Source organism: Balaenoptera ricei, chromosome 1 (genome assembly GCF_028023285.1).
Source record: "Balaenoptera ricei isolate mBalRic1 chromosome 1, mBalRic1.hap2, whole genome shotgun sequence".
NCBI classification, from domain to species: Eukaryota; Metazoa; Chordata; class Mammalia; order Artiodactyla; family Balaenopteridae; genus Balaenoptera; species Balaenoptera ricei.
The window spans coordinates 117995032-118135751 of record NC_082639.1 but is presented as its reverse complement, the minus strand read 5'-3'; the positions used below and the strand labels follow the sequence as shown (position 1 = coordinate 118135751).

Sequence of the window (140720 nt, the reverse complement as noted above, 5' to 3'; positions counted from 1 at the left end):
CAATGGAGTATTACTCAGCCATAAAGAGGAACGAAATTGGGTCATTTGTAGAGACGTGGATGAATCTAGAGACTGTCATACAGAGTGAAGTAAGTCAGAAAGAGAAAAACAAATATCGTATATTAACGCATATATGTGCAACCTAGAAAAATGGTACACATGAATGGGTTTGCAGGGCAGAAATTGAGACACAGATGTAGAGAACAAACATATGGACGCCAAGGGGGGCAAGCGGCCGGGGGGGAGGTGTTGGTGGAATGAATTGGGAGATTGGGATTGACATGTATACACTAATATGTTTAAAATGGATAACTAATAAGAACTTGCTGTATAAAAAATTAAATTAAAAAAAATTCTTTATCTCTTTTAAACCATTTTAGTCAGAATTCTAATTCTTTGATAATTACAATTGCAACCCCTGCTTTAATTTAAGAAAAACATTCTGGTACTTTTTTAGTCATTTATTTTTAGGCTTCCTGAATCTCTTCAATTTAGATATATTTCTTTTATACAGCATAGTGTTGGAATTTGCTTTTGTAGTCAATGTGAAAATCATTTTAACAGGTGTGGTAAGCCCATTTATATATTTTTTGATGCAATCAATATTTCTGGCCTTAGATCTGCCTTACTGTTTTATGTTACATATTTTTTATATATGTAGGTCTCTCACCATGTGATCTATTTCATATGCTTCCTCCTCTCCCCACCCCCCACTTTTTTTTAACATACCTTCTGGTATTTAAAAGAGTTTGTATTTTTGTTCTAATGGTTAACTTTATCCTAATACTTTTATACAATACATAAGTTCTGTCTCTTTTTTGCTATTGTCTATATGAGCACGTGAGATGATAGAAAATACATATATTGGTCTCTGCCCCTTGTTCCTGGCACAGAGCTCCTGAAACCCTTGTAAATACCTAAGTGATAAAAGCACTAGGAACATCTTTTGTGCTAACATTTGGTCTTTGACCCTGGTTCCTGACACGGTGCTTGGAATTTCCTGGGTAATAGGGGTGGGGGTGTCTTTTGTTCTAATGAGGTGATTATTGGTGGGCTCCTGGATGGAAGCTGGTTACCAGAAAGACCAAGTCATGATTAGAAGCTTAGACTTCAACCCCATCCCCCATTCTCTGGAGAGGGGAGAGGGGCTAGAAATGGAATTAATGATCGATCAGGCCTATGTGATGAAGACTCCAGAAGAATTCCAATAAGATAGGGTTTGGAGAGTGTCCAGGGAGAGTGGCAGACCCAGAGAGGACATGGGAGCTCCACGCCCCTTCCCACATACTTTCCCTAAACATCTCTTCCATCTGGATGTTCATCAGTATTCTTTATCATATCCTCACAGATATCCTCAAGTATTTTGTTGAGTTCTGTGAGCCATTCTAGCAAATTAATTAAACTCAAGGAGGGGGTCATGGGAACCTCTGACTTACAGCTTATTGATCAGAAGCACAAGTAACAACCTGGACATGCAATTGGCATCTGAAGGGTGGGGGGGCAGGCGGTCTTGTGGGACTGAGCCCTTAACCTGTGGGATCTGATGCTATCTCCAGGTAGATAGCGTTAGAATTGAGCTAAATTATAGAACACCCAGCTGGTGTCATGGAATTACTTGATGTGGGGAAAACCCCCTTGTCTGGTGTCAGAAGTGTTGTTAATGAGATAGTAGTGTGAGAGTAAAGGAGAAACACAGGAGGACTGGAGTTTTTCCTAATATAGAGCAACACTGAAACTATCTAGGAATCTCTTAATCAGTCACTCCCCCCACCAGCCCCCATTGCTTTCCCCTAGCACCTAACTTGAGGCAAATCCTTTTATTTCTAGTTAATATCTGTATATGATAATCAGGGCTTATTCTATTGATACTTCTCACATACTACCTAATCTACCTCACATATCTAATCTCTCATTGTTAGCTGTACTATATTTACAGGGTTGCCAAGAAATCTGGAAACATAAATGAATACATATTAATGGTTTGTTGGTATTATATTTCAATACAGAACAAAATAGTATCTTTTCCCAGACTTTATGGCCACTGTGTATATCGTCAAAGCACATAGCTATCACATAACTACACTTTCCATTAGAACCATCATTTATTCTTGGTTATTCAAGTAAACATAAATTTAATTCTCTCCACTAGTGAGAGACACTGATGTCTCTTCAGTCATTGTGATTGTCTACAGCTTGTTCTCTAGATTCCTCAGGAAGTGTTCTTATCAAGAATATTCTTCTTTTATGGGGTATGGGAGGGGAGACGTAATAGCAGTCTCCAATAGAGGGAGCCTTAGGTTCCTCAAAGGAAAGAAAATAGGATAAAAAATTTGTAATCTATAGAGAAATTTTGAAATGGTGTCTATATTTGCAGCCATCCATTTCTTCAGTGCTTACTGTGTACAGAACTGTCTTCAGTTCCTATAAAGGAATATATAGAAAACAGGGAGGTGTAAATAGTTCAAAGTTGGTCCAGGAGCTTGGTTGGATAAGATCCTGTTAGCTCAGTATAACAGGCAAAAGCCAGGTCTCCAATCCAAGACCCACTACCACCTGCCCCAGTGAACTAGCATGCAGGGTACTTTGGAACTATCTGGAAGAAAACTTGGAGAGCTGTTGGTCAAACTATGTAATAGATGAGATGCTCAGGTTTTTACTAATGAGGTTACTAATGATTTTTCTGGTTTTAAAATTGCCATGGGGGGGAATTCCCTGGCGGTCAGGTGGTTAGGACCCTGCGCTTTCACTGCCGAGGGCCTGGGTTCATTCCCTGGTCGGGGAACTAAGATCCTGCAAGCTGCGTGGTGAAAAAGAAAAAAAAATTGCCATGGGAAGAAAAATACATTGAAAGTTCAGGTTGCTAACTTTTGGCTATTATAAATTCGAAATCACTAAATGAGGTAGTTTACCTAACAACGCAAATTTTTGAGGGAGAAGTTGCTGTGAATCTCTTTAATGTCTGGGAAGAGATGTGGGATAAAAGCAAACTTGGAGATCTAATCAATCTATCAAGCCTTCAAGATCTGCCAGAGAACTCTTGATACATGGCTGGAGGGGATATAACCTCTAGAAGGCAATTTGGCAGTATCTATCAAACTGCACATATCCTTTGACTTCACAATTTCATTTCTATAAATTTATCTTACAAATATACTCACACAATGCAAAACAAGACATGTAGAAAGTTATTCATTGCTGCACTATGATAGCAAAAGTTTAAAAACAAACTAAATGTTCAACAATAGGGAACTGATTATAATACATCATTAATGTATACTATGCAGCTATAAAAAAAGCAAGGAAGCTCTTTATGTACTAATATTTAATGATATTCAAAATATATTTTTAAATCTTAAAATGAAAGTAGTATGTTATGCTATAATTTGTGTAAAAGGTAATGGTGATGAATAAAATATATATTTCTATTTTTTATATCTATTCTTGAATATGCACAAAACCTTGGAAAACTACAGAAAAAACTGATAACTGATTGTGGGAAAGTTATTACCTATTTTTTAAAAGAAGATCCACTGGTTCAAAGCAAAAGCTTTACCTTCTATGGTCTCTCTCCACTTAAACTGACCAGCATTCTTTTTGTTCTTCCCATTCCCTCCTGTTGTATTAGTAAGACTCTTACTAGGTTGCAAGAAAGGTACAAGCCCAAGTCATCTCAGGATGGTGGCTGTCAATGAGGAAGCAAATCATATTGGCTGACTTGCAGAGAAATAAGAACAAGGCATTGCAGAGAACAATGAGATGGAGAAAAAAAAAATCCCTCTTCTTGATCATGTTCTATCTTCCAGATTCTAGTACCCTTTAAGGCCCAAACTATACTTCCTACTTTTGGAATCTGTTATAAATATTCCATAACTTTAAATTCCCCCCTTTTCTGTTTCAGGTAACCTGAATAGGTACTTCTTTTTACTGGGCAGTCTTGAGCTAATACTAATGCTAAAATTATTGAACACTCACTATGCATCAGGCACCCTACTAGGCATGTTACATATGTTTAATTCTCAAAACTCAGATTATCCTCATTTCACACCATAAGGGTTCTCAGACCCAGAAAGACCAAGTAACTTGTCCAAGGTCACACATTTAGGCAGAACCAGAATTTAATCCAGGCAATCTGACTCCAGTGCTCAAGTTGGTAGTTGCCCTCAATTAGGTAGTTTATACACTTCCTATAGACACAAAGTAAACTTGTAGCCCAATGGTAGATGATCTCAACCCAAATAAAAGATTTCCTAATGGTCTAATTTCAGGTATCAGAGAACCGAATCAAATGATGAAAATATCGTGAGGCATATTTTTTGAGTGGGGCCTTTATGAGCCCTTCTAACTTTGAAAGAGTTAAATCTGGTTCGATGAAAGAACAACAGCTGTACCTAAAGTCAACCAGTCAATCTGAAGAAAGGCTAAAATTCAATACAATTTTATTAGAAGCTTGAAATTGCCTGTTACTATTTATATTACAATTTCCTAGTGTCTGTGAAATTCTAATTGGAGAATTCACACAGGACCCAGCCAGGATTGAACCATGGATTTGAAAAAGACACAAATAACCTAAAATGGTCACCTCTCCCTGCAGAACAATGGGTTAGAGGATCCAGAAACCGACCCAAATATATTAGGGAATACAATAAAGGTGGCATTTCAAATCAGTAGGGGAAAGATGGCTTATTCAATAAATGATGCCAAGACAACTAGTTAGGTATCTGGAGACTGACCTCAGTTTAGTCACCAAAATAAATTCCAACATAATAAAAATTTAAATATAAAAACTGAAACCAGGGGTGAATTATTTTTTAAATATTGGAATTTACAAAAAGCCTTCAAAGCATAAGATCCAGAAGTACAGAAAGAAAGAGTGATAAGTTTGACTACATAAATTTAAATGACAAACTGGGGGAAAATGTTTGCAACATAACTGACAAAAGGGCTGATTTCCTTAATACATAAAGTTCAAATAGATTAATAAAAGTGATCAACAGCTCAATAACAAATGGCAAAAAACATGAAAGGCTATTTTCAGGGGAAAAAAAAGAAAACATATAAACATAAGGAAAAAACCTTGTAATTAAAGAAATGAAAGTTTAAAACAATGATACACCATGTTTCACCTACAGCTTAAGAAGCAATACAGTGTAATGGTTAAAACTGATCACTTTTGGGGCTTCCCTGATGGCGCAGTGGTTGAGAATCTGCCTGCCAATGCAGAGGACACGGGTTCAAGCCCTGGTCTGGGAGGATCCCACATGCCGCGGAGCAACTAGGCCCGTGAGCCACAACTACTGAGCCTGCGTGTCTGGAGCCTGTGCTCCGCAACAAGAGAGGCCGCGATAGTGAGAGGCCCGCGCACCGCGATGAAGAGTGGCCCCCGCTTGCCGCAACTAGAGAAAGCCCTCGCACAGAAACGAAGACCCAACACAGCCAAAAATAAATAAATAAAAATTTTAAATAATACAGACATACACTTTATAAAAAAACAAAACAAAACAAAACAAAAACTGATCACTCTAGAGACAGAATACTTGGGATTAAATCCTGGTTCTACTCCTTACTGTGCATGCCCCAGTTTCCTAGGCTGGGGTTCTTGTGAGAACCAAATGAGAAAATATAATAAAAAGCAATTAGGACTGTGCCTGGCATATAGTAACTACATTAGTTCTTATTGTTAGATTGACTGACAAAAACAGGAAAAACGTTGGTAAGGGAGTGGAGAACTAAGCACTCTCATACAACCATTGGCAGATGTATAAACTGGTACAATGTCTTTGAGTGGCAATTTGACATTGTCTACTAATGTTCTAAATTCATAAACCCTTTGACTTTACAATTCACTTTTAGAAATTTATCCTACTAATCGCATATGTTCCTAAAGATATATACATATATTTCTCTCTATATATATTTATATTCGTAAAGATATATATGTAGATATAGATTTTCATTGCAGCAATGTATGTAACAGCAAAAGACTGGAAATAACCTAAATGGTCATCCAAATGAGACTAAATAAATACATGATGGTACACCCTAAAATGAAATAATAAACTGTCATGAAAAAAAAAATCCCCAAGATAGTCAAAAAAGCAAATCACAAAACAGCGTGAACGGCTTGCTCCCATTAATCTTAGAATGTATGGAATATTTCTGGAAGGAGACACAAGAAAATAATAACAGTAGTTGCTTCTGAGGAGCAAGACTAGGAGTTGAAGTCAAATGGAGATTTGCTTTTCATTAAATACCTTTCCGTAAAAGTGGAATTTTTTTCCCATGTACACTTTTTTCAATTAAACAAAAACTAGTTAATTTAAAAAAATAAGATTGCAGCCATCATATAACACTGCATCTCTATCAGAAAAGCATACCAGCTAAAGACAGAAGTTCCAAGACAAATGATGCTTGCTTAAATATCATTGTGGCTTTAGGAACCAAAATGTTATCACTCTAGAGAGTAATGAGAACCACAGGGACTAAGCACATGAGTCCCCTTTCCAGACCTCACATAAGCACATCTGTTAACTGCCAGAGTCTGTAAAACAAGAGCTGTTTTTACCTCCATCTCTAGAAGTGTAGGAGTGTTCTTGTACTTGGTGTGTTGGTTGGGATGAGGACTTTGGGAGAAGAAGGAAGGGAGAAGGGATTTACAATCATCCATTAAAATGCTCCCCTGGTTCTCAATGATCTATTTCTTTGGACAACTTACTTCTTAGTTTTTTCCTTTCATTTTAATACCTTATGGATAAACTTTATAATTCAGAAAACACAATTCTACTTTCTCCCTAACAACCCAGTAGATGGTTCTGATAATGCCATTTTAGATTAGTCTCAGACAGGTTTCCTAGTCCAACAAATATTAGGTTTGTGTCATAGCATCACCACTTAATTTTCTAAATCTGATGCTTTCCACACTACAGCTTTCTTTCATCATCCCTGCTCAATCTCCTGGCACCAGCTCCTGATTCCACCTCATCCCAGCCAACATCAAGCACCTTTGTTTTTAGGCTCTGTGATTCTAGAGAGTGATGGAAGAGACAGGAGTCATTTAAGGACTAAGGATATGTTTTTCTTTCTGGGGACAAATCTGAATCAGCTGCTTTTAAAAACATCATTCCTGGAATTCCCTGGTGGCGCAGTGATTAAGAATCCGCCTGCCAATGCAGGGGACACGGGTTCGAGCTCTGGTCTGGGAAGATCCCACATGCCACGGAGCAACTAAGCTCGTGCGGCACAACTACTGAGCCTGTGCTCTAAGAGAGCCCATGAGCCACAACTACTGAATCCCACGCACCTAGAGCCCATGCTCTGCAACAAGAGAAGCCATCACAGTAAGTAGCCCGCACACCACAACGAAGAGTAGCCCCCGCTCGCCGCAACTAGAGAAAGCCTGCGTGCAGCAACGAAGACCCAACACAGCCAAAAATAAGTAAATATATTTAAAATAAATAAATAAATAAATAAATAAATAAATAAATAAATAAAAACATCATTCCTTTGTTATTCTGAGAAAATGAAGTAGTGGACCCTGTAAACAGGGTCTTGGCAGTACTGAGTACCTACCATGGTATGACATTATCTAGATACTTTATTCACCTCACCTCATTTACCCTGTAATTGTTCTATTATCTCCACAATACAAATGACTATAGAAATTCAGCGAAGGGATGTCAGTTGTTTAATGCCATACAGCTCCTATGTTCCTGTGTTGAGTAAGGACTCAAACCCCAGTGTCTGGCTCTAAAGTCTATGGTACATTACACCACACTGCCCAATGAACACAGCTCTTGGGGCTCCATGGTTTGTTGTGGTAGTTAAAGACCCCAGTCAAAGACAACCTGGAAGTTCCTAAGCAGGGGAAGTTATGCTAGAAAAAAGTCAGGGCCACTATTCAACCAATTTTCTCACATTTATTTACTCTGCCCCTCCCATCTCTAAAATGAAAATGAACCTAAGTTTCAGGGGAAAAGACTGGGGGCAGTGTCAGCCAAGAAAGTGATTAACAAGAAGGAAAAGGCAGCCCCTGCTAATTGGGAGGTAGTCGGAGAAGGTCGGCCTTCTTGCGGTTGCCAGGCAACACAGGTAAACAGAGGAAGTGGCAGGATCATGGCCACTAACTACAGTGCCAACCAAGTAAGTACTCTTTCCCATTTCTTTAACGTTTAATTTTGCCTTCCAGATTCCACCTTTGGCCTGACCCCTCCCACAGGATTCTGATGACTGAATATATAGCTAAGAGTCAGGTGAGATAGTATTTTTTTTACCTCCTCAGCTCCTGAGGGGAGGGAGGGCCTAAGGACAAGTAATAGGTATCTCTGGGTTAAGTTTGTAGGCCCTAACCCAGAGGTCAGCAAATTTTTTCTGAAAAGGGCCAGAGAATAAATATTTTAGGCTTTGTGGGTCGAGTGACAAAATCAGAGATATTATATAGGTATGAGAGAAAACACTTTTCCATAAAATTTTGACAAAATTCAAAATACAATAACTGAGTGCAATTTTTTGTAATATTAATGAAAAGCATGAAATTCTTATAGAATGAGAAAATATTTCGCTTAATTGGGGTACAAAGTTAGTGTTCCCCTTTATCAAATCAACTGCAAATGTTCATCTATAAAAACAATTCTTAGCTTTCTCAGGCCATCCGAAAACAGACAGGAGGATGGATTTGGCCCAGGCCAGAGTTTGCTGACCGCTGGTCTAGACCAGCACTGCAATAAAAAGATAATGTGAGTCACAAATGTAACTTTAAATTTTCTAGTAGCTACGTGAAAAAAATTAAAAAGAAATAATTTTAATAATATAACTTAGGGACTTCCCTGGCGGCGCAGTGGTTAAGAATCCACCTGCCAATGCAGGGGACACAGGTTTGATCCCTGGTCCGGGAAGATCCCACATGCCATGGAGCAACTAAGCCCGTGTGCCACAACTACTGAAGCCTACGTGCCTAGAGCCCGTGCTCCAAAACAAGAGAAGCCACCGCAATGAGAAGCCCACGCACTGCAACAAAGAGTGGCCCCGCTCGCCACAACTAGAGAAAGCCTGCGTGCAGCAACGAAGACCCAACGCAGCCAAAATAATAATAATAATAATAACATAATTTAGCCCAGTTAAGTCCAAAATATTATTTCCAACACTTAATATTTTAAGTTATAATCAGATGTTTCACATTCTTTTTTGTACTAAGTCTTCAAAATCCATTGTATTTTATATAGCTGACCCTTGAACAAGGCAGGGATTAAGGTACAGATCCCCACACAGTTGAAAAGCTACATGTAGCTTTACAGTCGGCTCTCCATAACCCGGGTTCCACATCCACAGATTCAACCAACTATTGATCATGTAGGGCTGTAATACATATTTATTGAAAAGTACATATTTATTTATTTATTGTAAGTTAACCTGCACAGTTCAAACCCATGTTGTTCAAGGGTCAACTGTACTTACAAAGCACCTCAATTTGGACTAGTCACATTTCCAATGCTCAATAGCCACATGTGGCTAGTGGCTCCCTGTTGGACAGCACACAGATGAAACAAATCACATTCTCTCTAAAGTGAGTTAAAGCTTACTTAGCATGGTTGTTCATGTCTTCGGTCTTCAAATCTAAAGAACTGTGCCTAGCTATCATTTCCTGGGCTTGGGGCCTTTGAGTCTCATAGGGATTCTCATCTTTTTCTCCACAGTATGAAAAAGCTTTCTCACCCAAGTATCTGCAGAACTGGTCTCTCGCCAAGCCAACAAAAGAGGTATTCCACGTTCAGCACAGCACAATGCCAGTTTCTGGCTCTTTACGTCATACTCTATGTAACTCATTGGTACCTAACTTCTTTCAGCCTTCTTTGAATTCCCATATCCTCCTCTCCCTCAGCCCTTAATTCAAGCCCTTCAGATACTTTCTTCCACTTTTCCACTCCATCTTCACAAGCACTTCTCTCCCCACCTCTACCCCAGAGGATTTCTTCTCATGAAGGCTACACTCAGATTATCGCCAATGATCGTGGTCATCTGTTGCCTTCAGTGCCCCGTTCCAAGGTGAGATACTCACCTCCATTCTCATCTTGAAAGGTATAGAACTGAGGCACAGAACTGTAGTAACAGAGCGGGGAGACTTGCAATCTCCTGCAGCTACTATTTGGGAAATTAAAGTGCAATCTAATTCACACTGTAACACGAGTGCCCCCAAACTTCCAGCCAGCTTATCCAACAGAACAGGGTTGTGTTTAACACCCAGAATTCCTTAAGCTGATGAATGATCTGTATAAAATGAACACCTTCAGGTGATAACATTTATGCAGTGGGTACGCTGCCAAACTTAACCTAAGGATATGGAATTTAAGCCAGCAGAGATAAGGGGATGAAAAAATTAGGGTAGCCTAAATGAGAGAGGGGGAAAAGGAAGAGTGGGGAAATTATGCTTTCATTCTTGTTTCATGACGATGCATTCCCAAAGGTAAAGGATGGAAATAAGACAAACAGAAGGCCCACCAATAGGTCAGTTACTGGGAGTGAGAAGCCCTGTTGAGGAATCCCATTTTTCCTTTTAGGCAAGTCCTTGGGGTTCCTTCATGGGCACCTGGCAAATGCCTCTGAAGGTACCCCCTGCTCGGGTGACCCTGACCTCCCGTACAGCTGCTGGTGCTGCCTCCCTTACCAAATGGATACAGAAAAATCCTGATTTACTCAAGGCCTCCAATGGGCTACATCCTGAAATCTTAGGCAAGGTATCTCTTCCTCCCATCTAACCTCAATCCTGTTGTCTTCACTTCTTTTCAACCTCAAAAATGCCTAATGTTATACTACCACAATCCCAGCAGGGGGAACCTCTAACCAATTCTGTCTTACCCTGTCTAGTCCTTAAACAACCTCTGAGGCCTGAAGGGATAAGCTAAGGGCATCTTATCCACACCCTCCCACTCACACCCCCTCCACACAGTACAAAATGAGCTGATCTCAAGGGGAAGTTAACAGTATCAAATTTAACTCTTATTTGAAACCTGACCTTTTGTTCATGGAATGGGGAGAAAGGGATCTAGAATTCTGAGATGGATTGGGAATGATCTAGGCCTAACCTGAAACATAATTGTCTCTTCTATTCCACCCCTGACAGCCCCGTGATCCAGATAGTCAGAAGAAACTTGAGAAGTCTATCACAAAGACTGTACAGCAAGCACCAAGTCCAACCATAATCCTAAGCTCCCCAGAATCAAATCTCAATTCCCCAGATCAACTCCAAAGCTCACACCCCTCTGAAGGTCACACTCCGGGTCCCCAAAGCCCACCCAACTCTCCAAAGAGTCCACCTGGAAGCCCATGTATGCTAGAACACTGTGCAGGTCCTAATTTAGCCGAGGTCCAGAAATGCAAACCTGGAACTCCATTAGGGACTAAGGGACCACACTAAGAAAACCTGTCTAGAGATTGAGTGATGTAAGCAAGACCCCCCAGTCAGGGAAATTATGGATGGGAATAAAGGCAAATTTGGAAAATAAACATTCTTTGTTGAATCTTCTACTGATTTGGATTTTTCCCTCCTGCTATGTCTGCCTCTTTTAACCCATAACTAGGAGGAGGGTTGGAGGAAATAGAGCAGGGAAAAGAACATGACAGTGGCTTGGGGGTAGAACACATTTTTACCAGGATTGAGTCATTTCCAGAAATGACCAGGAGGAAGCTGGTCTGAATCACAGCAAAAGAAACCTCAAATAACAAGTCTGTCACCCCTACTCGCTCACTTTTCATCCTGAGCATGAACTACAACTTCAAAGTCAGAAGTACAATCATTTAGGGTAGAGTGTGTGTGTGTGCATTTGGAGAAGGTGGGGAAGAAAAGGTACAGAAAGCCAGAGTAGAAGACACAATCCTTGTCTAACACTTCATTATCTGATGACAGAACACACAGGGAAAACAAATTAGAAAGAGTTATAAAAGCAAAACTCAAGCAAAAATACAAATATAATTTGAAAACTGAAGATATAGAAGTGATTAGAAGACAGAGAAGAAAAATAAAGGGAGACAACAAGTAGAAATTTAGGACAGAATAACATACATGATGACCACACTGCCACTCCCCCCACCCCAATCACCTGAATGATAAGAAGCCACCAAAAAAATCCCTTATCTATTTCCCAGCCTCCAATTTGTTTATCATTATCCCCATTCTGCATCTTCCTGGCACTGGCTGTTAAATTTAATGCCCTTGCCAAACCTTTCCCAGTTCCAGTGCCCAATAGTTCCCTGATAAACACATATGCCTAACTCCAAGGACAAGTACAGAGGACATATGTATACGCTGGAGGAAGGCTACAAAGACTTCCCAGGGCCAGTGTAGCAAAAAGGGAGAAGTGATCATCACTTAAAGCCAAAGACTACTTGGGAGCTGGGATGAAGACTGTTGAGGCAACTAAGTAAGGTCTTCCTCTCCAACTGACACCAATTACAGCCACTGTTACTTCTCTCCAACCCACAGCTTTAACTGGTTGGCTAAAAACTCAGAGTGACAGCAAGATAGATCTGTCACCCCAGAGTTTCCAAAGACTATCAAAGCAGCACTCCTGTCAAGGCAGTTAGGGACCCAAAAGCCTGGCCTACATAGATTATAAAAGTAGCAAGTTTTCTCATTAAACTACAAATGTTTGCCAGGTTTCCAACAATCTCTCCTTTCTTACCTCTACTTCCCTTTCTCCCCAAATGGACATACTTAGTTCATATTCATAGTCCCGTGGCTGTCCCCTCCATTGTTCCACTGGATCATAATTTGCTGAACTGTACCTTAAGGCTTATAATAATCAGTTCTCAGTGGGATTTTGGAGCCTGTAAAAACCAAAAATCTCTCCACATGCTTAACTTCCTCTCTCTTGCTCCTTCCTTCCCTGAGGTTTCGGCAAGATGTTAAAACCCTGGCTACTTGCATTTGATTCCCTGAAAATTTTTCCAGTGGTCACTTGTAGGACAAACTGTTTCCCTCCTGAGAAAGGTCGGATTGGGGGATGTAATCGCCTGAGACCAGAGGGAGGGGGAGGAAATTGGCTCCTCCCCAATGACCATTGTCTTGGTTTCTCAAGATATCAAGGAGAGTCAAAGACAAAATAATAATTTTAATTCCATTTCAGAAAAAGCTGTCACATGAATTTGGATTAGAAAACATGACAATAAGAGGCTTGGTTTTTCTGGAAATGCAAGGAAGAGAAATAATCCTTAATAGGTTCAATGATAGTTTTCTGGATCTTCCCCTTGCATCAAAAGCTATATATCTTCTTCTGCCCAAAGCATGTTCTCCAAGAGCCAACTTACTCTCTTCATCTCCCTCTAGCCGGGACAGGCTAATTCCCCTCCACCCCCACCCCTCTTCTTTCAGTCACACTGTGTGGGTGTTAAAGACCCTGGGCTCTGACCAATTAACAGAATTGTCCTTGAAGCCAGCAACCCACAGGCAGTGGCAACCCAAGCCCCACTCCCAGTCCCCAAGGCAGAGGCCACAGAGTGGCATTGTTTCCACTGTCTTAGGAAGAAGGAGCCAAAAGCTGACCCTCAGCACAAATCAAGGCCTAATATGGAGAGAGAATGAGGGCTCCCAGGCCCAGAGTAGGCTGCAAGCTGGGGGCAGGAAAAGGGAGTTTTTACAGTCATTCCATCTTTAGAAATAAGGGGAAAACTGGATCCTTTTCCACTACTCTGGTTCTATAAGGTACTCTTACTGCTGAGCTCCAAGGGGATCTGCAAGCACAAAAGGGTCTAAACAAATCAAGATAACTTTGCCATGGCCTAAGATAAGAGTAACAAACAGGAAGATAGGTCAATGCAATAACTGGTAGGAAGATGATGCTGGAAACGTCGGCTCTTCACATGGCTGCCAGCCCTACAGAGGACAACACGGTAAGAACCAAGACAACCACTCCAGACTGGTATAGCTGGGAAATCGTCAGGCCTTTTCCTAGGTCCCACATCTGTAGAAATAAGAAAAAAAAATTTTTTTTCAGCAATCAGGGTCCTGGTCACTCTCACAGCTCCTTTCTCAGAAAGAAACTCCACCTAGGAACAGGCAATTCCTCTCAGCATGATTCTAGAGAAAAGCTCTTCTCCCCATATTCCTGACCTTCACTTTCCTCAAAACCCACAATACAGTAACGACCACCCACTTATCCCAATGACAGTAAAGGGATCCATCCTCAGCCCGTAAGATCTTCCAGAATGAATAGATAAAAACTTTCCCTCGTGACAAAAAAACTGATCAGTGTTTCCCAAAGTGTGTTTCTCCAAAAACTAGTTCCTCAGAATGTTAAAAGGCATTACATGGGGGAAAAAAGTTCTGTGGTCAAATTAATTTGGTAAAAGTTTAATAACTACAAGACTTCTCAAACAATTTATTAATGCACACTGTTAATCTCCAAAATGGATATAATATACATGATTTCCTAGGTATAGCCAACCACAGAATCCCCTTTGAGAAGGAACATTTGTCCATCAGAGGACTAGTATTTTTTTTTTAATAAATTTATTTATTTATTTTTGGCTGCACTGGGTCTTCATTGCTGCGCACGGGCTTTTCTCTAGTTGCAGCAAGCGGGGGTTTCTCTTGTTGTGGAGCACGGGCTCTAGGCACGCGGACTTCAGTAACTGTGGCACAAGGGCTCAGTAGTTGTGGCTCATGGGCTCTAGAGCGCAGGCTCAGTAGTTGTGGCGCTCAGGCTTAGTTGCTCTGCAGCATGTGGGATCTTCCTGGACCAGGGTTCGAACCTGTGTCTCCTGCATTGGCAGGCGGATTCTTAACCACTGGGCCACCAGGGAAGTCCAGGACCAATATTTTTAAAAAATACTCTTTGGGGTCTAGAACATTATTTCTCAATTTTGTTTTGACTGTCACCCACACCCCCAACTAAGAAATATCTTTTTAATTAGTACCCAGTGTGTGTGTGTGTGTATGTATGTGTGTGTCTGTGTGTGTGTATATATAAAATATATACTATATAAAAGTTCATGAAACAATAAGCAATATTTATCATTACCATGTGTGTTATATTCTATATGTTGTATTCTATTTAAATTTTTTTGTTGTTGTTGGTAGCAATCCACTAAATTGATTTTCTACCCATTGAGTCAAAAAAACACAATTTAAAAAATACTGATCTAGACTCTCTTGTGCCCTAGGGACATTAACATATTGTACTCTAAAAGATCCCCTCAGGCAAAAGTAGAGTCTTCAGGTTTCATACTTTCCACATATGACTGTCTCAACACACACATATACCTATACCCTGAATGTAAAACTGAATAAATTAGGATTGCTTCAGAGAAAAATTAGAGAGCTCCCAAAATAATCAAGATGAGAAGATGCCCCTACCTCAGCTGCCAAAGAGCTTCTACCTAGATAAGATTAGGAGTCAAACAGATTCCACAAAAAGCCGTTTTGCTTATAAAGGCACATTGTTTTACCAAAAAATCGAGACCTACTGGGTGGTGGTGATGGGGGAATATTCTCTAGCATACCAGAGACCTTGTCACTTCCTACTCTCTTAATATCAATTCCACCCTCCACTCCCCCACTAGATCTTCTGGCAAGGCAATTATCAAGCTCAGAGTGCAAGAACTATGGACTGTCACAGAGAACAGATAAAATCCTGTCCCACACTCAGAGCCAGGACTTGCTAAAACAACAAACAAAAGCAGATTTAAGGGATTAAGAAAAGCCTTGACTGAGTTCTGACATTTTATGAAATCTCTTCCCCTTCCCTCCCCCCATACTGAGACAAAAGCAAATATATGGCAAGTCCCTGCCTGAGCCAGGATGCCAACAAAGGAAGCTGATCAGCTGATTCCATTGGAGAGCTTTGTTCTGTGGAATAAGAAGTCATTAATGGAAATTGCCCTCCCTCTCCATCCCCTCCTCCTGAGGGAAGTAAAGTCATTTTGAATCAAACTGAACACTGCCCCAGGGAACAGTTGATAGATACACTTAATTTAGTAGATCATCTAGTCTCTCACTTTTCTGATTCCATTAAACTGTCTATTGGACCAGACTACAATTCAGAAAGTGCTTATCTCTAGGCTCCGATGTGGAAGTTATGAAAGGTCAAATTAAGGCAAGAGCATCCAACTGACAGATGGCTTAGGTTGAGAAATAATGGAAAACCAGAAAGAATGAAGCTGTAATTATCTTCCTGGGAAAGGAAGCAAGACTAGGGGTAGGGAGACCACAAAATATAAATCTTAAAGTGCTGTAGGAGCGATTCATCTCTGACCTGGGGCAGGTTTCATTAAGCTTTAATTCCTTAATAAAGAGAAGGAGACACCAGTTTGAACTGACCCCAAGGTCATGTAGGAAGCAACATGGTCAGATTTCAGGCTATCAAAAGATTCCTAAATTCAGTATTGGGATCCTAGCACCCAGGTGCTTGTTAAAGTTGGCCCCATTCTCTCTAATAGTTCAAAACAAACAAAAAACAAAAGCAGTTAACACAATCCAATATCAAGATAATAAACGTCAGTATATTTGACTCCAGCCAGATTTGTCACTCTGTGTTGATAGGAAGTTTAGACTGAAAGCAGTAACTATTATTTGTCTGATAAATATGCCTTCTATGCCAGATGTATGGCCTGGCTTCATGGGTCTCTTTTAGTAACATCCCTCTCGAAACTAAAAGAGTTCACTGAGACCCTGCAAGTATCTTCCAGGCCTACGTGCAGCCTCAGCTACATCACCAGCTGCGCTACCTGGCAACGCACAGGGCATCTAGTTTAGCTTTCCCCAAGAGGCCCTTGAACAAAGGTCCAGCACAACTAACTTTAAGAACAGCACTAAACCCACACCAGGAAAGAGAAAATCCTTCCAGGCTCTCCATTCCTTTCACCCAGAAAATGCACAAGTCTACAATTAACTTACCAAGTGTCGGATCCCATTCCAGGTGTGATACGTGAGAGGGAAGACGAGTGCAAATTTGGCTGTGTGGATCAGCGCTGGCCCCAAACACAGGGACTTTACAAGTTCCAAATGAGACTCAAAGCTCCCAGGGACCAAGAGGGCTGACAAGCCAAAAAGAGAGACCCCTGAGGAGAAACAAAGTAAGCCCGTCACAGCTACACACCAGCTACAACCAATGTAACACATAAAACTGGGTTCTATGACAGCCCCTAGGACTTCACACAATTCTAAACCATTTTAAAATGGGGACGATTTAAACTAATGTTCACATTTGCAGTGAAAGATTCGCTACTTGGAATCTGACCCTAATCTCTTAAATTTGCCATATATTTTAGCATATTGCTCCTTCTTTCAACATCTCTCTCTATAAAAACTTCACCCACCATTTTAGAAGCCACCTCTGGCTGCATCTATATCATCATCTCGGTAAGAAAAAATAATAACAGTACATTCAGTCCAAGGAAAAGAATGAGAAAAAATTTTAAATCACTCAAATCTCTACCATACAAAAACTTAACTCAAAATGGATCAGAGACCTAAATGTAAGAACTAAAACCATAACACCAAGAAAACAAAGGAGTAAATCTTTATGACCTTGGATTAGCAGTGGTTTCTTAGATATGACACCAAACCAGAAGCAACAAAATAATAAACTGGACTTCATCAAAATTAAAAACTTTTGGGCACTGTCCATTTCTCCATCAGTCTGGAAGAATGCTGGTGCTGAGAATAACTACCATGGCTTCCAGTTCTTTGACGAAACCTCAGATGCGTCAGAATTTTATAGCATTCATAGGAGAAGCAAAGGCTGAAGGAAGACATGCTGTTCACACCCTAGGATGAGGCAGCCACATCAGAGTCTGGTCTCCTAGAGGTAAGTGTGGCTGAGTGGCCATTCCTGGGACTCAGTTATTAGACTGCTGTCACATTTGGTGCACAGATCAGAGCTGAGCCTGGTATCTGAGGCATATGTGTGGCTGTCGAGGTTTCGGAACTTCAGGTTTGCACTGAAATTCAGAGGATAATGGGGAGCTCCTGTGATCGTCTAGCTTCCTATCTATCCAGACTGTCAAAGATCCTTGAATGCTCTTGGGTCATATTTTCCTCCCAAACCTTCTCAAACTATCTCAGTTCCATGGTACCAGTGTTTTCAGGAATTTTTTTCATGATGCCCCTAAGCCAAAAGAAAAACCTAACAGTTCTGTTTATTAAGTAGTTAGATTCAAACAACTTAAATATTTATGTCCTAATAATTTAGCAGCTATTTGAAAAAAATATCCTTGTAAATGGAAAGAAAAAAATTTTATTCTTAAATAACCACGGTTACTTACTAATATGTTGTTGGATATCGTACATCTCAAACCTCAGAAATTAAATTGGACATTACCATCCTCACTTCCTGTTCCACACTGACCTTCACACAAGTCGGATTAGAGGATCAGACCTTCAGTGAGAGACCAGGCAAACCTACTGCTCAGGCTGTCAGCTTCGTTTCTAGAAAAGCCAAAGGACTTACAGATTTACAAAGTAATTAACAGAACTCTGAAATTACTGTTTTATTCTCTTGGGCTTTTTGTGAGATGGGACATGAATTATTGATTCTCAAATGTGATATGTCATATGTTAGGAATCCCAGTCATTCCAGACAGAGGCAGTGTAGAGAGAGTGAAAAGTGCACAAACTTTGGTTAAGACAGATCTGAGTTCAGTTCTGTCACTAACTAGCTACTATATCATCACTCCCTTCTCTGCTTATAATAATGCCTAGTTAGGACTGTGAGAATTAAATTAAATACATATATATAAAGTTCCTAATACAGGCCTGGTAGTGATTATTATTTACATTAATAGTTGCAATATTTAATCTTTTACCTCTCAGAAAATGTCTGATCATTTGTAGCTAAAAATCTCATTCTCAGCCCTTCCTACTCCATGTCTTGGTCCTTGAATTGTCAAGAGGGGATGACCTGGAAAAACTGATTGTCACCAGAAGAGAAAATGCTTCTCAGAAATGCTTTGTTTTCCCTCAAGGCATGACTACTCCTGCCCGCCACGCGCCCCACCCCCCCCCCCACAAGGCTGCAGGGAAGCAGACAGGCAGAATATATGATGAGATTAGTTTGACAACACTTTAGTTAAGACAGCAATCAGGTACTGCCAACCTGAGTTTTAAGCATCATTTGGACAGGTCCACCAAGTCCCTTTTAGATGTTTTCATTCTCTTTGCGGTGACATCTGCAGAGGCTTGCTGGGAAGAAGTGTCTGAAGGAACTTATGATGGCTTCTGGAAGTGGCAATAGGACTTACTGACAATCCGCACAGTTCTGTATGTAGCACTTAACTGCAGAGGAGCAGGCCGAAATTGGTCCTGGCAGCCAAGTGAAAGCACCATTTAATTTTTCTTAGTGATTAGATGGGACAGCTTCAGTGGCTTTGTTTTCATAATTTAAATTGTTTGGCTGTTAGAGGAGTCCCTCCTCAGGCACTCAGGTTCTAGGAGGAGAGGCTATTTCCTGCCTCCCAGTACACTAGACATCAGAGGATGATTTAGGAAATTTCATATTTAATTTCTTCTCATATACTTTTCATTTGTAAAAGGAAAGCTTTGGCCAAAATCGCTTCTGATTAACTTGATATTCCTTGTTTGAAGATGTGATACAATAAGAAATACGTATTTGGTCTTTTTCCCAGTTCCTGGCACACAGCTCCTAAAACCCTTGTAATCTCTGGAGTGAAAGGAAAGTTTTTTTGTATGCTAATGAGATAATTAGTAGCTGGGCGGGACGCCGGGTGCGGGCGGCTAGACAGCTTCAGGATGGGGTCTAGCTGCCAAAAAGACCAAGGCATGATTTGAGGATTGGGACTTTTAGTCCCATACCTCCCCCTCCCGTTCCCTGTCCACCTCCCTCCCCCAACCCCACCACACCTGGAAGTGGCTGATGATTGAGCTAATCACCAATGGCCAATGATTTAATCAACCTTGCCTAGGCAATGAAGCCACCATAAAACCCCCTAAACTACAGGACTCGGACAGCTTCCAGGTCACTGAACACAAAGATGTGCTGGGAGAGTGGTGTGCCCAGAGAGGGCATGGAAGCTCCATACACACTCCCCTCTCTGCTCCCCCATACCTTGCCCTGTGTATCTCCTCTGTTTGGTTTTTTAAATAAAGGAGTTGAGGACTTCCCTGGTGGCGCAGTGGTTAAGAATCCACCTGCAATGCAGGGGACACGGGTTCGAGCCCTGGTCCAGGAAGATCCCACATGCCGCATGTGGGAGCAACTAAGCCTGTGCGCCACAACTACTGAGCTTGTGCTCCTAGAGCCCGAGCTCCGCAACAAGAAAAGCCACCGTAATGAGAAGCACATGCACTGCAACGAAGAGTAGCTCCCACTCACCGCAACTAGAGAAAGCCTGAGCGCAGCAACGAAGACCCAATGCAGCCAAAAAAAAAAAGTTCTGAAGCAAGTTTAAAAAATAAAATAAAATAAAGAAGTTGATCCTTTATTTTAAAAACCAGTATGACTTGGGACTTCCCTGGCGGTCCAGTGGTTAGGACTCCACACTTCCAATGCAGGGGGCACAGGTTCAATCCCTGGTCAGGGAACTAAGGTCCCACAAGCCACATGGCAAAAAAAAAAAAAAAAAAGAAACAAAACAGTATGTCTAAATAAAGTGTCTTCCTGAGTTATGGTGAGCTCTTCTAGCAAATTATCAAACCTGAGGAAGGGGTCATGGGAACCCTGATTTACAGCTCAAATTTTATATATTTAATTTAATTCTCACAGTCCTAACTAGGCATTATTATAACCAGAAAAAGAAGTGATGATACAGTAGCTAGTTAGTGACAGAGTTGGAATTGAACTCAGATCTAACTCCAAAGTTTGTGCTCTTTTCTCTTTCTCTAAACTGCCTCAGTGGGGAATGACCAGGGTATAACACATCACATTTGAGAATCAATAACTCCGGTCCCATCTCATGAAAAACCCAGACGAAAAAAACAGTCATTTCAGAGTTCCATTAGTTACTTTATATATCTATAAGTCCTTTGGCTTTTCTAGAAAAGAAACGATTGCCTGAGCAGTAGGTTTGCCTATACAGTCAAGTGACCTTTCACTGAAGTTCTGATTCTCCAATCTAACCTGTTTTTAAAGACTATCCAAAACATTCAGGACCATTCTTCTACCCATTCAAGTTAATTGTACAATTTATTTATAGTTGTATTCCTCTAAAATATCTGTTGTTTGGTACTCATATTTTCTTTTTTGAATCTCATTCTTTTTATTGTTGTATGTTGCATCTTGATAACCCTTTCCCAGTCTCATTCACATTGCAGCTTCAGCTACCTGCCATTCTCAAGCAATTTACCTAATTTCACCTAGATTTTTATACTGTCTGTCACTATGAAAAATCACGAGTATTTTAATCCCTACAGAATCTAAGCAATGAAAGAGTGTTACTAGCCTTCTCTCTCCACCTTTTAAAGGACTGCTTGTAAAGGTCTTCCTCAATAAATTCTATATAAAGTCAAACTAGTGTCATCATGCTTTTTTAGTTCAACATGCTTTATAGAATTTATATATCGGCCACAAAATCTCTATAGTCTGAATAAATACCTAATCATGGATTTGTCTAGGCCAAACAAGTGAGAACATGAACCTTTTATGACTTCCCATGGTTTACGGGATCAAGTTCCAACTTCTCAGCACAGCAGTCAAAGTCCTTTACTGTCTGGCACACTTTCCAGCCTTATCTTTTGCTGCTTCTCCCATAACACAACTCTTAAACAAGCAGATCTAGTTATCATTATCCAGGACTCTGGATGCTTTCCAAACCCTGTGCCTTTGCATAAGGTAGTCTGTCCATTGGAAAGTCCTCCTCTACCTCCTTTTCATGAATTCTCCTACTCATCCTTCTTTCAAGTTCTCCAATTCCTGCAGAGTTGTTCTCCCCACTGGGATCTCATACCTCTATTAAAAAGTTATCACAGTGCATTCTAAATATTTATTTGTCTTACTCCTTAGACTCTTTCACCTTTGAGGGTAGAGGCTATTATTATCACTATCCAATTTCTAATGCATAACAGGAGATTAATTAGAAGTTAGAAGGAACGAACATATCTGAAATGACCACTATGAGCAAAGTGATTTACATGGTTGTACTCATTTAGTAAATAAAGATTTACTAAGCATCTACTGAGTGCTAGAGGATATGAAAAGTAAATAAGATAGATGCAGTTCCTACTCTATGAAGAATTGACAGCCTAATAAAAGAGACAGATTTATAAAAACTAAGCAAACAAAATAATTACAAGTTATATAATAACCTAAGGAATGGTAACAAAGGAATGATAACATCGGATCTTAGATAGGAGTTCCTATCTTTACTTGCTTACCAACAAAACTAATCTAATTGTTAATAGCAGAGACTTAGTTTTGGGTAATTCCTCCAATGTCTCAGCAGCAGCTCCCTAAATACAGGATCCCTATATTTGAGCCACTAGTCCTGTTGATGACCACTTCAGTGAAAACATACTCTACGGAAGCCTAGGAGGGGGCCCAAAGGATATTATGAAAAACAAAAATACGTCCATGTCTCCAGCACTAGCCAGAGAAAACTTTTAAAATACAGCTGATCCTCTCATAAGGTACTTTCCTACTGTGGAAAGATCCATCAGACTCCAGAAACCTGACTATAATCTGTACATCCTACCTGTAATAAACCTTACTACCTGAAAAGGATGCACTAAGACCAGCATACGACTCACTCTGCAGCTGTATTTCATATTATATAAATAAATAAATAGACATTCTGATTTGTAACCAAGATTTTTTGAGATTGGAGAATGAGTTAATGTTTTTGCATCTGATCAATTCTAGGTGATGAAAACTGGGTGCTAAAACTGAGTTTCTGAAAGAATAAGGTTGATGATTAATCTTGGACTGTGTTTGGTCAGTCAGCCAGTCTATCTCCATTATATTTGTATATCTGTTCTCTGTAATGTCAATAAACATACTATCAGGACATGCTAGGGATGATTTAAAAATTGGCTAAGAAAAAATAAGAAAAAGAATTAAAAAAAGAAAAAAAATTGGCTAAGAAAAGAACCTGAGCACTGTGTGAACTCATAATTAATTGTTAAAGAAATGAACAAACAATAAGTTTAAATGACTTATCATTTTCTCTAAATCAAGTTTCTGAGGAGGCACTGCCAAGGAGGCATTGCCAAGAGCCAAAGAAACAGAAAAGTTTTTCAAAGCAGTATGTGTGTGTGTGTTTGTGTGTTCACGTGCGCATAAAAACACATATACATACCTGCACTCAAGGCAATACCAGTGCCACGGTGGCAAATGGACATCACCATGGGAAGAGACCATCTGAAAAGAAACACAAAAAAGCAATTAAAAAAAGGAATAGATGACACCATAGTAGAGAGTCCGTCTTGGCAAAGAGAATATAAACCACTTCGGAAATAGGCAACCATTTATCACAAAACAAAAACAAACAGCTTTCACATTCCTGTGTTTCCACTCTCTAATTTGAAAATAAGAACAATGATTTACTTAAGGAGAAGCATTACTCCCTTTTCCAGATTGCATCACTAACAGAGCTGAGAGGAGGAATCAATTAAAACTCAAACTCAAAAAAAATAAAAAAAATAAAAAAAAAAAAAAAAAAAAAAAAAAAAAAACTCAAACTCCTCCTTTCATAAGAAGAAGGAACATGGGTCAAAAACATTAATTAAAGTTGCATACAGTTAGAAAATAAACACTAGATTACAACCACCTGGGTCCTTCCATTTCTCCAGTCATAAGACAGAAGTAGAAGAAAACCTGAGTTTTATTTATCCACTGTTTCATATAACATACAGTCATCCATGATCTTTCTTATTATATACCCCAAAATATCCAAATTGAGCATATCAGTCATTCCCTAATAAATTACCTATTCCAAATTTAAAATCTCATTTTGCTGGATTTAGTATATGTTCTTAATCCACAGTAGTTTTAAAATACTTTGTCATCAAACCACTTTTTAAAGCATGTTCTGGGACTTCCCTGGTGGTGCAGTGGTTAAGAATCCGCCTGCCAATGCAGGGGACATGGGTTCAATCCCTGGTCCAGGAAGATCCCACATAACGCAGAGCAACTAAGCTCATGCGCCACAGCTACTGAGCCTGCGCTCTAGAGCCTGCAAGCCACAGCTACTGAAGCCCATGCACCCAGAGCCCGTGCTCCACCACAAGAGAAGCCACCACAATGAGAAACCCGCGCACCACAATGAAGAGTAGTCCCCACTTGCTGCAGCTAGAGAAAGCCCGCACGCAGCAACGAGGACCCAACACAGTCAAAAATTAATTAATTAATTAATTAATTAATTAATTAATATCAATCATGTTCTGATTTGTCTATCTGCCAAAGCATTTCCATGGAAGGACAACCAACACTGCTACATTCTGGACCTAGTGCTCATGCTCAAGAGGGAACTGGTTAGTGAAATGGAAAGAACAGGCATCTTTGGATAAAGTTAACATTCATCCTGGAAAGTCAGCTTAGATAGGGAATGCAGAGCATAATCAGACCACGTACTCCATACTCTAAAGGGAAGCAAGTCAAGTAGGTTGAAAGGACCACAAAAGGAAATTCTATGTATTAAAAATGGTCACTGTAAGAAAGGAGTAATGTCTAAAGAAACCAAAATAACTGGCTAGACACCACTCTGATTAACTCAGACTAACAAGATAAATATAAAAGGCAGAAAAAGAGCCTCATAACAAAGGACAAGCGGAGAACAATGGCATAATTTGATTAGAAGAATCAGGAGACTAAAACCCAGAATGAGCTGAGGCTTGCAAAAATGTCAAGGACAACAACAAGGGGCTTTTAAAATTGTATTCAGGGAAAGACAGCCTCCTAACTGGGGTTGACAATTTTATGTTAATGGATGACAGAGTGCAAAGCAGATTGCTCAACTATTTTATTTGTCAAAGAGAATGATTATCAGACTGAAAAAGACAGAACAAATATTGATTTGAAAGAAAAAAAAAAAGTGGGGAAATTATAAGACATTGCTTAGCATTCCAAGTGCACTTAGGGTTCCTGGCAAGATGAATTAAATCCCAAGAGCTAACACATGGAACATATGCACTGTTCTAGTAATCTTTTAGACATATTGAAATGGAAAATGGGAGTCAAATGTTACCCTAATTTTAAAAAAATGGTTAGGCTCCCCTGGTGGCGCAGTGATTAGGAATCCGCCGGCCAGTGCAGGGGACACGGGTTCGAGCCCTGGTCCGGGAAGATCCCACATGCCGCGGAGCAACTAAGCCCATGTGCTACAACTACTGAAGCCCGTGCGCCTAGAGCCCGTGCTCTGCAACAAGAGAAGCCACCACAATGAGAAGCCCATGCACCGCAACGAAGAGCAGCCCCTGCTTGCCGCAACTAGAGAAAGCCAGCACGCAGCAACGAAGACCCAATGCAGCCAAAAATAAATAAATAAATAAATTAATTAATTAATTTTTTTTAAAAATTTTTAAAAATGGTTAAAACCATAGCCTGGTTAGCCTAGTACTGAGTAGGTAAGGGAGATTTTATTTTCCAAACAACCATGATATTATTTCCAGTCTCACATGATCTTCCAGAATCTTGTCACTCCTCATCAGGCAAGTATTTATATTTAGCCCCTTGACTCTGGGCAGGACTTCATGACTGACTGCCTCAAGATATAGAATGCAGCAGAACTGACACTGCACGAGTTCCAAATCACTTGCCCTCCTTCTATCCCTCCATCCCTTCGTCCATCCCTCTCTTATGCAATATGGAAGCCCAAAATAGCCTCAGCAGAGAGATCATGTAACAAGACCCATACAGAGAGAAAAACAAAGTCCCCTCTAAGAGCCAGAATCAACCCAAGACATGTGAGTAAACGGATCTTCAAATTATTTCAGTCCCAGCCTTGTGTTCTCTAGTTGAGGCTTCAGACATCATGGAGCAGAGACAGATCTTCCCCACTATTTCCTTTCAAACATTAGATAAGAGTCAAGCACAGAAAATCAAGATTGTTTAAATTCACTTACAGAAAAGATGATCACTAGGAGCCAGTATGATTTCCCTTTGGAAAATTTTTTTTCAGGAAATACTGAGATCCTTTTGAACACAGATTATATCTTATTCATCTTTGTATTTCCAACTCCTAAAAAAGTACCAAGCACACTGTGAGCAATTAAGAAATATCTACTGATTTGAAGTGTGTTAAATTTTTTTCCTTTTTTGACTGTTAGTAGAATGTTAGTCAAGGAAAAGCTAGAGACATAAGATATATGATTTTCAGCAAGTGACCTAACATTACGCTGCAAACAATACCACCAAAAAAGTAAAAAGCAAAGAAGATATATAAATGGCCAGTAAGTATATGAAAAGATGCTCAGCATCACTAATCATTAGAGAAATGCAACTCAAAACCGTAATGAAATACCTCTTCACATCCATTAGGATGGCTATTATTAAAACAACAACAACAAAAACAGCAAACCACAAATGTTGGCAAGGATGTGGAGAAATTGGAACCCTTGTGCACTGCTGGTGGAAATGTATACAGTGCAGCCCTTGTGGAAAACAGTATGTTGCTTCCTCAAAAAATTAAATATAGGGACTTCCCTGGTGGCGCAGTGGTTAAGAATCTGCCTGCCAGTGCAGGCAACACAGGTTTGAGCCCTGGTCTGGGAAGATCCCACATGCTGTGGAGCAACTAAGCCTATGCGCCACAACTACTGAGCCTGTGCTCTAGAGCCCGCAAGCCACAACTACTGAAGCCCATGCACCTAGAGTCCATGCTCTGCAACAAGAGAAGCCACCACAATGAGAAACTACGCACCGCAACGAAGAGTAGCCCCCGCTCACCTCAACTAGAGAAAGCCTGCGCACAGCAAAGAAGACCCAACGCAGCCAAAAATAAAGAAAAAAATTAATTTATATTAAAAAAAATTAAATATAGAATTACCATATGATCTGGCAATTCCACTTCGAGGATATACCCAAAAGAATTGAAATCAGAGATTCAAAGGGATATTTGTACACCCATGTTCATAGCAGCATTATTCACAAGAGCCAAAAGATAGAAACAACACAAAAATCCATGGGCGAATTAATGGATAAGCAAAATGTGGTATATACGTAAAATGGGATATTATTCAGCTTTAAAAAGGAATGGAATTTTAACACATTCTTCAACATGGATGAACCCTGAAGACATTATGCCAGATGAAAGAAGCCAGATACAAAAGGACAAACATTATATGATTCTACCTTATGAGGTACCTAGAGTAGTCAAATTTATAGAGACAGAAACTTGAATGGTGGTTGCCAGGGGTTGGGGGCAGAGGGGAATGGAATTATTGTATAGTTTCAGCTTCAGAAGATGAGAGGATTCTGGACATGAATAGTGGTGATGGTTGTACAGCAATGTGAATGTACTTAATGCCACTGAACTATACACTTAAAAATGGCTAAACTGGCAAATTTTATGTTATATACATTTTACCACAATTTAAAAAAAGTAAAAAGACAACCCAACTTAAAAATGAGCATAGGACTTGAAGATACATTTCTCCAAAGAAGATATACAAATGGCCAATAAACACATAAAAAGATACTCAACGTCAATAAAGGTTGTCAGAAAAAAAATGGACTTAGATCTATTTTATATGGTTCAAGGTAGAACTAGAACCACTGTACAGAAGATATAAGTTGTAGTAAGTTCAATAAAATGAGGGTCTTTCTGATAATAAGAGAAATTCCCAAATTGGAAAAGGGTGGTAGTGAGTTCCTTGTCTCTGGAGGTGTGCAAGCATAGGTAGACATCCATTTATGAAAATACTGCAGAGGAAATTCACTCATTAGGTACAATAGTGGCTTTTAAACTTTTTTATTTTAATTTTTTTATTATTATTATTTTTTGAGCAGCACCCTTTCTTCAAATGCAAAATCCTTAAAGTCAAGTTGCTTTGGTTATCCAGAACTAAGGGCCTACAGTGCAATCTGCATGTTGGCCAGCCCCACACAACTATCTGCAGAAGCTTAATGGAATATCCAAAGCCCCAGGTAGCAGTCTTAAAACCAATGAGGTTGAAGATTAAATTAAAATTTAAGAACATTTCTAACTCTTAAGTTTTTAAAACTATTTTTCTAACGTCCTTTAGAATGACTTGTTTTCCTAATAACATAATCCCAATACACACATTTACTTTGATAAACTGACTTAATTTATTAAGAGATAAAGAGGGGGCTTCCGTGGTGGCGCAGTGGTTGAGAATCTGCCTGCTAATGCAGGGGACACGGGTTCGATCCCTGGTCTGGGAAGATCCCACATGCCACAGAGCAACTAGGCCCGTGAGCCACAACTAGTGAGCCTGCGCGTCTGGAGCCTGTGCTCCGCAACAAGAGAGGCCACGATAGTGAGAGGCCCGCGCACCGCGATGAAGAGTGGCCCCCGCTTGCCACAACTAGAGAAAGCCCTCGCACAGAAACAAAGACCCAACACAGCCAAAAATAAATAAATAATAAATAAATAAATTTATTAAAAAAAAAAAAAGAAATGCACAAAAGAATTTAAAAAAGGAAAACAAAAGCTCTGACATCACTAATTTAAAAAAAAAAAAAAAAAAAGAAAAAAAAAGAGATAAAGAATACTTCAGGGACTTCCCTGGTGGCACAGTTGTTAGGAATCCGCCTGCCAATGCAGGGGACACGGGTTCGAGCCCTGGTCCCGGAAGATCCCACATGCTGCAGCATAATTAAGCCCATGCACCACAACTACTGAGCCTGCACTCTAGAGCCCATGAGCCACAACTACTGAAGCCCGCAAGCCTAGAGCCCGTGCTCTGCACGGGCCTTGCTCACCACAACTAGAGAAAGCCTGCGTGCAGCAACAAAGCCCCAACGCAGCCAAAAATAGATAAATAAATTATTTATTTAAAAAAAAATTTTAAAAAAAGAGTACTTCAGAAAGGGCTAATTTGACCATATACTTCCATGCCACCTCCAAAAATCTATAAAAGTTAGCAACAGAAAATATATGATTCCAGATATCTCAGACATCTTTCCCAGACATTTCACCTTGGAAACAGCTCTATGTTTCCTGCTATTTTTTTTTCCCATAAATATGTCTAGAGTTTCATAACCAGAAGAGTAAACAAGGTAGTTTGAGTCTCGTCTCATCAGCTTACTACTGTTTGTTATATGACCTGTGAAAAAAGGCCAGGGCTTTAAATATAGACTCAAAATAATTTGAGAAGTTCTTCATCATTATAATCCTCCCCCACATCTTTCATCTCTTAAAAAAAAGTTTTACCATAAAGTAGCAAGGATTGAGAACACTTATTAATCTTCTGCTTTAGCAGAATGGCCAATTTCTACTGTTCAATCAGAATTATTTCTGGAATCTGGCTTGGAAAAAATCTGAAGGGTTGTGGTATTTGTGGAGGTGGTTAAAAAATGACCAGCCTCCCTGGCAGGAACCCAAGTAAAGATGGTAGCTGAGCTCAAGATGATTTGCTGAGTTAGCTAGAAAGGAGCAGATCTATAGGGGTTTTCTGGGGAGACACCAGCATAACAGCCATCAATGCTACTTCTGAAGACAACAAATTAACAGAAATAGATGTACGTATGCATATGTATATACTCACACATACACATGTACATGTGTGTATTCATACATATATCTCATAGCTCTATCTACTGAAACAGCCTAGAAGCAATGATATCCTGGTAGCAATGAGCACATCTAGCACCCAGACCTTGATTTCACAGGAGCCATCTTGAAAGAACTCCCACTAGCTAAGTCTGGGACAATCTGAACAACAAAATAAATCAGAGTAACAGTGTAACTCTTTGGGCAAAATAGGAATTGTGCAATAATAGGAAAAAATATATATATACATATTTTTTTAATTAATTAATTAATTAATTTTTGGCTGCGTTGGGTCCTTGGTGCTGCTCACGGGCTTTCTCCAGTTGTGGTGAGCGGGGGCTACTCTTCATTGTGGTGCACGGGCTTCTCATTGCGGTGGCTTCTCTTGTTGTAGAGCAAGGACTCTAGGAGCATGGGCTTCAGTAGTTGTGGCTCATGGGCTCTAGAGCGCAGGCTCAGTAGTCGTAGCTAATGGGCTTAGTTGCTCCGCGGCACGTGGGATCTTGCCAGACCAGGGCTCGAACCCATGTCCCCTGCATTGGCAGGCGCCACCAAGGAAGTCTATATATATATGTGTATATATATATCTGTTCCTAGTTTCTGACACAACGCTCCTAAAACCCTTATTAATCTCCTGAGTGATAGGGGTGCTAGGAGTATCTTTTTATTTGGTCTTTGGCTCTGGTTCCTGACACACAGTTCCTAAATCCCTTGGAATTTCCTGGGTGGTAAGAGCCATCTTTGTTCTAATGAGGTGACTCTGGATGGGGGTTGGTCCCCAGAAAGACCAAACCATGACCAGAAGCTTGGAACTTTCAGCCCCACCCCCACCTCCTTCCAGGGAGGGAAGGGCTAGAGATTAAGTTAATAATTGATCATGCCTACGTGTTGAAGCCTCCATAAAAATCCCCAAAGTACAGGGTTTGGGAAGTTTTCAGGCTGGTAAATACATCCACGACAAGAAGGTAGTGTACCGCAACTCCATGGGGACAGAAGCTAGTGTGCTCAGGATCCTTCCAGACACAGAACTACCAAAAAGGGCACCTGGCTATTCATCTGTATCATCTGTAATATCCTTTATAATAAACTAGTAAATTTAAATAAATGTTTCTGAGTTCTTTGGGCCATTCTAACAAATTATTGAATCCACAGAGGGTGTTGTGAAAACTCTTGATTTATAGTTGATTAGTTTTAGAAGTACAGGTGACAACCTGGGACTTGCGATTGGCATCCGAAGTGGCAGGCAGTCTTGTGGGACTGAGCCTCTAACCTGGGGGGTCTGTGCTAACTCCAAGTAGTTAGTGTCATAACTGAATTGTCGGACACCCAGTTGGTTTCTGGAGAGTTGAAAAATTGGTTGATGTGGGAAAACCCGTACACGTTTGGTATCAGAAGTATTGAGAGTAGAGAGGAAACATTAGTGTCTTTCCTTTAGTTGGTGTCATAAGAGTAGAGAAGAGTTTTTCCTGTTAGAAATCCTGGAGAAAGAAAGAGAGAGAGAGAGAGAGAGAAAGCAAGCAAGCAAGCTTTACCCTATAGTAATAAACAAGGTATGATGGAATTAGAAAAATCACAATTTGGCAACCATCACAGTAATAACTGATTCAGGCAACTACCATCGAAAGATGCTAATGGGTAAACATCTGACGAGAAATAGAACATTATAGTCTCAGAGTACCACCCCACAAAATAAGAATTAATAAATACATCTTTATTCATTAACTTTATAGTGGAGAAACCTGGCAGACACACCTTAACCAGTGATAAAAAGTTACATCACCAACCAGGGACTTCCTTGGTGGTCCAGTGGTAAAAAATCCACCTTACAATGCAGGGGATGCAGGTTCGATCCCTGGTCAGGGAACTAAGATCCCACATACCACGGGGCAACTAAGCCCGTGCACCACAACTACTGAGGTCGAGTGCCTCAACTAGAGCCTGTGTGCCACAAACTACAGAGCCCATGTGCTTTGGAACCCATGCATCACAACTACAGAGCCCGTGCACCCTGGAGCCTGTGCGCCACAACTAGAGAAGAGAAAACTCGCACGCCACAGCTAGAGAAGAGAAAACTCGCACGCCACAACTAGAGAGAAGCCCATGCACCACAACGAAGATCCCACATGCTGCAACTAAAACCTGATGCAGCCAAAGATAAAGAAATTAAATAAATAAATAAATAATAAATAAATCTTTAAAAAAAAAGTTACATCACTACCAATGGGATAAATCATCATCATGTGTCACCCTCTGATAGGATGCACTAAGAAGAACATTGCATCACTTCAGAGGTATTCCTGCCAAAAATGCATAAACACAAGAAAACATCAGATAAACCCCAAACTGGGAAACATCCTAAAACTGTCAAGATCATAAAAGATACAGAAAGGCTAAAAATTGTTCCATACTGAAGGAGATTAAAGAGACAACTAAATGTAATACATGATCGTGAGTTGGCTCTTGGACCTGTAAAGGACATTATTGGGACAACTGGCAAAATCTGAATGGGATCTGAGGATTAGATGGTAACACTGGATCAATGTTAATTTTGACTGTGACGGTTGTAGTATGGAGAGTTTCCTTGAATTTAGGAAACATACACTCAAGTATTAAGGGATTGTGGTAGGCAGAAAGATGTCCACATTCTAATCCCTGAAACCTGTTGAGTATTTACCTTAAATGGCAAAGGGGAATTAAGGTTGCAGGTGAAATTAAGGTTGCTATAAGCTCACCTTAAGATAAGGAGACTATCTTGGATTAGCTGGATGGGCCCAATATAATCCTTTTAAAGTCCTTAAAAGTGGAAGGGTCTGGCAGAAGTAGGGAGTTAGAGAAGAAATGTGACAATGAAGCAGGTTCAAAGTGATAGGATGAGAGAACCTGACCCATCACTGCTGGTTTTGAAGATGGAGGAAGACCACAAACCAAAGAATTCAGAAGAGCCTTCAGAAACTGGAAAAGGCAAGGAAACAGATTCTCCCCTAGAGCCTCCAGAAACGAATGCAGCCCTGCTAACACCTTAATTTTAGCCCTGTAAGACATGAGCCAGAGTTTGACCTACAGGACTGTAAGATAGTAAATGTGCTGTTGTAAGCCACCAAGTTTGTAGTAACTTGTAACAGCAGCAATAGAAACCTAATACAGGAATAATGGGGTATCATCAACACTGCACTTGTTCTTAAATCATTCAGACATGTTATAACACATTGGGAATCTGCATAAAGGTATAGAGGAACACAGTGCACTACTTCTGCAACATTTATGTAAATTTGAAATTGTTTCAAAATAAATTTTTTTAATTAATAGGAATTACATTTTGACTTACCAGAATTTTCCAAATAGTAGTTTTGCAGGCTAGATTACCCTTCTAAGGCCAGAAGAGAGAATTTAGTCATCTTGTTATAAAAAAGGCCTAAGGGAAATAATCAGGGAGGCTATGGGGCAACCTCCAGAACTTTTATCCACTACTACTAAATCCCCTGGTTCCAGAGCCCTTACCTGTAGATAGTGACATGGGGAGACAAAGGACGGTTTGAACCAGTGTTCTTAGTCCAGAACCTCTCCATCTCTTCTTTGGCTGTGGTTCCCAAAGGGACAGCACTAAAATAAAACCAAAAGGTTTTAAAATGATTAAAAGTAAACTTGGTTTAAATTTTCACATAACAAAAAGTTAAAATATAAAAAGGTAAGCTGGGCTAGATGAACCTATGTATTAGGAAAACATGGTTTGTCCACTCACCTTATCTTTCTGCCAAGTTTGACTCAGTTATTAATAACCTCAATCACCCAATGAGGTCATATCAGAGGATAACTCTTCTTTCCAATCCCCCAACACACAGGTCCAGTAATGGAGGCTAAACTTCTTTCTTGTTGGGCAGCAGGGCAAATATATTTCAAAACCATTTACATAAATGGATTATCCTTTTCCCAGGCCATGGGTGATATCTCATACATTACCACCTGCTCTCATCTGGCTCTTCAAGACTCCTTTTTAGGTTCTCAAAAATCAAGAAGTGGATTCAGCTCAGTACCTCTGAATAGCTTCTTGGTTTTCCTTGTCACTGGGCTAGGCTGAAGCCAACTGTTTTTTTCTTTTTCTTTTCTTTTTCCTTTTTTTTTGGCTGCACTGTGGGGCATATGGGATCTTAGTTCCCCTACCAGGATTGAACCTGCGCCCCCTGCAGTGCAAGTGCAGAGTCTTAACCACTGGACTGCCAGGGAAGTCCCTGAAGCCAACTGTTAAACAGCTGTGTTCAACACTTTAACCTACTATGTGCCTATATTAAACATGATCTATCCCCCTCAAGAAAATATTTCCCCATAGATTACTTATTAATTGCAAAAGTTAAAAACAGTAACTCCATACTGGGAAAAAATTTAGCAGACATTTCTGTATTCAAATGATCAAAGTTAAAATCACTAATGGGACAAATGACATCATATGCCCCTGATGTGATGTACTGAGAATACAACATCATTTATGTATTACTCTTGCCAAAAATGGATAACCTGAATCTAGTCATTAGAAAACAATCAGACAGGGCTTCCCTGGTGGCGCAGTGGTTGAGAATCTGCCTGCCAATGCAGGAGACACGGGTTCGAGCCCTGGTCTGGGAAGATCCCACATGCCGCGGAGCGGCTGGGCCCGTGAGCCACAATTGCTGAGCCTGCGCGTCTGGAGCCTGTGCTCCGCAACAAGAGAGGCCGCGACAGTGAGAGGCCCGCGCACCGCGATGAGGAGTGGCCCCCGCTTGCCGCAACTAGAGAAAGCCCTCGCACAGAAACGAAGACCCAACACAGCCATGAATAAATAAATTAAAAAAAAAAAAAAAAAAAAAAAAAAAATTTTAAATAAAAAAAAAAAAAAAAAGAAAACAATCAAAAAAAAAAAAAAAAAAAAAAAAAAAAAAAAAAAAAAAAAAAAAGAAAACAATCAGACAAACCTAACTTAAGAGACTACAAAATAACTGACCTGTATTCTTCAAAAATGTCAATGTCATAAAAGACACAGGAAGGCTAAGAAATAGTTCCAGGTTAAAGGATACTACAGAAATATGACAACTAAATATAATATGTGAGCCTAATTAGATCTTGGATGGGGGACAGGTCGACTGTATTTCTATAAAGTACATTATTTGGGACAAATGGAAAATCTGAAAAACAACTGTATATCAGATAAGATTACATCAATGTTAAATTTGCCAAATTTGATAATTGCATTTGTATAATTATACTGTGTTTTATAAGATAATGCTCTTGATCTTAGGAGAAGTTTTTTTTGTTGTTTTTTTTTTTTTGCCGCATCACACAGCATGTGGGATCTTAGTTCCCCGACCAGGAATAGAACTGGTGCCCCCTGCAGTGGAAGCTCGGAGTCCCAACCACTGGACCGCCAGGGAATTCCCTTAGAAGTATTTAGAAGTAAAAGGTCATGATGTCTGCAATTTAATCTCAAAGAATTCAGAGAAAATAATCACAATAATTAAATTGTGCTGAACCACACTAAATTGTCACTACTAGGCCAGTTTTGACCCACAAAAATGGCAATTTCATATAGCACAACCTAAAATATATAGAGTGATAGGTAAACACAGCAAAATGTTAACAACTGATGAATGTAGGTGAAAGGTATACAGAACCTCCTTGTACTATTCTTCCAACTTTTCTGAAAGTACCAATTATCAAAATATTTCTATCTCTCTTTTTTTTTTTTCCGGCAGTACCACACAGCTTGCGGGACCTCAGTTCCCCGACCAGGGATTGAGCCTGGGCCGTGGCAGTGAAAGCACTGAATCCTAACCACTAGACCACTAGGGAACTCCCTGGAAGTACAAAATATTTCTAAAATTAAACGTTAAAAAAGAAAAGAACCACAAAGAGACAATTGTTGAAGTCAATAGACTAGAAATGAATATAGCAGAAAGAAACAGATATAAAGACTAAGGCCTGGGAGCTGCCCAAAATGCAAATCAATAAAGTTAGATATAGCAGAAAAGCTTAAAGTGAGGAAAATTAAGAAAAAAACAAAGATATATTCTTATCCTTCCTTCTTCTACTACCAGATGAGAAAAATAGGTACCACAATCACTAAATTTTCAGCGAACCATCTACAATTACCTGCTTTCGTACATATCCCCAAAATATCAGTCAACAACCTACTGCTTTTCCCCGATGAAAAAAAGGTTAATAATAATCTCCATATTTAGAAACTTACCTTCTGATACAGAGCAGAGGACTAAGGTGGGCACGGAGGCAATGATGGCCAACACGTCTGAAAGATAAGAGAACCAACAGTCAATATACATTTAGAGACCTACTTCAGTAAATCAACTTCTCTATTTTTTACTGTATTAGACTTGGGGTGGAGGGGAAAATTAGGAATAAGATGAAAACAATGACAGTATCAGGATCTTTGAGATTTTTTCTAGTTGGAAAGCTACAACTTTAAATAACTTGAGAATAATCACAAATATTACTCACAAATGCAAAATAAGGTTTTAGCTGAACACAAATAAGACAAGGTAAAAGAATAATCAGAGTTTGTAATGTTCAACAAAGAAATACAGAAAGCAAATTTTTTCAAGCTAGATGTTAAAGAAGGTGATGGTTAAAAGACAGGGGTTTAAAAAAAAGAGGGGGACTTCCCTGGCAGTTCAGTGGTTAGGACTCCTCGCTTGCACTGCAGGGGGCAAGGGTTCGATCCCTGGTCGGGGAACTAAGATCTTGCATGCCACGAGGCATGGCCAAAAATAAAATAAAATAAAAAATAAAATAAAATTTAAAAAGGGGGTTGGGTACAGAATAAGCCAGTGGCAACACCAAGTACTATACAACTTAGCCAAAGCAGACACCTGATGCAAATGGATGAATTTAAAAGGTTTAAAGAACAAGGGGTTTGAGGAGGCAGGGTCCCAAGTATTAAGCTGTCATTTTAGTAACTACCAACAAGTTCCAGACAACCTGGATGAACTTTACATGAAAAAGGCTGTCGGGCTTCCCTGGTGGCGCAGTGGTTGAGAATCTGCCTGCTAATGCAGGCGACACAGGTTCGAGCCCTGGTCTGGGAAGATCCCACATGCCGCGAAGCAACTAGGCCCGTGAGCCACAACTATTGAGCCTGCGTGTCTGGAGCCTGTGCTCCGCAACAAGAGAGGTCGCAATAGTGAGAGGCCCGCGCACTGCGATGAAGAGTGGCCCCCGCTCGCCGCAACTACAGAAAGCCCTCGCACAGAAACGAAGACCCAACACAGCCAAAAATAAATAAATAAATAAATAAATTTTTAAAAAAAAACTTAAAAAAAAAAGGCTGTCACATAACAGTGCAAAAATATGAGAATGTAGATTTCTTTACTATCCACATGAAAAGGTACTTGAAGAAGGTAACACAAGTTTTCTACTAAAATGTTGCTATTTTTGAAATGTATATATCAATACCGGAACTGCTTTTCAAGTCTGAGACTAAAATGTACCCAGGCATTCTATCTAAAGAGAATTTAACTGATCCAGCGTTTACATGGTATTATGAAAAACACATGATCACTACACCCCTTTAACTCACGTTATATCGAATCTTTCCAAAGGTATTTGAGAAAGTTTTCAGAGTGAAGCTCTGGGACCAAATACATTGAGATTCTACAAAAGTTTATTGTATATACACTATGTGCAAGGCACTGTGGGGATACAAGATCACATTAGGAGCCAATGATCTTCTAAAAAAGCTCATGATGTCCCTCATACCATTGATATTAGATGCATAAACATTTCAAGAACATTACACTCTACACTAGAACACTAGAAGGGCCCACTATTTGAAGGAAAAATAATCCAACCAACACTTCCTTCAGCTCTTCCCTCTTTCCAGCTTTGGAGGCAAGAGGTGAATACAGACATTGTGTACCCAAGACTCCCAGAAAGAAAGAAGTGGGAACAAATCTCTTTAAATCAATTGAAGTAATTGTGACTCTGAAGTTGCAGGGCATGCATTCCTCACACCAGGCTACATCCAGTCACTCAGCTACCCAGCAAGAGTTTGCAGATGTGGGTTGGAATCTACAGCACTCTCTGTCTAGTGCCATTGTCTCCCAGACAAATACCAATGTAATCTTTCCACAAGGCCCTAACAGAAACTAGTTGCACAACTGCATAACCTTATTTGAAATATGACAAGAGTAGATATCTAATCTATCCTTGCCTTTCATGTGAAACCAGGAACCCTGAAAAGATTTCTTTTTCCACCCAGGAAGAGTGCTTTATATGTTATAGCTAGAAAGTAATAGTACTTTCTTTGTTTTATTTTTAATTAACAAGCCAGAACTTATTTCTAGTTAGTGCCAGTCCCTTTCTAAATGCATTATACATGTCTCCCCCAAAATGTAATCATGGCTCAAATTGTTTTTGAAACTCTTCTCTGTACTGAGGCAACAACAGTATGTAAAAAGAACACTGGACAAAGTAAAAAAGCCAGACTGGAGGTCTAGATCTGCATAAGTTGTGTAACTTAGTGAGTCACTGAGCTTCAGCTTTTTCATTTATAAAATAGGATTGATAATACCTACATTATTGGTTGTTGGGAGGACTGCATGAGAAAATGTATAGGAAAGCACTCTCTAAACTGCAATATACCACATATATGCAATTTGGTATTATTTCACTGGTCTCCCAAAGGTCTTTAGAATTCACATCACGTTCTTTTTAAAACTCTTCACAGTGTAAAAATATTCATCTGCTGAAAATGGATTTGACTTTTGGAAAAAACCAAAAGTTATTCAAAGCCAAGTCTATGTGATCAAATTGAATAAGATCCATTTTTGGTCCAAAACAAGATGTGACTATAATATAATGAGTTTCTCTTGTATGCCCTCTAAACTTGATCTGATGGCATGTCAAAATTTAGTTTCATAAATGTCTGAGGTAACTGCAACATTGAAATATTTATATAACCTTGAAGGACACAATGAAGAGCAATCACTTATATACAAAATTTCTGATTAATTGTATGAGCACCCAACTAACTCCAAAGATACAATGTAAGTCATTCTTGATTTCTTTTCTCTTACATCCCCCCATATATATGCAAGGCATCACCCAATCCTACCAATACTATCTAGGAAACTTCAGTCCATTGTTTTAGTATGTATTCTCTTCATTTCTCACTAGGAGGACTATAACAGGAGCTCCTGAATTGATCTCCTAGCACCAATCTCTTCCCTATCGTTCAATATTACCAGAGTTAAATTACTGAAAAATAAAGCTGACTTCATCAATCATCTGCCTAAAAGTCTTTAACAGTTCCCCACTACTTATAAGGTTCACACTGCAGTCAAACAAGGCCCTTCTCAACATGACCTAATCCAATTCTCCAGAGCTATTCTCCCACAAGTCCCCTTCAGCCCTCTATACTTCCACCACACTGAATGTTACGTTACCCCCAGACAGAGCATGGTTTCTTTTTACCACATGCCTTTGCTCAGACTATTCTCTGAGTGGACCTCCCTCGCAGCCTGATAAACTCATCCTTCAAGATCCAACAACTCCCAAATGGCAACTTCACCACTCCTTTAGCCTTACCTGCTGCACCTGTCATGCTCCCACATCACTTGTTCATACATCTAAATCAACATTATGTAGCTTATTAATTAATCCAGTTATCTCCTTTCCTAAAATTGAGCTCCTCAAGAATAGAACTGGAATACTTTGCATCTATAGCACCTATAATAATATGACAGAAGAGGCTCAAAAAAATGATTTGTGAATTAGCATGCTTATTTTAAAAAGCAGTCTTAAGAATTTAGACTTTAAATAAATTAAACCTTGTTTTTGGAGGTGCTTCACGTGTAGCATTTAATATAATGAGCAACGTTCGGAGGGTTAATGACTTGGTGGCTTTGTGCTTAAGCTGCGTGAACATTACTAGATAGAAGCCTAGCTGTTCTTAGTTCTCTATCTCGGTCTTGGCTTTGGCAAGTCATTCCCTGACTGACTGCCAATGGAGCTTGTGCTACTTAGCTGGTTATTCCTCCCTAGCTAGTCCATGAACTTTAGGGAGTACACAAAATATAGAGCACTATTCAAAAGCCATGACATACAATACTGTGGTAACTAATAATTTTTAGTTAATCAAGCATTAAAAATGTTTAGCCCATATTTCTCTTAAGTGAGTTCAAGTTATCACTGTTTTCATTCACAAATGAAGAAACCACAATCATGCAATCAATGACCTTGACTTGTCCAAAATAAATGGAATTAGTGACACTACTAGAACTAGAAACTAGCTCCTAGAATTTAAGGTGCCCTTTCCATAAGAGTTTTGTACTACCACTAATGAATCCTAGTGATGACAGCCTTACACAGCTCAAAATGATACAGATTGGACATACTCAACGTGTTCAGTGATCCTGGGTTTCTAAGCGCTAATCATGAAACTCCTAAAATGAACTGTTTAGACCCAATATGATCATTACAAGCTAAACGTTAATTCCACCAAAAAGCCTGTGACATCTTCTAAAATATGATATATCAAAGAATTCAAAAGCATTCAATTATGGTCAAACTACTTGTAATAAAGGAGGCAATCTGGCAAGACTAGCCCTGACACGCTTTAGAAAAAAGACACAATTGGAAATAAGAGTCAGGGAGAAAAACGAAGGATTAAGATAAACCATTCCTGATCTCAGCTCCAAGAGGAATCATTCTGTCACAGAGAAAAACTAAATAAAGTCCGTCTATTTTTATACGGGGTGATTGAAATGGAAAGAGAAATGAGAAGACATTTGGGGAAATCAGGAATTAAATCTCAACTGCATTAAAACTAACTTTCCATAACAAATAGTTTCCAAAAATAGTGCTGGCACGAAACTATGCTGGGATTCGTACCAAGAGCGTCTAAAATCGCTATGGCTAGAAAGGCTCTGAGCAGAGAACGAGGTTTGTAGACAGTGGACAGTTCAAAATGGAAGACAATCTAGGATATTTCTCTGGACAAGGAGTTGACACTACAGAGAAAAACTGGGGCATCTACTCCCCTCACCCACCAAGTAAAAAAATAAACTAAAATTGAAGTTCCTGGCTGCTCTGGGGCAGCAGAGCGACCACTATCGGCGCTATTGCTAATCGTCACCCCGATAGGGGTCTAGGCCTCCTGCACTCTCTGCCAGGGGCCCGTTAGGAACTGGGACAGTGCCCACTCATTGCCAGCGGCTGGTGTTTGCAGGAATAAAACGCAAAGGTAAAGTACACCAAGATCCTTCTCCTCGAGGCCCAAGCCCCAAATAAGAGAAGTTAGACCTAATTTTCTTGGAGTTCGGCTCTCGCTGCAGCCCCGAGAGCAATCTGGGGAAGAACTATTTTAGAAATGGGGAAAAACTATTTTAGAAGTGGGAAAGCAGAAGCGGCGAGAGCCCCGCGACCCATCCGCAACGAGTAAGGAAAAGATACTCGGCCAGGGACCCCGAAGCCCTACAGGGTGCACAGGAGACGCTAGGGGAAGGGAAGGGTCTCTACGTTTCCAAAGCGCGTGGCCTCCACCCACAAGTCCTTTCCCTGCCGAGGCACGGGGTAAATAGCTGTTAGCAAGACGTGAGGGGCCAGTGCAGCTCTCCCGAGAGCCGCCGGCACCGACTCCCACCCCCCACTAAAGTCACCTCAACAAGAGCGCAGCCATCTTGGGTTCCGGCCTGGACGGAAGTGACGCCGACGGCCCCACCACCTCTGGGCGAGGGGAGGGGGCGGGGCCTCTGTCACGTGACGACACCAGCTCTTTCAGAGGATTGGGAGCGTCTCCGGCTCTTCCCTAGTTCCGACTCTTCGCAGATTTTCTGTGCGCAGTTAGTCTCTGACCCCGCCTCTCTCAGCTGACTTCTAGAAAGTGACAAGTTTTCCGCAGGACTGCCGCTGGCTCAAATTCTGCAGTCTGCGTTTTACCTTTTTGTTTTTAGAGGTGCTTCACAGGTAGCACCTCTAAAAACACACTCATTTTGTTTAGCACCACAAAGCAGAGGACTTGCCCAGATTCTTCACTGAGGACTTCTCAGTCTAGTTTCATGCCTTCCCCCTCCCAGGTGGGACTAAAAAGTATTATAGGGTGACTGAGACATGCAGGGAAGAAGATACTTTCGGCTTGCAGCAACATGGATGAACCAAAAGATTATCATACTAAAGTAAGTCAGAAAGAACAAGACAAATAACATGATATCACATATATGTGGACTCTAAAATATGGTACAACTGAATTTATTTACGGAACAGAAACAGACATAGAAAACAAACAAACATAGTTACCAAAGGGGAAAGGAGGAGGGATAAATTAGGAGTTTGGGATTAGCAGATACAAACTACTATGTATAAAATAGGTAACCAACAAGGTCCTACTGTATGGCACGGGGAACTATATTCAATATCCTGTAATAAACCATAATGGAAAAGAATATGAAAAAGAATATATATATGACTGAATCACTTTGCTGTATACCAGAAATTAACACAACTTCGTAAATCAACTATACTTCAATTAAAAAAAATTTTTTTGTAAAGATACTTTGGGCTCCTTCCCATTCTTATGTGAACCGTCTTCACCAATACAGAGATAGTGCACAAGTTGAGACCCATGGGGGAGAGAACCTCTCAGAGCACCATTTCCGAGCATGGGGAGCGTCCTCTAACCACCTCGATTAGCTTTATGTCTCACAATTCCTGGGCTTGAGCTGCTGCATGAGCTAGATGCCCACTAACCAAAGACAACGCTCCCTTGTTCCTTGTTTCAGGGCTATGTGGGTGACACCCACTGCCAGAAGAACCTGGGGTAGGGGTGGGGGAGAACTCGCTTTGATTTATATACATAAAAACAGTTTTGAGGAACCCAAGCACAGCAATCACTTCCAGAGCACTTATAACATAAGGGAGAAAACAAGCAAGTGGAAAGGAACGGAAAAGCGCAAAAGTTCTTGAGCCTCTTTTGAGGAGGAAGGGTGAGGAGAAGTGAAGCAGACAGCCCAGAGCAACTCCTGTTCGGCAATAAAAACATATTCGTTACATTAATATTCAGATTTTATTTATATTTAGGGCTTCTGTACTTTTCCTTTCAGGACTTAAATAGCACAGATTCATTTATTTCTACATCAAATGAATATACTATTTTGCATTTCTATAATGCTGGCAAAGAAAGCACTTTAATAAACTTCTGGACTGGAAGGGACCTTACAGGCTCTCCAACCCGATTTTCTCTCCAGTGCAGGAATGTCCTCTGTAGCGCTGCTGACAGCTGATCTTCAAGAGTGTGTTCTAACACATTCGATAATGGGTACCTCAAAAAACAAGTTTCATTTAGTAAACAATTTAGTCATTAGGAAGTTGTTATGGTAAAATACAGTTTTCTGCTATTGATCTTCCAGTCATTGATCTTGCTTTGGCCCTCGGAAGCTTCACATTAACAAATCCAATGGATGCCTCTTTCACTTAGTTCTTCAAATGTTTCACGTAACGTATTTGTCTTAAAACTCAGCTCTGACCATGTAGACACTCCCATTCCTAACCCCAAATACCATCCCAAATCCATGAGCAAATTCTTATGATGTACCAAATTAAATCCACCCCCTTTAGTCTGTCATTTAAGGCCCTCCACAAACTGGCTTCAACTTTCCTATACAGACTCCTTTCCTCTGATGCCTGTTCAAGATCCCCCAAATCGAGTAAAAATGGAGGACACCAGATCTGCCCTGAATATTCCCAAAACTTCACAAACCTACCCACCCCCCCCCCCACACACACACACACTTTCTTATCTGTTTGTCTTTGCTTTTGTGGTTCTATCTGCCTAGATACCCTCACTGCCAATTTCTCCTTTTCAAAATGGCATGCATCCTTAAAGGTTGGTCCACATCTAATATTGCCTTCTAGACATGACTCCCCCTTCCTCTGAACTTCATTTATTAAATGAAAATTATTGATATTTTTGTGTTTAATCTCTGTTACATAACTTAATTTTCCTAATGTAGCTCTATGTGCCCTCATTTATACTCTCAGCACTTTGTTCATCAGTCTGCTATACAAGCATCATGGTTTATTATATTTCGTTGTTAATGGGTTTGTCCTCTGATTCTCCCCTCTCTGTCTCCCCAAACTAAATTTTGAACTCCTTGAAGGAGGATCTTAATTTTTATTCCTCTTTCTATTACTCACATACCCACATATTCGCATACTCATATATGTAGCTGGCTGGCACTCAATATAATTTTGTTGCCTTGCTCTTAACTGAAATGGACTTAATCTGCAGCATTAGGCAGTGAAGGACTTCCTGAAAAAAAGGGAAAAATCAGGGATTCTTCCCTGGATATTTTCCCATGGAAAAAAAGTTTTTTATCTGGAAAGAATCACCCAAGGTGCAGAGAAAAAAAAAAGACACCCAAAGGACTTGGTCATCTCAAGAAGCCTGTAATGCAGCCCATAGTAGTCAAGATAACAGGGATATCCTGTTTTCAAAGTTCTCTGGGGGAAACCCGCCTCTAACTCCTAGAGCTCTAGGGGAGCCACTCTCAGGCATGGAGGCTAGGGAGGAATCCCTTTTCATAGCCTTAGGATTCAGTTTCCTCCACCCATCTGTCCCTCAGAGAAATGTGTTTGTGTCCCTTTTTCTGTCCCTCCCCCTCACCCCCCCCTGACATTCCAGCCTGGGGCAGGGGGAGGCCAGCAGACACAAAGCCCTCAGTGTATGGGGTGGTATGTGTCCCCCCCACCCCTCCACCCAGAGGACACAATGCCCCTTCTGCTCCCTGCACTCTGCCCCCCTCCCCACCACCTCTCAACTGCACATGCCAGGCTGCAATTGGCTACTGGCTCAGGACAGCCCCCTCATACTGGGGCCCTGGGGGATTTTAAGCGGGTTCCAGGAACCCCCGCTCAGTTCCTTGTCCCCCACTCTCCCAACCCCGCAGACGCTCCAAGCCCTAGCCCTGCCCCAGCTATGGCTCCTGGGGCTCCCTCTTCCAGCCCCAGTCCTGTCCTGGCTGCGCTACTCTTCTCCTCTTTGGGTAAGTTGAGCCACCCCAGTCTGGGGGCCCCGGGGCTCAGGTTGTCTCTCAGCAAGCTTTCCTCTGCCTTCGCTGTGCTCCTCACTGCAATCAAAGAAAGAGTGAGCAAGAGCAGGAAGGTGATATTCTATGCAGAGAAAAAATATATATATAGTTTGGAGGGAGGCTGTAAAGGTAAAGGTATTCTGTGAAGGGAAAAGGTAAAAGAGTGTAGAGAGCTCTCCTGAAGTGGACCTGACTGTACCCGGGTTGGAAACCAATAACATGCCCCCAAAGCGGTGGTGAAGGCCTAGTAGGAAGCAGTGTTAGAGCTTGGTAAGGAACATGTTCAGACATCTGGTTTCTGGTCCCTACTCATTCCCTAGTCGTGCAGAAGGTAACTTAACCTTAGTTTCCCTGAAGAGAAAAGTCAGGGAATGTGATCTAATGAAGGAGCCCAAGGTTTGTGGTCCCAACTCCTCAGATCCTTTGTCTCTTGGTGCCTCAGTTTCTCTCTGTGGATCTGTGTCCATTATGTGGGTGAACAGAGTAGAAGGGAGGTTCTATGAGATTCTAGGGTCTTGTCCCATCTAAAGCTATCTTCCACATAAGTTGACCAGCCCCTTCCTTGCCCCAGGGCAGATATTGGGTGAGGAAGAGAAGTTCAAAGCAGGGTTATCTGAATGGATTGTTCCCTTCTCCAAACTGCCCTGAAGCCTAGTGCAGTGGGTGAGAAGTAGGGCAAATGGGGGGAGGGGAGGAAGGGCTGGTTAGAATGTCTGAGATTCTCTGCTGTCAGCTCCTTGAGTCCTAAACCTAGAAGCTAGACTCTTCTGGACTGTACTGGACTATTCAGAGGTACCCTGAGAAAATGTTAAAGATAGGGAGTTGGAGAAGGGCGTGGTGAGGGAAATGGGGAGAGGGAATCTTGGAGTATAAGAGGGAGAGAGAGTTCTGTCCCACTCATAGCACCATTGAACAGAGCTGAAGGGCAGTGGTTGATATTTGAACAGGAGGAATAGAAGTTAGATCCAATGAATAACCTTCCTTGTTACATTTGGGATACCCAAGAAGGCTCTAAGGCTGAGTCCCAGGAGGTGAGTCACTGGTATTGTATGCTGAGGTGGGAGATTTGGGACTATGGACCCCGGGCGGGGTGCGGGGGGCGGTGAGGGGAGGGGAGGCATGAGCCCCCAACATTGGTCAGTGGTCAGACAATGGGTCTCTATTTATTTGGTTGCTTCCTCCCCCTCCCATAGAACAAAAGGGTCTACAGTTGCCCCCAGCCAGGGCCAGCCCACACACATAATCTCCCTGGAATGGCCTTGTGTGGGTGAGTCTTGGGAGTGGCACTAGGACAAAATGGCCAAGAGGAGGGTGAGGAGGGTCAAACCAGAACCACAAGGGGCTCAAATGCAGAGTCATCTGAGCTTTGGGCTTGGGGGTCCTGCTCTGAATCAAGCTTCCCCTGAGAGGGATATGAGGTCCTTCCTTCCGTGACCCCCCAGTCAAGAGCAGCTGTATGGCAATCAGAGATTCAGCAATGAAGACAGCTGGGTCAGGGAAGAAGACTTACATTCTCTAGTTATCTTCAATTTTTCTGCAAGAAATTTGAGTTTGTTGTACTGTGAAATACTATGTAGCTGTTAAAAATAATATTGATCTGTGTGCATCAAAGTGGAACACTCCCAATAGATACATATATTCTTTTTATACATATATTCTTAAGCAAAAAAAAAAAGTAGACTATAATGCAATGTATGTTAAAAAAAAAAAAAGGAAAGAAAAGAAAGCTCCACAGGAAAAAACTATTTCTTATAAGTACGTGTGTATCTTGAGTTTATATTGAGTCTGACACATAGAAACTTGTTACACATTAAACTGATAACATTGGTAATATCTGGGAGGGGACTACAGTAAAGGAATTGGTCAAGAGAGACTTTAGCTCTCTTTATCTCTATTGCTTGAATAGTTATAAGAAGAATGCACTATGTGTTACCTGTATAATTTATAATAAGTTTTAAAAATTGTAAAGCCTGCATCTAAGGGATAGCTTAAGAATTAGATACTGATCCCAAGGGAAAGTTAGACTTGGAGACAGAATTCAACTTCTGGAAGTCCTCAGGAGAATTCTGGTACTGCTGATTTCATTTCTTCTATGAACATGCTGAAGAGCTCGAACCAACACAGCATTTCCACTCATCTATTCAATTAGGCGAGAGAGACCTAGACCTCAGAATTCGTCATTTCTGTCCCAGTCTTTGCTATGGCCTCTGACTCAGGCTTGACTTCCTATTGATCTCACTCGCTCTATATCCCTTTTTGGGCCCACATGTGCATCTGATTCCCTCTCTATGTTTGCAGTGCTCTCCCCAGCCCAGGCCATTGTGGTTTACACGGACAAGGAGGTCCACGGTGCTGTGGGCTCCCAGGTGACCCTGCACTGCTCCTTCTGGTCCAGTGAGTGGGTCTCAGATGACATCTCCTTCACCTGGCGCTACCAGCCAGAAGGAGGCCGCGATGCCATCTCGGTGAGTGCCTGGGGGGAATCCTGAGATTGCATAACAGAAAGGGTGCTTCAAAGAACCACAGAAAAGAGAACTTGGGCTAAGGAAGGGGAAATCCTTTATGAGCCATAACCCCATCTTTGGCAAGGTAAGTGGCAATCTTCGTCACCCTGACTAGGGCTGAATCCCCTCCCCAGCATTACCGTCACCAGCCCAGAATTCCTCACCCTGAGGCTAGAAATACATGCTTCCCCTCATTCCTCATAGATCTTCCACTATGCCAAGGGACAACCCTACATCGATGAGGTGGGGACCTTCAAAGAGCGCATTCAGTGGGTAGGGGACCCTCTCTGGAAGGATGGCTCCATTGTCATACACAACCTGGACTATAGTGACAACGGCACTTTCACCTGTGACGTCAAAAACCCACCAGACATAGTGGGCAAGACCTCTCAGGTCACGCTCTATGTCTTTGAAAAAGGTGTGAGAGGAGATGGGATGTGGGTATGGGAGGGAGTTCAGAGAGGGGATCGGGCCTCCCTGAGAGGCTGGGGGAAGGGGCAAAATGCCGGGGCTAATGCCCCTCAGCCTCTGGGAGAGTGGGCAGAAGGCAGCCTTGGTTGGGGTGTCTTACAACCCGAACCGTAGGGAATAGGTGTGGGGCTAGGAACCAAAGATACTTGTTCCTGCTCATTCCCCCACTTCTTTTCCTTCCCGTTTTAGTGCCTACTAGGTACGGGGTGGTGCTGGGAGCCGTGATCGGGGGTGTTTTGGGGGGTGTTCTATTGCTGCTGCTGCTTTTCTACCTGATTCGGTACTGCTGGCTACGCAGGCAGGCGGCCCTGCAGAGGAGACTCAGGTAAAGGGCGGAGCCGACTCCCCTTCCCTAACCCACTACTCCCCATCTGGGCGGAGACTAACCCAATGGGTGGGAGGGCCAAAGGGAAAAGGAAGCCTTGACCCCTCTACGAGGGGTTCCAACAGGGCCAAATCCATCGCACCCCCTTTCCCTGCAGTGCCATGGAGAAGGGGAAATTGCACAAGTCTGTGAAGGACTCGTCGAAGCGCGGCCGGCAGGTTAGCGGGACTTGGGGGGCCTCCGGGCAGCAGTCAGGGGCAGGATGGGAACAGTCAAGCCCCACCAGACCGGTGACTGATGCGTGCACTCCTCTCCACAGACGCCAGTGCTGTATGCCATGCTGGACCACAGCAGAAGCACCAAAGCTGCCAGTGAGAAGAAGACTAAAGGGTTGGGGGAGTCTCGCAAGGATAAGAAATAGCGGTTAGCGGGCCAGGCGGGGGGTAAGGGGTCAGGGGCAGAGTCTTCCAAAGGCTCTCAGATGGTGGTCATAGAGATGGAGCTACGAAAGGATGAGCAGAGCTCGGAGCTCCGGCCTGCTGTCAAGTCCCCCAGCAGAACCAGCCTCAAGAATGCCCTCAAGAACATGATGGGCCTGGACTCAGAAAAGTGATCACACCCCCCCCCCCCCCCACCAAGGCCCTGCCAGAAAAGGGGAACCTAGGCTCCTCTATCCCCCGTCTAGGTGCTTTCCTCCTTAGCTCCCCAGCCCTGCCCTGCCCTCACTTCCCTTTGAGATGTAAGTTTCATTCCAAAATTCATTCCCCAGGCACTTCATATTCTCCCCCACCTTCACCCCCTGGCTTTCTGGAAGCCCAGGGCTCCATCCTACGCTTCACCTGCCCCAAGGACTCTGTGTTTGGTGCCCGTTCCTCTGGCGCTGAGAAGAAAGGGACCTTGATACCCCCTGCCTCAACTCCAGGCCACCTGATATTCCCATCCCCTGCACCACCTAGCCTGTCCCTCTGACTCTCTTCTCTCTGACCCTCCCTCCCCTCTGTCAGGTGGCCCAGCTCCAGACTCTGCCCTCCCAGCTAACACCCAGGTCACCCAGATCAGACTCTCCTTCAGGTTTTATTTAGGTTGTTAGTTATTTTTTATTTTTTAATCCATTCTTGTTTGTTTGTTTGTTTGTTTATCTGATCTGTGACCATGCTCTACCCTCCCCCCATGACTGAGTACCAATGACGTCATGCGGCTTTGGCAATTCCCCACCCCCCATTAAATCCTTAACGGAGAGCCAGCCCAAGCAGAGGGGCCCCTGATCCTCAAACCTCAGCTACAGGAATGGTGCCCCCTGACCACTTTGGAGCACTGTTCTGGGACTCAAGGTCACGGGAAAGGAGAGGGAGAGACAAAGGATCTTCATAGGTGAGGGGGTTGAGGAGGGGACAAATGAGCCTTAAGAAATAGCTTTTCAATAACCAAAGACAAAGCAGGAAAAACAAATGGGAAACAGGGGGGAAAGGGAAGAGGCTGCACTCCTAGCCACAGGGGATTCTTAGGATTTTTCTACATTCTGTATATTTCTTCTCAAACCCCCAAATCTCCTTAAATGTTTAATAAACACTGACATTTCCAGAAGCTGCTGCCTCCATCTCCAATTTCCTCATTCTTCTGGGAATAATCCCTGCCCCTTATCCCATCCCCAACCTCCCACCTTCCCCAATCCCTCTCCTCCCCAACTTCTTCTCCCCAACCGGTTTCAGTTGTTAAGAATTTGATTTCATGGCATGGGGTTACATAGTATCGTGGAAAGAACTCTGAAATAGGCTCATAAGACACATTCATACATTCAACAAATATTCAGTGAGTTCGTACTATAGTACACAGAGTTTGTACTATGTGCTAAACTGTGTGTCAGGCTCTGCGTTTACATGGGTTATAACAGATTCCCTCTTCACCAAGATCTGTATTTTTAAAATATCCCAGCCACTCACAAGCTGATCCAGGGCTAGTCACTTGGCTTAGGTAAGCCTGTTTCTACATTTGTAAACAACTGAGATAATGATACCTGCCCTACTGAATTCCCAGGATTTTTGTAAGAATCACATGATTCCATCCTGTGTATGGAAACCTTTGTAAACTATACATTGATATACAACTAAGATATTGAGGATCAGTCCTTTAAAGATGGAGTCCTTTCAATCTTGCCTAAAGGATTACACTTTACACACTAGCACTAATCTCATTCACCCCTACAAACTCATGCACACACAACTTTGTTTTGTTGGTGCATTTTAGGTATAATATTAATAGCTCATTAGCTGGTTTGTTGGTATGCTAATGATACACCATTAATATCCTGGAATCCTTAAATAATTATGGAAAAACATATATATCTTTTTCCCTTGGTGGTTACTGATAGCAAAAAACCCAAGATTCTCACAAGTCATTTCTTCACCTTGTTAAGACGTTAAAGATAAGATTTTTAACAGCAGCTTTGCCAAAACCCAGAGTGCTTCCATCTATTTCAAGGGCTGTCTTCCACTTCTCTTAAAAGAAAAATGAACCCAAATTCATTTTAATATAAAAGCTAATAGATTCCATTAGGTAAATACAAATGAAAACTACAATGAGATACCACCTCATACCCATTAAGATAGCTACTATCCAAAACAAAGTGTTGACAAGGGTGTGGAGAAGTTGGAACCCTTGTGCACTGTTGCTGGGAATGTAAAATGGTACAGCTCCTGTGGAAAGTATGGAGGTTCCTCAAAAAAATTAAATACAAAATTACCATATGATACAGCAGTTCCATTTCTGGGTATATATCCAAAAAAAATTAAAAGCAGGGTCTTGAAAATATATTAGTACACCCATGTTCATAGCAGCATTATTCACAATAGCTGATATGTGGAAGCAACCCAAAGGTCCCTGGACAATTGATGACTGGATAAGAAAATGTGGTATATCTATACATACAATGGGATATTATTCAGCTGTAAAAAGAAAGAAAATTGTAACATATGCTACAACATGAATGAACTGAGAACATTATGCTAAGTGAAATAAGCCAGGCATAAAAAGACAAATACTGTGATTCCACTTACATGAGGTACTTAGTCACAATCATAGAGACAGAATGTAGAATGGTGGTTGCCAGCCGCTGGGGAAATGGGAGAATGGACAGTTATTGTTTAATTGGGATAGAGTCTCAGTTTTATAAGATGAAGAGTTATGGAGATGGATAATGGTGATGTTGCAAAACATTATGAATGTACTTAATACCACTGAACTATACACTTAAAAATGGTTAAGAGGTAAATTTTATGTTAATTGCATTTTACCACATTTTTTAAAATTGGAAAATAAAAGCTAATAGAGTCTACATAGCTTTTTCAGGGTGGGAGAGGAAGCTTAGTCACAACTCAATGAAGTTGGGAATATCTAAGCTAAAGAGTCTTTATCAGTAGACCAGAATATGGAGTCCAGAAATGCAAATAAGCATGGGAACATATTTTATTATAAAAATAACATTCCACTTCAGTGGTAAATTAATGGATTATTTAACAAAAGGTATTGGTGCAATTGACATATGTCTAGAAGAAAACAAGGTAAGATCTTTATCTCATGCCATATATAAAAATAAAATCTAAATATTAAGAAATAAAATACAAGTATCTGAAGGAAATAAGCATATTCATTTAATCCTCAAATGGAAAAGGCCTTTAAACAAGACAGGAAGTCCAGAAATCTTAAAGGAAGTACATAAAATCTTGAACCTCTTTAATGGCAGAATATATTATAAATGAAACCAAAAGACACTTGGTAATTGTGGAGAAAAATACAACACAAATGAAATATCTTCCTACACATAACAATCTAATATCTCCCTTATTCGCATCTTCAGCTACTGTCCCATTTCTCTGCTTCCCTCTATAGCAAAACTTCTTGAACAAGTCTAGGGCACTATCTCCTACTTCCCATTCTCCCTTCAACACACTGACCCCATCACTCTACTGAAACTGCTCCTGTCCAAGGGCATTAATGATGTCCATTTCACCAAATTTGATGGTCATTTTTCAGTCCTCCTCACCCTTTCAGCAGCATTTAACATTAATGGCCATTTCCTCTTTCTGATAACACTTTATCTCTTGGCTTCCTTGAAACACACTGATGGTTTTTCTCCTATGTATTTGAAAACTGCATGACAATTTTAAAGTAGAGATTGAAACAACCAGGAAGACATCTTTTGTCCCTCACGAAGTGTGTTTGTTTATTTAAATTAAGGCTACATTTGAGCGTCACAGGGCAACAATCATCTTGAACTGAATATAGTTTTTTTCCTCTAGATAGGGCCTGAATTCTCACTACTCTCATTTCCTTACCTGCCCGACCACCCTTAACATGAATTTGCTGCTCTGCCTTAAAACGTCTAAGAAATTGGACAAATATTTATGTGTGGGAGTGAAGTTGGAGAAGGGAGGTAAAGTCAGACTACAAAACAGAGCTTTTCACAGTTCCTCAAACAGGCCACCAGTCATCATGTCCATCTCTGGCTATATTAGCTACTCCTTAAACCCAGAGTTCCACTTAATTTTTTGTTACCTAAAGATTAAATTCTGGAGTTCACTTCCAACAACTAGTATAATAACATAAAAATGAGAAGAAAGGGAGAGATGAATAAAATGGTTAACTTAGACAAACACATATCTAAAACAAGCAAACAGAAAATATGCCAAGTTACCACAGTCCTCATTTCTGTAATTGGTCAAGAAGCCGTAATTAATATCTGTGAACTGCTTCAACTACTCATTCCATATTTCCTATGTCTTCAGCCAGAACTTCAGATAGTCAGAGTTCTTTACCTGGTAGAGTGATCCAAACTTCCATTTCTGACTCAAGATCTGTCCTGTCTTTTTTTTTTTTTTTTTTGGTTACTATGTTAACATTTACTATTAGGCAAGGAAGTATTAAGTGGTGCCCCAGAGAATCTCCTGGGTTCCAGAAATAGCTCTCCTTGCTCCCGTTGTGTAGCAGCATCCCAACTTCCCCTAGGTCATCAGGATAAATCACACCAGCCAGCCAAGTAATCATTTTTTTTTTGCCTCTTGGTTCAGTGATGTATAGAGCCCAAAATGACCAGGTGGCAGTCTCCTCTTCTAATTCAGTGGAACCATTGTGTCTAATGGTAGAAGCATTCTTCTTTTGGAGACTAAGTCCTCCAAACCAGTAAAGCTCAAAGTTGCCAGGAGAAACAAAACTTCTGTGAGTTGGTTATTAGGTGTAATAGTGAAAAAGCCACCCGCACTTTTACCCCTTGACTCTGGAACCCTTGTATTCTGGCCATGGAGGAGAAAACACCATGTAATAGTCTCTGATTCAAAGCATATATTGCATTTTGTAAGCCAGAACTTCATTCTTTCAGGGTATTGTCTCCCAGTTGCTGCTGTAAATCTTCAGTAAACCATTCCACGTTTCAAATAAGCTTCTGCTTTCAGATGATGGGGTACATGGTAAGACCACTTAATTCCATGAGCACAAGCCCATTACTAAACTTCCTTTGCTATGAAATAAGTTCCTTGATTAGACATAATGCTATGGGGAATGCCATAACTATGAATAGGCATTCTGTGAATTCCCCCAGTGTTGGTGCTGGCAGCAGCATTATGAGCAAAGAAGGCAAATTCATGTCCAAAACGTCTATTCCAGTGAAGACAAATCTATGCCCCTTCCATGATGAAAGAAATCCAATGTAATTAACTTGACATCAAGTGTCTGGCTGGTCCCCCCCAGGGAGTAGTACATATTAGGGACTCAGTGTTGGTCTCTGCTGTTGACATATTAGGCACTCAGCTTTGGAGTCATCTAGAAGATTTTTTTGTTTGTTTGTTTAAAGCATTTTAAAAATTTATTTACTTATTTATGGCTGCGTTGGGTCTTCATCTTCATTGCTGCGCGCAGGCTTTCTTTAGTTGCGGCGAGCGGGGGCTACTCCTCATTATGGTGCGCGGGTTTCTCATTGCGGTGGCTTCTCTTGTTGCGGAGCACGGGCTGTAGGCGCGTGGGCTTCGGGAGTTGTGGCACGCAGGCTCAATAGTTGTGGCTCGCGGGCTCAGCAGCTGTGGCGCTCGGGCTTAGTTGCTCCGCGGCACGTGGGATCTTCCCGGACAAGGGTTCGAACCCGTGTCCCCTGCACTGGCAGGTGGATTGTTAACCACTGCGCCACCAGGGAAGTCCCTCTTTGCTTATTCTAAAAGAACCCAAAATTAGGAATGGTCTAAAGAAGGAACTCACCCCTGTTTTTGGCAACCTAAAACACGGATCAAACCAGTCTTGCTTTAATTCCTGTTGAAGCTCTCTGTGACCTGGGACAAATCACGTGACTGTGGAACCTTGAGTTTTGTTAAGTTGATATCTATCCTATGGTGCACTTAAAAGAAGAAATTGAGAATATATGTAAACCATGTCACTAAGTACTTGGCATAGAGTGGAAGCCCCATCCATGTTAGTTCCTAGTCATCCTCTTCCTCCCTTTTTTCCCTCTGTTCAGTTGAAGCAAGTGGGGAACCTCTCCCCCAATACGCACTCAGGCAGGAGGGCCTAACTTGCCCACAGGTCAGATCTCCATCTACTACTGTCTGCTTCACAATTCAGGCATCATCACAACACAGACATGATCCTTTTGTCCTGCAAAGGCTTTCCTTTCTAGGCATTAAGTGTGGCTTCCAGCTGAGTCCCCACTATTTATCTTGTGGTCCCTCTCTGAGTGTCCAGCTCATGGTAAAGACTTACAGCTTGGCAGTAAGGTTTGGGGGCCTCTTTTAGAGAAAAAAGGGGTGGAGGCAGGGGAAAGATGAATTCCTGAATCTTCAGGCTAGTGCTGGGCATGACTTTCCAAAAGCTTAGGTCAACAGTTCCCAAACCCCTCAGACACAGTGCCCGTTTTACTATCCAGGAATGATATTCATATGTAATATAAACTATAAACATAATTTCAAAAAGTAAATATAATACTCTAACCATATTATAAAGGTGAAATAAAAGATTAATTTATAATACAATTGTCTGTATTTTAATATGTAATGTTCAGGCATAACTACACTGGAAGCATATAACATAGCGGAGACTTGAACCTACATGTAGAATCACTGTAAATACAACAGCAACAAATGCAAACTGATAGGGGCATATGTATCAGTGACTCAAATACCATAAACAGTATTGTCATTGACGACGTGGATTTCTGAAACGGTAAGCAACTCATGATAAAGTTCTGAACAAAACAAATTATAAGTTCCTTCAATCTACATGTTAGTTGCATTTCTGAAAATTCAGTGTTTAAAATGGTGCAAAAAGTACTTTGTGTTCATATGTAAAATGCAGTTGGGTTCCAGGTACCCTCAGATTATAACAGGTTTTTCACATTAATACACAATGGTATTTTTAACAGTCATGTGGGATGGGGGACAATTTTATTTTGTGCAGCACTATTCTGGTCATTGCAGTATGTTTAGCATCTTTCACCTCTGAAAGCTCAATACCAGGAAACCCTCCCCCATCCCCACCCCACCCCTCTACATATCATGACAACCAAAAAAATACCCCCATGGACTTCCAAAACAGCCCCTAGAGGGCAGTACATCTTCCTGTTGAGAACTGGCTTGGGGATTAAGTGAGACCTGGAGCCCTCCCAGGAGTTAGAGAAGAGTTTGGTTTCATTTCATGATGCCCGCATCTCTTCACCTTTATACCCTAATGTGAGTCTGTTGACCCTTCTTCCTTTTCTGGGCATGCATATCAGCCCTACCCGCCAAGTTCTGTGCCACATTTCTTTAGCCATTTCGTTTCAAACCACCTTTAATTCCAGAGGGCCTGCCCCTATATTCCTTGCAGCACCAGGGGAGGCAGCTGGATGCTGTCAAGCCACTGACAGAATTCTGGTAAGAGTCTAGCAGTACAATCAGGTAAAGCCAGAGCTGGTGGTCCCCTAGAAATATGGGGGACCACAGAGGGTCTAGGTCTTACTTGTGTGGGCTATGAGGGACCAAGTAGATATGCCTGGGCTCAGCTAAGGGAAGCTTGGCCCTCTCTGCCCTCTAAACTAGGCTGAACGACATCCTCGACAACAAAACTCTCTACTCTTCAGTCATCCAGTCCCTTATCAAGCTGGTACAAAGAGCACAGATTCTGGAGGCAGACTACCTGAGCTCTGATACTAACTCACCTATTCACTTGCTTTGGGAAGGTTATTTAATCTCTCTGTGCCTCAGTTTCTTCATACGTAAAAGGGAAATAGTATGTCATAGGGTTGTAAGAATTAAATGAGTTTACATATGTAAAAGTGCTTGGAACGTGGTCTGGCACAGAGTACTTTACAAATCTAGATATTACCACTGTCATCACCATTCATGCCCTGCGGGTAACATAAGGCTAGGGAGTTACCCCAACTTGATGAACATGATGAAACCTATGTCAACAGAACATTATGTGCAGGTAATACTCAAGTGATCTAGGGGAGATGGCCCTCTTGCTTCATTCTTGATGATCTAAGTGATTAGGGAATAAGAAAGGCCTATTAGTAGTAGCAGTAGTGTTATACCAAGGGGAGGCTAGAATCCTGAGAGCAGGAGGGAGGGCTGTCAATGCCACCCTAACCCAATGGCTGGAGGAGGGAAGTAGTCAAGGAGGGAATGAAGAAGTCTCTCCTGAAGCCTTGGGAACAGGCTGACTTTCTGAAAATCCATGGATTGTGAGTTTCTGCCTTTGCAGATCTGGACTCAGGGCTACCACCCAAACAACCAGAACAGTAGGCACCAGTGATGTCCATCTTAACAAACCACCTGACCCACAAACCCTCGGTTTTCAGAGGCACAGACAGCACAGGATTGAAACTGGAAGACAGCAGCTCACTGGAGAGTGATTCCAGTGAGAACTGGTTCTCAGGGATGAGTACAGCAGGGACAAAGAAGCTGCCAGGAGTCACTCCCACTGAAAACAACTCCAGAAATAAGGGAAACACAGCAAGGGTAGACAGAGAGAGGCAGAGGTGGACAGGAAGGGAAGCTCCTAAAAAGGGCATTAGGACAGGGGTTAAGTGTAAGAGTAAAAGATGCAAGAGATCAAAGTGGAAAAAGATGGCTCTATATTGGGGCAAGTTCAAGGAGAGGTCAAGAGCCCTACCCAGCAACGACACCAAGTCCCTGAAAGTAGGTTGTCCAGGGAAGCAGGATCCTTGTCCTTTTAGCTGCCTGAGTTTCTCCCAAGACTTTCACCTCCAAGTTTGGGCTTTGGGAACATATTTCAAAGTATTCCCCGCTCAGATCTCCAGACCTCTTTCACTTTTGACGAGACTCTACTCCCAGCTCTGCCACGCCTACACAGAGAAAAAGCACCAAAAGAGTTATCAGTGATATAGATGTGACAACTGAATTTGCTTTCTTCCTCGACTGTTTCTAATGCGTGTGTCTTCTGCTAAACCACTTATTATAAGAGTATTCACCGATCCCTCAAAGATTTGTGGTTTTTGCTCCACAGAACAAAGCACTCAGGAATAATTTCTCAGTGATCAGTACTCAAGGATCGTGTCTCTGGCAGAGAGACAGAATTCTATGGCCCCAAGGAGGAGTTACAGATATGCCAGAGAGGAAAGGCTCAATTTGAGTGCCCTATGGTAGAAGTAAGCAGCCTGGGCAGAGAGAAACCAGCTTTCAGAACTTTTATTGAGAACTACCACTGGTCCAGCAAAAGATGCCTAAACCTTTCTTTCCAGTTCAAACTATCTTTCCCAAGGCAACAGACTATGTTTTTGCTACCATGCCCTTTCTTTAAAAAACGCATGAGGACAAGCATAGTACCCTGGAACTAGTAGTAGTGAAGGGAAAAAAATCATGCTCCAGATCAGTGTGGCAAAAAACAAATCAGCAGGTATCCTCCAAGCAGCAGAGTCTATAGGAGAGGGCTGGTGACAGAGAACGCCACGATTGCCCTAGCACCAGCCAACTTTCAGAAGCTCATACCACCAGGAACAGGAAGTATCTGTTTTACTTTAGTGTGAATAGGGGCAGACCAAAGTGCAGTACAGTTAATCCCCATCTTGTGTCCGCGGAACTAGAGAACAGGGAATCCTCCTGTTTTACCAGGACATACTGGACACACACCTGGTGTGGCAATGAGGTTATCCTTTTATTTGCCCCTGAGTCCAGGACTAAAAGCCACCATCATCACTATACTGCCCTCAGAACAGATTTCAAATGTAAAATTTCCTTCTCGTCTCTGGCAACAGGAGAAGAGGGCCTTCCCATGAATTACTGTTTAATCCTCCTGATAGTCTATAGCCATGGCTTGTCAGGCATGGATAAACTTTGTAATATAGGTTGCTTCCAGGGATATTGTTCCTTGCTTCCTACTCAGAGCTGCTGCATGATTCCAGCTTCTGTATTCTTAAATCAGTACTAAGAAGTGAGGAGAGTGGGGGAGAGAAAGCATTCCTTGTTTGACCTTCAAGCATTTGGCTTCTGGCTTCAATGTATAGAAATCATTTCTCAGCAATGTAAGCCACCATTTGATTCATGGTTTAAAATCTTCAGCGTGACAGTGGTGCTCTCTATTGACCCAGAGTCATCTGCTTCTTCTCCTAAGTTTGAGAAAACAGTGGGAGGGGAGGAGGAGGGATGTGGGAGGAAGACAAAGCAGGAGGGACAGCTAGCACAGGTCATTCGGGGAGAGGGAGGAAGGGAAGATCAGGTTTGTTTTCAGAGGCAGATCCACCAAGCATGTGCTCGCTGGAAGGGGAAAGGGAAGGAGATGGGCACCCTTGCAGGGGAGCACCAGGGGTGGAAATAGCAGCAGATAGAGACAATGTGGGTGGTGAATCAAGGTGAGGACAAGGTCAGGGAAGGAAGGTAGGAGAGGGCTTCGGTCTGTGTTAGTTTCCTGAGCCACCATGTAATCCGTGCAGTTGCTCTACCACCCTCCCTGAGGCCAGCTCAGGCTTATATTCATATTCCTCCCAAGAAAAAACAGAAGTAGAGGTCAAATGGCCCCATTTAAGGATTTTGTTTATTGTTTTCATAATTATTAAACATGCTAAAATCACACAGAGTGGCTGTTCCACTTCTGCTCTGACTCCACAGTGGGGCAGGTGGGAACTACCAGGGTCACTTGGTTTGTGTGGCCTCTGGGGGTGGCTAGGCATGAGGGGTTAGAGGTAGGCAGGTTAACAAAGCCCCAAGAATCCTTCATATAGTACACCTTTACCAGCAGTAACTTGTGTCCTTAGAGATCTCCTCCTCCTTCATTTTTCTTTTTTTCCCAAATCAATTGGCGATTTCCTTCCCAAATCTTCCCATTTCCCTGCCTGTGGCCCCTTGAACCTCTTCCACTTCTGCCCCTTACGGTTCTAGACTAGACGATGAAGGAAACTTTTCCTTGTCTCTACCAGTCCCAGTCTCCCTTCCTTGGAACTAATCTACTGAGCATGCACTAACATGGGAGCAGCTTGATTTAGGTCTGCCCAGGGGAAAGGGAGGCTCCAGTTCCCATGGTGGCTTAGCTCATAGGAGGGAAGTTGAGGTCCTGATGAGAAGGATGTGAAGGGGAAAAATGCTACCTGAAGTGCGAATGTTGTAACCAGTGGAACAGGGCATATGACCCACCCTCGGGCACCCTACTCTGAAGACTTTTCCCTCCCTCCCACATTGTCAGGGGTCCCTCTCTCAACCTCAAATCCTCTTCCTCTTCAACCTCATAAGTCAGACACAGGTACTGATCAAGGAGCTGTATCCCAAGGAGAAAACGTTCCACCCTTAAGCAAGTGGCTGCCTGTTGAATTCTTCATCTTCCCTGTGTTCCTTGTGCCTCTGCAGCTGCGATGGCTTGAGGGGCCAGAGAAAATAATGTATAAGGGTTGGACTTGCCTCAACGAGAAGCTTGAGGGACAAAGAGACAAAGATACATGGGAGTAAGAGCTGTGGAGAAGGGGAGGGAAGGGAGCAAGGTGAAGGGTAAGGTTGGTTATTCAGGAACTGGGATCCTTTTTCTTTTTCTGGAATCGCCGGAACTTGCCCTGAATAGCAAGGGCAGCCTTCTCTGTTTCTGGTGCCGTCAGATCAATATCAATCTCCTCCTCCTCCTCAGCCTTCTTGGTATTGCCAGCTCTCCCTGCAGATAGTTGAGAGATTCATTAATGAGTAAACCTGAATTGCCCCAGGCCCCAAATACAGTGGTTAAAGTCCACTTTCTGCTGGACTCTGTGACATCCCCCAATCTTTGCTAGGACCAGGAATGCCTGATAACTCTCCCAGAAGCTTGAGTCAGGGTACCTGGGGTGAGAATTAGCTATAGTAGGTACTCAGGAGCTTTGCAACTCTTGAACCAAGATGACAAATGTCTTCTATCACCACTTATTCCTAAATCCTACAGTTCAGAGTCCCAGAGCACACTCACTTTCCCCTGTTTTCCCTAAATTTCTGATTGAGACAGAGGCTGGGATTATTTGATGAGTTTCTTCCTATCACTGTACCTGTTTCCAAGCATTCCAGAGCCAGTTTCTAAAGTCAAAGAGTAAATTCTAGTAGGTTTACTTCTTAGGAAAAAGTGGAAGGAAGTTTATAGATATAGTAGTCCTAACCTAGTGCTTTGTTTCACTTATCACATTCTTATTCCTGTTACATCTGACTTTAGGAGCTTCCAGGCTTACAGCCCTACTTGTCTTCATGTCCCTATATTTACCTGCTCTACAAACTGCTTAGCCCACCCCCACTCACCCTTTTCCTCTGGGCCAGCTGCCTGGTTGGTTGCTGGGGATGTTTTGGTGTTAAGCTGGAAAAGAAAATTCAGAATATTAGCTATTCACAGAAGTATTAAGGTGCCATCCCCGTAGACTCACCATCATCATTTTCAAGCCCTCCTACTACCAGGTACATCCCTCAGTCTTTTGAAGAAGTGGGTCTCGAGATCAGAGAGAGGGAGAAAAGTCATCAAAATTTATTCAACAAGTATTGATTGGTGCTAGGGAAACTGTAGAGGACAAAACAGAAAAAACCCTGCCCTCATGGAGTTTACATTCTAGGATATAGATAGACAAATGAATAAACAAAATTATTATTATGTTAAGTGGTGATAAGTGCTATAGAGAAAAGACAGGGAAGGGAGGTAGTGACTGCCAGGTGGGAATGGAGAAATACAGTTTTATACAGAGTGGTCAGGAAAAGCCTCTCTGAAAGGTGGCATCTGAGCCAAGAGCTGAAGGAGATAGGGAGTAAGGGCTGTAGATGGTCGGCAAGAGCTTTCAAGGGCCCTGGGGTGGAAGTGTGACTAGCGTGTTTGAGGAATAGCATGAGTCCAACGTAGCTGGAGTGGAGAGGAGGAGGACGGAGGAACCATGGAGATGAGATCAGAGATAACTGGGAGTGGGGGCAGACTCTGTCAGACCTTGGGAGTCTTCTTAAGCCTTGGGAGCCTTTTTAAGGAATTTGACTTTTATCATAAGGGTGATGAGAAGCCATTAGAAACCTTCAATCTGCACATAAGGGGCATTAGGGAGGAAGCTGAAAAATCTGTTAGGCGATTATTGCAGAAAACTAGACAGGAGATAATGGTTGCTTGGATCAAAAAGGTGTCAGTGGAGGTGGTGAGAAGTGGTTTGATTCTAGGTATACAATTGTCCCTCAGATTCCGCAGGAGATTTGTTCCAGGACTCCCGAGGATACCGAAATCCACAGATGCTCAAGTACCTTACATAAAATGGCATTTATTTGTATATTGGCAAGTATTTGCATATAACCTATGCACATCCTCCCACATACTTTAAAAGCTAGATTACTTATAATACCTAATACAATGTAAAGGCTATGTAAATAGTTGTCAATACAATGTAAATGCTATGCAAATAGTTGCTGGCTTGCAGCAAATTCAAGTTTTGCTTTTTGAAACTTTCTGGAATTTAAAAAAATATGTATTTTCAATCTTTGGTTGGTTGAATCCACAGATGCAGAACCCTCAGATACAGAGGGTCAACTGTATTTTCAAGCTACGACTATTGGTTAAGTGGCATAGTGAGACAACTCAAGGATAGCTCCAAAGTTTTTGGGCTGAGGAAATGAAAAAAAATGAAATTGCCATTTCCTGAAATGAAGAAGACAGCAGGAGGAGCAGGTATTAGGGAAAGGATCAGAAGCTTGTTTTTGGACAAGTTTGAGATTGCCTACCTAATTATCCTGGAGGAGTTTGTTTTGTTTTGTTTTGTTTTACATCTTTATGGGAGTATAATTGCTTTACAATGTTGTGTTAGCTTCTGCTGTATAACAAAGTGAATCAGCTATATGTATACATATATCCCCATATCCCCTCCCTCTTGAGCCTCCCGCCCACGCTCCCTATCCCACTCCCCTAGGAGGTCACAAAGCACCTGATCTCCCTGTGATATGCAGCTGCTTCCCACTAGCTATTTTACATTTGGTAGTGTGTATATATGTCAGTGCTACTCTCTCACTTTGTCCCAGCTTCTCCCCCCGCCCCCCTCCCCCGTGTCCTCAAGTCCATTGTCTACCAGGAGGAGATGTTTTTATAAGCTGTTGGATATTCAAGATGAGTTAAAGAGAAGCCTCTTGCCTAGAGATATAAATTAGAGAGTTATTAAGATGTGGTTGGCATTTATGCCATGAGACTGGGTGAGATCACCAAGGGTGTGAGTTCAGATAAAGAGGAGAAAAGGGTCAAATCCTGGGGCATTCCGGTGATTAGAGGTTGTAGAAATGTGGAAAAATCAATAAGAAAAGTTGAGAAGAGCTTGCACTGTTGGTGGGAATGTAAATTGATACAGCCACTATGGAGAACAGTATGGAGGTTCCTTAAAAAACTAAAAATAGGGGCTTCCCTGGTGGTGCAGTGGTTGAGAATCCGCCTGCCAATGCAGGGGACACGGGTTCGAGCCCTGGTCTGGGAGGATCCCACATGCTGCGGAGCAACTGGGCCCGTGAGCCACAATTACTGAGCCTGCGCGTCTGGAGCCTGTGCTCCACAACAAGAGAGGCCGCGATAGTGAAAGGCCCGCGCATCGCGATGAAGAGTGGCCCCCGCTCGCCGCAACTAGAGAAAGCCCTCGCACAGAAACGAAGACCCAACACAGCCAAAAATAAATAAATAAATTAATTTATTTATTTAAAAAAAAAAAAAAAAACTAAAAATAGAACTACCATACGACCCAGCAATCCCACTACTGGGCATATACCCTGAGAAAACCATAATTCAAAAAGAGTCATGTACCAAAATGTTCATAGCAGCTCTATTTACAATAGCCAGGACATGGAAGCAACCTAAGTGTCCATCAAGAGATGAATGGATAAAGAAGATGTGGCACATATATACAATGGAATATTACTCAGCCATAAAAAGAAACGAAATTGAGTTATTTGTAGTGAGGTGGATGGACCTAGAGTCTGTCATACAGACTGAAGTAAGTCAGAAAGACAAAAACAAATACAGTATGCTAACACATATATATGGAATCTAAGGGAAAAAAAAAAAAGGCCATGAAGAACCTAGTGGCAAGACGGGAATAAAGACACAGACCTACTAGAGAATGGACTTGAGGATATGGGGAGGGGGAGGGGTGAGATGTGACAGGGTGAGAGAGTGGCATGGACATATATACACTACCAAATGTAAAACAGATAGCTAGCTAGTGGGAAGCAGCCACATAGCACAGGGAGATCAGCTCGGTGCTTTGTGAGCACCTAGAGGGGTGGGATAGGGAGGGTGGGAGGGAGGGAGATGCAAGAGGGAAGAGATATGGGAACATACGTATATGTATAACTGATTCACTTTGTTATAAAGCAGAAACTAACACACCATTGAAAAACAATTATACTTCAATAAAGATGTTTAAAAAAAAAAAAAAAGAAAAAGAAAAGTTGAGAAGAAGCCAGGAGAAAAGTCAAGAGATTATAGTACTTTAGAAGCCATATGAAGAAACTATTTCAAGGAGACGAGAGTGATTAATTGTGTCAAATTCTGCAGGTAAGGGACTTCCCTGGTGGTCCAGTGGTTAAGAATCCAGCTTGTAATGCAGGGGACGCTGGTTTGATCCCTGGTTAGGGAACTAAGATCCCACATGCCATGGGGCAACTAAGCCCGCTCACCACAACTGCTGAGCCCGCGTGCCACAACTACTGAAGCCCGCACGCCTAGAGCCCATGCTCCGCAACAAGAGAAGCCACCACAATGAGAAGCCCGAGCACTGCAACAAAGAGTAGCCCCTGATTGCCGCAACTAGAGAAAGCCCGCGCACAGCAACGAAGACCCAACGCAGCCAAAAATTTTTAAAAAACAAAGTAAAACCAGTCAAGATATTGTCCCTATCTTCCAGGCTGAGTGAGGAGATAAGACAAGTACCCAAATAATACTTCCTGAGCATTTATTATGCGCCAAACCCTATCCCATTTAATCCTCTGAAATCTCTGAGATGTCATCCTATTTTATAGTTGAGGAAACAGGCTTAGAGATGTTAAAGATCTTGCCCAAGTTCAAGCCACACTACTAGAAAACAGTGGAACTGGCTCTGGGACCCAGGCAGACCAACTCCACACTCTTAGCCACTGTGCTATGTCCACAGGATCGAATACCGTCACATGCTGACACAAATATGCTAATATATTAACAGTTACTGAATCTAGTTGGAAAAGATATGGATGTGCATTGAACAACTCTTTCAACTCTGATAAATTTTTCTAACAGAAAGTTAGGGGAAAATAAGAAGAAAATAATAATTGAAAGTAAAATAAAAATTATTCAAATAAAAAACGCTGGGACTTCCCTGGTGGCACAGTGGTTAAGAATCCACCTGCCAAGGCAGGGGACACGGGCTTGAGCCCTGGTCCGGGAAGATCTCACATGCCACAGAGCAACTAAGCCCCTGCACCACAACTACTGAGCGTGTGCTCTAGAGTCCGCGAGCCACAACTACTGAGCCCATGTGCCACAACTGTTGAAGCCCGCGCACCTACAGCCCATGCTCCGCAATGAGAGAAGTCACTGCAATGAAAAGCCCGCGCACCGCAACGAAGGGTAGCCCCTGCTCGCCGCAACAAGAGAAAGCCCATGTGCAGCAACGAAAGACCCAACGCAGCCAAAAATAAATAAATAAATAAATAAAGATAAAAAACGCTGATGCAGTGCTATGTTTGATAGGGAAGTGTCTTTTAAAATAAATTACAAATTTAAAAATTGTTAGGTAGATGGACAATCCCATCTTTTTGGATGTTAAAATTTGGGCCAAAGACGGCTTTACTGATCATGTGTGATTTTCAAAGGATATATTGGTCACATTTATACCGCCTTTTCAAGTCTTGTGATTTATTTGTGTATTCCTAGCATCTTGCAAAGTACTGGAGAGAGCAGACAGTTATAAAATAAGTATTTAATTTTTTTTTATTATTTTTAAAAATTTTATTGTAGTATAGTTGATTTACAATGTTCTGTTAATTTCTGCTCTAATGTTTTTTTGCTTTGTTTTGTTTTTTATAAATTTATTTTTTGGCGTGTTGGGTCTTCGTTGCTGTGCGCGGGCTTTCTCTAGTTGCGGTGAGCGGGGGCTACTCTTCGTTGCGGTGCATGGGCTTCTCATTGTCGTGGCTTCTCTTGTTGCGGAGCATGGGCTCTAGGCGCACAGGCTTCGGTAGTTGTGGCACGTGGGCTCAGTAGTTGTGGCTTGCAGGCTCTAGAGTGCAAGCTCAGTAGTTGTGGCGCACGGGCTTAGTTGCTCCGTGGCATGTGGGATCTTCCTGGGCCAGGGCTCGAACCTGTGTCCCTTGCATTGGCAGGCAGATTCTTAATCAGTGCGCCACCAGAGAAGCCCTGCTCTAATGTTTTTAAAAGTTGATATGGTCCAGGGACTTCCCTGGTGGCACAGTGGTTAGGAATACACCCGCCAATACAGGGGACATGGGTTCTATCCCTGGTCCGGGAAGATCCCACATGCCACGGAGCAACTAAGCCCATGTGCCACAACTACTCAGCCTATGCTCTAGAGTCTGTGAGCCACAACTACTGAAGCCCACACGCCCTAGAGCCCGTGCTCCACAACAAGGGAAGCCACCGCAATGAGAAGCCTGCACACCACAATGAAGAGTAGCCCCTGCTCACCACAACTAGAGAAAGCCCACGTGCAGCAACGAAGACTCAGTGCAGCCAAAAACAATTAAATTTAAAAAGAAAAGTTGATATGGTCCAATTTTTGTAAAATATATTGATTGCTTATCTATGTATATGTACATTTTTATTTAAAAATCTGAAAGAACATGCACAAGGGTGTTCCCCAAACCCTACAGAATTCCTGCTAGTCCCCCTTTCACCAAAAAAAAAAAAAAAAAAGTTTCCATGAGAGGAAGGGTTGTTCCTGAGACTATTGGGAGACTGGCCACTCATTACTCTTTCTTTTCCCATGATCTTCCTGTAGTCAGTATATATATATATATATATATATATATATATATATATATATATATATATATATATATATATATATTTTTTTTTTTTGGCACATGATCAATGTAATGACCCAGTAGTTAGCTAGGTGACACTTTCCACACTGGCACGCTGTCATCACAAGAGGTCTGTCCACACTGCAAAAGCATGAGATAGATGGGGTGTTTAGTAATAGGATAACAGTCAATAGTCCAGACAAGAGGGTCTCAGGTCAAGAGGCAAGTTCTACAGTCCCATGATCTCTGACTTCAAATCCTACTTTCTTTATTGCCAGCAAATCCCTGAATCTGATCCTTGCTTTAACAATTATCCCTCTCTCTCTCTCTAAGCCTGTTCCCTTAATCCACCAATTCTTTTCTTTCATCCCTCCCCTTTGGAGGAAAATCTGGACCCCAGTTCTAAGCATCTCCCCTGGAGTAGCTGTCCCTTCCTCTACCTTCCTTCTCATATCAGCTAACCTTGAGAATCCTCGAAGCAGGAATATTTGTCAGGACTGAACCTCACACGCCACCCCTTTCCCTCCGCCCTGCCAGCTGTCACCTTCTTGAGTCTCTCCTGAGATTACTGACCCTGGAATGGAGCCATGGCTCAGCTGCTGTCTAGCCACCCAGGGGTTCTCAGCTCCATTTGGCTTAAATTTAGGAGAGGTCACTAGGGAGACTAGAAAAGGGTTCTGTAAAGGAGAAGAAAACCCCTATTACTCACAATGCCCCTTGAAATCTCTCTCACACCTTCTGCTAAAAAGTAATACGCTGGGGCTTCAATCTGCCCCTCCTCCCTGTACCCTCTCCAGCCAGTTCTCAAATAGCTACTCTGAACACTATGAATTTCTGGATTTAGTGGTTAGTGATTTGCTGAGGTGGGAGGTGTGGGCAGTTAGGTCACAGGTTGTTAGCTCCCACCCTCTACGTCATACTCAGCCCTTTACTGGTCCCTGGTCTCTGCCCTAACCCTCCTGTGTATCTTCCAGAAACTCAGCAATTCTAGATGAATCAAGGTCCTCTGGTGCATCCATCTGACAGCCATCAGATTAACCATATTTCTAAACCTAGGAGGCACGGAGGTCCACTCTGGATGAACCAGAAACCACATGTGCTGTAAGAGTGTCTCTTACAAAAACTCACAACTCCAGAGGATCAGTGCTTACCCACAAGAGCTGTGACAGGTGAGCGTTTGTCAGCCGCTCTCTCTCAGCCTCTCATTCTAGCCAGGTATGGATTACTGGAAACTCTCAGGTGCTCTTCTACTTCTTTCAATACTGAGCTCTTCTGACCAGAAATAACAACAGGGAAATGGTTTAGCAAATCCTTCCTTTTCCTTATGGGACCCATCTATGGGAACTGGAAGAAATCAAGGACTTTAGAATGCCACCCCACCTCATCTTATTAATAATCATATATATTGATATAATACTTACTTTGTGCCAGTCACTTTTCTAAGTACTTTAACACGTTGAATTCTTACAACAGCCCTATTAGATAGGTATTGTTACTAGTCTCACTTTACAGATAAGAAAACTAAGGGCCAGAAGAGGTTAATTAACTTGCCTAAGGTCATACAGCTAAGAAGTAGCAAAGCCAGGATTTGAACCAAGGTGGTCTGACTCCAGAGTCCACCCTCTTGAACATTATGCTATGCTGTATCCCAGTCTCCAGCCAAAGGCGTAAGCATGTGTATGCATGTGGTACATACATACCACATGAGACGGATGTCCAGTGTGAAACTGATTTAAATAGACAAGTTTTCCCACACAGCAGAGCAATCCCTAGGTAAGAAGGAAAGTCCTAGAGATCATGATTTCCTTCCATTCCCACAGTTAGGCAGCTGTATTCAAGGACCAGTCTCTCAATCCATAGTCCCCAACACTTTCTTGATATACACTCTAGAGGGTCCTGTCCTCCCAATATGGGGAAAGCTTACTTGTAATTTGAGAACCTGATCCCAGACCTTGTCTACTGACTCAGATTCCTGCTCTGCTAGTTGAGCTAGCCATGCTGATTCTGGCTTTCATCTTGACGTTTGTCCAGTGGGCCTCCTGACACATACCGGGCTGACCCCTGGGGGTTAGCCATAGCCTGTGTGTGTGTTCTTCACTCCCAGGGCCAGATGCTAGCCTTTCAGATTCTGAGAATTCCATGTGAAGGATCATCCTATTGGTTTCCATTTCAAATGACTCTCTTGCTTACATTTAAGCCTGTTATTCCAAGTTTCTAGTGAGTTGAAGCTTGGTTCAGTTCAGCCTCACTGCCTACACAGGACTAAATGTTTCTTACTTCTCAACATGTAATTAGCAACTATGAGGCCCATCAACTCTTGCCTTTCCCTAGAGGGCCCTAGTTTTTTCCCTGCCTACCTTCCTGTGTTCCTTTTCTCCTCACCTCTGGGCCTGATGTGCTCCAATGTTCCATTCCATCATCTTGGCAGTAGGTGCCAATTCCCCATGAGTATACTTTTGTTTCCTCTGCAGTTCAAAGTTGTGGACTCTCCCTTCCAGTGTGGAAGGAGGAAAAGGAGAGGTCTGATGGCTTAGGGGTCTTTTGTCTTCAGACTTTGAGAGACAGCAGAGAGGGAAATGACACAGCAATATCCTCCCTTTCCTGACCCCATACCTCCTTCCAGGGCATTTATCAGCATTCAGATGATGTCTCGTCCTTCCATTTGAGCTTTAGATCCCATTCCCCTTTTCTCCTCCTCAGGAATCTTCACAATCAATTCTCTTGACTTGCTTATAAATAAAACCTCTTCCTTTTTTTAAAACCAAAAAAAAAAAAAAAAAAGTCTTCCTCAATCTGAATTCCTTCTTCAACCACAACTAGAATGAAAAGAAGTGGGTCTAGGACCATGCCTTGAGGAACCCCAGTATTAAAAGTTTAGGGTGAACAGATGGAGAAATATACCATGTTCTTGGACTGGAAGAATCAATATTGTGAAAATGACTATACTACACAAAGCAATCTACAGATTCAACGCAATCCCTATCAAACTACCAATGGCATTCTTCACAGAATTAGAACAAAAAATTTTACAATTCGTATGGACACACAAAAACCCCCGAATAGTCAAAGCAATCTTGAGAAAGAAAAACGGAGCTGGAGGAATCAGGCTCCCCAACTTCAAACTATACTACAAAGCTACGGTAATCAAGACATTATGGTACTGGCACAAAAATAGAAATATAGATCAATGGTACAGGATAGAAAGCCGAGAGATAGACCCACGTGCATATGGTCACCTAATTTATGACAAAAGAGGCAAGAACATACAATGGAGAAAAGACAGCCTTTTCAATAAGTGGTGCTGGGAAAACTGGACAGCTACATGTAAAAGAATGATATTAGAACACTCCCTAACACCATACACAAAAATAAACTCCAAATGGATTAAAGACCTAAATGTAAGATCAGACACTATAAAACTCTTAGAGGAAAACATAGGAAGAACACTCTTTGACGTAAACCACAGCAAGATCTTTTTTGACCCACCTCCTAGAGTAATGAAAATAAAAACAGAAATAAACAAATGGGTTCTAATTAAACTTAAAATCTTTTGCACAGCAAAGGAAACCATAAATAAGACAAAAAGACAACCCTCAGAATGGGAGAAAATATTTGCAAATGAAACAACGGACAAAGGATTAATCTCCAAAATATACAAACAGCTCATGGAGCTCAATATCAAAAAAACAAACAATCCAATTAACAAATGGGTGGAAGACCTAAATAGACATTTCACCAAAGTAGACATACAGATGGCCAAGAGGCACATGAAAAGATGCTCAACCTCACTAATTACTAGAGAAATGGAAATCAAAACTACAATGAGGTATCACCTCACACCTGTCAGAATGGCCATTATCAAAAAATCTACAAACAGTAAATGCTGGAAAGGGTGTGGTGAAAAGGGAACCCTCCTGCACTATTGGTGGGAATATACATTGATACAATCACTATGGAAAACAGTATGGAGGTTCCTTAAAAACTAAAAATAGAACTACCATACGACCCAGCAATCTCACTACTGGGCATGTACCCTGAGAAAACCATAATTCAAAAAGAGACATGTACCACAATGTTCATTGCAGCACTATTTACAATAGCCAGAACATGGAAGCAACCTAAATGTCCATTGACAGATGAATGGATAAAGATGTGGCACATATATAAAATGGAAGATTACTCAGCCATAAAAAGAAATGAAATTGAGTTATTTGTAGTGAGGTGGATGGACCTAGAGTCTGTCATACAGACTGAAGTAAGTCAGAAAGACAAAAACAAATACCGTATGTTAATGCATATATTATGGAATCTAAAAAAAAAAAATGGTACTGATGAACCTAGTGGCAGGGCAGGAATAAAGACGTAGACATAGGGAATGGACTTGAGGACATGGGGAGAGGGGGAGAGGGAAGCTGGGGGGAGGGGGAGGGGGAAGCTGGGGCGAAGTGAGAGTAGCATCAATGTATATACACTACCAAATGTAAAATAGATAGCTAGTGGGAAGCAGTAGCATAGCACAGGGACATCAGCTCAGTGCTTTGCGCCAACCTAGAGGGGTGGGATAGGGAGGGTGGGAGGGAGGCTCAAGAGGGAGGGGATGTGGGGATATATGTATGCATATGGCTGATTCACTTTGTTGTACAACAGAAACTAACACAGTATTGTGAAGCAATTATAGTCCAATAAAGATCTATAAAAATAAATAACTAAATAAAATGTTAGGGTTGTCCTTTCAAAATAGTGCTGGAACAATTGGATAGCCATGTGCAAAAAAACCTCAATCTATATCTTGCACCCTATACAAAAATTAACCTGAAATGGATATAAAACCTAAAACTATAAAACTTCTCGAAGAAAATACAGGGGAAAAATATCTTTGCAACCCTGGGGTAGGCAAAGATTTCTTTGATACACCAAAAGCACAATCCATAAAAGAAAACAATTATAAATTGGACTTCATCAAAATTAAAAACTGCTCTTTGAAAGACACTCCTAAGAGAATGAAGAGACAAACTACAGACTGGAAGAAAATATTTGCAAATCACAAATCTGATAAAGGACTTGTATCCAGTATATATAAAGAACTTTCAAATCTCAATAGTATGAATACAATTTGTAAAAAGGAGCAAGATATTTGGACACTTCACCAAAGAAGATAGATGGATGGCAAATAAGCACATGAACATATATATATCATTAGTCATTTGGGAAATTTGAATTAAAACCACAATTAGATATCATTATACACCTATTAGAATGTTTTTTGTGTTGTTGTTTTGAGGGGGTTGTGTGTGTGTGCGCGCGCGCATGCACGCATGCATGCACACACGTGTTTTTGTTGGTTTTTTTTTAATGACTATACGATGTGCTGGCAAAGATACAGAGTATCTGGAACTCTCAGACATTGCTGGTGGGAATGTAAGATGGAACAGCTAGTGTGGAAGTTTCTTAAGTGTACATTTTTCTTACAACCCAGCAATCCTACTCCTAGGTATTTACTCAAGTGAAATTAAAACGTACGTCTACACGTAAACTTGTAAGTGAATGTTCATAACGGCTTTACCTGTAATCACCAAAAACTGGAAACAGCCAAATGTCCCTCAACTGAGGAATGGGTAAACAAATCGTAATACATCCATAAAATGTAATACTACTCAACAATTAAAGAAGGAATGAACTACTGATACATACAACAACATGGATGAACTTCAAAGGCATTATGCTAAGCAAAGAAGCCAGACCCGAAAGGTTACACGTATACTGTATGATTCCAATTATATGATATTTCTTGTAAAGGCAAAACTATAGGTACAGCAGACAGATCAGTGGCTGCTAAGGGCTGAGGTCATGGAAGGGGTGACTATAAAGGAAAATGGGGGAATTTGGGGATGATGGAACTGCTGTATATCTTGATTGTGGTGGCAGTTACATGATGTATATGTTTGCCAAAATTCACAGAACTATATCCAGATAAAAGTCCATTTTACTGCATGTAAGTTATACCTTATTAACTTATTAAGTTATACAAGTAACATAAGTTATTAAATAATAAGTTATTTTTTTAAGGGGAAAAAAGGTTGAGAGGTCAAGAAGCTAGCCAAGACTGAGAAGGAGCAGTTAGAAAGGTAGAGTAGACAGGTGACTGGGGAAGGGGTGGGAGCCAGGGTCTCTCACGTCTCTCTTCTTTTCATAGCTGGACTTCTCAGAACACTTACTGTCTCCATTTCCTCACCTCCCACACACTCTCCAACCCACTTCAACCTAGCTTCTACTCCTACTCCACTGAAATGCCTCTTTAGAAAACCAATGTGCTCTATGATAAGAAATCAAATGCAAAAGTTTCAGCTCCACTTGGCTTGACCTCTTGAAGCATTCAATACTGTTAATCATTTCACCTTTCTTGACACATATTCTTTCCTTGGCTCCTGGGACATCACAGTTTTTCCTGGTTTTTCTCCTATCTTTCTGGACACTTCTGTCAATATTTAAGTACTGGGAGCTCTCGAGGTTTAGGGCTAGGCTCCCTTCTGTTCTCTTTTCCTAGATGATCTTATCTGCACCTATGACTTCAGTTATCATTTATACAGCACCATCCAATAGAACAGTGGTCAGCAATCTATTGCTCACTGCCAAATCTGGTCTACGGCCTGTTTTCCTAAATTAAGTTTTACTGGAACACAGCCATGCCCATTGTTTGCATATTGTCTGTGGCTGCTTTTGCACCACAATAGCACAGTTGAGTAATTGCAACAGAGGCCACAGGGCCCACAAAGCCAAAAATACTTGCTACCCGGCCCATTACAGAAAAAGTTTGCAGACCCCTGCAAAATAACTTTTTGCAATGATGGAAATGTTTTATATCTGTGCTGTCCAATATACGGCATCCCCTAGGCACATGGGGCTATTGAGCATTTTGAAATGTGGCTAGTGCAACTGAGGAATAAAATTTATAAATTTATTTAATAAGTTAATAATTTATTAATAACTAATAAGCTAAATAGCTACATGTGGTTAGTGGCTACCATATTGAACAGCACAGAATGCCATTGACGGCTCAAATGTACAGCTTTCCCTTGGTATCCAAGAGGGATTGGTTTTAGGATCCCCAGGGATAGCAAAATCCACAGATGCTCAAGTCCCTTACATAAAATGGCACAGTACAGTCTGCCCTCCAGTACCCATGGGTTCTGCATCCTCAGATTCAGAAATTCGATCCACTGTTGGTGGAACCCGTGGATGCAGAGGGCAGACTGCATACCTCTATCCCAGAAATCTCCTCTGAGGTTTAAAACATCTCCACTTGGATGTTCTATGGAAACTCCAAACTCTTTGTGTCTCAAACTAAATTCATAATCCTACCTACCCAACCTAGTCCTCTGCAAGTATTCCCCATTTCATCCAGTTGTACAAGCCACAAACCTAGAAATTGTTCTTGACACCTTTCTTTCCTTCACATTGCATATCCAATTCAATATTAAGTCCTATTAAGTTTATCTCCCAAATATCTCTTAATCCATTCACTTCCACCATCCTAACACAGTTGTTTCTTATGTGGACCACGGTAATAGCCCAAGAGGTTACTGATGCTCTTAGGATAAAGAAGAAAATTCTTTTTTTTTAGAAGAAAATTCTTAACACAGTCTAAAAGGCCTTACATTATGCAGCCTCTGATTACCTCGGTAACCTCATCTCTGTTCCTTCTCACCTCAGGATCTTGGCACATGGTTCCCTTACCCTTGCTCCCCTTTTACCTAGTTAATTCCTATTTATCCTTCAGAGCTCTCCTTAAGGGTTCCTTCTTCCAGGAAGCCCTTCTTAGCTCCCCAGACTAGGCTAGGACCCTCATAAGTTTTCACAGCACCTGGTATTTCTCCTTAGTAGGACTTGTTACTAATGTAATTAAATAATAATTTATTGATTAGATATTTAATGTCTGTCTCCTCCATTTCTGTGCGAGTTCCTATGAGGAACTTGCTATGAGGGTAAGGGCAGTGTCTATCTTACTCACTCCTGTAGTCCCAGGATCTAGCACGATATAAACTCAGTATATGTTGAACAAATGAAGGGAGCTCCTACTCTGCTTTATTTGCCACCTCACCACGATTTCTGAAGTCTAATTTGTTTTCAGATAGCTGAGGGCCTCATTCTGTAGCTGGTTCAGAGATTGTGAAGCCAGGTCATTGCTTTTCCTCACATCAGTAGATGTGCCTGAAAAACAGCTGAGGATGAAGGGGAAGATCTTCTCTAGGAGTGTATTTCATGTTACCTGTATTATAGTTACTGTGTATTTGTCTTACCTCCCCTTCCCCAACTTCACCACCCCACCAGAGTCCATTTCCTTGAAAGCACGGTCCATTTATTTGTGCATCACTTGTAGTAACTGCAACCTATGTCTTGCACATAGTAGGTATTCAGTAGATATTTGTTTACGTGAATTAAAATTTTCTCAAGCCTCAAATTCCTGGTGGAAGCAATATGTCATGTTAGGTAGAGTTAGACAGATCCGAGTTCATATCCTGGATCTGCATTGACTATCCCAGCTCTCCCATTACTAGCTGTGTGACATTGGGTAAATCAGTTAGCCTTGCTGTGCTCAGACATCTCATCTGCAGAAGAGAAAACATATTTATCCTAAAAGGTGAAAAGACTTAGAAAAAATGTATGCAAAATACCTAGCATATATCAAAATAAATAGTTATTATTTTGAAGTAATGTAACTCTGGATTGAATATAAGAATAGGTCAAGTTACTGGGTTGTTGCCTGGCTCAAGGTCTGGAATCAAAGAGTAGAGCTTTCACAGAGTATATCTTCACCAAGTGAGACTGAAGGAGGAAGGGAATACCTGGGATGGCTCTAAGGGCCCTTGAGGCTTATTCTGCTACCAAAGGAGTTTCATAACTGTTCTCTTTCTACCCTAAACCAACCCTGGAAATCACAATCTCCCTGTATTCTCAATGTCTGTCCCCAAAAATGCTGACAGTAGCTCTAAACCTTTGGTAAAGGGCCCAGCAATAGTCTGCTTGGGCAGAAATTGTATTCTGTATAGCAGCTGCCCACGTCTGTAACCCTGGAGCCTCCTGGAACTACTCCCAGGTCAGAGGTGTACCAGAGGGGACCTCCAATACAGCACCTCCATTAGTGTTCATGTTTCATTGCAAAGAACCCTTAGACACAAACACACCCTATTTTTTTTTTTTTTTTTTTTTGGTAGGCCACAGGGAGAAGATGATTAGTGCTCAGGAGCAAATAGACCATATCTCCTCAATCAATCCTTTGTATCAGCAAGATGACTCTGTAAATCCATTCCTTGCCTCAGAAGGATAGTTTGTTAGTATTGGCAAAGCACCTGAAAATAGTCAAAGTGGTAGCGACTTAGGTGCTTTTTCCCTATAGCTGTCACTATTGGGGAATAGGTACCCTATAACTCTAGGTCCTACTCGCCCTGCCCCCTTCTTAGGCTGCATTTCTTCCTTTCTTTGTCTCTTTCATCTTTAATGGTGTTGCCACAGCAACCATTGTCATGCGAAGAGGCAAGATAGCGTCACCCCCTCTGTTCCAAGCAGCAATTTAGAACTAACCATGGGAAAGGTAAACTACCCAGATTTCCCCATACTCCTCATCCCACTGGGGTCTTTAAAGAGGTATCACAGGTTGTTAGCAGCAGCAACAGACAGGAACAAAGGAGCACCTCACTGTATCTGGATCACATATACTGTGCTTTTGCATGATATAGCTTGGATGCTGGGCAAATGAAAACACGTCATATACACATTATAGTACTGTTAGAATCACTTAGCTCAGATGAATAGGCACAAGGACTCAGAATACTGTCCTATAGTCCAGGGCAGGGAAATCTAAAAAGGGCCTGAATCCTAAAAATCCTAAACATGAGCCCCAAAGACCCCTTTCTTGCCTTAGTATTGAAATAAATCCTAGGCCTTGTAAGCTCCCTGCTTGCTTTAGAGATGCAGAAAGTGAAGGGAGAAAGGCGTTAGTGCATTTGCTTTCAAGTAGTGACAAAGAGGCTTCAGCCCCCCAGGGACCCTTTTATCCCTGCTGACATGTTCTCCCCCAATGATAAATGAAGTTCACTGCTAAATATCCTTAGAGAGGCCTTTGGGATCCCCTGGTGCCCCTGAAAGACCCTGGACTGCTGTTTTTGGAGCACTGTTGGAACTGTTTCAATTCTTTCAGTGCAGCAACCAGCTGCAGTCCTCAAACAGCTTCAGAAAGACTTGCTCAAGGTCACCCTCAAGATAATAATAGAAAAAGAACTAGGAATCCTTACTCCAGGTTCTACAGACACACATTCTTTTCCTAATGTTTCCTAATGCATGGAATATAACCCAGATACCTTAGAGACAGCAATAGAACCTAAGCAGTCCGAGCTCCCAAGCCCCCTGGTCTGTCCTTCCCCACTCAGCCATCCCACCCCTGTTTCCTGAAATAGCAGTACCCCTCACTGGAGTCAGGCAGAATTCTTTAGCTATGCCAACTCATGGTATGCGGTGAGTCAACAGCCCCCGCCCGTTTCCCCCCAGCATGGGCTGCCACAATTTAATGAGTAGTTATTTGTGGTGCTCTGCACACAGCTTGGAACTGTGCCTTCACCTCATACTGAGGGTAGGGGGTGGGGGAGAGAGAGTAGTGCCAAAGCATCATTTATTACTGTAATCTTCAGTGTGCATCCCACCCATGGCGTTATTGTCCCAAAATAAACGTATTAATCCCACCACAGCCTACAAAGCAAACACTCAGCTGGAGGGCTTTGTGTGGGAGGGAGGCAGCACCAAGGACAACAGAATGGTAAATGGCACCTCTTTTCCCTGGATGGGGGGTTGGGAAACCTAGGTGGGCCTGCCTTCTGGCGTCAGCCTGGAATTAAACAATAATCAGGCTTCAGGGAGGAGAATGTGATGAGGTCTAGGCACCTGCAGGGATGCAGATTTCTTAGAAAAGGTGGTTTGGGATCTGCTTCTGACTTGGCTTACTCTTACAGGTAAAATAATTCTGGGGCAAGTCAAGCCACTTTGAGAAGTAGGTCTGGAGTACGAATTTAAAAAATCATGCACTTAGTATTCATCACTTACTTTGCCAGCCTAATGTGTTCTTCTTTCCCTCTTCTAGATTTCTCCTCCCAAAGCTTTTGTACTCTCTTTGGAAGTCAAGTGGCCAAATGAAGGAGGAGTAAATGTTCAGTGCCTGTCTGATTATCAGGTACAGCAATTTTACTTAGATACCTGTTTTCTACGCTGGATCCTCCAAGTCAAATACTTTAGAGTTAAGAGAATTGCTCATTCCTTTCTTTTCTGAAAGAAAACCTCTCCTTCTGGTCCTTGATGCTTTACAGTTATGGAAATCAGTGATGGACACCAGAAACTAAGAATGCATGAAAAGAGGACCTCCAGACTTCCCCCTTCCTACACTCTTATTAACTTACCTACTCCACTTCAGCACATTCATTGCACCCACTTTTAAGGTGACTAGTCGTCTTGCATAGGAAGAATAGTGCTTACCCTGTCTAGTATTCTACCAAAATTTACCCCTTTGATACATATCATCCTATGTTGGTCTCTCCTCTCTCTCTATCCTCTTGCTCAGGATTTAGTAAATCACACTGCTTAGATCTCCTGTAGAAAGTATTTGTAATATATTCCTTCAAAGTTGCATGTAAATTAAATCATTCTATCACTGGAGTCACATGTTAAAAGAGTCTTAGGGAAAGTTCTTTGGGGATAAGAAGGCAGCAGTTCTATGCCCCAGTGTTGGTTCTAATACTGTGTAAACTTAGATAAGGTTTGGGCCTCAGTTTCCTCATCTGTAAAATGAGAAGATTGGACCAGACGATCTTTAGGGTTCCTTGACAAATCTGAAATTATATCGTTAAAATGTTTTGATATATTATTTGAGATTTTCTTGGTAAAAAAAAAATACCTGTATTTCTTCTAGATAGAAGGATTTTTGCAAAACTAAGCTTATTTTTTCCATGATAACATAGACTCATGAAAGACAATTTGGAACTATAGAAAAACAGAAAGAAAACAGGGGGAAGCACTCATAGAACCACTACCTTGAAAAGACAAGGTAGTGACTTGTCTTGATTGACCTGATCCTACTTCCTCCTCTGCCTTTGCAGCCCTATCTCCATCACTGTCATCACTTAAGACTCTCCATGGACAGACATGAAAGACACATCAGGTTTGCATATTCGGACTCCAGCCACAATACTTACGGTGCCTGACCCTATAGAGACTTGACATTCTAAGGTGTTACTGATCACAGCTGCAGCTTAGGAAGAAGACTCGTCTATATTCCCAGGTCACAGGATGACAAAGTCATCCACTTTTATCAGCCAGAGTCTCCTGCTCATGCAGCTAAAGCCAACAACCTGAACTGGTGACTAAGAAAGGGATAAGCAAGCTCTAGAACCAAATTCTTGTTTCTCTTACTTCAGAAGACAGATATTTCTAGAGGTGGAAGGCTTTCCAATATCAAGCTCTTCTGTTTTATATGTCCAATATAATCATCATCATAATAAAATACCAATGAGAGAGAAAGAGAGAAACTTGGATTTCCTCCAAGTCCCTACCAGGTTCCCTAACAAATGGTTCACAGAAGACATAACAGAATGATGTCACCCTGACCAAACTTCCATTGTGGAGAAGGTTGTAGATTCAGGCAGATATGCACAGGAAGGAGAATGTGATCCCCAAAGTGTGATATCCCATTCCTATTACCTAAGAGGACAGCAAGCAGAATAATAAAGGAGGAAGTACTGGTTCTGGTGAGGTTTCTAACTGATCTGTCCCTTGCTCCATCCCCTGCCAGCCTGGGGACAGACACTATGGGGCAGACACCATGGAACTAGTTACCAGTCATCCATAACCCCCATTTCAGCAGAATGACTGCTGGACCAAGGGATGCCTCCAGCTGGGCTTTTTACAGTTGAGAAGTGCAACAGGATCACAGAAGAACTTGCAAGTGTGCTTTAAGCCACCAGCTACACCATATGACAAGGGATTATAGGAAAGAGCCCTCAGGGACTGAATGCATCTCCCAGCCCCATTCTTCACCGAAACTAGCAAAAAGTTATTAAACTATAAGAGATAGACTGTGATTCACAGCAATCAAGTCCTGCCTGCAGCTGTGAATGCAGATGAGCTGGAGATGAGCCCCTGCAGCTCCTCTGCACACGAACACACACACTCACAGGGAAATGCTCTGCTGCAGTACTGAGTGACAGCAAAGAGCCAGGAAGGGAAAGAATAACCAGAGACCCTCCCCAGCAGCGTCACCAGGACCCTACACTTTTCCTTTAGGTCTGGAGACCCCCTCCCCAATTTTTGTTCTTCATTTGAAATGGGAATCTCTTAAAGAGATCCCAAATTCTCTCATTTCATGCAGTTTCACTGAAGCAAGAAAATAAGCAGGTGGGGGAGGTGAAGCTTACATAAGATTCAGAGTGCACAGGGCTTTCCTGGGCTAGGGCTCCAGCCTGAAAGAGAAGACCCCTGGGGCTGGGCTGAGAGAAATAAAAAAGTTTGGAGTCTCCCTAGAGCTTCAGAGCTCCGGGCAACACTTCCACTTTTCTTCATAGCTTTTACAAGAGGAAGAAAACAGGCTGGATCTTGGCCTCTAGGGAAGCAGAGGCCCTTTGGGGATCTGGTTCAGAGACAGCTGATCTCTGTGTAAGCCCAGGTGGCTGCTTCTGGATTTTATAAATACTCATCCCTGAAGCCAGGCTCAGCTCTGTATTAGGAGGCAGCTTCTACGGCTAAATTGCTAGTTAGGACCAGTTCACTCTGACAGCCTGGGAGGCCAGGCAGCCCTGCAGACGCTGTCAGTTACTTCCCATCCAAGGATCCCACTCTCATCATTCTACTGAGTTCCTGATTGAGGCTAGTCAAGTACAGCTGCTAAGTCAAGACTTGACTTTCCCCTCAAACACCAAATTATTTTTCTTGACACTGCTTTGTGATAGCTTTGTCACTCCACCAAATATCACCCTAAATCTCAGCCCCTGTAGTGTATCCTACAGAGGGGCTGTGCACTTCCCCTAAAAAGCACAGGCTAACCACACATCTTCATGTTGGCATAGACTTCAGATCACAAACCTCCAGGGGATGGCTTGAATTGCAAATTTCAGATTTAGAAACACTAGGGGGGCATTGAACTCTAGACCTCTGTGAAAAGAGGGCAAAGAAAACCTCTCTTCTCATATTAGGGCTGAAAGAAGCAAAAGGAAAGAAGATTGAATCTTTTTTTTCCTTTTCTTTCTTTCTGAAAGGCTGCTGTGGTCACAGTCACAACTATCTGAGGGACAGGAAACCACTTTAGTTCATCTGCAGCCCCCAGAGTAGCTGAATTTTCCAGGATAAACTTAGTGGACATGGCAACCAAAACATAGTAGTTGGCACTAATTGGCTCCCTGGACGAGAGCTTTTGTTAGGAGCCAGCAGAGCTCCTACTAAAGATGAAGATCTAAACTGAGACCTCGGCTACAGGGTCCTACCCCTTCACTAACCTTGTATCCTTGAGACTTCTCATGCTAGTTTTCTGAAATACTCTAAAAAAAATTTTAAAAGAGAGAGGGAGATAATAACAATAGCTAACATACATTGAGTGCCTACTCTCTGCCAGGTACTGTTCTCAGTACTTGGCATATATTATCTCATTTAATCATTAGAACAACCAGTATTACCCCCATTTTGCAGATAAAACACTGAAGCAGAGGAAGGTTTAGTAAACTTGCCTAAGGCCACATAGCTAGTAAGCAGTAGAGCTGGGATCTGGCATATAGCTGAGATGTTGGATTTAACACAAGATCCTGGGTACTAGGAAAGGGGTTGCAGAGAGCAAGCCTGTGATGTCACTGCCCATACTGACTTCACTTAGAAAGGAAGATCCTTGTCTCTGGATGCCTACAAATGCAGTCAAACAATGGGAGAGGTCTTTCCCAGTCTCTGCTTTGACCCCCACGGATGGACGGTGTTCTTTGAATAGAGGAAATCACAGTTAATGGACTGGGTCTGGCTCGGATGACCACGGACCCTGTGGAGACTCAGGGTGTAACAAGCGCTGCAGAAAGAGGTCTACTCTTCAAGGGGACATCTCCCCAGGAGCCAGACAGGCCCCCACTACAAGGCTTCTGAATATCAGAATGGTCCCTCCAACGGTTGGTTCTTGATTGAATGAGTGGAGGGTAGGATGCCACCTTCCTAAAAGGGACGAAGTGGCCACCCCAGGGGGCGAGGGCTGGAGTTCTCCATTGAATGCTACATAAGGAGTGTAAAAGCAATACAGCCCTAGGAGAGGGAAGACAGAAGCTAATGTTTTTCTCAGAAGTCAGGGGAGTGAAGGGAAGCCCGAGTAACCTCGGAGCAGTAAGACCTATGCAGAGGGCAGTATCCTGAGGATAAAACTTACGACCTGAGACCTCAGCCCTCCCATTCTACAGTCGATTCCAGTCCTCCAAAATCTCCACCGACAGTCAGGGAACTTAAAGCCTCCCTCTTCCAATCGCTCCCCAGCACTCCAAGGTGGGAGCTTTCCCAGAGAGGCAGGGGGCGTCCCGGGAAGATTCTCAGCGGCTCTGGGCTGCAGCACCCTCCCTCGCAGCCCTGGGACCCCGAGCCGCGGCCTCCCCGCGCCGCAGCCCTAGTCCGCAGCGGCGGGGCCGGGCAGCGCCTCTCACCTCGCTCATCGCGGCGGCCAGACGGGGCGTGCGGGGCGCGACACGTGCAGGGGAGACAAGGGGCACTCGGGTTGCACGGGCGACGGCCGCGAGTTGCCGGGCTCTGAGGCAGGGGCCCCGCTGACGAGGCGAGGAGAGTTAGTGCGGAGAGCCGCTGCTCCAGTGCCCGCACCCCAGTTCCGGGCGCTCAGCTCCCTGCCGGGAGTCCCCTTCCGACCCTGTCCTGTCAGAGCCGCTCCGCGAGCCTCCGTCGGCCCCACCTTTTATAGTCAGCTCCTTACCAGCCTCCAGCCCGACCAATAGGAGCTCTTCCTGCCGCAGAGTGACAGCCCCTGGCATCCAATGGTGGCAGGCTCAGAGGTCTGCTGCATTTCCAAACTAGGGTAAGGCAGAGAGCGGGAAGGAGGGGGAGACCGTCGGGGGATGAGAAGATGGAAAATGAAGCAGGGGGAGCAAAGAAGGAAGGAGAGGAAGGAGTAGTACATGAAGGAAGGAGAGAGAGAGGGAGGGAAGGAGTGTGTGAGTTTGAGAAAGTGAAGAAAGAAGAGCTGGAAGGAGATCAAGAGGGTGCATGTGAAGCAGGAAACTGAATGAAAGGGTAAAAGCTAAGAGATGTTACAGATTAAGATTTAGTAATAGGATGGCAGTCTGAATAAGAGAAGGGCAGAAAGGAGGAAGGGAAGGAGAAGGAGAGATAGAGACAGAGAGGGACAGAGAGAGCAAAAGAGAGACAGAGAGATGCAAGGGGACGGTATTCTGTGGCAAAGAACAGGGAAAATTTGAAGTGCCTGTTTGATTTGGAAGATCATAGATCTAAGGAGTTGAAAGACATTTTAGGATTCATCAATTCTACCTCCCACATAATGCGAAAAACCCTTCTCCAACAAAATGATGGTCCCCTAGGGTCTACTTCAATAGGTAATGAGCGCCCCCCAAAAGTTAATTTACGACTGTTTACTCATTCAGTCTCATTCTGACAATGTGCCCTCCACTGTGGTGGTGAAGCTATTAAAAAAAAGAGAGAGAGAGAGACACACACACACACACACACACACATTATGACCTTGCACCTATTGTTGCCGTTAAAATAGATTTCAATATGCAAGTCCTATCTCCTAGAGTCTAGGTTTTTTCTTCCTGCAATTCAGGTAGGAACCCATTTGGTGGTATATGTTTGAGTACCAAAACTAGCAAGTGGATTCTGCCCAGATGTAGGGAGCAGATGTGAAAGATGAAGCCCACAGTCCAATCTATATAGATTATTTTTCAATAAGATGGAACTTTACTAAATAATCACTATGTTGTATAAGTTTTAAGAAAAAAACATGATTAGAGCAAGATGAAAAGAAATAGAACACCTAGGTAAAAGTCAGGAACTTTCTGATAACTTCAACTGCTATTCCTAAATATCTGGCTTTCATTTCTACTTTAAAGAAATCTTTTAAATGCTCTTGCCTGTGATACTTCTAGGCATTGTAAAACCTTTTAGCCTACTTAAAGCTTCAGTCAGCCAAAGCCAAACACTTTCAGCTTTAGCTGTTACACCCTTTTGATAATTTCTTTCATGGCCTGTAATAACTGAGTCATTAATAGCTGAGCTTCTCTCAGCCAGCAACCACTGATCCCTTCTCAACAACCAGATTCAGATAAGACCTCAAATACCCTTTCTCTAGCTAGACCCTCTGTGTGTTTACATTTTCTCTGCCACTTCGGAAACAGAGAAGATGGAAAAAAGATCACATATTTTCCCCCATCTACCTGGGATTTTCTGACTCTCACTTTCCAGTGGGAATCTGGTTGCCTAAGTTACTAAATTCTAAGTAGGCTAGCTCCTACTTACTCTATGCAGCCTATCTCTGGCTTCCCCCACCTGTCTAAGGACCAGCTAATTAGCCTTGAAAAGATTGTCTTTAGTGAAGCAGACCTCTCCAAAGTTCTTGAACAGCGATGCAAAGATTATACAGAGAATTCAAGATCCTAGATCAGAGATTAGCAAGCTTTTTCTGTAACAGCCAGAGAGTAAATATTTTAGGCTTTGTAGGCCCTATAGTTAAACTACTTGAGCCTCCCATTATAGCTTGAAAGCAGTCATAGACAATGTCTAAACAAAATAGGTGTGGCTATATTCTAATAAAACTTTATTTGTGGACACTAACATGTGAATTTCATATAATTTTCAAATGCTGTGAAATATTCTTTTTCTTCTTTTACATTTTTAATGTAAAAACCATTCTTAGCTCACAGACTGTGCAAAAAACAGGCAGCAGGCCAGATTTGGCTTACAGGCCATAAACTGCCGATCCCTGCCATAGATGATTAAATGCCCAAGTATGCTACAACAGTAAGTTGTACAACAGTAAATAGTATAGGTCTAAGAAGAAAGACATTGTCTAGGACTGAAAGAGTCAAAAGCTTCCTGGAGAAAGTGGAATTTGGGTTGGATAAAGGAAGGGTAAAATTTAGACAAATGCTAGAAGGAATGGGGGAAGGAGGCAAAGGTGTCGATCTGACATCTGGGTGATAACAAGAAAAAAATGATGAAAGAAGACTGAGGTTTATGATAGGGAAGTGGCAGGAGATGTGTGAGGGCCTTGAATGTCAGAATAAGGAATTTAAACCTTACCCTTGTACAAATGGCATTTTTAGATTATTCTTGCAAGGAAAACATAGGACTGATTTGACAAGAGAAAGACCAAGAGCAGGGAGAAAAAGATGAGGATGTCATAATAATACAAAGTGCTACAGTCTGGGTGACTATAGTGACAGTAACAGAAGAAAAGGGACAACATCAAGAAACATAAGGCATAAGGAATCAATAACAAGATTTAGGAGAGGATTCAAAGTGACTCTTGGAATGGGGACCAGAAAATTGGGAGTTATTCAATTATTCACTGGCTATTAAACACACATTATGGCCAGGACTTATGCTAGGTGTTGGGAAAATAAGACCCACGTGACATAGAACCTACAGTCTAGAAGGGGATAGACGGTCATGTGAACGCGAAGGTGCAATATTATTATGGGTGTTGTGGTGGAAGTCTGGGCAAGTGCAGTGAGAGTCCAGAAAAAGGAATAGAATGAGAATAATAATCTGAACAGGCATCATAAGGAACTACTAAGAATAGCAAGATCCCATGCATGAAACTGGAGTTAATTTGTGAAGACATTCACATACTAGAATGAGGATAAATGAAATCAGGTATGTAAAGGCACTCTGTAAACTGTGATGCTAAAATGTGAGCTATTTTTACATTTTACCAGAGCCTTGTGACTAGATGAACTATGAGGGAAGAACACAGAAGAAGAAAGGTGAGGAGGTTGAAATTGAGCCTTAGAGAAAAACCCATAGTTTTCCATAACCCGTAGCCTTAGGAAAAATGAGAATCCAATAGAGGAGAAAGAAAAAAGAGCTATTAGAAGTACAGGCTGAGAATCGGGAACGCATAACATCATAGAGGCTAGGGAGAAAAGGCATTTCAAAGAAGATAATGTGGTTGTCAGGGAGTCAAAGCAATAGGGAGGCTGATTGGGAGAAACATAAGAGAAAGCCCATTGAATTCAACAGGTCACCGGAGATCTTTGGTGAATTTAAAGAGGATCAAAACCCGATTACAAGGTACAAAGAAAAGGAGGTAGCCTGAACCCTTCCTATTCAAAGAAGTGTTTCTGCCAAAACTTGGGAGGCCAAATAGGATAAAGCAGGCCCAGACTGGCAATTTGGCTCAGTGGACACCTGAGTGAGGTTGACCACATGTCAACTGCAAACATGGCAGGTAAGAACAGCAGGCAGCAATTGTTCAGAAGTCAGACAGGAGTCAGGAATCAGACTAAAAGACTAATGAGTATCCTGTCAGAAACTCAGAACAGCAAAAGATAATCAGCTATGAAAGACAGCAGCTAAAAGGGAAACAGGAAATTATACCCAGATGACATGGAATGTACCTTACTAAAAAATGCCTGGAAAAATAGATACTCATTAAGTATTTGTTTAATGAATGAATGCATTCTCAAATAATAACATAATGCCACATAGAATGAGCATGAGTTTGGAATCAGACCTTAATTCATATCCCAGCCCATTTATTCACTCTGTAAACATTTATTATCTGTGCTTGGAGTATACAAGACCCTAAGTATCCAAAAATAAAAGATGCAGCTCTTGACTTCAACTCACAGTTGATTGACAGTCAGAAAGTGACAGTTGCTCTGCAATGTGATAAGTGCTGTGACAAATGTGTGAGCAGATGTGTAGCTCTAACCCACAGGCTCCCAGAGGTGATCTGCTGTACTCAGGCCCAAAGGGCCAAAAGGATCAAGAGGACCTGGTGGGGGGATATGTGGTGGTTTGGAAGTGGGGTGTGTGGGGCAATTCCAATCAGGCTGAATAATAAGGGCAGATGTTCAGAGGTGTGTGAGTGTAGCTTGTTCAGGGAACTCTAAGTGCTTAAGCACAAAGTATGATGTGTTAGGTCAGGGGAGGGAAGTGGGATAAATGAAGGCAGAGTGATAAATAGGGGCCAGATCACAAAGCACTTTGTGTGGCATGCCAAAGAGATTGGATTTTATCCCAAAGGTGATGAGAAGCAAATGAAGAATTTTAAGCAGGGGAGAGACATGATCAAATTTGCATTTTAGAAATAGCAACAGCGTGGAGGATGGGTTGGAAATAGATGAAGCTGGTCTTAGGGAGAATAATTTAATTTAATAATTTAATTCCACTACTTGCAGTGATAAGTGGAAAATGATGAGGGCCTGAACTCAGCTAAGAGGTAGTGGGCATGTAGAGGCCAGGAGACAGGAATGGCAGGGCATGGCATCTGATCTTTTTTAGGGAGGGAGAGAAAAGGGGCTAGGTGACTCCCCGGCTTCTGGCTTGACATCAGGGAGAGGGTAGCAGTGGAAAAGAAGGAAAGGAAGAGGGTAAGAGAATGAATATGTATTGACTTCTTTCCATGTTCCAAGCACTGTGTAAGGAAGTTTACATATATCACTTTATTTAATCTTCACAACAAACCCAGCTAGTGGGTATCATTAAACCCTTTTTTCCAGATAAGAAAACCAAAGTTCCGAGAGTTTAACCTACCAGGCTACAACCAACACAGTTGTTTTTCAGAGCCTGGCCTAGGACAGGTATGTTGGAAGAGGGTAAGGACATCAGTTAACCCTGAAAGCCTGTTCATCATGGATGCCAGGGGCATCCTGCAGCCCATCTCCCAGCCTCAGGCCGCTCAGTGGGAGAGACCATGAAGCCGGGGGAGTATTTCTGTACATAAGAAGAACAAGGTCAGAGAGGTGTGTTCCTAAGACAACCCCGTCTCAAAGAACTGCAAGGTGGACTTCTCCAAGAACAAGAAAGCTCAGGGCCAGGGAATTCCCTGGCAGTCCAGCGTTTAGGTCTCTGCACTTTCACTGCCCAGGGCACAGGTTCAATCCCTGGTCAGGAAACAACAACAACAAAAAAGAAGGCTCAGGGCAACCCCTGGGCCCCAGGTGAAGGGGCAGCCCTGGGCCAGAGCACCTCTCCTCTAGTCTGAACTTCTCCCTAATTCAGTACTGAGCTAGGAAAAGGAAGTCAGCCTCCCTTCCCCGGTCTGGGAATGGCCCAGCCTGATGATATCTGACTCCCGTGGAGCTGAGTCTCAGTGACTTCAAATAATTAGGAAAGGAACCAAAAAAAAAAAAAAAAAAAAAAGTAATTCAGCTAGCAAGAGCTGGAGTCAAAATTTGAACTTAAGTCTTTATGACTCCAAGCCACATGTGCTTTCTATGGGCTTGGCCAAAAAGTTCATTCGGGTTTTTCCATAACATCTTACAGGACAACCCAAACGAACTTTTTGGCCAACCCAATACTTCCTCATGTTGGGATAGTCACCAAGGTAGGTTGTGTAGGAGAAATTAGTTTGTGGGGAGGTGACAATGATTTCCATTTTGTTTTTATTTTTTCTGGTTTTATTGAGGTACGACTGACATGTAACATTGTGTAAGTTTAAGGTGTACATCATAATGACTTGATATGTATATATTGGCAAAGGATTCACTTCACAGCTACAATTTTTTTCCTTGTAATGAGAACTTTTAAGATCTGCTCTCTTAGCAACCTTCAAATATACAATATAGTATTGTTAACTATAGTCATCATGTTGTGTACTGCAACCTCAGAATTTATTTACATTATAACTAGGAGTTTGTGCCTTTCGACCAGCTTCACCTCTCCCCCCACCTCTGCCAACCACCAATCTGATTTAATCTAATCTTTATTTCTATGAGTTTGGGTTTTTTTTTTTCTTGGCCGCCCTGTGTGGTATGCGGGATCTTAGTTCCTCCAGGGTTCAAACCGGTGCCCCCTGCAGCGGAAGCGCGGAGTCTTAACCACTGGACCACCAGGGAAGTCCCCGAGTTTGGTTTTTTTTAGATTGCACATATAAGTGAGATCATACAGTATTTGTCTTTCTCTTCTTCCCTTAGCATAATTCCCTCAAGGTCCATCCATGTTGTCACAAATGGTAGCGTTTCCTTCTTTTTTATGGCTGAATTAAATATATATCATATATTAAATAGATATTATATATTATTTATGTATATATAAAAAATATATATATATATATCTCACATCTTCTTTATCCATTTGTCTATTGATGGTCACTTAGGTTGTTTCCACGTCTTGGCTATTATAAATAATGCTGCAAAGACCATGGAGATACAGATATCCCTTTGGGACAGTGATTTTGTTTCCTTCAGGTAGGTACCCAGAAGCGGAATTACTGGATCATATGGTCGTTCTATTTTTAATTTTTTGAGGAACTTCCATACTCTTTTCCACAGTGACTGTACCAGTTTACATTCCCACCAACAGTGCACACAGTTTCCCTTTTCTCCACATCCTCACCAACAATTGTTAGTTCTTTTCTTTTTTTTTTTTTTAATTTTTTATTTATTATTATTTATTTTTTATTTATTTTTAGCTGTGTTGGGTCTTCGTTTCTGTGCGAGGGCTTTCTCTAGTTGCGGCAAGCGGGGGCCACTCTTCATCACGGTGTGCGGGCCTCTCACTATCTTGGCCTCTCTTGTTGCGGAGCACAGGCTCCAGACGCGCAGGCTCAGTAGTTGTGGCTCACGGGCCCAGCTGCTCCGCGGCATGTGGGATCCTCCCAGACCAGGGCTCGAACCCGTGTCCCCTGTATTGGCAGGCAGATTCTCAACCACTGTGCCACCAGGGAAGCCCGTTATTTCCTTTCTTTTTACGTGTGTGTGTTTGTTTATTGAGGTACAGTTGATGAACAGTATTACGTAAGTTTCAGATGTACAACATAGTGATTCACAATTTTTATATCTCTTGTCTTTTTGATGATTGTCATTCTAACAGGTGTGAGGTGATATCTCATTGTGGTTTTGATTTGCATTTCCACAAATATTAGTGATGTTGAGCACGTTTCATGTACCTGTTGGCCATCTGAATATCTCCTTTGGAAAAATGTCTATTCAGGTCCTTTGCCCATTTAAAAATTGGATTATTTGGGTTTTTTGCTATTGAGTTGTATGAGTTCCTTATTTATTTTGGATATTAACCCCTTAACAGATGTGTGGATTGCAAATATTTTCTCCCATTCTGTAAGTGGCCTTTTCATTTTGATTATTTCTTTTGCTATGCAGAAGCTTTTTAGTTTGATGCAGTACCACTTATTTTTTTATTATGTTGCTTGTGCTTTAGGGATCATAAAGCTTCACTGTAGACATACTGAATTTGAGATGCCTATGTGACATCCAGGTGAAGTCATCTAATAAACTGTTGGGTATAGTAATCCTTGTACAAGTTATTTAAACTCTCTGGCCTCAGTTTTCTCATCTGTAAAGTGGTGATCTTACTTATGTTTTAGGGTTAACACTGGTAAGGATTCTTACACAGTATGCTGCTCATAATAAGAACAAATTAGTGAAGCAATTAATACCTATAATATGATACATGATCTTTACCACACAATTTAGAGTTTGATTATATATTTCCTTGTAAGATCTAGGAGTTCCATTTACTTATGCAATCTCCATAATCAGTCAGTAAATTCCTTGATAATAGGAACCCTCTCTTTTATCCCTTTCCATAGTGCCTCACCACAGAGTGGGTACTTAATAACTTATTGCTAGAGTAAATCTGCAACTGTGGGAAAGAATAGAGGCCCAAGTAGGGAGGGCCCTATACTCCTCCTGTAGTCTCTCTCCCAGTTGGTGGTACCACCATCCACTCAATCACCCATGCTAGGAACCTGGAGTCATCTTTAACTCTTCCTCTTTCTCAACCTAGACATTCTAGTAATCACCAAGCTCCAATTATTTCACCTCCCATGTATTTTTCAAAACCCTCTCCTCCACTATATCCTACCACTATCCTAGATCAGGCTTAATCCCTCACCTACTTTATGGCAAGAATTTCTAACTGGTTTCTTTGCCTCCAGTCCTGCCCCCTCAAATCTATCTTCCAAACAGCCAGTAGTTGGATATCTAGAATAGATCTGACCATGTCATTTCCCATCTTACCCTTTAAAAGCCTCCTGATGGACTTAAGTTGCTTTCTCTGGCACACGAGGTCTCCCATGAACTGGCCCTGCCTACATCTCAGCCTCATACCCCATCTCTCTAGACTTTTCTCTTCCCACTCCAGCCTGAAATGTTATGCTCCAGCAAGAAAGACCTGTTCGTGGTTCTACCATATTTACTTTTTTGTATCTGGCTTCTTGAACTTCTCAGGTTGTACCCTCTACCTGAAATACCTTTCATTTGTATCTGGCTAACTCCTCCTTATCCTTTAAAAATCAACTCAGCTGTCACTCCTCCAGGAAGACTTTCCTGCCTCCTCCTCAACACCTCTTTGCCAAAGCAGGATTAGGTGCCCTTCTTCTGTAGTCTCAGAATGCTCTGTGCATAGCGTCATCAGTGATAGGATTATATTTCTTTTCTTTCTTTTTTTCGGCCGTGCCGCCCGGCATGCTGAATCTTAGTTCACCAACCAGGGATCGAACCTGCACCCCCTGCAGTGGAAGTGCTGAGTCTTAACCACTGGGCCACCAGGGCAGTTCCCGATTATATTTCTTTATATCTATTTAAAGGTCTGTCTCTCCACTAGCATCTTTAAACTCCATGAGGGCAGGAGAGCATCTTATTCATCTTTTTTATCCTTAGTGTCTAATACATAGTAGGTTCTCGGTCAGTATTTGTTGATTGAATGAGTTAGTATGAATTCTCACAGAGTCTCACTCAAGCAAAGATACCAACAGATGCATATGCATAAATATGCTCACCGACTCCCAAGGACCAGATCCAAGCACCTGTGTTCTCTGAAGCTCAGCTTCCTTCAAAATGCAGTAAGTTATACATAGTTGGATGTTGCACCTACTTGAGATGAAGGGGACCTAAACAAGGCTCTTTTTAACCCAATCTCTTCTCTCTGTCTCTGTCTCTCTAAGTGTATTTTTATGGCTCTAGACTCCACTTGGGCTTTTAACTCACTGTTAGAGTATCATTAATTATAATTTAACCCTTAACTGAAGAAGCAGATGATATGCAAAAAAAAAAAAGAGAAAAAAATGCTGTATTCTAGCGGGAGAAGACTACTATATTAGTGCAGAAACAACAAACACCCAGGGAGATGTACAGTGAGAAAGACCTTTCAAAGTGAAAGACTGAGATTTGGACCTTATTCCAGTGTGTGTGGGATCGGATTTATCCAACATAGATGTATCCAACATGTTACCCATCCCCAAAACATCCAAATAGCTTTTGAAATTACTTTTTCTGTTCATAAAGGTTGGGAGAGAGAGTGCATGTGTATGTGTATACACACATACCCACTTTTTCTTTTAGAAATTCCCACCTTTTTAATTTTTTTAAATTTTTATTTTATGTTGGACTATAGTTGATTTACAATGTTGTGTTGGTTTCAGGTGTACAGCAAAGTGATTCAGTTATACAGCAAAGTGATTCAGTTATACATATACATATATCAATTCTTTTTCAAATTCTTTTCCCATTTAGCTTATTACAGAATACTGAGCAGAGTTCCCTGTGCTATATAGTAGGTCCTTGTTGGTTATTTATTTTAAATATAGTAGAGTGTACCTGTCAATCCCAAACTCCCGATTTATCCTTCCCTCCCATCTTTCCCCTTTGGTAACCGTAAGTTTGTTTTCTATGTCTGTGAGTCTGTTTCTGTTTTGTAAATAAGTTCATCTGCATCATTTTTTTGGATTCCATATGGAAGCGATATCATATTTGTCTTTCTCTGTCTGACTTACTTCACTCAGTATGATAATCTCCAGGTCCATCCATGTTGCTGCAAATGGCATTATTTCATTCTTTTTAATGACTGAGTAATATTCCATTGTATATATGTACCACATTTTTATCCATTCGTCTGTCGATGGACATTTAGGTTGCTTCCACGCCTTGGCTATTGTAAACAGCGCTGCAATAAATACTGGGGTGCATGTATCATTCCAAACTATGGTTTTCTCCAGATATATGCCTAGGAGTTGGATTGCTGGATCATACCGTAGCTCTAGTTTTAGTTTTTTGTTTTGTTTTGTTTTGTTTTTTAAATTAATTAATTTATTTATTTATGGCTGTGTTGGGTCTTCGTGTCTGTGCGAGGGCTTTCTTCTAGTTGTGGCAAGCGGGGGCCACTCTTCATCACGGTGCGCGGGCCTCTCACTATCGCGGCCTCTCTTGTTGCGGAGCACAGACTCCAGATGCGCAGGCTCAGTAATTGTGGCTCACGGGCCCAGTTGCTCCGCGGCATGTGGGATCTTCCCAGACCAGGGCTCGAACCCGTGTCCCCTGCATTGGCAGGCAGATTCTCAACCACTGCGTCACCAGGGAAGCCCTAGTTTTAGTTTTTTAAAGGAACCTCCGTACTGTTCTCCATAGTGGCTGCACAAATTTACATTCCCACCAACAGTGTAGTAGGGATCCCTTTTCTCCACACCCTCTCCATCATTTATTGTTTGTAGACTTTTTGATGATGGCCATTCTGACTGGTGTGAGGTGATATCTCATGGCAGTTTTGATTTGCATTTCTCTAATAATTAGCGATGTTGAGCATATTTTCAACTGCCTCTTGGCCATCTGGACACATACACACTTTCTACATTTGCAAAAAGATTCTTCAGTGTCTATGGAGCACTAGACAACCCCAGTGAAGGCTCCTACTTCTGATTCTTAAGCTTATTAATTAGATGTCCTTCATCTTGGCTCCATACAAACCAGGTACATAATTTGCAGGGCCCACTGAAAAATGAAAATGCAGAGCTCCTTGTTCAAACATCATTAAGAATTTCAAGACAGGACCTCCCTGGTGGCACAGTAGTTAAGAATCCACCTGCCAATGCAGGGAACACGGGTTCGAGCCCTGGTCCGGGAAGATCCCACATGCCGCGGAGCAACTAAGCCCGTGTGCCACAACTACTTAGCCCGAGTACCACAACGGGCTGAAGCCCGCACGCGTAGAGCCCATGCTCTGCAACAAGAGAAGCCACAGCAATGAGAAGCCCGCGTACCACGACTACAGAAAGCCCATGCACAGCAACGAAGACCCAACGCAGCCAAAAATAGATAAATAAATAAATTTATTTAAAAAAAAAAAAGAATTTCAAGACAGCGGCAACATCAGAGCATTAAACCAAGCCCAAGATCCCTCTGAGCACAGAGACTGTGTGACTGCACAGGGCACACTCCCATGATGCCAGCGCTGGTGCAAGAGCCCCCAGATCAATCCCATATATCTAATGTTTTAGAGGCCATTCTGATTTAATTCTCAGCCCTCCCTTGTTGGGAAGTGGGACCTCTTCTAGCTCTTTACATAAGCCCTTAATTAGACCCCAGTCTCTTTTGAAGAACTTTCCTTTTGGGAGCTTTGTACAATTGATATGCCTATTCTTTTACTGTTGACATACTGCATGTGAAAAAGCTCGCTCTCTCCCTCTCTCCTCAGCAATAGGGAAAATCTACATGTATCTGATAAGGGGCAGTTTCTATCCTCGTTTTCCAGATACTGAGGGCCGTAATCCCTAACTCTAAACACTAGCAGCTCTTGAGCTCAAGGGGAAAGCAGAGTCAGAGTGGGAAGAGAAGCAGGTAGGAAAACTTCTGGGGTCCAGAGACTAAAAGCAATAAAGTGCAGATATGCAGGGGGTCAGGCCGAGGGCAGGTTTGGGAAGAGGCTCTGCAGGAGGGGAAGAAGGTCAAGGGTGGTCCAGAGCTGACTGATAACCCCTCTGACATTCAGGGGCCTGTGACAGCCACTGCAACACCTGAAGCCATGGCCAGTGAAGAAGATGAGCCAAGGAATTGTGTGGTGTGCAGGCACTGAGCCACAGGCTGTCACTTCCATGCCCTGCCTTTTGAGGACTGCAAGGGTTCCTTCAGGTGAGAACCTCCTACCCAACAGAAACGCCCTCCCAAACTGCCTGCCAGGCAGCCTTTAAGCCCTGGCACATGCCCAAGCTTGTGCAGTTACATCACTCCTGCATCCTGAAGCCTAACTACGCTGTGGCTAGCACGCTACAAATTGCCAACCTCATCACTTGTATAAACATGAGGCAAAATAACAGAGGGAAGGCTGAGTGCTTGTCCTATGGACACAACCCCTTAGTCAAGGGTACTCACTACCTGCAAAGCACCAAACTAGTACAGCATCAACTAGGCCTTCCTGACTGATTCTGTGCCCCCATGGAAATGCTTGAGATGCGTTGTATCCTCTCTACCCCTAGGGACCTCTGGGCACAGCTCAGAGTAGCCCCTGTCACCACAGATTTTTTTTTTTTTTTTTTTTTTTTTGGCCACTTGGCTTGCGGGATCTTAGTTCCCCAACCAGGGATTGAACCCCAGGCCCTCGGCAGTGAAAGCACATAGTCCTAACTGAAACCGTGCACCTCAGATTGGGACTCGAACCCAGTCTAGACTGACTGGGACTTGAACCCACGGGTCTGGGCCTCGAACCCGGCCAAAACTCAGATTGGGACTTGAACCCTCTCGGCCAGGACTCGAACCCGGCCAAAACCTACAGTCTTCCAACTGAGATCACATACCTGGTTTCAGGACTTAATGAAGCTCAGGTTCTTGATGTCTCATCGCAGAAAGAATTCAGTGAGAAACAAAGCAATAGGTAAGAAGTGGATTTATTTAGAGAGAAGCACACTCCACAGACAGAGTGTGGGCCATCTCAGAAGGCGAGAAAGGCACCAGGGTATGGGGTTGTCAGTTTTTATAGGGGTGGGTAGTTTCATAGGCTAATAAGTGGGAGGAGTATTCCAGCTATTTCAGGAAGGGGTGGGGATTTCCAGGAATTGGGCCACCACCTGCTTTTTGATCCTTATGGTCAGCCTTGGAACTGTTATGGCACCTGTGGGTGTGTCATTTAGCTTGCAGATGTGTTACAGTGAGCGTATACTGAGGCTCAAGGTCTAGTGGAACTCGACTTGTCTGCCATCTTGGACCCATTTGATTCTAATCAGTTTATGTCATGTCCTTGGGCTATGTCATTCTTTCAAAGGTTGTGCCCTGCCCCCTTCCCTCCTGTTTCATAGCCACTGGACTGCCAGGGAATTCCCACCATAGTTTCTTTTTGACCATTTCATTTCAGCCCCTCACATACCTACCTGCTCGCTGCCATCCCCAACCCTCACAATGTCTCTGTCCTCTCAGGCGAACAGTCAGCAAAAGCACCGGTCTCACGTGCCCCTTTGCTGGAAGCTGGAAGGTCAACAAGGCCCAGAGGCGCCACTGCCCAGCCTGCAGGTTGCAGAAATGCCTAGATGCTGGCATGAAGAAGGACAGTGAGTTGGCCCCCTAACATCCCAAGAATCCACTATGTCCCTCCACTGACTATGCTTTGCCCTTGTTCCCACAGCTTATTCTCCACAGGGCAGGCAGAGTAAGCTTTTTGAAACAAGTCAGACAATGTCACTATTCTGCTCAAAAACTCCAAGGGCTCCTCCTCTCTCTTATGGTCCATGATCTCATGGTCCAGCTCCTCCATACCACCTCTCAGATTTTACTTCCTACTCTTCCCCTTGCTCAACCCATCCCAGCCACACTGACGTCAATGCCATTCTCAAACACACCAAGCACACTCTTCTCAAGACTGTTGTAACTTATACTTGCACTTGCCATTGCCTCTACCTGGAATGCTCTTCCCCTAGATATTTATATGGCTTGCTTTTACTCTTCCATCTCTCAAATATAGTGCCTGTCACTTAGTAGGTACTTGATAATTGTTGAATTATTTAATGGTTTTTCTCTGTGCCAGGTAATAAGGCTCTGCCCCCAAAAGATAATGTAACTCATAATCAACTTAAAGTAACAGGAATCAACTTGTCCAAGTCCACTCAGCTGAAAAGTTGTAGAGTCAGTATTCACCAGACCCTTGCTTTCTCCATGACGTCACACTGCTTTTCAATATGGACCAGTGGAAACTGTAGAAGTCAAAAAATCTTGAATTCAGTCTACATCACATAAGGATTTTGTGACCTTGGACCTGTCACTGGAATGTCAGTCTGTTTCTGAAAAATATGGATAATAACACCTGCCCTCTCCACCCACAGGATTGTTTCATTCAGTGAGACTTAACCTCAGAAGCTTTGAAATTATAAAGCTATGCAAACATAAGGTGCTGTTTTTGGTATCACGAGCCCCCCCTCTTCAGTGCTCCCCCAGAAGCCAAACATCTCCTTAAACTGTTCCCACTTTATTGTCTATCCTTTTTTTCCTTCCCACAGTGCATTGTTTTCTGCTGCAGTGCCTCACAGGTCAGGGAAAGTGTACAGGAACTCCCTACCACCTGGAGCCCCTGGGACTTCAGCCAAGCCCAAGGAGGCCTCAAGAACTCCCCTCCAGGGCTTCCCTGGTGGCGCAGTGGTTGAGAATCTGCCTGCCAATGCAGGGGACACGGGTTCGAGCCCTGGTCTGGGAAGATCCCACATGCCGCGGAGCAACTAGGCCCGGGAGCCACAACTACTGAGCCTGTGCGTCTGGAGCCTGTGCTCCGCAACGAGAGAGGCCGCGACAGTGAGAGGCCCGTGCACCGCGATGAAGAGTGGCCCCCGCTTGCCGCAACTAGAGAAAGCCCTCGCACAGAAACAAAGACCCAACACAGCCAAAAAAAATTAATTAATTAATTAATTTTAAAAAAAATGAACTCTCCTCCCTCCCCTGCGTCCTTCATTACGCAGAGTGTCTGAGGGCCCCAGACCAGGGGCTGACAGAGAAAGGTGCTCTCTGCTGGTCTCAATAGTTTTGTCACATCTCTTCCCCAGGCACAGTGATCCCATGGGCAGAAGCCCGGGCGTTGCGGTGAGCAAGACAGGCCCGGCGACGGGCACAGCAAGCGTCGATGCAGCTGAGGAGCAGAGAGAGCTAGTCCAGACACTGCCGGGGCCCAAACTCGCCATATGGGCACCACGTTTGACCAGTTTGTGCAGTTCAGGGTGAGCATTTACAGGATTCAAGCTGAAATGTGACCAAAAGGGTGCCCAAGGAGGCTGGTCTGAGGGAGGGGGCTGTGTGCCACGCACCAACAGAGGGCAGGACTTCTCCAGGACCCCAGCCGAGGCAGACTCCTTAGCCCGGAACCCTTCCAAGATAAAGCTGGAGAGGCCTAAAAGAGCTCCCTAGGACCGGGGCCTCTCACCCAGGCTCTGATCTCTGCAGCCTCCAGCTCATCTGTTCATCCATCACCAGCGCCGCCCACCCAGTTCCCTGTACTGCCTCTGCTCACGCATTTCGCAGACATCAACGCTTTCATGGTACAGCAAATCATCAGGCTCACCAAGGATCTGCCCCTTTCGGTATGTGACCTCCCCTTACCTTTCAGGAAGAAAACACTCCGGTAAATTATAATCCCACCCTTACCACCCCCACCCTCCACCAAAAAAAAAGGTCACTAACCAAACTAACCCATCGCTCAGCTTTTCAAGTACCAGGTCTTGAATTCCCAGCTTTTTTAAGTGTCTCAATCAGAACTGGGAGTTCCTCTCCCTCTCTGAAGTTCAGGCTAGAGTCTAAACAGCAGGTTTCCTGCTCTGGCCCATGGAGGACCAGATCTCCCTTCTCAAGGAAGCAGCTGTAGAAATGTCACATTGCACTCAATACCACTTTCTGTCTCCAAACACAAAACTTCCTCTGCGGGCCTCTTCGCTACACAGTAGAAGATGGAGTGCATGGTGAGATGGTGCTAGAACAGTAGAGGGCATGCATCCCTTCGGTATGGTATGTGGCGAGGTGACCTGAAGGCTCCTAAGCCTGGTATCTCCCACAGTGGGGTTCCAGGAAGAGTTTTTTGGAGTTCTCTTCGGCTTCCATAGGACACTGCGCCGACTGCAGCTCCAGGAGCCTGGAGTGTGTGTTCATGGCTGCCATGGCCCTATTCTCTCCTGGGAAGCATCCCTCAAAGCCCAGAAGCTTTTGTTCCACTACCTCTGCCCAAACTCCCAGCTCCCTGAATCCATCCATCCAGGCCTTTTAGTCTTCAAACCTGTGGAATGGGTCTATCCCGGTCTTGGCTCCCCAGGGCACCATGCCGGCCACCCGCAACCTCCCACCTTGTCCTTCCCCACTCCCTATCTTACAGACCAGCCTGGGATAACCCAGAGAGAGGGGACTGATCAGTTGCAAGAGGAGATAGCGCTGACTCTGCAGAGCTATATCAAAGGCCAGCAGCAAAATCCCTGGGACCAGTACAGTGGGACTGGGCGCGTGGAGGCTGCGCCAGGGTGGGAAGGAGTTAGGGAGATACTGAACTCAGGATGAGTGCTTTTACTGTCCTTTCCTTTGGGAAACCAGGGCCCCTGGGGGTCTAGTCCTTCCCTCCCATCTCATAGAGTTCCGGCATTCAAATTGCTCCTACTGCTGTTTCATCTCACTTTTTCCAGATTTTTTTATTCAGGAGAGATGCAAAGTAGTAGCTCACAGGCTTGGTATAATAGCATTCCTGAGATTGATGACATCCATCACCTCACCAATCCAACTCCTCCAGACTAAAACAGCCTTTCAAGAACCTTGTTCACTCTCTTTCCTTGGCCCTTCCCCTCCTCTCCACTGGTCCAGTTCCTTTAATTTTTCATTCCCCTTGAAGTTATGGTCGTTCAGTTTCATGGCCAACGCCAGTCCCTGGTTCAACAGTCCATGATCTAACCAGGCTCTGAAGTACACTCCACTTCTGTTTTGCTTATTCCTCCATGTGCCAGTTTGGCCAGGAGAGGGTTGCTTTATACCATAGAACACACCCATCTTCTAGAACCTGCTCTAGAAGGCCAGATCCTCAGATTCCACACAGCTGAATATCTGGCAAAGTCTGGGGCTTTCTTCACACTTGGCCCTCTGAGCTCTGGGTTCAAGAAAAATGGCATGGTGAGAGAAGTCAGTGTCAGATAGAGGCCCCACTGGGGACCTTTGGAACTTTTGATACATTTGTCACATCAGAGCATATTTTCCCTAGTGTTCAGACCTAGCTTCACAGAGAGGCAGTTTAGGGGGTCAGGGCCTCAGGACAAGACTCTCAGCTTCCTATCTCTCTCCTCCTTCCCTGGTGACCCCAAAGGTTCCTATATGCGGAGCTGCTGGGCCTGTTGGCTGAGCTCCGAAGCATTAACAATGCATATTGGTACCAAATCGCGAACATCCAGGGGACTGTCCACCATGGTGCCACTGCTCCAGGAGACCTGCAGCTGAGGTCCAGTTCGCCTCCTTCCCCAGCCCACCTGGACACGCTGGACTGGAAAGGGGAAAATGCTCGGACCAGAGGCTGGAGCCAGTAAACAGGGAGCCCACTGGTTGCAATGAAAGATGAAAGCAATATCTGCCTCTTCATGCGGTAATGGGGAGAATGAGGGGTGGCCATGGGGACAAAGTTGTTCTCTGGAAGCACAGAAGATGGGGAAGGAGGAAGCCTCAGGGCTAAGAGGTAAAGAAGCTCCGTCTGGGAATAGGTGGGCCCCACTTTCTGAGGTCAAAGATTTAGCCCTTCAGCCCTTCTTTCCCAGCCTTGGGAAACTCTGGGATGGAAAACAGGATGGGGAGCTAATCCCATGCAGATTTTTCTGCGCTGAAGAGGAAGAGGCTAGGGGCTTTAATCCATAAGGAAATGAAGGAGGTGGGAGTGAGGGGAGAAAACGCAGCCAGCCAGACCCCTTAATCCTTCTCCCTTAGTCCAGAGCCATAAGAGTATGGGAAGATGAAACTGGGGCTGATGGCAGAGGTGGGAGCCTCAAACCACTGCCTCAGCAGCTGCCTCTGTGGCAGCTCCAGTTCGGAGGAGGGCATGTATTGTCCCCACTCTGCTCCTGGGACCTAGAGGTCACCCAGCACGGTGGGCTCTTGAGAGGGGCCTAGTTCCTGGCCCCAGGGCACCTGACCCAGAGGTTCCAGCTGTTATGGGGGCTGGCTCTGGGACAACCTCAGCCCACAGTGATGCTGAAGCCACAGTGGAATCTGTTGCGCCAGTGATTAAGGAAGGCTCCAAGGGCGAGGGTGACGGGCAGGGGGGGCATCTTCTTCTCCAGCACAGCACCCACACACCAGTTACTGTCCACCAAGCCTGTTGGGGAAGAGAATATACACTAGGTTATCTAACAGGGCTCGGAGAAAGGGGCCAGCAGAGTAAGGTGGGGCTTCCCTCCCGCTGTCCCCCACCCCAATCCCTCAGCACCTCCGAATGTCATCTGAATAACCCTCACCTCTAAATACCATGTTGGCCTGGGGCAGAGTCAGGTGGTAACCAAAGGAGAAAGTTGTGTCTTGTAGCCTCGTATTTGCCTCAAACTCCACTCCAACCTGAACCTGAGAACCACGGGCAAGGATGGGAGAGGGATCTTTCTCAGTGAAGACTAGAGGAGTCCTGACAGGGCATCAGCAGAATGAAGGTGCGCGTGTAACGTATATGTAGCGAGGGTAGGAAGAACAGTGGGTCAGCAGGGCCTGTGGAGGTTGGGAGGGGCTTGTTGGGGCAGGGGATGGGATCAGTAGACTCACCTGTTCATTTGCCTTGTGGTAATAACTTGCATGGGCCCCACCTGATCCCACATTCAAGGTAGCTACCCAGTGTACAGCTGTCAAAACCAAAGTACAAGTGAAAAGGAGTGTTACTGTACTAGCACACAGGCCAGGACCCCAGCCAAGTCCAGAATTTCCCTCCCTGTCACTATTCCTCCTCACCCCATACCCGAGTACTTCCCAGCCAGTGTCAAAATGGCCCCCTCTTCTCCTGGCCGCCGGTGATAAACTAGCTCTCCTCCCAACACCAGCCGATGAGTGAGGCTCTGCAGGAAATGAGCGACCATGATCACTGTGGGGTGGGGAGACATGGAGTCACTCATAGAGACAGGCCATCTACCTCACCCCCAGCAGCCCCCCACCCCAGCCTGCCCCAGAAAGTTTCTTTTCTAATCCCTGAACTGTACAGACAGTGAAGAGGCATAGCCAGCATTAGCAAGTGGGCAGCCAAGACAAAAAGAACCCTGTACCAATTCCTCACCCGATTCCCCAATCAGGTCAGGATTTCCTAGGGTCAGAGTGGCTGTGTAGTCATCTCCCCGATACTCGCCATCAAACTGCCACGTCAGGAACTTGGCCTGCTGCGTCTGGGTAGGGAGAGGGAGAAGTAAAATCTCCCTCCCTATTTATGATCACTGTTGCCTCTGCTCCTCCCCCTGAGCCTCCAGAGCAGGACACTCATGGGGGAGAAAGAGGAAATGCTTCAGTAGATGAAGGCAGGAACCATGGGTCACCTGGAAGACAGCCTTGGCTCGGAGCCGCTCTGCCAAGAGGAGCAGGACCTGGGCGTTGAGGCTGCCACTGCTATCCATATCCCCGACCACAGTGGGGAACACCTGTTGAAGAGTGTCCAGACTAAGACTGAGCTGGGTGGCACCACTCAGCCTAAATCCAAATGTAGGATTTCTTTAACGGTACCCAGCGCCCCCTAGTGGAGCCACAAGGACAAACTCCCAGCTCATCACAGAAATGTTTCCCCACCCTCTCCCATTCAGCAGAAACCCGGAGGAGGTGCCCTGCCCATTCTTCCCCATAACACACACATTTCCTCCTCCTCTACACCTGGGTCCTAGCTGGGCTTTTAGGGAGATAACCCAGGTGTGTGGAGCCCTCACCTCAGTTGGGCTAAGTTGCCAGTCCCCTGCATAGGCCGCATGGAGGTGATAGCCCGGCAAGCCCAGAGCACTCATGTGCACAGTGTGAGCCACCTGAGGAAAGAGAAGTTAATGGAGGAGAGAGCATTTCTGCTCTATTTCGATCCCCCATCCCACCCTTCATTTTGTCCCCATCCAGCAGGTCTTTTAAGAAACCCAAACATTCCAACATATACAGAGGGTCACCAGATTAAAAGCAACAACTCCCACAGGCAAAGGAAGTAAAGAGAGCCCCCATATTCTCTCTCTTTTGTCCCATATAGCCTGGCTAAGGCTGGAGTACAAAGGAAAGGAGAAGAGGATCCAGAGACAGGCAGGGAGGAATTGAAAGGAGGGGCCAGAAAAGTGGGAGCACCTGGAAATGGCTGCTCAGAACCTTGTTGACAACGAGCTTCACTCCCTCCATCTGTGCTGGGAATACATCTGAAGCGGGTGGAGGGGAGGGGAAGGGAAGGAATAAGCACAGACAAGGAACCCCTACCCCATGAAGTAGTCTCCCCTTTCAATCCCATAGAAAGTGCTTTGGAGGAATTGACCTCCTTTCAAGTCCTGTAACAGGAAGTGCTCCGCTCCACTGAGCACCTGATCCTCCCTGAGGCTGCACGCCCCAGCTGTGATCTCCCCCTTTCTGCTCCCATCACTGGACACCCACCATTCAAGACCCTCCCCTTCTCTGCCCCTTCAACTTGAGACACCCAGATGCCAAGTTCTCACCTTTGCACAGCCGGTGCAGCTCATCGAAGCTCCCAGGGTTGGGGAGAGGTTCCTCTCGAGGGGGGCTCCGGCGGGGCAAAGCCCCCATCGGTGCCAGGCCCAACGTGTTCCCCATTTCAGTTCAGAGGTCAGGGGAGGGGCCGGGGTTCGCCTGGGAAAGGACGCTTTTGCTCCCTCTACCCCGCACGGGTCCCACGCCCCATTATCCGACTCCCCAGTCCCAGAAACTTCCACATGGCCCGACGCTAGACCTGGAACAGGAAAAGTGGGGGGAGAGGGCACCGGTGGGGAGCTTGAACCCAAGCCACACTCCCATCCCATCTTTAATCCTTCACCCCCACCTGTCACCCCTGTACCCTCCCCCACTCTCTAATCCTAGCCTCCACCACAGACCTCACCCAGCTTCCTAGCTTTTCTGCTCTTCATTCCTATCCCTCAAGGCGAGGCTTGCAATGGAGCAATAACCCTTACCGTCTCATACCATCATGCTGCCCCTTTCCCCCAGGCACACCCCGGTCATCTTGATGGGGGCAGCCATCTTGAATGATGGCAGAACTGCGGCTTCACGTTGCATTCCCAGCGTAGTCATGAACACCATCTTGGAACCGGGCGAAAAAAAGATTTCAGAGACCCAACCCTCCCTTGATTGGGCTCCGCCCAATCGATTAAAAAAAAAAAAAAAAAAAAAGCTGCCTGGCTGCTGAGCATGGGCCAGTGGGAGAGGAGGACGCAAAGGAGTGACAGACCTCTCTCATCCAGAGAGCTCCGACCCCCGCACTGCAGAGACAGACGGGACTTGTTGGTAGCTGCTTAGACTTACTCAAGTGGATGGCCTTAGATCGCCCTGCCTTTCCAAGGTCGGGAAAAACCTTTGAGCGTGCAAGACACTAGAGGGAGCATCTTGGAGCTTGAGCCACTGAAGTTCCCTCCACCACATAGCCTGGAGACGCGTTTTGTGAAGGGTGGCGGAGGGAACTACTGTGAAAACTTCTTTAGAACACTGCTTCGGAACGCCCCTAGGCGCCCCGCACCCTCCCAGGCCCTGGGGACTCCTCCTCACAGTCCTGAACAGAACACAGTACACCTCCAAATGAGTTCGACGCACAGGTACAGCTCTCCGTAGGAAAATGGACCTACACGTCCCTCCTGGAGGTCTGCACCTCTCAAAATTGGCGCTCTTGTCCTCTTGGTAGAATGGGAATGGGTGTGAGAATTTGGGGTAGAGTATCAGGGGCTGCAGCCTTAATTCTAGCAGAACTATTCCCTGAAACAATTGACCCCTGAAGTTAATCCTTCCTTCCCTGCTTCCTTAGGCAGAGTTGGCAAATAAAATCGAGGAATATGGACCCCTGCCCTCAATGCGCTCCACTCTAAAGCTACAGACAAGTCGATGGAGTGCCCTTCAAGAACTAAGTGCTCCACAGGGGAATAGTTGAAGATAGAATAAGATTTCTTAGGCTCTTGTCGCCTCCCCACTAGCTCTCACATCACCACTCCCATCTCTCAGGAATGCTCTACGTATACTTTGAGGGCAAAAGGATGAAAGATACAAATACTTCTGGTATCTATTTAGCTGACTTCACCCAAATACCTTGGGCCTGGGGAATGCACCTCTGCCTTCCCTCACAGTCTGGGCTGGGACAAGGGTCAGGGCCTTGGTCAGAGGGATGCTGTGGCTCCTGCTGACTCATATTGGCTGACCATTGCCTAGAACTGGTAAGGTGATCAAATGCCCAGAGACCTTCAACCTTTATCCTTGGTAGAAGCCTCTCATTCACCTCTTTTCCTGCCAGAGCACTCCAATTCAGGGCGAGGGCAGCGGCTGCTTTCTGAATTTGTTTTATTGGGGGTGGGCTGTGCTCACTGATCAGCACTCAGGAAGGTCATTCTGGGCTCTAGTGTTTTCTCTCCCATCTCATTCATTACACATTAACTCAAAAAGGTACAGAGTCAATGACACCTGGCCTCTGGCCCTAACCCTTATTGTCCTAACCTGCATTCCCCTCACCCGTGTCTCTGATTTTATGTCCTTTCATCTGTTCCCCAATACCTCTCTGCCAAGTTGCAGTGACAGGGGATAGGGTTGGGAGATGAAATATACCCATAATGGGACAAAGATACCAAGGGCTAAGGGCTTGATATGTCAGAGCTTTCCAGGGAAAAAAACCCTAGGAATCCTGCTTTCTGAAGAATTCAAATCCAAGGACTACTGGGCCCAGGCCCCAAAGGAATGGATCTTGAATAGGCCTAAAGTATACCCCTTTGGCATCCATTAAGGCCTGCATCCCCTGCCTCTTACCCCATCACCATGAGTCCCCTACGTGCTGTCCTCTCCTCCCCCCATTTCTCTAACTTGTTTACTCCAGGATAGCCCCTGCCCCACTGGACTCCTCCAAAGTACTTGTCACCTGACAGGGGGGTGGGGAAGCATACAGATATATAACCCCTGCCTCCCTAGCCAGGCCAGGCACAGACGGCAAGGACAGCAACGCTGACTAGGTAAAGTAAGGGAGTAAGAGATGTGGGCAGCATCCAAAGATTTAACTGTAGAAAAGGAGGGAACCAGGTTGGCGTGGACATGTAGGTAGGGGTCTCTGGGGAGGGGCTGAAGCCCATTCGCTTCAGTGACCTTCCTTGCCCGCACCTGTTCGCAGGCCACTTTCCCTTCCATTAACACCATGAAGCTGCTTGCAATGGCCGTGCTGCTCCTTACCATCTGTAGCCTTGAAGGTGGGTGCGGTATGAAGAGGGGTCCCAAGGAGGAAAAGGTGCTTGGGTCCTAGCTGCCCATCTGTCTGTTCTCCTATGCCCAGGTCTGGCAACCAGAGAGCTTAAAAGAAAAATCATTCCCTCTCTAAAGCCCAGAAAGCGCATCCAAAGACCTGGAGCTGGATACCTGTTCGGGGAGAGAGCTGAGAGCTGAGGCTGAATACTGGCAGAGATGTGGGACTTATTGTTGGGAACTCAGCTGAGGATGTGTGTGTGTGTGTGTGTGTGTGTGTGTGTGCGTGTGTGTGTTTCTGTGTATGTGCAGGGGCTTTGGTTCGGAGACAGGCAGAGGAGCTGAATCTGCAGAGCCTGGTCTCTCAGTACTTCCAGATTGTGACCGACTATGGCAAGGACCTGCTGGAGAAGGCCAAGGGTTCAGAGCTTCAAATCCAGGCCAAGTAAGTCTCAACAAAGGGGGTTCATGGACCAGGGGGCTATGGAGAGAAAGAGGGGAAGCTGGGAGGTCCTACAGAAGACTGAGGTAAGGGGTGGGGGTTAGGGAGGATGAGGTTTAAATTGTAGAGAAAATTCCTTCATCACCCCACAGATCCCATGGACCTCTTGGACAGATAGGGGTAGCAGGAACTGGGCTTTGAATTTCTATCTCTATGGTCTGTTCCTCTGCCCAGCGGAGGGCTTGCCTCTCCTCCTAGGAGCTTTGCCATGCCAGGATAGACCAGGCACTAGAGTTTGGGGACTTGGGTCTCACCTCCCACCACCAAGAAGGCCCCTACCAGTCCCTCATCCTGACTTCTAATCCCTCACATATCCAGGGCCTACTTTGAGAAGGCACAGGAGCAGCTGACGCCCCTGGTCAAGAAGGCTGGAACTGATCTGGTTAACTTCTTGAGCAGTGTTATGGACCTCAAAACACAACCTGTTGCCAAGTGCATTGTCTAGACTGTTGTCTTCCATCCCCAGCTGGCCCCTGGAACACCCACTGGCCAGGCCTAGAGCTCCTCTTCCTACCTACTCCTTGTTTTCTACAATAAATATTGAAGGAATCAAGTTGTGAGCCTGGTATGTTTTGGGGACTGGGAAAAGTAGGGGTAGTGGAGGAGGAGGAGGAGGGAGAACAAAGAGAAATCTGCTTCTAACAGGAGAGGGGTTTTGGTGTGAAGGGGTGGAGAAAGGGTTGAAGAGACCAGTGATGGAAATGACAGGGTAAGGGTGCCTGTGACTCTTCTCCAAACCCCAGGAATTTTTCTACAGGCCTGGGAATGGCCCTGCAGGAGAAACTAAAGAGACTTTGCCGTGGACATGGTACCTTGAAAGGCATGAAAGGTTCATGAGCTGAATCCCTAGACTCCTGGAGGTCACGGGAAATGAGAGCACCCTTCAGAATTTCCTCTATCATACCATGAAGAGGAGAAAGCTTCCCAAAAATGAGCTCAAAGTTGTCACCCAAGGCCCCTCCCTTCCCTTCTGAGCCAGGGGAACACTGTGCTTCCCCCCATCCTGCAATAAAAGACTCCTCTCCCTGAAGGTGCTCTAATCCTTCCATTTGAAACCTCTCACCTAGACCCCCTGTCTGGGAACACCCATTCCAAGCTTCTCCCCCACTGTTATCTGGGTGCTATTCATGGAACTGGCCCAAGTTCTGGTAGCCATCTTAGAGCCTGGAGCTAGTAGACGTGGTAGCCAGTTAAAGGCCTAACAGGTCTCCAACTTAATGGACATGTGGGACTTGAGAAATTTTGGTAGCTGTGACACCTGGATTAAATCAAAATGGAATGGAGGTCAGGCTGGACTGATGCAGGAGACTCACAATCCCAAAATGGGAAAATGGGCATTTTCCAATAAAAGTTTACTTCACTTTATATTTAAAATAGTTACTTCTCTACCCCAACTCATTCCTCATATCTCATCTGAAATCACCTTTTCCCCAGACACCAGAGATAGCTCCAATTTCTTCTGTATATATATATATATTTTTTTAATTTTTATTTTATATTGGAGTTTTGTTGATTAACAATGTTGTGTTTCAGGTGTACAGCAGAGTGATTCAGTTATACATATATATGTATCTGTTCTATTTCAAATTCTTTGTCCATTTAGGTTATTACAGAGTATTGAACAGAGTTCCCTGTGCTATACAGTAGGTCCTTGTTGGTTATCTATTTTAACTATAGCAGTGTGTACATGTCAATCCCAAACTCCCAATCTATCCCTCCCCCGCTCTTCTGTATACTGATCAACCTCTTCAGTCTGGGCTTTAAGACCCTTACCACTCGTGATTACTTTCTTCCCCTTTCTTTCTCAGTATCTTTTTTTTTTTTTTCCTCATGTGGTGAAACGTTCAGGGACAGAGATCTGTCCGTCACTTGCAAGATGACATTGGACAGGTTAATTAACTTCAAAGAGCCTGAATTTCCTCACAGTGTTAATGAGCGGATCAAATGGTACGACAGGATGGAAAACACATTGAAAAGTGTAAGTCACCATGCAGTACAAAGTATTGCCCAGCATAGGGGGTTGCTAGGGGTAAGCCTGGAGACTCTGGACCCATTTGGACAGGGCTGCTGGATCAGAGGTAGAACTGACAGCATCAGATGGGATTCAGATACTACCAGGGAATCCTGCCTAGAAATAGGACAGGCACTGAGAAGAGGGATTTCTTCACCACTCACCCATGTGGTTGGAGGAACTGGCCTCCCATCTGGACCTGACTTGCTCCCCTTTGCCTTACCCTCCTCCAACCCAGACCTGGCTCCCTCAGGTCCCTCTTGCCCCAGAATCCACTGAAAACACTGTTCCCATAAAACCTTCCATTGGGAGCATCACACAAGCTTTTGTCACACCATCCCTTCTGCATGTTTGGCTTTTCAGCTATGCTAATGCCCATATGCACGTATATTGCGAGCTGTGCTCACACTGCTCCCTGAAGCCCACTCTGATCTGGACTGGTGACTATTTGGGGTTGGACAGCCAGGCTTCTCCGCAACCCAACCTTGTTTCAGTTGTCAGACACAGAGGGCCAAGCTGGGTGCGGAAGTCACTTCTTGGGTTCAAATGTCTCTGAATGTGCCTAGACTCCCAACACATTACGCCCTGCTCCAGCACCCTGCTAGAGAGCCTGGGGGTCAAGGGTCTCATCCTTCCCCCAGTCACAGTCAGCATTCATCCCTCAATCAAGCAGAACAGCTCTGGTCTATTAGACTATGAGTTATGGAAGGTCAGGAACTAAATTTGCCTTGTGATATCTTCAGTATCCAGCCTAGGCTAGTAGAGGCTGAGTAAATGTATGTTAAATAAATGAATGAATAGAGTCCAGTCTGTGGTAGCTTTATTGATGTTAGTCCCTTCCCTTCCCATCGTTTAGTGGGAGTTGGGGATGGGGAAGAGGAGAAGGGTGGCATAAAGAGGTGAGACTAGAATATAAACATTAATGAAGAGCATCTGAGGCCTTTGACAGGGAGGAGGAATCACTGGTGTCTATTAATGGGGGGCATAGCGTCATTACAGGGATAGGGTCAGCTGGCATTAACGGCGGGGAGGCATATGTGATGCCAGCTACGAGGGCTGGGAGGAGAGTGGAAGAAGGAAGTGACCAAGGGCATCTGTTCTAAAGTTATTGTGGCGGTTTCTCATGCTTCAGGGTCTCATAAGTCTCCTGGTTCCGGGTGCTCAGGCCCTGGAGGTGGAAGTCAGAGGATAGTCAGGAGCTTGAGCCCATCATAGAGCCTCCTACCCACCCCCAGAGGCCCTACCCCTTCCAAAGTTCACTCAAAAGCCCACCCTCTTCTGCTGACTTCTTGGGACTGGGGTTGGGAGGCAGGTTCACTCACCGTGTAAATGCCATCTGATTTCTGCAGAGGTAAAAGGGGCAAGGCATTAGAAACCCACATCTCCTCCAGGGCCCCTCAGCATCTTCTTCCCTACCCAGGGAGCTATGTGGCCAGGGGTGGCTGGCCCCCTTGGGCTAGAGGGCACTCCCATGGATACTCTGGGGCATGAATGCACATTTTCCCATATGGCTACCAACACACATATACACACAACATACAACTCTCTCATGTACTCCTTGTCACTCTGCACTTGACTCTTCCTCGTCACCTGTTGAATATTTTACTTGTGATTTGGCTAGGTGGCAGGGTGGGTAGGATGAGGTAGGAGGGGGACCTCTGAAGCTTATACAGATCAGCACCTGAGTCCCATGCTCCCCAGAGATCTCAGATCCCAAGGCTAAGGCCCCAGAAGGGCTGAGAGACTGAAAAATTGTTGATACCCAGTTGAGGAAGGGTCCATACCTCAAGGCTGGCTGTAGCTGCCTTTCGCACCTGCAGCTGGAGTAGGGGAAAGGCCATTAGTACAGGTGAAGTTAGTGGCCCAACCCCACCTCCAAACGCTGTAGGGGAGCCCCTTTTATTCCCTCTCTTTGGAGCCATGCTGCCACCACCCTCCCACTTCTCCTTCCAGCCCTCACCCCACTCTGCCCAGCCTTACCTTGAGTCGACAGTAGAGCAGGGTGAGGATAATACCATATAGAAACAGGATCGCATCCAGGATATAGCAGAGCTGAGGCTCTCCCAGGCCCGCTGAGGGGACAGAGGGTACCCATGGGGTCAGGGGCAGCAGGAAAGATCTGGTGCTCAGAGGAGAGAAAGAAAGGGCTCTGGGAGGTAGGACGGGGCTTGGAGGGGCACCATCCCAGGGAATAAACTTCATCTTCCTCTCTAGATTCCTATTTCTCTCACCTCTCCCTCTTCTTCCTCACCCTAGGGTAGGGGTAGGACAGGAAGTGTGAACAGTTCTCCTGTGATGGAACTTATAGGTTCTGAGAGATGAGAGCTTCCCCCTCAGCCCCCAACCCTCTCTTTTTAGCACTGTGGGTTCCTCAGATACCACTGAGCACTCCATAGCCCTCAAGGGACCCATTTGAGTTCACTGAGCCAAGACCAAAACCTCAGCCCAGGGGGGTAAAGTGAGTGGAGGCAGTGAAAAATTTCAGCAAAGAAACCACAGGGGTGTCTCTGCTAAGTCCTGTGACCTGTGGCTAAGGGCTGGACAGGAAGAGTGTGAGCTGAGGAAAGGAGGGAAGGCAATCACTCTATTATGAGTCATCTAGCCTCAGCCACATCGCTTTCTGTCCCCCCCCACCCAACTAAGACACTTAAATATGTAAAAACAAGGTGCCTGCTTTCCTTGGCCTTATAGATACCGATGGCTCTGCACATAAGGCTGAGCGAGTGTGTTAGCCCAGGCTCAAGGGAATGACCACAAGCTGTATGGATTCCGGCTCTGGGTACTCTGCCCTGTTACTCACAATGGGCCACTGAGAGAGGAAGTTTGGTGCAAGGAAAAAAATCAAATAAAGTCCAGCCTCTATCTGCTCTGACCCCTATCAGAAGAGCTCATGGGCATGTGACATACGGGTGAAGTACGTTTTATTCTGTGACGCTCTTTCACAGACGGTTATTACATAAATCTCAAACTACCCCGTGAGGGAAACATCATCGCCATTTTGTAGATGACGAAACCAAGGCTCAGAAAAGCTTAAGTAATTCATTTAGGGTCATAGCATTAAGTGCCAGAGCTGGAATTCAAATTCAGGCTTTCTGCTTTCCAAGTTTGTGCCCTCTCTTTTATGCCTCGGTGCCCCTGCTCCCTCATCCCATGGCAGCAGACTGGCCGCTCACTTAGTCCTTCCCTCCATCTTCACAGCTGGGCTGGTGGAACTCCATCCCGGTCCATCTCTTTTAATTTCCCCACTTTCCCTGAAGTTTCACTAACCTCTTCCTCCCCGAACCCCAGCTGTAACTATCCCTCTTCAAAACACAGACAATCCAAACAGAGTGAGGAGAGTTTAGAGAACGCCTGGAGCCTCAGAGATGCAGAGGACTTCCCATTTCTGCCTGCATTTCTCAGCTGACGCTCAGCTCTCTGGAACTGGGCATTGTACGCTGCCCACCCTCACATCAACTGTGCCTTAGTGATGACCCACAGAAGCCGCAATCACGTATTTGACTATCTCTGCCTCACTCCTAAACACAAGGACAGGCCCCTGCCTTCCTAAAGGGGGCTTTATAAATATTATTTAACCAGCTAGAGATCAGCTCCCAATGGATAAGACCAAAGGCACCCCACAGAAAATGCTGATCATGGGAAACGGAATTTTTCCCCAGACCAGCTTTTCATGTCATACATCCACTCCCCTCCTCTGCCAAACTGAAGACTTACGTGTGTATCAGTCCTGAAAAAGTAAGAAGGGGACAAGAAAGGAGGGAACTACAGTTCCTGCGCCCTGAGAGAGACTGGACAGGGCCAGCCTCAGGGTCTCTGTGCCCATCCTCCCAGTGCCAGCCTTCCTCTGCCTGTCCCTGCCTCAGCCCTCAGACACACGCCCTTGATTCCCACCCTGGAGCCCAGCTCACTGTCCCTCAGCAAAGCCTCTTACCTGCTTGTTCAACCAAAAGGAGTAAGAGCAAGACCACTGCTGGAAACATCTTGGGCAGGGGCCGAGGGGCCGTGAGCTGGGGATCGGATGCTCCGATGGCACTGTGCAGCTGTGCTCTGCGAGCGGCTCCCTGACCACAGAGCTGTCCCCTTCCTGCCACGCCTTCCTCTGAGCTCTGGCCCCTTCCCCTTCCTGCACTAGAGACCGGGCGGCTCCCAGAAGGGCCAACTAAGGGAGCTACGAGATCTGGTCTCCTATGCCTCCGTCCTTCAGTGACCAAGGCCCTGCTACCATGGAAAGAGGCAACACCCATGCTTGGGAAAGGCTATCTAAACCCGCCATCTCACTCTAGCCCTGTTCAGAGACAGAGCTCTGATAACTTGCCCCTCAAAATTCCCTAAGACCCCATGATAGCCCCTTTCTCTCCCACCTGGAACTTTGTACCCAGTCTTGATTTGAGAAGTTTACCAACTAGTGTGGGCAGCAAGGTTTCGGCAGGGAGGAAGTAAGGGAAAAAGAGGAAATGGGCAATGGAGAAGTGGAAAGGACAAGAGTCACAAAAGGGGTGGAGATGAACAGAAAAAACTGCTAAGGACAGAGTCTAACAGAGAAGTAGAGGGTTAACACTCATAAGTTTCCCATCAAAGTGAAAGACAGGGACTTCCCTGGTGGCGCAGTGGTTGAGAATCTGCCTGCCAATGCAGGGGACACGGGTTCGAGCCCTGGTCTGGAGCTCCTGGTCATGCCGCAGAGCAACTGGGCCCATGAGCCACAACTACTGAGCCTGCGTGTCTGGAGCCTGTGCCCCGCAACAAGAGAGGCCGCAATAGTGAGAGGCCCGCGCACCGCGATGAAGAGTGGCCCCCCACACCGCGATGAAGAGTGGCCCCCACTTGCCGCAACTAGAGAAAGCCCTCGCACAGAAACGAAGACCCAACACAGCCAAAAATAAATTAAAAAAAAAAAAAAGTGAAAGACAGTAAGATACTGAGAAAGACATACCAGAAGTTTGGGCTTGGGGCCAGAAGGCGGCTAATTTATTACAATTTCTCCTTTTCCAGTACATGCACAGAAAGCCTGACAGCTAAGCATTCATGTACGTGTACACACACACACACACACACACACACACAGAGTCCCATTCCCAACGATGGACAGGCTCTGCAGAAGAAGCAGGTAGGCAGGGAGGTCCAATGCTGTTCCCGTGCTCACCGATCTACTTCTCCAAACACAATATCTTGGGTACCTAGGAGGTCAGGGGGAGGAGAAAAAAAGTGATGTTACCAAGAATCTAGAACTCATTACTGTGCTCAGGAAACTGAGGATTTGAGGATCTGAGTCTATGCCCATCGTCTATGTTGAACAGGAAGTGTTCAGTTTCTGTCCCCAATCAGAGTCTCAAACTCCCTTGCCTAGAACACCTCTACTACACAACAGGCCTTGTACCTATGATGGCAACGACGTCCGCCAACATGTGTCCCTTAGACATCTTGTCCAAACCAGCCTGCAGAGATTAAGACAGCAATAGTGTTAGGCAAGATAAGCAGGGTAGAAGGAGGAGGAGTGAAAGTTCATAAAAATCTCAACCAAGGTCATTAATTACTGGATTCATGTATTAGCGTTAGAATCTTTGGGGTTGGTTCTTACCAGGTGGGCAAAACCAGGAGCCTTGATCTTGCATCGATAAGGGCGGCTGCTGCCATCAGACACCAGGTACACCCCAAATTCTCCCTGTCCAAGGAAGAAGGTTGGCTGCCTCCATTAACAGGAAGAACCCTTTCCTCTGCCAACAAAAACCTCTCTATTCACCCTCACGTCCTCTCTCTCACTGATGAACAAGCATTTAACTGAACATCCATCTCCAGTCACCCACTCCACATACTGTCCTTTCCTTCCCCTTCTTGCCTCACCTTAGGAGCCTCGATGGCAGTGTATGTGGCCCCTGGAGGAACTTGGTAGCCCTCAGTATACAACTTAAAGTGATGAATCAGTGACTCCATAGAAGTCTGGAGAGAGGAAAAACGGAGCATCAACAAGCCAGATCCAAACTGTATGGCAGGTGTACCCACACACAGAAAATAATCTCTACCCCCAGGGAGTCTAAAATCCCACATGTAAGTCAATGAGCAGAGAAGTTACAGAAAAAGAGAGGAGGCTACGGGAGGTTAAGAATCTTATACAGTGAATTATTTGAAAAAGGAAAACTGAAAAGTAGGATTTAATCCAAAGGTACTCCTCCCCAGCCGCTGCCCCCTTTCCCCCTTTTCCCTCCCCCTATAGTTAACCTTCATCTCTGCTCGTTTTGGTGGAGACACTTTGGCATCATCAACCTTGATCTCCCCGGGAGGCATCTTGTTCAGACACTGTAAGATGATTCGAAGGGACTGGCGCATCTCCTCCACCCGACACAGGTACCTGAAGTAGATGAGACAGACTCGGAGCAAGAGAAGAGCAGCCAGAGGATCAGATGTGAGGCTGGGAAGATGCCCTTGGCCAAACTGAAGAGTGCTAGGTAACTTTCCTCATTCTTTTCTCCTAGTACAGCATCTCTGCTTGGCCTGGCCACCCATATAAAACCTACAGTCTTCTGATTAGAGTACTGGGCCCTCTCCTAGTTTTCTCAGACCAAATCCTCTCCTAGTTTTCTCAGACCATGTCCTGTAGTATTTCCCTCTTTAATTACCCTCTTAAACATTTTTTGGAGTATAGAACAGGTGAGAGTCAAAGTGACTCAAAAAGAAAACAGTAGCAAATTTTTCTTGGCGTCAGTAAAGAGGAATGGAATTTGAAGCTGAGAATCTAGTGGAAAGAGCACTGGATCAGGAGGATTCTTGTCTCAAGCACTACTAACAGAATAATATCCCAGGCTAATCTCTAACTTTTCTGCTTCAGCTTTCTCAGCTATAAGATGCAGCCAAAACTAGTTCCATCTAAGACATAAGAAGAATGTAAGGGTAAAATAAAATGTCTCATAGGTGCAAGTGCTTTGAAAAGCAACCTAGTTTAACATACACAAGAGCTCCAATAGATACTGGAAAGTATGAGAAAGAAGAAAGTAGTCAAGAGAAAAGTTAGATAGGGGAAACTAGCTGGACAATGCGCTAAGAAGGGATCTGGGCCTCACCTATCATAGCAGTCCCCTCGAGAGCCAATAGGAACATCAAACTCCACCTGGTCATAAACATCATAGGGCTGGGTCTTCCGCAGGTCCCACTGGATGCCCGAGCCCCGGAGCATTACCCCGCTGTAGAGAGTATAACGGGACCAAGGGTCACTTTCCACAAACCAAGAAAAGAGGCATGCTCTCTTCCTCAGTCTCCCCTCTCCCTCCCGCACGCTCTGGGCATGGGATACAAAGACAGCATGGCAAGGAAGGCGCCACACCTGAAGCCAAGAGATTAAGCTGGAACCCACCCGCCCCTAAGGAGAGAAGTCTTATTCCTCACACCTAAAACCATAGTTAAGGGCGTCTTCTGCTGTTACAACCCCAATGTCGACTGTCCGATTTTGCCAGATCCTATTGTTGGTCAGCATCTGTTGAGCAAGAGAGCTGGTGTGTGAACACTCTTCATGACACTCTTCAAATACCTCTGTTATTTCTTTACAACTAGGGATTAAAATCCCACAGATCCTCTTGGGGCAAAAGAGGGATTTTTCCCACTGACTCCTATCTTACCTCCTCCAGCTCATCAATGCGAAGAGAGAAGTTCTTAGAAAACTCATAAATGTCATCCATAAGCCCAAGGGGTAGGTCCTAGAAGACAAATGGAGAATCGATAGTGAGTGCAGTCTCCACTAAGGAAAGCCAGCTCTGCCTCAGGGATACAGGGTTAGCGCTTCCATCAGCCAGGGCTGCCCTCCAGTGGCCACAGAGGATACAAGCAAGGACTGGACATTAAGAGAGGCAGGGGATCCTGCTCACCTGGTGCACACCTCCTGGCCGGACATAAGCAGCATGCATCCGAGCCCCAGACACTCGCTCGTAGAACTCAAACATCTTGATAGGACACACTGGGAATTAGTGACAAAGTCCTGGGCCCCTAAGTCAAACACCATGATGGCCTACTCCCCCACCCCCAGCCTGCTGGTGCCCAACCAACCCCTCATGACATGGTTAGCTCCTCAAGAATATAACCCAGGTTAAATATACCTTCTCCCCCTAAACGTTCTCTCTCCTTTTACTCTCGTCTCCTTCATACCTTCTCTACCTCTGGCACCTCCTTCCCTTGTCCTATTCTTTCCTCCTTCTCATACCTTCTCCCTTTCTTCAAACATCCAGAAGAAAGGGGTCATGGCCCCAATGTCCAGGGCATGTGTGGTCACAGCCATGATGTGGTTCAAAAGCCGAGTGATTTCTCCAAACAGCACTGTAGAGAGGTGAAGACAAGAAGAGAAGGATATAGGAGCCAAGGATCCAGGCTGACAGAGCAGTTCTGGGCAGAGCCTGGAGTCTGCATACTAAGCTCCGGTTCGGCGCTCCTAAGCTGGGGGGCAGAGGCACTATGCTGTACTCTCAGTGGGCCACAGGAAGAAGGGGATGGGGCGTACCTCGGATCCACTGTGCCCGAGGAGGAGGCTGGATGTTGAGCAACTTCTCCACAGCCAGTGAATAGGCCTGTTCATTACACATCATGGACACATAGTCTAGCCGGTCAAAGTATGGAAGGGCCTGGGAAGAGGGAGGAATCGGGATCACATCTAACAGGCCAAGGAACCCTCAGTCTGGCTGCTAGAAGCACTGCTCTCAGTGGGCATCAGAGGTCAGTGCTACATAAACCTTCCCAACCTCAGGAGCCTCAGGAAGGCAGGATGAAACACACTGAAGGGGTGAAGGTGGGGGGACCCCAATTTGTCGTGTTTGCCAATTTCCATGGTGAAAATACTCCTACGAGTCCCACTTTAAACTACCAACATTATGTAACTGACCACAGACAGCACTGGGCCGAGTAGCACACCATTACACAGTATTTCCACTATACAGATACAATGGAAGTAAATACCTAAAGAGCACAGCGTAGAAAAATGTAGTAAAATAATGAAGGCATGGATTTTGATACTTCTTACCTTGATTTTTAATATATTAAATCGCAAGCTAGTATAATGTGATTTTTAATAACAGCTGTGTTTAACAACTGGCTCACAAAATTTCTGAAAATTTAACAGTCTGTTCTTGTGAGCCAGTATGAGTTAGCTCCAGCACACCACTGCCAACCAAGTCTTCTGGGCCAAGTGACGCCTCTGTCAAAGAAGAACGCCTCTCTGAGATACTGCAGGAGAAAGGTAATCTCAGGAGGAAATTAAGAACACCAAGAAGAATGGGATTTGTTTCTGGAGGAAGAGTCAGGTAGAAATGGTTCTTCCCCAGAATACCAAGAAAGCTAAGTCCCAGCTGTACGCTGAACCAGCTTCAGCTTCCAGGAAGGAGGCGGAGCTAAGACGCCTTGCCTTGGAACAGCCAGTTCTTGCCCTGATGTCACTGTGACGTGGGATAAAGCTACAGGGGTTAACTCCATGGACTCTGGGACCAGAAACCATCATTGCCTGGACTCTTTGGGGGAATCACATTCTAGTCAGCTGATTCTAAATCCTAACCCCATCGTCCTCTGTTATCAAGAGCTTTCTTCATGACAGTGAGAAAAAAACTTCAGATTCCTATGCCAGATCCAATTTCTTCAAATCTGACCCTCATTATTTGGGTCACAGAGTTCTCCTAAAAACAGCAAACTCTGTTACAAACTCCCTCCCGGTCACTCTGACTCACTGAGTATTTCGAAAACAAACTTAGAATGCTGGAAGATACAAGAATCAGCTGTTAAACCTGGGGAGCTGACGTCTCTCTCCTCTTTCCCTGACCCCAAGGACACCAGCTTTGACGTACTAGTATGACATTAGAGCAGGGAAACTGAGGCACTAGAGTAAGGATAAAGGGGTCAGCCAAAAGTCAGCCCGAGAAGAGCTAGGAGTGTAGCTCCAGGTCCAAAGTATTTCTGTTTGATAAACCAAGTCCACATGATCCAAGTCAAGCATCCCCTGCCACACCCCTCCATCCTCCCAACCAAAACTATCCTAATAACCTCAACGGGCTACTCCTCTCAACACCCTCCTCCCCTGGGGTTTTGGGGCAGCGAACTGGCAAAGACCCAGGTTAAAGCATCCCCAGGTCCTGTCAACAGGTCCCCGTTCACCCCCCACACCTGCAGATAGGTCTTGTATTCAATGAGCTTCTCGGTGCCTCGGTGCAGCAGCCCGATGTGAGGGTCGCACTTGCGCACCATCTCCCCACTCAATTCCATCACTAGCCGCAGGACTCCATGGGCTGCTGGGTGCTGGGGCCCAAAGTTCAGGGTCAGGTTCGACACCAACGTGTCCTTTGGAGGGTCCACATCTGAGAAGTGGGAAATAGTTGAGCCAAATGGTAATTCCTTTGAGAACCCCCAAAAGACAGCAAGGAGTTAGCATCTCCCTGGAGACTTTCCATCTCACCATTCCATACCCTGCTGATTTCCTAACCTTTATCATAACCAGGAAGAAGACCATTAGATGGGAAAAAGAGAAGGGAGATCTAAACTTTCTGACGAGAGGGACCATGAGCCTCACTCTTTCCGTGTCTCTCAGGATACCTTTAAAAAATAATAATAATGATAGATAACACTTATACAGTCCTTATTATGTGCCAGGCACTACTCTAAGCACTTTACTTATTTTAATTAATTTAATTATTTCAACAACCATATAAGTAGTTGATACTATCATTATCCTCATCTCATTGGAGAAATTGAGGCCAGAAAGACTAAATGAATTGTCGGAGTTAGTAAGTGGCAGAGTCAGGATTTAACTCAGCCTGGTCAGCTCCAGACTCCACACTCTTAACCACGAAGATACACTGCTCTCCAGATGTATCTGCTGAATGGCCAACTAATTGGGAAATGTATACTTAATTCTTACTACTACTAATTGACAGTTTTTACCCTCAAGAGGCTTACAATTTAATTTGGGAAATAAGTATATGTGAGAAACTAGTAACACAAGTCAAATTTACAAGTTGCCAAGTAAGTTGCTTAGCCGTTAAGTATTTAAAGAAAGGAAAGAACACTGTGAAGATCTCATGGAGGCAAGATACGACTTGGTTCTTAAACACAGGGAATGATTCAGATAGGTAGAGAGAAGAGGCATCCCATGCTATGGAATGAACACATGTCAAATCTTAGAAACAAGAAAGTAAATATCTATGGAACTCTTGTCTGCCAAGAGACAGAAGATTAAGTGTTGGCAGGCAGTAGGGGGTAGGGGGTAGTGGTTCAATTATCAGTATTATTTATTTATTTATTTATTTTAAATTAATTTATTTAATTTATTTATTTTTGGCTGCGTCTTCACTGGTACACACGGGCTTTCTCTAGTTGTGGCGAGCAGGGGCTACACTTTGTTGCGGTGCGTGGGCTTCTCACTACAGTGGTTTCTCTTGTTGCGGAGCACGGACTCTAGGCGCACGGGCTTCAGCAGTTGTGGCTCACAGGCTCAGTAGTTGTGGCGCACGGGCTTAGTTGCTCCACGGCATGTGGGATCTTCCCGGATCAGGGCTTGAACCCGTGTCCCCTGCACTGGCAGGCAGATTCTTAACCACTGCACCACCAGGGAAGCCCCAATTATCAGTATTATTAATAACACTTAGGGAGGACTTAGCATGAGCCAGTCACTATATTATGTGGTTTATGTTACCTGTATCTCATTTAATCCTTACAATAACGCTATGAAGTAGGTACTTTATTCACTGGTAAATGGAGAGTTGAGATCTGAAACCAGAGTCCACCTATGCAACCAAAATTCTTCACCATGGGCTTTGGAGTCAGACAGACCCACGTACAAATCCACCTGTGTCCTCAACCACTTTTTAATCTCTCTACACCATTATTTCCTCAAAATTGGGATACTATTAGTATCACTCTCATAGGGTTGTTGTAACAACTAAGTGAAATAATGCATACAAAAACACTCAGCACACGGTAAGCACTCAGCTATTGTTACTGTTAAATTTTTGAAAGGTAACTAGAAGTTCCTTTAAAGGTTTTCGAGCAAAAGAATGAATGACATGCTAAAATGATGTTTGGGGAAGATAAAGCCACAGACACTGTATAGGATAGCTGGAGGGAGACTATATCAGTGGCAAGAACCCATCAAAGAAACTTCCGAAATAATCAAGATCTAATACAAAATAAATCGAAACAACAAAGGGAGAAATGACCAGATGTGAAACATTGTTAAAGAATCTGCATGTTATTGGACATAGACATGGAGGGCAAGAGAGAAAAAAGAGCCAAAGGTGACTAAAAAGTTTCAATCCTGAGGGATTAGGAGAATGAGGGAGTCACTGATCAAAATTAAAAATCACAAGGAAGGGCTTCCCTGGTGGCGCAGTGGTTGAGAATCTGCCTGCCAATGCAGGGGACACGGGTTCGAGCCCTGATCTGGGAAGATCCCACATGCCTCAGAGCAACTAGGCCCGTGAGCCACAGCTACTGAGCCTGCGCGTCTGGAGCCTGTGCTCCGCAACAACAGAGGCCGCGATAGTGAGAGGCCCGCGCACCGCGATGAAGAGTTGCCGCCGCTTGCCACAACTAGAGAAAGCCCTTGCACAGAAACGAAGACCCAACACAGCCAAAAATAAATAAATAAATAAATTAATTAATTATAAAAAAAAAAAATCACAAGGAAGAGCTAGTTTTGATGGGGGTAAAAATGTTTCGTATTCAGAAAGGTTTCATTTGGGTGCCAGTGGGAAAAACCACCTTGTCAAGAGAGGGAGATGGAAATATACTGAACCTCTGGAAAAAGCTGAAGCTAAAGATATAAATTTGGTAGGGATCTTCGAGGGTTGGCTGGGACCTTCTCTTTCTTTTCTCTTGGAATATTCTACTTGACAAATACCTCCTATTATCACTATTGTCACGTTTGTCGAGTTGCAAGGTTAAAGATGCAAAAAGAGTTGGTGGCTAAAATTTGCCTCACACGGAAAGGTCAAGAGCACCTAGAAATCAGCTTGGGGCATGGAGGGGTGTGGGTTGGGACAGTGGCACTGGGCACTCACCATTCCAAGGTGGAGGCTTCCAGTGGGCTGTTTCCTTGGTGGGGTACATGACAGCACCCCCAAACTGCTCTGCCCATTCCACATCTGGCTGCCATTGCCGAGCACCTCTGGGGAGGTAATGACACATCCTAGACAAAGGGCCTGAACAGTGCTTGGTTCCTCTGTTCCCAATTCACTTTCAGGTGGGCCCAGGGAAGGGTGTCTTGGATTCTTCAATGCCAAGTCACTGACACAGAGCTGTGTCGCTCTGGCAGAACAAACTGGAATTCTAGAGGTTCCATCCTTACTAACAACTTATTCCTGAAATCACTTCACCTATCACCCGTACGCATGCAAAGCTGGGGATCCCAGCTCCTTTAAATTCTGGTCATATTCATATTCCCATCCTGGTGAATGTGAACTCAAGAAAGGTGTTTATTCAAGGTCAACTCAAGAGTAAAAAAAGAAAGGGGGGTGGGGCATGCTGGCTCCTTGGCTCTGCTCAAGTATGGCCAGAACAATGCACTGGGGCCAACCCGGGGATTCTTGGTTTATGTTCCTCCTTTAAGTCTATCGGGGTTGCTCTCCTCTTCTTCCACAGCGTCTAAGGAGACTTTTCACCAGTCGCGCCCCACCCGTGAAGGGGTTTGGGAAAAGCAGCAGGACATAAAGGGAGGGTGACATTATCACTAACACTGAGGCGCAGAGTCTCCCTCCAACTGATTTCACCTCCGGCAGATCGAGCTCAAACCCTCTTTCCTCCCTCGGCCAAGGCAGGCACCACTGGATCCTGGAACTCGATAGAGCAGGCCTGGGCGAGGGGTCACGGGCCTGGGTCATTCTTTCATAGGGGGTCACAGGGCCCGTGGAGTCCCCGGACTCGAGAAACCCTAGCCCTGGGGACAGCGCATCGAGGGCTGCCCTTGGTCTCACCTGGTGGGCTGAATCGGCAGTCGGGCCCCAGCCCCGGGCCGCAGCACCAGGGCCGCGACGCCCCGGAGGCCGCATAGAGCCCTGAGCGTCGCCATCTTGCCCCGCCACAGACTGCGGGAAGGAGAACCGGGCGGAAGTGCCTCTTGCGCGCCTCCTTGTGGGCTTCTCGCCTATTGGCACCACGCAGCCGCCCTCTTGGAAGCTGGCGGGGTCGCCGAGCGCGAACCTGACAACATCCGGGTTCTGCACCCGGCCTTCACTTTCGCTTAAATACCGGAGGCTGGGGGCCTTGCTTCCCACCGCTCCTGGTGGGCTCTTCTAAGGCTGAGCAAGAGAAACTTGCAGTTCCTGCTGCGGGCAGCGGCGCCCCTCGCGCATCATCGCCGAGCTGCCTGCGCGCCTTAGAAAGTGCCCTGCCGCCCGGAGCCAGGCGGACACTCACATGGGGACCCTTCCCCACTCCTCGCCTGAGCTGCACCGCTGCTGTAGCCCTGCTCTCTGGTTGTGTCTGAGCCCTGCCCTTCTGGGGTAGCCCCGGGCTTTGCTACCCCAGAATCCAAAATTACCTCTTTATCCCCGAATCCAAAAGATTCGGAGCCGGGAGAGCTAGCTAATTTCCAGACGGCCTAAATGGGTTAGGGAGAAGGGGCCCAAGTGGGGCTGGGCGGGTCGGTCTGAGAGCTCCTGCCAAAGTAAAATGAAAAAAGAGTAGGATGCGAAGGCCACCAGCATTGGAACGGGCTGCTGGGGTGTGTAGGAGCCACCTCATGAGGAGAGGAGGTCTCCTATGGGTGACCCTGATATCTGCCAGGCTTCCAGAACCCACAGAATTACAGACCCAAGAAGTGCCCTTAGCGATGCCTCGCACCCCACTTCCATCCTGGGTCAGTCTCTTTTACCTCATATCTTTCTTTTTTTTTTTTTTTTTTAAATAAATTTATTTATTTATTTTTAACTGCATTGGGTCTTCATTGCTGCACGCGGGCTTTCTCTAGTTTCAGCGAGCGGGGGCTTCTCACTGTGATGACTTCTGTTGTTGCGGAGCACAGGCTCTAGGCGTAGCTTCAGTAGTTGTGGCACGCGGGCTCAGTAGCTGTGGCTCGCAGGCTCTAGAGCTCAGGCTCAGTAGTTGTGGCACGCGGGCTCAGTAGCTGTGGCTTGCAGGCTCTAGAGCTCAGGCTCAGTAGTTGTGGTGCATGGGCTTAGTTGCTCCGCGGCATGTGGGATCTTCCCAGACCAGGGCTCGAACCCATGTCCCCTGCACTGGCAGGCGGATTCTTAACCACTGTGCCACCAGGGAAGTCCTACCTCATATCTTTCTGACCTGGCCTCTGTACTGGCCAACGGCATAGAAATGCAGTACCAGCAGGAGTCTGATCCTAATCCTGTGTGGAAGAGACAAAGAGGAGTTCCAGCCTTGGAGCTAGTTCCTGTTCTCTCTGCCTCCAAGCCCAGCTCCAGCTGGGCCACCCGTTAACTTTGCACATCCCTCCCACTTGGGGCCTGGAAAGAGGCCTTCCCCAGATCTCCTTCAGACAGGGTGCCTGGGCCACAGCCCACCAGCAGGACAGCAGGGTGGGGCAGACAGACCAGGAGAGTGGCAGAGACAGGGAATTCTTAGCTACAAAGAAAGAGGGGAAAGCCAGACTTCTAGCCTGCGAGTTGACCTAATGGGAACTGTACCAAAGGGCGAGGCCATATCCCTGGCTGTGGGAACTGACTGGGACCTGGGTGGGCTCGGCAGCCCTCACAGAGCCAGACAGAGGCTGTGCGTCCCTGCCCCCCTCATTCCCCACCGTCTCCCTGGGGCTTCTCTCCCGGTATAGCTGAAACACAGTGAATGTGGTGATAGTGAGGGAGGAGGATGTGGGGACTGCATTTATTTGCCCTAATCCAGCCTAGGAGAAGTCAGGATAGACTCCGGGCTGCTTGGCCCTAGGGGCAACTTGAGCTGGAACTAGGGTGAGGGATCCTGGGGGGCTGCCTAGGACACGGCATCTTTTGTGCCTTCTCCCTGCTGCCAGCACTCCCCACACACACTGCTGCTGTTACTCTAAGGCCTTTTGTCTCTCACTGCTTACTCGCCCCCTTTGTCCTCATCTCAGATGCGGGTGAAAAGGGGCAGTAAGAGTCCTCTGGTGATAGCTCCTCTTGCCCCTGCCCCTTCTGGTCTCCCATCCTTTGTCTGACTCCTGCAGCACCAACCCCCTCCACTTAGGACCAGGGTCAGGGCATGTGGTGGGTCCTGCAGTCAGAAGGGGGTGGGTGATACAGGAAGTGATGGTCACCAGGGCAGGTATTAGCAACCTGAGCAGGAAGGGAGTGGAAAAGGAAGTATTTTGGCGGATGGGATGTGGAGAACAGGAGGTGACTAGGCAGAGAGTGAATAGAGGAATGGGGGCAGGGGCAGGTGGTCTGCCTCTGGGAAAGGAAAGTGCTGACTGTACTCTCCTTCCTGGGGATATCCTGGGGAAAGGAGTGGCCATAGCATGGGGTGAGCAGAAATTGCCCCTACTTCTGAACCCTTTCCTTCCTTGTCTTGAGAATCCACCCCCAAGACTTCTTTGCTGAGTTCTCTCCAGTCCCAAACGAAGGGAATCATTTTGCTTCCTTTCCCTAACATTACCTCTTCCTCCCCAAGCACTCTCTCCATCCCAGGCACTGGGTTCCTGTTTCTCTCAGTTCCCTAATTTTCCTGTACACACAATGCTGCAACCACCCTCTCCCTGTCCCATGGGGAATGAGAAATAAAAGATTACTAGATATTCCAGGAACCACTGGGTTCTTAGGACAAGGTGGGGCCGAAAAGGGGAACCAGGTGGGGATTCCCTCTGATGGATTGGCATAGGGTACTTCTGGGTTCCTGAGAAAGCATGTCTTTCCTGTGCTGGGGTCTGGCTGACTTGAGGCTGGGGGAGGGTTTAGGGCAGTTGGGAGTGGGTAGGAGCAGGGCCAAGAGCCTGGGGGAAGCTACTGGGAGCCGGGCCAGGGAAATGGGGAGTCAGGAAGTGGGGAGGGGAGCTCTGGGGGGAATGGAGGCTGGAGGCAGAATGGCCGTCTGGGCTTCTGAGGGGGCGGGGAATGGTAATTCAGGAAAGGGGATCCTGAGGGAGAGAAGAGACGTTAGGGAAGAGGAGGTGCCACCCTAGATCTTCCTTCTATAAAAGAAAGAGTCGTTAACCCCTCCTGCCTTGTCCTCTGCCGGCTCCATGTGCCCATTCTAAGCAGACTCATATCCTACCTTTGGACAGTACACTGCCTGATCACCGTCTTCTTGCCTGCCCCTTCTCCCTGCCTCCTGTACTCTCTCCAGCTGCTTGGTCCCATCCTGAGCAGTGTCAAGCCACCTCCTTTCTTTGTTCTGCCCTCTTGATGCTTCCTTACCTGTTCCCCACCCTCTTTCCCTGGCAGCTCACTCAGTTCCCTCGGCCCTGGAAACCAGCCTCTAGGGGCATCATGAGGGATCCCTGAGAAAAGGGAGGATGTGCCAGGTTAGACAGTGGGAGCTAGAATTCTCCTGGGACCATGGTCCTTTCTTCGCGTGTTTTCCAGGGCCTTTCTCTGACTTCCTACCCCTCCTGGGGCTCTGTCCCACCAAAAAGGGAAAGAGACAGCTGAGAGCCGACTGTGGGGTTTGGGAAAAGGCTATGTCATCAGCTGGCCCAGTGCCTATGATCCATCCGGCTGCTAGAGATTCCCCTCCCCTGGGCAAGTCCCATTTTTTTTTAAAGGAAAACAAAAACTAGATTTTTGGGAAGCAATGAAACACCCATCTGAGTCCTACCACCAGAGCTCCTGGCTGAATGGCTTATAGCTCAGCCAATCGTAGTGACTCAGGATGCTTAAAAGAGCTGGCGCGGAGAAAGGCTGGGAAGAACTCACAGGGAGACCCACAGACACATAGACACGGGAGAGAGAGGAGGAGAAAGACAGAAACAAAGGCACGGCGGAAGGAGGCAGAGAGAGGACAGGCACAGAAGCGAAGCCAGACAGAGTCTGAGGGAGTGCAAAGGGAGAGGCCAGAGAAGCTGCAGAAGACACAGGCAGGGAGAAACAAAGATCCAGGAGAGGAGGGTGTGGGAGGAGAGTTTGGAGGAACCAGACCACTAGGCACCTCTCCTAAGCCTAAGGGCCAAGTTTTCTCCATCTCCTCTGAAGGTCCCCAGACCCTCTGAAAATTCTGCCTCTGACCCTGGCAGGGGTCCGAGCGCCCAGGCTGCAGAGAGGAGCTTTCCAAAGCCAGGGCGGGGAGGACTTGGTGCCCAGACGGCCTCAGTCCCTCCCAGCTTCAGCACCAGTGCCATGTCCCGGACGGACTCGCATCCCGGGAGGGGCTTGGCGGAGTGCTGCCTGTGGGGAATCCAACCCCGCCTGCTGCTCCCCACCGTGCCCGTCTCCGGGCCGCTTCTGCTGCTGCTGGCCTCCCTTCTGCCCTCAGCCTGGCCGGCCAGCCCCCTGCCCCGGGAGGAGGAGATCGTGTTTCCAGAGAAGCTCAACGACAGCGTCCTGCCTGGTTTGGGCACCCCTGCCAGGCTGTTGTACCGCTTGCCGGCCTTTGGGGAGATGCTGCTACTAGAGCTGGAGCAGGACCCCGGCGTGCGGGTGGAGGGGCTGACGGTGCAATACCTGGGCCGGGCGCCTGAGCTCCTGGGCGGGGCAGAGCCGGGCACCTACCTCACTGGCACCATCAATGGAGATCCGGAGTCGGTGGCATCTCTGCACTGGGATGGGGGAGCTCTGTTAGGGGTGCTGCAGTATCGAGGGACCGAACTCCACATCCAGCCCCTGGAAGGAGGCACCCCTAACTCTGCTGGTGGGCCTGGGGCTCACATCCTACGCCGGAAGAGTCCTGCCAGCGGCCAGGGCCCCATTTGCAACGTCCAGGCTCCTCCCGGGAACCCCAGTTCCAGCCCACGAAGAGCCAAGGTAGGCAGCCCTGGAGTCTGTGTCCTGCAGTGTCCTCCTGCCATGTCTGTCCTACTGACCCCTATTCACCTTCTCTCCACCCACTTCCACTTCTGGCCAGTCTGCTGCTTCCCTCCCTTCTGCCTGCCTTTTCTCTTTCCACTGGCCTCCTTTCCTGGGAAGGCTCTGGCTTTTCCCTGCCCCAACCCTTCTCCTAGCCAGACCGCTGATCCCAAGGGGATTCCCAGAGGTGGGTCAGAGACTCTATGCTGGGAATGACCGCTCTCCCTCCCCACCCTGACCCTGCCTGGCCATGGCATCCTACTGGCACCGTCCCCAACAATGAGGCCCTCCTGATAGCCCCTTGGCCTTGACTCTTTTCTGGGCCTCAAATTTGATTTTCACCACCAGCTAAAGGAGTGAGGTTTGAGGCCCAAGAGATTGGCCTCTGGCTTCTGATGCTGTCTTCAAAATTGTTCTGGCAAACTGCAAACTAGGGCAGGAGTGGACCGGGGAGGAAAGGCATCCTGAACCCCCTTCTGGTCTGTCCCCTTCCCACATTGTGGACTGACTGCAAGGCTGCCTGAGGCTCCGTCCTTTCCTCCCTCCCACTCCCAGTCTCCCCCCTTCTTCCCTTCCTTCCTCCCTCCCTCTCTAGCTTTAATCCAGACCAGACGCTCCCTCCACACCCGCCACGCTGAGATCTGGCCCTGGCCCTAGCTGCTGACTGAATTGTTCCTCCAACCACACAGGGCAGACACGTTGCAGCCCAGCCCTCTAGCCTCAGTCCTGCAGCCCCAGACACACTCAGGCCTGGGGGACCCCAAAGTCCCTCCCAGAGGCAGTCCCAGCTGCTTTTCACCTCTTGGGCCCACATAGCCCTGGGACGTGGCATCCCCATCCCCTCCCCTTCTCAGAACCAGCAGATGATTTCTCAGCATTACCACAAAAGCCCTGGGATTTGGAGTTGGGGGGGAGGCCCCACCAAGACCCATCAGGAATCCCGTGGGATGTATGTGGCCCAGCTGCATCTGCTGAGTTCCAGACCCAGGAAGTAAGGGAGGGGAGAAGTGATCCATGGGTCTGGGAGGCTATTTCAGGATCCTCCTCCCCCTTTTTCCTCTCCAGCGCTTTGCTTCACTGAGTAGATTTGTGGAGACCCTGGTGGTGGCAGATGACAAGATGGCGGCATTTCACGGTGGTGGGCTAAAGCGCTACCTGCTGACGGTCATGGCAGCGGCGGCCAAGGCCTTCAAGCACCCAAGCATCCGCAACCCTGTCAGCTTGGTGGTGACTCGGCTAGTGATTCTGGGGCCAGGTGAGGAAGGGCCCCAAGTAGGACCCAGTGCCGCCCAGACCCTGCGCAGCTTCTGTGCCTGGCAGCGAGGACTCAACACCCCCGAGGACTCGGACCCTGACCACTTTGACACAGCCATTCTGTTTACCCGTCAGGTGAGGCCCCAATCAGCACCTCAGGCCATGCACTGCACAACTCCAAGAAGCACCACTGCACAGACTGTGATGTAAATGGTGCCCCTGGAGTTGTTCCACCTGGTGCCTGGCCCCAGCCACACTGCCAGTGCTATCTGGGCCCTGACGGTGCTGGATACGCAGTGCCCAGTTCTCCACTAATCTGGATCTCAGCTCAATGGACGCTGGTGTCTTGGTTCCTCATGTGTTGTCTCTGATCTCCCTCTCCACAGGACCTGTGTGGGGTCTCTACTTGTGACACTCTAGGCATGGCTGATGTGGGCACTGTGTGTGACCCAGCTCGGAGCTGTGCTATCGTGGAGGATGATGGGCTCCAATCAGCCTTCACTGCTGCTCATGAACTGGGTAAGGTGGGGGTGGGGTCATGGGGCACCTGTGATGAGTGAGAGAGCTATCAGGGGTGAGGTGAGGGGACAGTGAGCTCACCGGGGTACAAATGCAGGTCACAAGGTGTTTCTTCCTTTTCCCCAGGCCTAGGTCCAGGGCCGTTACCCTTCTCTGCTCCGGATGTAGACAAACATTTAGATTTTTCTATTAAATGAGATAGTGTGTAGGAATCTACTGTGAACTGTGTGTGTGTGTTTGGAGGGGAGGTGGCACAGTACTGAGAGAGATTATTCACAAGAGTCAGTGATAGAGTGGATGGAATCAGGGTTGGGAATGTTGACTATAAGGAAAAGTGGGTAGGGAGGGGTCCTGAGTGTATCATGGGGAGAGGGGAGACAGAGCAAGGGGGGCTACATATTGAGAAGCCCTTGGAGCACCAGAAAGAGATTCGGGGGCAAGTTGGGATGGGGAATGGATCTGACCATCCGTAGCTGCACCCAGGCTTATGATGGGCCTGCAACCCCCTGAGGGCACAGGGATGAGACCCTTGGACCCTAACAGGGCCTCTGCTCCCACAGGCCATGTCTTCAACATGCTCCATGACAACTCAAAGCCATGTGTTGGTCTGAATGGGCCTGGGAGTACCTCCCGCCATGTCATGGCTCCTGTGATGGCTCACGTGGATCCCGAGGAGCCCTGGTCCCCCTGCAGTGCCCGCTTCATCACTGACTTCCTGGACAATGGCTATGGTAAGCAGATGGCACTCCCCTTTCCCTGTGCAGGACCCAGTTCCTGCCCCCCACTGTACTTTCTCTTCTGCTGCATTTCACATGGGCCAAATTGACTCCTTCCAATGTGCCTCCTCTGCAGTGTGGGATGGGGTGAGAAATGCTGCTGCCTTTGTGTGGCTCCCACTTCCTCTCAGAATAAATAGCACAGCTACAAGATGCAAGTTTTGGCTCAAAAGAATTAGAACTGACCTTCTAAGGGCCACAACTATCCAACACTGGAAGGGGCTAGTTGTGAAAGGAGGTGACTGCCTTGTCACTTGAGGTGTGCATGCCGAGCAGTATGACTATGATGGGCAGGGCTGTTGATGAGAAGCAGACTCAAGAATTCTGTAGCTGGTTAGGACAGGTAGGAAGATCTAGTGCTTTGAGTTCCTATCCTGATCCTGTTCTTTAGATGTGTGTAGATGTGTGACTGTAAGTTACCTCACTTCTGTGTAGCTGATCTGTAAAATATGCATAATAACGGTAACTACCTCATAGGCTTTGGCCATGATTAAACACGATACTGTTGGTCAAGCATTTAGCCAATGTTCATCACATAATAAGCATTGAATAAATTTAGCTGCTATTTAAAGCTTCTTCCAGTCCTAGAATTTGGATTTTAGGATCTATCAGGCCCTGGGGAGCCCAAGGCTGGCACCCCTTCAACCTACTGGTGACTTCATACCCCTGCCTCTTTTCCCAGGGCACTGTCTCTTAGACAAGCCAGAGGCTCCCCTGCATCTGCCTGTGACTTTCCCCGGCAAGGACTATGATGCTGACCGCCAGTGCCAGCTGACCTTTGGGCCTGACTCACGCCATTGTCCGCAGCTGCCGCCGCCCTGTGCTGCCCTCTGGTGCTCTGGCCATCTCAATGGCCACTCCATGTGCCAGACCAAGCATTCACCCTGGGCTGATGGTACCCCCTGTGGGCCTGCACAGGCCTGTATGGGTGGCCGCTGCCTCCACGTGGACCAGCTCCAGGACTTCAATGTGAGATCCCAAGGGCAGGGGAGGGGCAGAGGGCCTGGGGGAGTAGGGGGTAGCCCTGAGCCCAAGAGAGTGTATTTATCCCACTCTTCCGTTCTGTCCTTCTGCAGATCCCACAGGCTGGTGGCTGGGGCCCCTGGGGATCATGGGGTGACTGCTCTCGGAGCTGTGGAGGTGGTGTCCAGTTCTCTTCCCGGGACTGCACACGGCCCATCCCCCGGAATGGTGGCAAGTACTGTGAGGGCCGCCATACCCGCTTTCGTTCCTGCAATACCCAGGACTGCCCAACTGGCTCAGGTAAGGAGTGGGAGGGATGGGAGCCTTGGGAGGGATTGGTAGGACAGAAAGGGCTGTCCCTTGAGTTCAGGGACCAAGGAGGTGTTGACTGTCCCTGCTGTTGAGGGGGGTGACTTTACCCTTCAGGAAAGTGACAGGTAGTCTGTGGGGGAGAGAGCTGCCATGCTGTCTGGAGGTCTGAGAGGCTAGGTGGAGGGGCTGGTGGGGCGGCGTGAGGAGAGAGGGGCTCTGACTGTCCATTTTAACCCTACAGCACTGACCTTCCGTGAAGAGCAGTGTGCTGCCTACAACCACCGCACTGACCTCTTCAAGAACTTCCCAGGGCCCATGGACTGGGTTCCTCGCTACACAGGTGTGGCGCCCCGGGACCAGTGCAAACTCACCTGCCAGGCCCGGGCACTGGGCTACTACTATGTGCTGGAGCCACGGGTGAGGACCAGGATGCCCCAGGGCCCTGTCTAAGCTCACACACTGCCCAAGCCGCCCTCTACTGTCTGATGGCAGAGATCCCAAACAGCACTATTGCTGGCGTTCCCACAGCCATGCCCAGCCAGCCCAGGGGTCCACTCAGACTTCTCTGTCCGTGGGTATTTAGAAAACTAGCCCTGGACTCTGGATAAGTTGCCAATCAGGCAGCTCTAGCCTATCCCATTTCCCTTGGTTTCTTTCCCTCTCTCTCTCCCATCTTCCAGTGCTCCATTTTGTGAGAATGGAAGTGTGTGGACTTTTGGGCACTTCTCTGCCCCCTTCCCATGGGCTCCTCTGGCAAATTACAGTGGTGGCCTCATTGAGCTCATGGATGGCCAGTCCCTCACTGGACAGGCCTCCTGGAGACAGCGATGTCCCTGCACCCCCTCTCTGTGATAGGGCCCTGGGTTGAGGCTGAAGAAGGAAGAACAAGCCTAGCAGTTTTGCATCCTTCACCTCTGTTCTGGGGAGAATGCCTGCAGGTTGACTGCCCTCTAGTGTCCAGCTGGGACGGTACCACCAAGATTTAGGGCTTGGTGTTGCGACTCGGACCAGCAATTCCCCTGTTGGCTTCTCTGCTTGCCAGCTGTGTAACCTTAGGGCAAGCTCCTAATCTTTCTAAACCTCAGTGTTCCATCTCTACAAACCTCAAATAGTGGTTGTGAGATTTATATAGCACTTAGCACAGTGCCTAATTCACAGTGAGTGCTCTGAAAATGGTGGCTTTTATGATTATCATCCCTTACAGTGGCTGGGGTTCCCTCCACACTCCATCCACATTCTCTCCCTCACGCAACTTTTCTGGCATCCCCTCCCTGATGGGATATGGGTCTTGTTCGATTTACCAGCCCGTTTTGACTAAGGAAGACCCTTTCATCACTCCCTCTCTTCTCCTCAGGTGGTAGATGGGACGCCCTGTTCCCCAGACAGCTCCTCAGTCTGTGTCCAGGGCCGCTGCATCCATGCCGGCTGTGACCGCGTCATTGGCTCCAAAAAGAAATTTGACAAGTGCATGGTGTGCGGTGGGGATGGTTCTAGCTGCAGCAAGCAGTCTGGCTCCTTCAGAAAATTCAGGTTCATTCACTATTTATTTCCTCCTCCCACCTTCCGGGACGCTGTTCTGGGCCCTGGGGATACAGAGGTGAATTCAACACTGCTTCTCCTCTCAAAGAGCTGACGTACAGTCTAGTAGGGGAGACAGACGAGTACGCAGTTACAGCGCAGTGTCCCACCTGCTCAAAGGTGCCAGCCTGGGCTGCTGTGAGGGCACTTGTGGGCATCAGGGAAGGCTTCCCAGGAGGTGACCTCCCTTCTGGAGGAAGAATAGGAATTGCACAGGCACCAAGGAGGCGGGGCTTAGATGGGCACCTCAGTAAGGGGGCAGCAGGTGTAAAGGCCCAGAGAGAAGAGGAAGGAGGGCACATTTGCATGTAGCTCAGATCTAGGCTGGACAGCTCACGTAGGTCTGGGGAGACAACCTTCTACACACATACAGTCATACAAACACAGCTCAGAAAGGCTGAGAGGATTCAGGAAGATGCTGAGTTCTCCTCTACTCCTTGCACACAGGTACGGATACAACAATGTGGTCACCATCCCTGCAGGGGCCACCCACATCCTGGTCCGGCAGCAGGGTACCCCTGGTGTCCGGAGCCTCTACCTGGCCCTGAAGCTCCCCGATGGCTCCTATGCCCTCAATGGTGAATACACGCTGATACCCTCCCCCACAGACGTGGTCCTGCCCGGGGCAGTCAGCTTGCGCTACAGCGGGGCCACTGCAGCCTCGGAGACACTGTCCGGCCACGGGCCCCTGGCTCAGCCCTTAACGCTGCAGGTCCTGGTGGCTGGCAACCCCGAGAATGTACGCCTCCGCTACAGCTTCTTCGTGCCCTGGCCAGCCCCTTCAACGCCACGCCCCCCTCCCCAGGACTGGCTGCACCGCAAGGCCCAGATTCTGGAGATCCTCCGGCGGCGCTCCTGGGCGGGCAGGAAATAACCTCACCGTCCCGGCTGCCCTTTCTGGGCACCGGGGCCTCGGACTTGGCTGGGAGAATGAGGGGGCTCGGCAGCTGTCTCGCAACGAGACACAGTGGGGGAGGGGCTGTGGTGTGAGCCCGCCCCTCCTCTCTGCCCTACCGAGCAGGCTGGCCCTGCCCGGGTTTCCTGCCCTGGATGGCTGGTGGATGGAAGGGGCTGGGAGATAGTCCCCTATCTAAACTGCCCCCTCTGCCCTGCTGGTCACAGGAGGGAGGGGGAAGGCAGGGTAGACCCCGGTTGTATTTATTTAGTATTTATTCACTTTTATTTAGCACCAGGGAAGGGGATGAGGGCCAGGGTCCTGGGGAAACTGACGCCCTGCCCTCATAGCCCTCACCCTGTCTAGGAAATCCAGGGTGGTGGTGATAGGCGTAAGTGATCTGTGTGTGTGTGAGAGAGAAGATGTGTGTGTGTGTGTGCGTGTGTGTATGAGGTTCCTCCTGCCCAGCTTTCCTCTCCCTGAATTTTATTTTCTGGGAAAGGAAGAGTCAAGGGTAGGATAGGCCTTCAGGGAGTAAGGGATTATCATATTTTTAAATATAAATTGAATTCTGCTATTTATGTGCTCCTTTTGGAGTCAGACAGATGTGGGTTGCACCCTGGCTCCACATCTCTGAACACTAGTTTCCTCATTTGACAATAATAATACCTCCCTTGGAAATTTGTTATAAGGATTAATGTAAATAAAGAACTAGCATAATGCCTAGCACTTGGTAAGTGCTCAACAAATGTCAGCTGCTGTCAGTTATTATTATCACCACCTTACCGTCCTGGGCTCCACTGTCCATGGAGTCTGCAGTGCATTTGAAGGTGGCAAAGATCTGCATCAGTGGTGCCTGCCCTTGTCCCCAGGCCCAATTCCTTTGGTTGGCAGAGCCCTAGCCTGGATTCTGAAGGACTGTCAGAGAAAGGACAGTTCTGTCCCTGATCTCTGGAGGATCCCAACCACATGGAGGCGTAATAAACACTTGGCTACAAGCACAATTGACAAGAACACGAATGTGAAAGATAACTACAACATCTACCGTCAAAACAAACAAGCGCTTAGTAATGAGAGTGCTAGTTGAGGGGGTTGTGGGGAGCTGTTATAGAAAGAGCACTGGAGCCGGGAGCCCATGGGTCTGAATCTAAGTTGGGGTTCAGCGTCTTCCTAGCTGGTAGTGGTGGGTAAGTCACGGATGTTGAGCCTTAGGTTGCTCATGTGTGTAATGGGGCTAAAATATACCTGTTCCCACAGGGTTGTTCTGAACAAATGTTACCATATTTTCAAAATAGTGAAGGCTGTACCCATGTGAGAAAATAGTGAAGGCTGCACCCATGTGAGAGGTTATCCTTATGACTACTGAGTGACTGGGACAGGGTCCCCAGAATCAACCAGTGTAAACCCAGCAGACTTCTTTGAAGATGTGATGTTAGAATGGAATTTAATAAGAGGAGTAGGGGATAGTCAGGAGGGCAAAAAAAAAAAGACATGGAGAGGGAGCTGAGGTGAGGGGGAGCCAGGTGTTCAGTGGTGGCGGAAATCAGTTCTACTTTTCCTTCTGAGCAGGTGACTTTGCTTAAGGGAACAGGGTTGGGAAAGGGTGGCAGGTGGACCCTGCAAGAATTTAGAGTCTTGCCTGGTAGTAGCAGGACTGCTAGGGATCGGAGAAGGGCTGAATGTGGAGGTGAGGGAGGAACTATAGGTAAAGAAGACCCTGAGGAGGGAGTGGAAGCGGGGGAAACGGGGGAACTAGGGGTGCTTCACTCTGCCATAGTAGCTCTTAGCTGGGCTGCCCAATACTGCTCGGGATATAGTGCTGGGACTAGGGGATTAAGGCAAGCCATGGAGAGTGTAGCAGTTGTGTGCATCTGCTCACTGGGGCTGGGCTTCGCTGCTCAAGTTCTGTACGAGGTAGCGCCTTACACAGTGCCCTGGACTTTGTGCCACCGAGCATGGCACTTACTCCCTTGGCAGCACTGGGAACAGGGCAGCCCCCTACTCTGCTCAGCTTCTTTTATTCCGTATGCATGGCCCCCACTGCTGTGCTTGGGCCCAGGCCCTTCCTCCTGTCCTCCTACCAACCAGGCTACAGGAGGGAGAAACAGGAGAGTGGGACAAGGCCAGAGCGATCTTCAACTATTTCATCTGATTAGCAAAATTGGACCACCAATAACATGTTTATAGACAGACCTTAATACTATGAGCTGATGGTACAATAAGCAGAGTTCTGTGCTAAGTAGATGTAAAGTACAAACGCAAACAATACACAAAGATTCTCACTGCCGTCTGGGGGAAGGTTCTGTACTATACCTCCACAAAGAGAAACATTGGATGGTACAAAGAACTGTACGATAAGGGCAAATTGACCTGTACAGAGATTGATGCCTGGGCTTAATGGGCTATGAGGGTTAAGGAGGGTGAGTCTTGGGCTGGACCTTGAGGAACAGGTAATCATGATAGCCCTTCTTACGTTTCTTTAGTGCCGACAGTAATAAATCACTTCTATCCATTATTTTAAGAGAAAGCCCTTTACTCACTGAGTAGGCTTCTGACTGCCATGAAGCAGTTTTTCCTGGAAAGTTACTGAGTTTAGAGGCTACCTGTGTGATTGGGTGTTGGGGTGGGGGGCGGGGAGGCATACAGTGAAAGAGAAGAGAAGAGAGAGCTGCTCCTCAAAGAGAATTGATGGGTATCCTGGCCCTAAATCCCTAGCAAGGCCTCACCCCTTCCTGGAATGTTCTCGCCCATACCACCCTTCCCAGACCCAGGCTGTAGACTGCCTAATATCCTGATGTCAGGAGTGAACAAGTTCTTGCTATGGATGTGGGGAGGGCATACCTCCCTCAAAGAGCCAAGATGAGCTCTGACTCCTCAGTCGGCCCACTTATTGCCTTCATGGGCCTGAGCTGGGGTGTGGGTGTACAAGCAGGAGGAGAAACAGGAATAACAGGAAGGAAGAAGGCATGGAGACAGTTCAAGTATCTGGTCCTTAAGGGAAAAAGAATGGTGATGAGCTGGAGGAAGAAGACTAGGTGACTGCTGAGAGAGCCCCGTCCCTGCAGAAGTTCAAGGAGAGATGGACAACTATTTTATGGGATGGCAAGTGTGCCTGTGTGTTCAAGGTGGGGGAAGAGGTCGAAGCAATAACTGTGAGTTGGGCCAGTTTCTTTAAGTTCTTTCTGTCCCTGAGATTCTCGACTTCAGTGATTGGAGCGGAGGAAATCTGGGCATTTGTCCAACCCCTGTTTGTGTGGTGGGGGTGGGAGAGCCAGCATTCCTGAGGGGTGCCGTGGGAGCAACTACTCGGTTACATTTCTACTCCATCTCTGGCTCCACTTCTTTATAATCTCCATACGGTATTACAGTGTTTTGTTTTCTAAAATACCAGATTGATAGTAATTGACAAAACCAGCATCCCATTGGTCAGACTTGTGGAGGAGGAAGGGGGAAGAAAGTAGAACTTAATGTGGTAACATTTTATTGGCTCAGAGGATGCTTCTGAACCAGTTGAACACCTTCCCTATTGACTGTCGCTGGGGGCAAGCTAAAATCATTGGCAGCAAGAGTAACCAGCTGACAGCTGTGGGAAACCACCAGTTCTAAAAATGCTCAGAAAGAGGCAGATGAGGGGAGGGGGGGAACAACAATACCGAACAACTTCCTCAGATAGGACCTTATATGGGGACAGGCCCAGAGAACTTAAGTAGCTTTAGGAAGGAAAGGGAGGGGAGGAAGTATAGATTGAAGGCATCCCTCACAATCTTTGGGCAACCAATAACAGGCCCTACAAACCCAGTAATAAACAAATACACAAACAGTGACACACATTGACGTACACATGTCCAACTCCATAGAGATACATTAGCACATTCTCTTGATAATGTAGATGCAAATAAGCATTGAGAAGCTGAAAATGTGAGAACTGGGGCCTGAAAATGGGTCAGAGAAAATATATTAATTGACCTAATTCCCCAGTGAGAATGAATTGTTCACCCCACTTATTTGTTCAATAAATAAGCCATTATGTTATAAACTAGAATCAAATCATTCTCTCACAGTGTCTGGAAAGGGCACAGATTTTTGGAGTCAGACTGAATCTAAGCTTTGCAAGAGCCAAGATGTAATGGCATGATCTTAAATTACTTGATCTCTGTGAGCCTCAGTTTCTTTATCTGTAAAATGGGTATATTACCACCTGCGTTATGGAGAGGTTGTCAGAACTTAAGAATATAATGATGTAAATGCTTGACCCTGTGTGTGGCTTCTAGTAAGTGTCAATACATGCTGATTCTCTTCCCCTCAAATCTCTTCCGTTCCCTGTTCCCTTCCCACTCCTGCATTAGCATGAGAAAATAAGTATACCAAGGAACTTTCTAGGTCAGATCTAAAATAGGCTATTTTGTAGAATTTGTGCCAAAAGTTCTAGGTTACTTTCAGGGGATAATAAAAAGGAAGACATGGTCTCTGTCCTCAGAGAGTTCATAGTCTGGTGGCTAAGACAGTCAGGTAAGACAAAGATTCCAGACCTGTGTGATAGGTGCCATGATAGAAGAGGGGCATAGAATATGGGGTCAAGGAAGTGTTCCTGGAGGAGGTGCCTGCCTCCCCTTCTAGAAGTAAGCTATAAGGGCTTTTGGAGAGTAGGGTAGTGGTGGAAGAAAAAAGAACTTCTGCTTGCTAGGTCAGCTCCCAGGCTCTGCTCTGTTATGCAAAATCAAAGTAAAGTGAACAGACTTGAAGCTGGTGGATAATTCTGTAAGCAACTGAGTCGAGTTGGAAGGCGTAGTTTTGGGGAGAAGCTACCATCTCGGCAGAAAATGTTAAGTGGGGGAGAGAGGATTTTAAAGACATTGAGCTGTGTATTAAAATGTGCTCCTGCTTCACTCTCCCCTCCCCCGTGCCTCTGATGTTTCCTTGAGAAACTAAGTAGAGATTTAAATTATGTTAAATTAGTCTTTTTATTACTAGACTGGGTTTCTTCTGTTATGTTGTGTGTCATGACCGGGCCTCTAGGGGCCCCAGGATTTATTCAGAATACAGAAAGATAGGATGTTGTGGTGGAAACCAGCATATAAGAATTTAAGGTTTCAGAAACTAGCAATTCTAGGGGATGACTAAGCCCAGGATGTGGCCAGGGTGAAAAGGAGTAGAGATGAAGGTTCTTGAAAACAGGGAGCTTGCAAATGAATGTAGAGGAGTTATTAGAAGATGGTAGATAGGAGGGATAAGAAGGTGAAGGTCAGTTTTATAAGAGTAGGACACCGTGGACGAGCAGAGGCTGAGGAAGTGCCCTCTAGAAGAACTACATTTCAATTTTCTGTATGTGTGTCTTTTCCACTACACAGTGAGATCTTTTAAAAAAAAATGAGGGCTTTTACTTGGCTCTTACTTGGTGCTCAAAATCAGATGTATTGAATATCTGCTGTCTGCTGGCCCTTTTCCATAATTCTCACTAATTATCACAAAACCACTTAAGATGGGTTCACTGTGTGGATGAAACCCAGAGAGTGTATTGCTGAACATTACACAGCCAGTGGGTTTCAAAGCTGCCGTTGTATTCAAATCCAGTATTATCTAATTCTGAGCCTCCATAGGCACCTCAAACTCATGAGTTCCAAAGTTTAACTTGTCATCTCCACTGTTTCTCCCAAATGTGCCTCTTCTAAGTTTTGTTTCTCATTAAATGTCGCCATCATCCACCCAGTGGTCCACATTAGAAATCTGGGAGTCGAGACCTCCCTGGTGGTCCAATGGTTAAGACTCTGCGGTCGCAATGCAGGGGGCCCAGGTTCTATCCCTGGTCAGGGAACTAGATCCCACATGCCACAACTAAGACCAGGCACAGCCAAATTAATCAATCAATCAATCAATTAATTAATTAATTTTTAAAAAGATATCCGGGAGTCCTCTTGGAGTCTTCTAACTCCCTGACTTGACACATCCAGCCAATCACCAAGTCCTATTTGCCTCCTAAAAGTTCTCAAAGGTGTCCTCTTCCTTCCAGTCCCACTGATATTACCTCGTTTTGCATGAGTTTCATCTCACTCCTGGATTGCTGTGGTAACCTCCTGAATAGGTCCCTGCTTCCAGTCTTGACCACTCCAATAATGCTCCACATTTCCACCAGAGTAAAATTCCTAGTTCTGATCGTAGCATTCTCTGTTTAGAGCACTTTAAGGCTTTCTTCTTGCCCACAGGATAAAACTCAATCTCTTTTAATGTGGTTTATGGAGTCTTTCATTATCTGGCACCTATTTACCTCTTCAGTTTCCTCTTTCACCATTCCCCTGACTCTATCGTTTAGCCTATTGATCCATTTTTTTAATTTCCCCAACTCCCTAATTTGTTCCTCATTTCCAGACTTTTGCACTATGGTTTCCTGTGTCTAGAACACTATTCATCGGTTAAAAGATAATTTTCAGAAAAGGGTAAAATTATGACTCTCACACTGTTAAAGAAAAAATTATTCTGACACTTGTTAAAATGGTAAGAAAGACTTTATTCAGGACTACTGCAATAGGTGACAAGGCTATCCCAATCAGAGAGAGATTGGGTTCAACTCTGAATACAGTTAAGGACAGGTGGATAGTTATAGCCAATAAGCAGAATGAGTCAGTAGATGGAAAATTACATCAAGAGTAAGGAGACTCTTGCTCAACCAACTTAGAATTCTTGCTAAAGGCAGGCCAGGGTGATCAGAAATTAAGGGTGAGGGGATTCTTGCTAAACTGACTTAGCAGGATTCTTGCTAAAAACGGCTACAGGCCCAGGGATGAGGCCTATTAGAAAAGAGGGCTCAAGGGAGCCTGTCTAAAATTTGGTCAAGGAGAGAGTTTTTGTCAATACACGTATAAAAATGAACACCTGTTAAAGATTTATTTAACTCATAAGGAAACCAGATGTTATAACTAGTTAAAAAAACCAAAAAATCTAAGGAACAGACATTTACAGAACAGAAATACAGAAATATGAAAATGAGAGGCAAAATTGTTTTGTTTTGTTTTGTTTTTCCCACAATGCGGGGGGGAGGGGAGTCGGGGGTTAATTGAAACTCTCTCAGACAGGACAGAATTTGCATGTGGATCAGTTAACCTACACAGAATTGTAAAATAGCTCCATGGAGACGGAATCTTATGAAACAGAAGGACATGCTATAGAAAAGTCCTTCAGGCTTCCCATTAGCCATCACTTCTGCGAAACCTTTCCCAAACTTCAACTTGTGAATGAGGTGCAATTTTTAGGCTATCATATTTATCACACTATATTGTGTACAACTACCCTGCCCCCCTCCATCCCC

The 140720-nt window shown here is 44.9% G+C and overlaps 10 protein-coding genes across 12 annotated transcripts in view; 5 read left to right on the top strand and 5 right to left on the bottom strand.

The window, feature by feature from the left end:
- CFAP126 (cilia and flagella associated protein 126) overlaps positions 1 to 11461 on the top strand; it is a 29004-nt gene extending 17543 nt beyond the window's left edge. Inside the window, exons 4-7 of the mRNA XM_059925484.1 lie at positions 9682 to 9749; positions 9955 to 10035; positions 10548 to 10724; positions 11111 to 11461. Coding sequence (XP_059781467.1) covers positions 9682 to 9749; positions 9955 to 10035; positions 10548 to 10724; positions 11111 to 11404 — 620 coding nt within the window. The 3' untranslated portion in view covers positions 11405 to 11461. The remainder of the gene's footprint in view (positions 1 to 9681; positions 9750 to 9954; positions 10036 to 10547; positions 10725 to 11110) is intronic.
- Positions 11462 to 13077: 1616 nt separating this feature from the next.
- On the bottom strand, positions 13078 to 41320 carry SDHC (succinate dehydrogenase complex subunit C). The gene is made up of 6 exons (XM_059934959.1): positions 41247 to 41320; positions 35822 to 35878; positions 33106 to 33207; positions 23233 to 23294; positions 16880 to 17043; positions 13078 to 13946 (listed from the first exon to the last, which is right to left on the bottom strand). Exons 1-6 carry the CDS (start codon positions 41264 to 41266, stop codon positions 13842 to 13844), a joined length of 510 nt encoding a protein of 169 aa, XP_059790942.1. The 5' UTR covers positions 41267 to 41320; the 3' UTR covers positions 13078 to 13841.
- Positions 41321 to 44490: 3170 nt separating this feature from the next.
- On the top strand, positions 44491 to 49556 carry MPZ (myelin protein zero). The gene is given in 6 exon segments (XM_059902903.1): positions 44491 to 44627; positions 46971 to 47137; positions 47381 to 47594; positions 47837 to 47972; positions 48130 to 48190; positions 48292 to 49556. Coding segments are annotated over 6 exon segments (939 nt in total). The 5' UTR covers positions 44491 to 44560; the 3' UTR covers positions 48586 to 49556.
- Positions 49557 to 58096: 8540 nt separating this feature from the next.
- Positions 58097 to 82313, bottom strand: PCP4L1 (Purkinje cell protein 4 like 1). Its single transcript, XM_059902902.1, has 3 exons — positions 82093 to 82313; positions 60683 to 60737; positions 58097 to 60077 (listed from the first exon to the last, which is right to left on the bottom strand). The coding sequence occupies exons 1-3, from the start codon at positions 82099 to 82101 to the stop codon at positions 59935 to 59937; spliced, it is 207 nt and encodes a 68-aa protein (XP_059758885.1). The 5' UTR covers positions 82102 to 82313; the 3' UTR covers positions 58097 to 59934.
- A 12259-nt stretch (positions 82314 to 94572) lies between these two features.
- NR1I3 (nuclear receptor subfamily 1 group I member 3) lies at positions 94573 to 99804 on the top strand. The gene is given in 14 exon segments (XM_059925344.1): positions 94573 to 94676; positions 95782 to 95912; positions 97398 to 97475; positions 97478 to 97504; positions 97507 to 97562; positions 97786 to 97816; positions 97819 to 97926; positions 98147 to 98204; positions 98206 to 98297; positions 98393 to 98469; positions 98471 to 98510; positions 98690 to 98810; positions 99674 to 99758; positions 99760 to 99804. Coding segments are annotated over 14 exon segments (1053 nt in total).
- TOMM40L (translocase of outer mitochondrial membrane 40 like) lies at positions 98986 to 103561 on the bottom strand. Of its 3 annotated transcripts, XM_059934946.1 has the most exons (10): positions 103464 to 103561; positions 102993 to 103243; positions 102634 to 102701; positions 102240 to 102332; positions 101859 to 101960; positions 101606 to 101711; positions 101294 to 101416; positions 101104 to 101180; positions 100809 to 100911; positions 98986 to 100669 (listed from the first exon to the last, which is right to left on the bottom strand). In XM_059934946.1, the coding sequence occupies exons 2-10, from the start codon at positions 103105 to 103107 to the stop codon at positions 100530 to 100532; spliced, it is 927 nt and encodes a 308-aa protein (XP_059790929.1). In that variant the 5' UTR covers positions 103108 to 103243; positions 103464 to 103561; the 3' UTR covers positions 98986 to 100529. The 3 variants fall into 3 exon arrangements, with proteins under 3 accessions (XP_059790929.1, XP_059790932.1, XP_059790935.1); XM_059934949.1 differs by lacking the exon at positions 101294 to 101416; XM_059934952.1 differs by lacking the exons at positions 102634 to 102701; positions 103464 to 103561 and having other exon boundaries at positions 102993 to 103106.
- Positions 103562 to 105670: 2109 nt separating this feature from the next.
- APOA2 (apolipoprotein A2) lies at positions 105671 to 106683 on the top strand. The gene is made up of 3 exons (XM_059902892.1): positions 105671 to 105722; positions 106027 to 106159; positions 106535 to 106683. Exons 1-3 carry the CDS (start codon positions 105671 to 105673, stop codon positions 106659 to 106661), a joined length of 312 nt encoding a protein of 103 aa, XP_059758875.1. The 3' UTR covers positions 106662 to 106683.
- A 2347-nt stretch (positions 106684 to 109030) lies between these two features.
- FCER1G (Fc epsilon receptor Ig) lies at positions 109031 to 113067 on the bottom strand. Its single transcript, XM_059902881.1, has 5 exons — positions 112159 to 113067; positions 110208 to 110299; positions 110012 to 110047; positions 109550 to 109570; positions 109031 to 109395 (listed from the first exon to the last, which is right to left on the bottom strand). The coding sequence occupies exons 1-5, from the start codon at positions 112469 to 112471 to the stop codon at positions 109333 to 109335; spliced, it is 525 nt and encodes a 174-aa protein (XP_059758864.1). The 5' UTR covers positions 112472 to 113067; the 3' UTR covers positions 109031 to 109332.
- Positions 113068 to 113166: 99 nt separating this feature from the next.
- NDUFS2 (NADH:ubiquinone oxidoreductase core subunit S2) lies at positions 113167 to 122276 on the bottom strand. The gene is made up of 14 exons (XM_059934973.1): positions 122156 to 122276; positions 121244 to 121350; positions 118353 to 118543; positions 116707 to 116827; positions 116413 to 116525; positions 116081 to 116155; positions 115835 to 115912; positions 115607 to 115692; positions 115283 to 115402; positions 114444 to 114573; positions 114069 to 114164; positions 113806 to 113889; positions 113605 to 113662; positions 113167 to 113404 (listed from the first exon to the last, which is right to left on the bottom strand). The coding sequence occupies exons 1-14, from the start codon at positions 122248 to 122250 to the stop codon at positions 113367 to 113369; spliced, it is 1392 nt and encodes a 463-aa protein (XP_059790956.1). The 5' UTR covers positions 122251 to 122276; the 3' UTR covers positions 113167 to 113366.
- A 3767-nt stretch (positions 122277 to 126043) lies between these two features.
- ADAMTS4 (ADAM metallopeptidase with thrombospondin type 1 motif 4) lies at positions 126044 to 133478 on the top strand. Its single transcript, XM_059902869.1, has 9 exons — positions 126044 to 127081; positions 128189 to 128512; positions 128764 to 128896; positions 129457 to 129627; positions 130355 to 130641; positions 130749 to 130935; positions 131189 to 131364; positions 132302 to 132477; positions 132973 to 133478. Exons 1-9 carry the CDS (start codon positions 126458 to 126460, stop codon positions 133397 to 133399), a joined length of 2505 nt encoding a protein of 834 aa, XP_059758852.1. The 5' UTR covers positions 126044 to 126457; the 3' UTR covers positions 133400 to 133478.
- Positions 133479 to 140720: the final 7242 nt, after the last annotated feature.

Coding starts and splice junctions, on each gene's coding strand:
- SDHC (XM_059934959.1), bottom strand. CDS start 41,266: ATGGCTGCGCTCTTGTTGAG. Junction 35,879..41,246: donor ATGGCTGCGCTCTTGTTGAG/GTGACTTTAGTG, acceptor CTTATCTTTCAG/ACGTGTTGGCCATCATTGCC. Junction 33,208..35,821: donor CCTCTGCTCTGTATCAGAAG/GTAAGTTTCTAA, acceptor GTTTTATTTTAG/TGCTGTCCCTTTGGGAACCA.
- PCP4L1 (XM_059902902.1), bottom strand. Junction 60,078..60,682: donor AGCTGGCCCAGAGGAAAAGG/GTGAGTGGGGGT, acceptor AACTATCTGCAG/GGAGAGCTGGCAATACCAAG.
- TOMM40L (XM_059934946.1), bottom strand. CDS start 103,107: ATGGGGAACACGTTGGGCCTGGCACCGATGGGGGCTTTGCCCCGCCGG. Junction 101,181..101,293: donor ACTGGCTGGGAAGTACTCGG/GTATGGGGTGAG, acceptor TGGTTTTGACAG/CTGTACACTGGGTAGCTACC. Junction 100,670..100,808: donor GGCCAACATGGTATTTAGAG/GTGAGGGTTATT, acceptor CTTCCCCAACAG/GCTTGGTGGACAGTAACTGG.
- APOA2 (XM_059902892.1), top strand. CDS start 105,671: ATGAAGCTGCTTGCAATGGCCGTGCTGCTCCTTACCATCTGTAGCCTT. Junction 105,723..106,026: donor TACCATCTGTAGCCTTGAAG/GTGGGTGCGGTA, acceptor GTGTATGTGCAG/GGGCTTTGGTTCGGAGACAG. Junction 106,160..106,534: donor GAGCTTCAAATCCAGGCCAA/GTAAGTCTCAAC, acceptor TCACATATCCAG/GGCCTACTTTGAGAAGGCAC.
- FCER1G (XM_059902881.1), bottom strand. CDS start 112,471: ATGGGTGTTGCCTCTTTCCATGGTAGCAGGGCCTTGGTCACTGAAGGA. Junction 110,300..112,158: donor CCTTTTGGTTGAACAAGCAG/GTAAGAGGCTTT, acceptor CTGTCCCCTCAG/CGGGCCTGGGAGAGCCTCAG. Junction 110,048..110,207: donor TGCTCTACTGTCGACTCAAG/GTAAGGCTGGGC, acceptor CCCCTACTCCAG/CTGCAGGTGCGAAAGGCAGC.
- NDUFS2 (XM_059934973.1), bottom strand. CDS start 122,250: ATGGCGACGCTCAGGGCTCTATGCGGCCTCCGGGGCGTCGCGGCCCTG. Junction 114,165..114,443: donor CAAAACGAGCAGAGATGAAG/GTTAACTATAGG, acceptor TCCTCTCTCCAG/ACTTCTATGGAGTCACTGAT. Junction 113,663..113,805: donor CTCCTGGTTTTGCCCACCTG/GTAAGAACCAAC, acceptor TAATCTCTGCAG/GCTGGTTTGGACAAGATGTC.
- ADAMTS4 (XM_059902869.1), top strand. CDS start 126,458: ATGTCCCGGACGGACTCGCATCCCGGGAGGGGCTTGGCGGAGTGCTGC. Junction 130,642..130,748: donor ACCAGCTCCAGGACTTCAAT/GTGAGATCCCAA, acceptor GTCCTTCTGCAG/ATCCCACAGGCTGGTGGCTG. Junction 132,478..132,972: donor GGCTCCTTCAGAAAATTCAG/GTTCATTCACTA, acceptor CCTTGCACACAG/GTACGGATACAACAATGTGG.